At 42.2% G+C, this 144,179-nt stretch overlaps 2 long non-coding RNA genes across 2 annotated transcripts; both read left to right on the top strand.

Annotated features, from left to right (window-relative positions):
* Positions 1-24,069: 24,069 nt before the first annotated feature.
* Positions 24,070-79,793, top strand: LOC139434490 (uncharacterized). The gene is made up of 3 exons (XR_011643841.1): positions 24,070-24,201; positions 71,429-72,466; positions 75,518-79,793. It is a non-coding gene; the product is annotated as an uncharacterized lncRNA (long non-coding RNA).
* Positions 67,814-68,699, top strand: LOC139434491 (uncharacterized). Its single transcript, XR_011643842.1, has 4 exons — positions 67,814-68,011; positions 68,140-68,196; positions 68,416-68,446; positions 68,600-68,699. It is a non-coding gene; the product is annotated as an uncharacterized lncRNA (long non-coding RNA).
* Positions 79,794-144,179: the final 64,386 nt, after the last annotated feature.

The raw sequence follows: 144,179 nt of genomic DNA, 5'->3' as shown, positions 1-144,179 counted from the left end.
CCAGAGCGCTTGGCCTTATGGGCTTGGCCCGTGAGTGGTACAACCTGAATATAGTGAGACTCCCTCATAGGGTGTTAACACTATTCAGAGTGCGAGAGATTCCTACACCAGGTCTCTCTAACATAGTGCGGTTACTGACCCTGGCTTCCGCCAGGCGAGCCAGTAATGTTTTCATGCACTGTCTGTACATGTACCCAATGGATATTGTGACATTTCCTCAGCCGCTGGGTCCCTACGGGGAACAGCAGCGGGATTTTCTGTGTCCAGTTTGTGCTTACGCACCTGTATGGACAGATCAGGGGTGTTTGTCATAATGACCAACTCCTGGTGTCCTGGGCTAACCCTTAAAGGGGGGCAAGCCGGTTACTAAGCAACGGTTCTCCCACTGTCGTGTGGAGGCTATTGCTTTGAGACCCTTGTGAGTCAGAGTTTGCAGGCACCTTCGGGTCCGAGAGCTCTTTCAAATCAGGGTCTGGCTGCATCCTGGGCTCTGTCCAGGATGTCTCCCATCCAAGACATCTGTGCAGCGGCAAGCGGGTCTTCGCCGCTCACTGTTGTCTGCTTTTACAAGCTGGACGTCTCCGCTCCAAGCGTGGCCCGAGCAGTGCTGGGCACCTTGTTGAGTCGGGACTCCACCTGTTAAATTCTGGTTGATCGGTGATCTTCGAGATAAGCTCGTCTGGCAATACGGGAGCTACAATATCCCATAGTGAGACATCGAACGGAGTGTTATGAATGAGAACTATAGGCTACTTACGTAACCCCAGTCTCAGAGTAACATGAAGTGAGATGTCTCACCAGACGGCCCTCCTTGCTACGGTGAAGCGAGAAGAGGTGCTTATTTTGAATGACGCATGCGTCGTGGCGCAGGCTACTTATAGGGGGTGATTTCCCCTGACGTTGGCGTCAAGAATCACCGGCCAATCAGGATTGGCGTAATGAGATTGATGCTTCTGTTTGCTCCGCGATGAGGCGCATCCCATAGTGAGACATCTCACTTCATGTTACTCTGAGGACTGGGGTTACGTAAGTAACCTATAGTTTGTGCGTAATGACAAAAACATATAAAAGTTACCTTTGGACAGAGACTACACGGAGTGGAGCAGTCCAAATGTCCCATAATATCCTATTTTAACCTAGTGGTACACTGTAAAAAAAATGTATTGTACTGTATTATTTTACAGACCTTTCTTGTTTTTCTATATTACGTGTAAATACCATAAAAGTAAATTGCTTTTATTTAAAATAAATAAAGGTTTTATTCTGTAAATTGGTTTGATGAGAAATTATCGTTTTTTTACAGGATAATTCCATTGTTTAATTGTCTTGAATGTTAAATTACATTGAATTCTATTTAAAAACACATAAAATACACATAATTTTACTGCATGTAAAATGAAGGCAACTTTCTTTTTTTTGTTGCAGTAAAACCTTACATTTAATGTAACTAAATGTAAAACAACAAAAAAATAACTGTATTCTGTACTGTTGTAGAATAAAAAGAAATCTTATTATAAAACATCTCTTAAATGTTAAATAAATGTATGCATCTTCACAAAAAATGTAATATATTGCAGAAATACCCAAAAATGATTTTGTATAAAGTAGCTTTCATAGTAGGCTATATTAAAATAGTTAACTGTAAAAAAAAGTGTCAAATAAAAAACGTAAAATGTATGTAAAAAGCTACGCCACTTGAAATGGAATCCAGCCATACAACGGCAGACAAGACAAGCAGGATTGGAATGAGTCTACAACATTCCTGATTGGTTGATATAAACGTCATCGAAAAAACCTGCCAATGAGCACTGTCCGCGCCTTTCAATCCAATTTGAAACTTCCACGTCAGTTTGAGCGGCTCTCCTGTGGAGCTACAGCTGTCTGTATATCTGCTCACGAGTTTATGGACTAATATCGGGATAGGTTTACATCTACACGTTAAATATGGGCATCGGGACGTCAACAGAGAACAGAAGACTTGAGATCTGGTGAGTCCTGCAACTGTAATGGAGTTATTTAGACATGTATTTAGATAATCCTTAGTTTGTGAATGTTTAATTCTGTATTTAAGGTTACGTTTATTCTTCTAGTTCAGTGAGTTTTGAGTGATGAGACATATATTTTAAGGGAATCTGTGGAATCTCAGCTTTCATATGATACGTTTGTGCAGATAGCATGAAGTAAAAAAGATCGCTTTTGCCAGTTATGTGCTAAAGTAGCGTTAGCCCCGTTAGCTGTTAGACTTGTGTTTCGTTTAGTTAAAAATGGTTAATATTGTCAGTTAGCTGAGTTTCTTCCCGTTAAGTGGGTAAGCATCATTAATAGGTTGTTACATTTTAGAAAGTCCTGAGATGTTGTTTCTTGCAAGATGTCCCACCGGCGGGACAATCGGTGGCTGCTAACGTTAGCTTACAGCTTATTGCAGTGCTGCCGCCACCCTCTCGTCTCCAACGCGGGACGATTATACATAAACGTGCAGCAGGGTGTCACAGTGTTGTCGCCAATCTTATTGTAAAGTTTCACAGCTTTTGTACTGCGGAATCCAGTTTGTTAATGTTCAGTAGCCAACAGCTATCATAGCATACACTGCTAACCACTAACGTTTGGCTAACTTGCTAGTTAGCTCTGCTCTATATATTACAAGCTAACAAGACTAGTTAATGTCACACTGTGTGAACTAAAATAGTTGTTGTATTACTACATCATACATGCTTGGTCTGCTAAAATGATTATTTTTAACAAAATTATCATTAAAGTATCTTTATTTGTTTGCATTTGTATCACACTTGGCATAAACTATTTTAGTTCATCAATTAGAACTGGAGAATTAAAATCATGATTTGTGGTAATCAAAAACAATGAAGATAAAGAAAAAAAAAATAAAAAAAAAAAATAAAGAAACGCTAGGAATAACAAAGGAAATAATACGGATCATTTTTTACCCATGTTGTGCCTTAGAAGTTTAGTGATACAAACATGATTTTTATAAAAAAATGTAAGAAAGTTAAAATGAAAATTGGTGTTGATCAAAAACAGGTTAATTGAGGAATTCCTGGAGGTAATTTATTGCAATGATATTTACAATTTAAACTAATTTGGGTCACTTTTGACGCATGTTGGTTGTATGTTGTGTAACAAAGGGTTACCATGACAGCTGTGATGTTCACTCTTTTGACAGAGCACAGTGGACAGTGAAGACTATGGAACAGAACATGTGATGGCTTTGTGTGGAAAGCTGCTGAAGCCAGCCGGTGACTCCTCATCAGTCTCTCCAGGCAGCACCCAGCTATTCTTCCATCTTGCAGATGAAAATACTTTGATATGTGAGTAATAACTAACTTGTCTCTAACATAATATTGAATGTCAGTGTTTCCCCAAGGTTTACTGCTGATATATTCTTTAAATCCTCTGGAGCAGAGAGAGGAGCTGTGGATTATTGTTATTGATTAATGCATCAGTGTTTCTTAGGGTCAAAAATACTAAACTCAATTTAAAATGAAAGCGTTTAGTTTATTTAATAAAAGAGCTCATGTTCAATGTGAAAAGTGACTGTAGATATAGATTATTTGCAATTTGGTGCTATATATATTTAAAAAAATAAAAAAAAAGAATACAAAAATATATATGGGTTAGGGTTAACCCTATCCAGTAGTTAGTTTTAGGGTAAGCGCCACTGTTTTTTTATTTTATGTATTCACTTTAAGAGAAAGGGATTTCAGAAACAAGTCGCACAAGTTTGGCTCGAGGTAAAATTAACAAAAGGTAACTGTTGTTACCGCTTCTAAACTTATGAAATAATGAGAAAAATATGAACGACTCTTCATAGAGCCACGTCCACACAGCTTTAAAGTTGTAGGAAGCTGAAGCATTACATTCGTGCCAACGGCTAGTTGTCGTTTCTAAGGTATTAGAAAGTTGGTGTTCTGGAAGGTTTAGCATAGGATCAATGCCCTTGGGATGCTCTCAATAACTGTTTTACAATTTTTTTTTTTTTTTTTGTGTAACCCTGCTTCAAAGGTCCATCATACAAGATGTAGGGGATCTATTGGCAGCTGCTGATAATAACATCCATCATTATGGTTTACTAATAGTGATCACTTCACTTCCTCCTCCAGCACCTGGACACAGCAGGAACCTACGCCAGGATCCTGTTTGTGGTCTTCAGCTCCGCCTTCAACACCATCATCCCGGCTCTGCTGCAGTACAAGTTCTCCCAGCTGCGCGTGCCCGACTCCACCTGCAGGTGGATCACAGACTTCCTGTCTGACAGGAAGCAGCACGTGAGGCTGGGGAAACACCTCTCTGACTCCCGGACCATCAGCATCGGTTCCCCTCAAGGCTGCGTTCTTTCCCCTCTGCTCTTCTCCCTGTACACCAACAGCTGCACCTCCAGTCACCAGTCTGTCAAGCTCTCTCCATCAGGACCCGAACCTCTCTCCCTCAGGACCAAAACCTCTCTCCATCAGGACCAGAACCTCTCTCCATCAGGACCAAAACCTCTCTCCATCAGGACCAGAACCTCTCTCCATCAGGACCAGAACCTCTCTCCATCAGGACCAAAACCTCTCTCCATCAGGACCAAAACCTCTCTCCATCAGGACCAAAACCTCTCCATCAGGACCAGAACCTCTCTCCATCAGGACCAGAACCTCTCGCCACCTCAACAAGGCCCGCTCCCCCCCACTGACACTTTACCTCAGCCACAATGCAGACTCTATGCATTACATAATGGAGATCACAGGATGGTAAATAATGCAATGTTTAAATATTGCTTACTGCACATATTTTATATTCTATAATTTATTGCATTCTATTTCGATGTAAAATACTGCTTTATTTTATTGCTATCTTACTATATTTTTATTACAGTGTTCTTAATATAGTTTGCTATCTGTGTACTCTTTTTTAATTTTATTTTTTAATTTGTATGTATGCACCACGACACCTAGTAAAATTCCTCGTACGTGTGAACCTACCTGGCAATAAATCCGTTACTGATTCTGATCTGTTTGTCCTCTAGGTTGCACTGCCACGTCTACAGTAGCGCAGAATGGACAGAGGAAACATGATTGGCCCTCAAGTTTTTTGCAGCCTATACATTACCCTACAAATTTGGGATAGGAGGGTGAGTGAACAAGCTATCCATTGGTTGGAACCTACCATTGTTAGACATACTAAATCCTGCACACTGCTCCTTCAAATTGACAATGTGAACATATGTCGCCATTTTGTAAATCTTGTTATTTTCTGCAAACTACTTATTAGCTTAAGTTTAGGGAGTGAGGTGTGACTGATGGTGATTCAGAAGAGAATTATGCTCTTTGTGAGCCATATAGTACCGACTACTGAGTTTGAATCCAACTCCTATAATGCATTTTATGTCTCTTTTCTGCCCTTGTTTCATGTCTCTCTGTAATCCCCTGTTGAAGAATAAAGCATGAACTTAATCTAACAAAAAAGTTTAGGTTGGAATCAGGTGATGGTGAAGCTATAAGAAATAAACCAAAAAAAGACAACCTAATTGGTGAGCTTTAGAGGTGCTCGGATGCAAATGTTATTACCTGGATAGAGCCAGGCTAGCCGTTTGCTCCTCTTTCCAGTCCAGTCTTTTAGCAAACTGGCTGCTGACTGTAGCTTGTGTTACTGTACAGAGTGAGAGTGATTTTCTTATTATAACAGAAGTTGTATGGGATACACACACTCTCTCTTCCTCACGCTTATTTTTGTAATCTTGTCTTTCAGCTGCTGCTCGGCAGTTCAACCGCAAGCTGACCCACAATGGCTTCAGTGAAACTGTGAAGAAGTGGCTTCGTTATGCTCCAGAGCGCGAGGGAGGCATCCCAAGGAACACAAGTGAAATGAACACAAGTGAAATGAACACAAGTTAAACAAGCACAAGTCTAACTTAGGGTACCCCACCACACTCTGTGTTTTTCCTTGTGCATACAGTAAAAAGGTTACCGCCTCATAGACAATACTGTTTTTTCATGGACAATAGACTGTTGTTCTTACTGTCTTCATGGAAGACTTGAAGCTTCAGGCTGTTCTTGTTTGGAGTTGCACCAATGGTTCTTACACACCCTCTTTTTTATGGGGGTATCTTGTGTCACTGTATATTTGCACATGCGATGTGTCCTCTGCATTTATTCCACAGCGTTTGGGGAGCAATAACGGGTTAAGAGTCTTGCTCAGGGACGCATTGCTGCCTGTTTTCAAAAAATAAATTTGAATATTAAAATCATGTTTTCTGTCATTTTTAGTTTGATTTCACACATTTTTGGAAATATGGTAATTCAAGGTAATTTTGAACAAGCTAATACAACCGTCTGCCAACAATACATGGTGAAGTGTGTGTTTACAAGTTTGGACCACTTCATTCAGTACAGTATTGATGTTGCACTTGTTAATGGTCTGTTAAGATGTAGACCTATACGCAGAAAACTCACTGGTGAAAAACATTCCCTTTTTTAATGTGTTACAGTATGCTTAGAAAAGTTGAATATTTTAAAGTAAGTTTTACATTTAGATGATGGTTGAATCAATATTGATTATATGTCAGTTATGGTTGAAAGTCCAACGTTTATTCAACATTAAAACAATTTACGCTTTCTGTTTAATTTCAATGTCCGGGTTTCAACATGGATTCAATATTTCAACATTGATTCAATCATATTTTGCTATCTGGGCTAGCACTTTTCTACAACTCAAAGACGCTTGCACGCTTACACATGTCCTGCAATACACATGCTGCAGCTGCCCAGCTGCTCACTGTTTGTAAAAGTAAATAAATAGTATTTTCATTTCAATAATGTACTTTCTTTACCCTGCTTCATAAACAATACTGACATCCCTGTGCTCCTCCGAGCGTGGGGGTCAGGGGATGTGAGGACAGCGGGAGGACACAGACAGGGAGGCTGCTTTACTTCATAAAGGAAATGGTGGTCAATATTAACAACATAGGAGTTAAAACGCTTAATAACCTTCATTACGTGTTAGAGAAAGAACATAGAAAGTTTGACAAAGATGAGGCTGTTAAACGGGCAGCGGATCCGCTGTGTGTAGAGAGAGAGGGAGAGAGAGAGAGAGAGAGAGAGAGAGAGAGAGAGAGAGAGAGAGAGAGAGAGAGAGAGAGAGAGAGAGAGAGAGGCTGAGCTGCAGCGATCAGCTGATACGGAGCATAGAGAGAGCTGCAGTCCGCGGGGCTCGGGGCTCGGCCTCGCAACTCTTATTAATCCCGGTGCCGGACAATTGTTATTTGTTCCTACTCGGAACCGAGTGTTCTGTTATGCTGTGTTCGTTATTCTCGCGTCCAGGTAAGAAGCTTAAAAAGGAGACTAAATGGAGTCTCTGAGAAGGTTACAAATTGGTACTTTAATTAATAAAAAGCGCGGTAATGTTACAAGCAGGATATTGTTCAGTCAGGAGAGAAAGTCTGCAGCTTCCTCTCCCTCTGGTTGGCCGTGCAGAAGAGAGATTCCAAGCATTCATCCTTCCCCTTGCTGGCTGTTCGCTCCTCCTCTCTGGGAGCTGTAGTGACGTAGGGGACTTCCCCCCTCGTTCGTCTGTGTCCGATATTGCGTTAAACAGAGGATTTCGACATTTTACACTCATTGCTTACTTCCACATGCCTTTTCTCCTTCTTATCTCTTTCATAACTTTATATGTAATACATGTTAACAGCGTCAATAGCCACTTTAATGATACTAATGGGCGGTAGTCCCGGATGTCGTCATGATGGATTTTCAGAATAAAAGATTGGTATTGAGAACTTCAAGGTTTTTCCAGAATAAAATAGCATTTAAACTGACGGTATGTTTAAGGTACATTATGCCATAAAACATTGATTTTAATTTCTAACAGTCCCTCCTTACACACCTAAAAGGTGTGTATAATACTGAAATCAATGAGTTCTTCATCTGAACTCCGCATAGTACATAACTCATATTAAAAACATACAATAAAAATGGAATGGTTCAATAGCCTCAACTTTACAAAAATACTAAAAATACTTTGACTGTGCTTAAACATAAAAGTTTTCCCTTGTGCATAACTTTTAGTGTTAACATTCAATATCATTCTTCAAAATGGCAGCAATGGCATCAGAATATTTCTTCCTCCCTCCTTTCACAGAAACCTTTCCCATACCACGCTCAGTGTTAAGGCACTCGTTTTTACAAAGTGAAAAGAAACAAACCATTTTAAAATAGCAATGATTTATAAAACATGAGATCTACCATATTAGAATAGTGAAAAATAATAAAGAATAAATAAACTATCTTGGAATAAATGGATTCACTCCATTTTAGCATTTTAGTTTGCTCACTTCTTCACATGATTTCATAATTTAAAGTATCACATCAGCTGGACATTCATTGAATAATCTCATCATTTTCATCAATATCTGTATATGGGGGTGGGTCGTCTTGTTCTACTAGCATTTGTAACTGTCTCCTCATGAGAAATGTACCCTCCCTCCTTTAACAAGGACTTTAAAAACAGAAGTCATTTCATTAATGGTTTGTAGTTCAATTCAGGAATTTTCACTCATGGCAGATATGTTTCTCCTTTTAAATAACATCTCTAAATGTCTGGTCATCACTGATTAAATGGATGAGCATTAGGAGGTGGTGGCCCTTGTCTTTTAAAACTCATACTCTGGTGCCGTGCGCTCCCTCTGAAGCAGCAAGTAAGATTTAAAACATCTGCAGGGTGGGTTGAGCGACCCCTTCTCCCTGAACGATATTTGTTGTTGAAAATATGCACCATTAAAATGAGTGATCCAAGGCCCCGCATGTATTACTCCCAATTATACTAGTTTTTCAAAATTAAAATTTGCAATCGCTCTTTGCCCAGTGTCTTTTTAAAACTCTACATCTTGAACGACAAACAAATGTTGTTTCCACCTTATCAGTTCTCCTATGCTACAATGGAGACATCAATACTCTAGATTGGAATACTTTCTTTGGCTTGGTTCTAGCTCTACCTTTAACATTTTCCATTCAAATAAAGATTTGCCTGCTTTCTATATTGTAACAAATTAAATCTTCCCCAAATTCTCACATGAATAAGAATCTCTATAAGAATAATTTGTTTATATGATGAAAAGATTGAATAATATGTTCTACCCTCAGAGTGTTTTTAGGATTATTTTCTAATAAGTGTGTTTATGTGTAAACTCACTCACTCCTGTGCTCCTTCTCTCCCCCTCTGGTTGTCAAGCCACGACCCCCTCAGGTTCTGCTGGCCCGTGCCAACTCCTCCGTCCTGTCCTCTCCTCTGTCCTGCCTTCTCCTCAGTCCTGCCTTCTCCTTAGTCCATCCGCTCTTGGATCCTCCCGCTGTAACTCTTTTCAGTGGCCCAACTGCTTTGCATTTCATCTCCTCCTTTTTAGTCTCTACGCTGTTGCATGGAAGGCGTATTCCGCTCTCATGTCCCACACTCTGCTCTTGTGCCAAATCCCGTGGCTCAGTTTGGTCCTGATTGAGGGACCGATGAGAGTTTGCCTCTTTGTCAGCATGCTGGTTTGGTTCTGGATGCCTCAGGTGGAGCTGGTTCTGGATGCCTCAGGTGGAGCTGGTTCTGGATGCCTCAGGTTGTTGTTGGTTCAGCTCGGGTTCTCTGTCTGTTCGATGGAGGAGGAGGAGGAGGAGGAGGAGGAGGAGGAGGAGGAGGAGGAGTCTCCTGTGGTGAGGTCATTTGTCTGAAGATGGGGTCGTAGCAGTCTGACAGGCAGAGAGAGAGAGAGAGAGAGAGAGAGAGAGAGATCTCGGGACGCATTACCGATAGCTAATTCCAACACACTGAGGTAAAATATATCCAATCCTTTCTACTCCATTTTCATAATCTTACTATCTGTCTTAGATGTTAAATGTCATCTAAACCCAATTAATGTCTACTAATGGTTGTGCGATATCCCTAAACATTGCTTTCACCCACTGTAACATGGCTACTCCAAATAACTCTTTCAGGAAACCATTTTCTTCTATAAATTAAAATACCTACATGTTTCAAGCACCACATATTTCACACACTATAAAAGAACGTCCCCATATTTTCTCCATTACTTTAAATCTCACTGTTATTTAGAACATAAGTAACTTTTGTGACTGGACATATCTGCAATGTCGCCACAATCTGCTGGGGAATTTTGTTCATAGAGTATGTACGTACAAAGCTGTACTTGTGGGCTAGTAGCCTGTTTCTACTGTAATCATTTTCAATAATTATGCTCAGGTCACCGGTCGGTTGTCCATAAACTTAACAGGGAGTGTTTCTGGTACAGACTAAAACATGGATCCAGTGTATTTGGAGATTCCCCTAATCTGTAAATCCCCATCACTTACATATCCCAATCACTTAAACCCATCTCATCATTTGATACAAGAACTGCATATATGGGGGGGTGAATCATCTTGATTGTAACCGCCTCACCTTTGGGACCGAGTATTTCTAACTCCTCCTCTTGTGGCTCAGCTGATCTTTTGGCTCTGGGGATAAGTGAAACTCTCTGAAACACAGCTGAAGTTTTGTTAGTGATGTGGGCATTCTCTATGAGTGAACTAATGGATCATGTCTTACTTATTGAACTCCCCATCCAACCAAAAAGGTGCCAAGTGTAATGAGCACAATCAACAATGCTATTCTAACTCTTATCCCTAGGGGACCCCACAATTGCTTTGGCTTTGTTCTTGACATCATCTCTATTTTGTCCATGGTTGTGTCAGTTACAGAATTTAAATAATGAGTACTATAATAACGTATACGAAAATTGGACTCTTTTTCAGATGTAAAACAAAAAATAGGTTTTCACTTTAGTGTACAATCTATAAAAATCTATAGGCAATTCGTCTTTTGAGCTATTTTTATCTTTATCTTATTTGTATTTATTGTTTTGTTCCAGCTATGCCAAATCAGTCCTAACTCCCAATAATGTTCTGGAAGTTGCCGGTGAAGGGTGACAATGTGTGAGGTGGTGTCAATTTGCTCCTTTTTCTTTACCTTTAAACCGGAGCTCGTATGAAGTTCATTACAACTTCTCACTATTCCGTCCACCGGGATCAGCTCACTGTCTTTTGTGAACTTTCACCCTCACCCAATCACCTTGCCGAACAGGAGTCTCTTCTGGTGTCTCGTCTGGCATCTCTGTAGCTTTCCAGCCTGTGTAGAACTTGGATAATATTACTCAGAGTGCTGACATATTCATCACTTCTATTCGTCTAATATCTAAAACTGGACCACTAGCTCCTTGGAGGAGGCCCAAGCTTCAGCATACCTTTTGTCGTTATGTGACCTATTATTAAATACATGTTATTATTCATTAACTACAACGTCACTGAAATCAACATATCTGTATAATCATGACACTCCCTCCTTTGAGCATAACATGCTCAATTAATATTGCAATGATTACCCTATTCTGCACAGGACATGTAAAACCCATAACGTTGCACAAAATAAATATAACTTCTCCATGTACCCATAAGGTGTACAAAATATATCATATGATGTATGGCTTTCTGATGGTATACAAACATATTCACTAAAATCTGCCATTAGCACAAAAATGTGTTTACTTGTTTCAGGAATGGCTTTTGTCCTGGTATTATGCATCATTGTTGCTGCGAAAAACAATACCCCTGGTGTCGCTAATGCGTCTCAATAATTCTAGGATTAGAGGATTGTTTGATACTGCTGAACAAACATATGATAAAATAATACTTCTCCAAACTAGAGAGAAAATACAAACTATTCTCACAGAGGGTGACATGCATGGGGGGCTGGTGCCCCTCACTCAAAATGAGATATTGCCTTACGCACTACATTATAAATCAGTAAAGTCACTCAAGAATAAATAAATAAAAACTGATTCTTGAAACTGTTGTAAAAACCCTACAACTTCTTCATCCAAGCTCTCAATCAGTGTTATGTTATTTAGTTTGCAGCTCATTGCCTTAAAACAGATACTTCTAACCGATTATAACATTTTGTTTATGAGAATAATGTAATCTGACTCCAAAAATCACATAATTTTTTACTAAAAAACTACACTTCCACTAACACAGCCCCGGTCTTCTGACGGGGTCCATCTATGTACTGGCTGGAAAATGTTGGGCCAGTCTCTGTTGCTCTGTCACTGTTCTCCCTCTAACAGTCACTCTCTAGTTCTGCTGGGTTCTTGTTAACTTCTTCACTGGTTTGAGACAAGCGACCCTATCGGACACCTCCCTTTGTAGCCAGACTTCACCACAGCAGAATCGAGTTTCTGTTTTTAGGTCTCAATAGTTCCACGTCTGGTGTATCGCCGCCCCTTGAACTGCAGTCGGTGTAAACAGAAGGACTTGGTAAGGATCCTCCGTCATGGGCGAGTACTAGGTTTCCGTTTTCATATTTTGGGTGGAACCCCATCGTCTTGACCTCACTAGCTGTGTGGACACAATAGTTTTCTGTGTAGGGGAACAACATCACTCGTAATCTCTTTCCTTCTCATAGTTACACAAATAGTCTGCTAAATGTTCTACTATGTTTTATGCTTTATGTGTAAATGCAATATGCTACTCACTATCTTGTTTTACATTAAACCTCTCCCTTCTGTGGTGACAGATATGGCTCAATGTAGCTGGATTTCAAAACACCCTTGTGCTGAAGATGCATCACCTGGTAGTCTGGTCCTCTGAGCTTCCTCATTGTTGTGGTTGATACCAGGGTGTCAGTGGCATTTGGGTCATGGTTGGCACCCCTGTTCGTCTTTGACATCTCTGGGACCCCCTGCCTCCGTCGTCATCATGGAATCCTTCCCCGGGGTATCTGCATGGAGGGCCGTTGTTTGGTGCAATGTTCTGCGGACACTCTCTGGACCAATGTGTCAGCTGACCACATTTGTAGCAGCCTTCATCTGTTCTTCGTCGTGATCGTGGCTCTCCTCCTCTGCCACTTTGTCTTCCTCGGAATTGTTGATTCTGCACCTGAATCTCTGGAAGTTTCCCCTCCCTTCTCCTTGTCTTGTTCCTACAAGCTACGGTGTATTTTGTTTTTTCTGCTATGTCTTCCCTCACTGGCAGGTATGCTACTCGGACCACATTTATGCTGTGTGCCAATAGGCTGGCATATTCCAGATGGAGTATCAGACTTGTAACTCTTATAAATCTTTCTTCAGCTTCCCTCCATATAGTTAGCTGTTGTAGGCATTGCCTCTTGTTTGCCACTGTTCCAACAGTTTCTCTATTTGGTTCCATGTATTCTGTCTTTTAATTGGAAAGGTTAAAGCATCTGATCTGATTTTTACCCCTTCCTTAATATCTGCAGTTGAGCCTGACTCTGCTTCTGGTCTCAACTTAGTTTCTTTCGGTGACATGCTCTCTTCCTATTCGAATGAATATTATTAAGTTATCAAAGATTGAAACACTAATCCCCCGACTAGCACCTTCGTTCTTGATAAATAATATCCTATGTCATCCGAACTTAACTTTAAATCTGAGTTTTTTTTGTTTGTTTTTTAAAGTTTTTTTTTTTTATGAGAACGTTTTTTTTTTATAAAATATTAATAAAGTAAATTAAAAGATACAACTTATGCAAATTGTTTAAATCTGAAATGTTGAATAAAAATTGTACAGTGTATCGTATTGACTTTGAGATATGCTAATCTAAATCTTGTGTACAGTCAATCAATTGGTGTTTGAATATTCTACAGTGTAGTTTGAGAGTCTATTATGTAAAGTTTCTTATAATTAGAAACCACTTTGTAATTCTATCCTGGCGATTGGCGCATGTGTTCATTCATAACACTTAAAATCAAGAATAATTCTGTATTACCAACAGAGTGCGCAGTTGTAATTTCCAGCTCAATCCACTAGGGATAGCTGTTGCAAAACTGACCTCTTTTTAACAAGCTTATCTCCTTAAAAATGGGAAGAAAATTAGAATATGGTTAAATAACACAGCCCACAACTGCCAAAATACATTTGCAAACTGGTTCAACAACACAGCCCACAACCGCCAAAACACATTTGCTAACAAGAATATTCAAATGAAAAACGCCAATACACACTTGTAAACAAGAATATCTCAAATAAACCACTTCCAAAACCAGACTCCTACAAATACCAAACTTCCCACGGTAAGATAACCTGTCTATTTTATAGTTCCAACTCTGCCAAGAGATATGATTTGTCCTTCTCAATATGGAGTGCCTAGCATCATGTGAGTGTGACTGAGTGTGTAAGAACAAACAGAGTACTTTCAATTAGCATTTCACGAAATGGCGACTGCCGTGTGGTTTATTTTCAGCATGAGGGCAAAACAAGATGGCAATTGATTTTCCAACCTTTAACCTGAAGAACAAAGGGATTTGAAAACACACCTCGTGTCTCTCACAGGGGTGGTTTAAATAATGACGGGGTGCAATCTTGTCAAGAAAATTCAACACAAAACAACACTGCAGTTTAAAATAACATTTCTATCTAGTTTACTATGAACAAATGGGCTTTATCTTATTGATATCATCACTTAAAGTTAGGAACCCTTTACGCTTAAGTCATAAACCTATCTGCGTAATATTTGACTTTATAGTCCACTACAGTCAACTGCTGCCATTTAGACAAAAATGTAATGTATGGGTAGGCTATGTAACTTAGTTTTTTCATCTATTGCCATCACCAGACTTTAGACTTTCACTTTGTCCACTATTTTGTGGATGTATTATGGAAACCTATCAGCGACTATTAAATGACCGTCGTCAATTTAACGTAATGCTGCTGTAACCCCAAATACCGTATTCCACCCGCAATATCTTTGTTGAAAATAGAACAGTTATGACCACTGATAAAGGCTTACACCTTAATCAAGCCTTTTCCTCAAAAAGGACTTTTTTAAAACAGTTCTCAACTGTTATCGACTAGCACTGTCTTCAGTTACTCAACCCGAAGTTGACTCGCTATGCCTTGTTGGTTTTCAATTACTTGGCCCGTAACCAACTCGCTATGTCTCATAGATCTTAACAATAATCGTTAAATGGACATATATATCCTTACGTCATAGGCTAACTAACTACTAACGTAACAAGAGACACCTACATGAAAACGCAACAAGACACCTATCCAAAGTACAATGACCACACACATTTATAGTTAAAATACTAACACACACAAATTAGTAACATGCAGGGTTAAATGTAAGAAAAAGAAGAAATATGAACTCACCCTGCTTGTGACAAAGCAACGCCCCAAGGTATATAATTCTTATTGTTATACATTTGGTTGTTTTAACATTAATTTAGGCAGTCTTTCTCAGGAGTCCAACTTACCAGACAGACACACACTCCTATTGTTCACTATGTAATCTATTGAAGATTTTGAATAAACAGGTACTTCTTTTACCTTTCTTTATTGGGCCCGAGTGTATATCTGCCAGCATTTTTCAAACTCCTTTGAAAACTGCAACCGCTCTCCCGGTGTCACGAGATCACGTCGGGGTCATACCAATTGTTATGCTGTGTTCGTTATTCTCGCGTCCAGGTAAGAAGCTTAAAAAGGAGACTAAATGGAGTCTCTGAGAAGGTTCAAAATTGGTACTTTAATTAATAAAAAGCGCGGTAATGTTACAAACAGGATATTATTCAGTCAGGAGAGAAAGTCTGCAGCTTCCTCTCCCTCTGATGGCCGTGCAGAAGAGAGCTTCCAAGCATTCGTCCTTCCCGCTTGCTGGCTGTTCGCTCCTCCTCTCTGGGAGCTGTAGTGACGTAGGGGACTTCCCCCCTCGTCCGTCTGTGTCCGATATCGCGTTAAACCGAGGATTTCGACATTTTACACTCATTGCTTACTTCCACATGCCTTTTCTCCTCCTTATCTCTTTCATAACTTTATATGTAATACATGTTAACAGCGTCAATAGCCACTTTAATGATACTAATGGGCGGTAGTCCCGGATGTCGTCATGATGGATTTTCAGAATAAAAGCTTGGTATTGAGAACTTCCGGGTTTTTCCAGAATAAAATAGCATTTAAACTGACGGTATGTTTAAGGTACATTATGCCATAAAACATTGATTTTAATTTCTAACACTTCCCAACCGTGCCACTGTGCTACACTTCCCACCCCGCTCCGCCCCGTCCCCGTCTAACTGTACAGAAAACGGCGAGATGCATTTCCTTAGGAATCGACAAGCAGAACCGAAACTAACACTTCTAAACGAACAATGGCGGACACGTATAATTTGCGAATCAGTTCTGCCTTTTGTAAACTGAATGTATCAATAATTTGTCAATAAATCAGGCCGAAAAACGTCACTTGTCCGCCGGACAAGTCAATTGAAAGATCTACTTGTCCGATATTGTAAATAACACGTCCCGGACGGTGGGACATGTACTTTTTCGCACACTAAATACTAGATCACCGTCATGTTTAATAGCATGTATATCAGTGTATTAGAGTCATTACTTTATGCATTCTTTGTAAAGTATGAAAAAGGTGTACCTTGGAATCCGTGCTGAAGTTCTCTGCTGTTAGGAGTCCAGCCTGTCTAGTTCACCTTAAGGAGACTTTGAACAAACAGATGTAAAGTTACATGCGTGGGTTACAGACTTCTTTACATGCAAACAACGTTTTATCTTCTTTTAAAAACAGGTCATAAACTTATTGTTATACTTAAGAAATTGCTGGATATCACAGTCCTTATACTGTATCACTTTGATTGAGTATTATTGTGTAGGTCCTTTTTATTTTACTGTTACTTTGGATGAGTTTATGAGTCAGTCAAATTAATTTGTTTTCATATGCCATATTCATATGTATCACACACGTAAGGGTAAGACACAAACCTATTGAACAAATGCAATGCAATGGATAAGCTTAATTTTCACTGAAGTCACAGATAACGTCATATCTAATATTTAAACAAATCATTTCCTTGTCACTAAAGCATTGACTACGCTATTCATCGTCCTTAAATGCAGGAATTAAGTTACATGTTCCGTTCTACTGCCACGATAATGCTGTTTCTCAAGTTTGATGATAATACAATTAAAAGAGGCATTGGTAATAATATTAAAAACAACAATGTTTGGGTCGTTCGTCGGATAGGCGGTTAGCTGCAATAAATAACTCCAGTTCAACAAACCATATTACAATATCTAAGGGAGCGTTATTTCTGGACCATCTTGAAATGTGACGTTCATATTTTAAAAGATACACACATTTCATTGTGAGGTTGATTTAATATGCACTAAGCCTCTCTTCAACAATACGTTGACGTTAGCTAGTCTATTTTATGCTATAGTAGAGCATAGCGAATTTAAACAAACCTTAACAATGCATATAGTAACCTAACTAGCAAACTAACTAACGTACAAGGATGACCTTATTTTAGCAACCTCGCACAGAAGCCTTTTGGTATACAGTAGCATCCCACTTAAAGAGCCTGTGACAGGAGTTTCCCCCATCATCCAAACCCATCAATTTGAGTAAATATTGTCCCCTTGAAAACCGTTACTGAACTGATTTTGGATATTTGTACTTTGATAACCATTAATCTGCCCTTCAATGCTGACAATTTTCTGGATCTTCTCGGGGATTCTTCAAGTCCCGCCAAATGATGTGACGTCATTGCGGGCACAGCGCTCCAGCTGCACCGTTCAGGATCCCAGCATCTGCATGTAAACGCACGATGGCGCACACAGCAGCAAGCTCAGACAGCGATGACAGTTTAATTTTGAACGTATCTGAGAGCTCATATGAGGCTGAAGGATCGGTTTATGTTGTATCTGTTAGAAGTTTAGGAATGAGGTGCGTCAATATGGGCGATCATATGGTCATGTAGCCAGTGGTGGAATGGGACTAAAAATCATCCCGGGACTCTCGACCGGCCCACTTCGGTACCGCTAGTAAATTGTCAACGGGGGAGTGGGGGATGTCAGGGGCGGCGGGTGCTGTAGATAGTAAATGTAAATATGTAAATATTTGTGTCACTGCATCATCAATAATGTCTGTGTCTTTGACATTAGCGCTGCTAGCCACCTGTGCCCTGCACTACGAAGCCAGTTCAACATACCCTGGATATGTTTGAGTAACAAACAAACTAACAACAACAAACTAACAAACGAGATCTCGCTAAGCGGTCCTACGATGCTGGTTATCAACTCGGTAAATCAAGCCAGGGTTTTTCTCTCCAGCTGAGAGTGCGTTCACGTCTAAGACACGAGTGGATCTGACTTTAATTACATTTGTCTCGAGTGTTTCGTCAACATAATGTGTTGCTTAAAATAATACTTCTGCATACAGTATGTGACACTGTAAGTGTTGCACGGCCAGATACGGCTCGAGAAGCTGACTCAGATAAGAAAATATATTATATATTTATGATATTATATGATCGATGATCTGATTGATGATGCAATATGAATGATAAGTGCGACACGTCGGCGTCTTCTCTGCATACGGCAGTTTAAACTGTATTTCCTTTATCCTGTAATATGACTTGAGAGATTTAAACTCCACACACTGAGTTGATCTCTTTTCTATAGACGCCGGAGGCGGACAGCGTCAGGTAAAACAAGTTATTTAGCCTTCTCAAACCTGAGCCTCACGCGCCGCCTATGGGGGATGTGCTAGTGACTTATCCGACTAGCCCACTTCGGTACCGGCCCATCGGGATTCGTCCCGATGGCCAGTCCGCCACTGCACCCAGCCCACGTAAACTGTCAACGGGGGGAGCCTCGCTGCGGGGAAACGGTGGACCTAGTGTCCCGATCGGAGTGGGAATAATAATAATAATAATCCGTGCATTTTATCCATTAATTTCCCCAACATTGTGGTAAAAAAACCACACGTTTAATCCATGTTGGTGTACTACAACTACAAAAAGCATCGGTTTGTTTTCTCATCAGGAAATGCAGACCGGCACAAACAAACGATTTTTAATCATCATCCTCACGATCATTTAATGTATCATATGTTCGCCGAATTGACATGAAAGCACTAATAAATGTAGTTTCATCCACTTGAGTTTACAACTACAAAAATAATCGATTTGTTTTTATATCACATCCGACGGGAGGAAATTCAGTAGCTCTCACTACCGATTTTTAATCCTAATGTAATCATCATCTTCACCATGATCATTTATGTTTATGTTCGCCGAATTGACATGAAAGCACTGACAAATATGAATATACTGTAGTCAACTTAATTAAAACGTTATTAACGTGCCTAATCTCAGTAATTCACAATTTCTACGCATGACAACACACTTTGTCCGTGTTTGGCTCTCTCGCAGCACAGTGAAGCGTTCCCGCATTGACGTCACTTCCGGCTTCCCCCAAAACTTCAAAATGAGTCGAAGGAATCTCCCCGCGATGTTCGAAATGATTGATATTTAACGGAACGGTATCGCTTTTTCTTTTTTAAACTAACGGTTCGAGATTACTAGTAGCCCAATATTTCATTGCACAACAGTTGTTGGGATGCTGTCACAGGCTCTTTAATGTTTTACACTTGGATGCTACGCTAAGCATCGTGAGCACAGATGGAGCTACGATTAGGGTTGGGTACCGAGAACCGGTTCCGAACCGGAACCGGTTCCAACATTTCGATTCCAACGGCATCGTTTAGAAATGTGAATTTCGGTTCCGCTTTTCGATGCCTGAGGAAAAGGTATATAAATTGACATCACTCAAAACTAAAGGATGGTTGTTTTGTTTGAGAGGTTGTGTGTAAAATGTGTGGATATTCTATATTTTTGTAGATGAAAGTTTGCGGTCGCGTAGTTGCGCGGCTACAACGGCTCAAGCTAACAAGCCCGTCCAAGCCCGTGTCAACCCATTCACCTTAGCAGCAAAGGGAAAGATGACAGTAGAGAAACGTGAGGAGTGCCACAGAAAAGTCACCGCTTTTGTGGTGAAACGCTGCATCCCTTGTCAGAAGTAGAAGCACCTACATTTCGGTACGCAAAGACAATTATACACATTTTCTAGCTGCCCAGACCTCACCCACAATAACAATATCATTTTTGTATTTACAGGGACATGCTTTTTACTCTTAACCCCAACTACACCCCCCCTACCAGAGATGATCTGACAAATCAATTAATACCATCTTGGTATGAGATTGAAAAGTCAAATATAATCACTGAGCTTAGTGAAGTTAGCCATGTTGCCCTCACATCTGACGGCTGGACTAGTATTGCGCAAGACCACTACCTTACTGTCACAGCACACTATTTAGTGGAAGGCAAAATGAGGCAAAAAGTGCTCCAAACCAAGGCTGTCTACAAAGCCCAGACAGGAATCGTCATAGCAGAGGAGATTGCAGATGTCTTGACAGATTTTGGCATTTTTGACAAAATAGTGGCAGTCACAGTTGACAATGCTGCAAATATGGATGTAGCCATACACAGGCTCCAATTTGTGAAGCTGGGCTGCTTTGCTCACACTTTGAATCTGGCAGCACAGAGTCTCTACTCATTGGCCATCATGTCTCAATGGATAGCAAAGATCCGTGCACTTGTTGTGTGGATTAAGAGGTCATCAATGGCTAAGACCGTGCTCCAGGAGAAGCAGGCTATCCTAAGTAAGACTCACTGAGTTACATTCATTTGATTGTTGTGAATTGTATTTAATTAAATAATGCTTGTTTTTTCAATACAAAGCACTGTATGCGTTTTTCAGGTATTAACATTTCAAAAACTATGTAAAACATACATGTCAAATGATAACTACTCCATGTTAAATTGAAATCCCATATGTTAAAGTATTTGTGATTTTCTTGTTTGTCAGAGCTGCCTCAACACTCGCTCATACTTGATGTGAGAACTCGCTGGAATTCTCTCCACCTAATGCTGGAGAGATTTCTCTAGCAATACCCAGCAATTCAGGCAGCCAGCTTGGATCAACGGTTGAGAAAGCCTATGGAGAGGGACAGGTAGTCAGACTGATAGATAAAAAATATAGCTACTTTATGGATTCAAAAGAAAATGGCATCCAGTAGCTTATAGTTATATGACTCATACAAAACACTAATACTTCATTATCAGGGAAGTTATTGTCTAGCCACCAGAACTAGTGCAGAGAGCTGTCACTATAAGCATGTGGTAATGCAAATGTAGCTAGCAATGTAAACTATACTGATTAGTGTGGATAAGTGATGGATTTAAAGAGGAGCAGTTCCCTTGTCAAACAGCATTGTTTTTGTTTAAAATGTAATATTTGTAACTTATAGTTAATAATACAAATATTCTTTATCACTCAGACTTGCCCGGTTCACTGACGAAGACCTCAGGCGGGCAGAGGACTTCATCAGACTGATGAGGGTTATGTACACGTCCACCCTCTGCGTTTCTTCGGAAAATAACTCGACATCTGGACAGATTCTGCCCATTCTCAAAAAGCTTGAGATGCATTTTACTGTTACTGATGGGGACAGAGTATTTGTGTCCAACCTTAAAAAGCAAGTTTGGGGAAATCTGTCAAAGCGTTACCAGGTAAAATAACTGAGGCTATAAAGAAGTTAATGAAGAATACATTACATAATTATATTCATGACTTAATCCTACATTTTCAATAATTGTGTTCAGAGTGATGAAATCAGGAGCTTTCTGGAAGAGGCTACTGCTTTGGATCCACGCTTCAAACAAAAGATGGACGATAATGCTGCTGTCTGGGACCGGATCAAGGGGAAGTTCCTGGCCAAAAATCTGACCGACTCTGAGAAGGTGAAATGTTATTCATGAACAAATAATGTCTCCTCAATCATTAAAATCTTTGATCATAAATAATGCCAATTGTTATCTGTAGTCAACAGATCTAGACTGTGGAGGAGATGGTGACGAGAACATGGAAGGAATGGAGAGTGAGGCAGAGGAGAATGTAAGGGTATGTTTGCAAAAAATATATATATGCAAGGTTTCTTAATCATGATCTATGCTTTGAATGGAAGTTTCCTTTTGTGTGATATGTTGTTCTTTATTCATTTAGCAAATGCATCCCTGCAAAACCCCCAAAATGACCCCATTGGAGGAGCTGTTTACTGATGAGGATGCCCAAAAGGTGACACCACAGCAGAATTCCATGTCCATCCAGGACCAGGTAGAGAAGGAGCTGCACATGTACAAGGCTATGCCACGCATAGTTACTTCTGATGACGCCTGGTGGTGGAACATGAGAACAACCTATCCTTGCCTGTCAGACATGGCCTTCTCATATTTATGTGTCCAGGCTTCCTCTACACCCAGTGAACGTGTTTTCTCGACTGCTGGTGACACAATCTGTGCTGAACGCTCACGCATACTGCCTGAGAAGGCAGATATGCTTGTTTTCCTCAATAAGAACTGTTTTTAAATGGGGGGGGGGGGTTTCTTTAAAAGTTGGACTGTTGCTGTGTTGTAGCTTCAGTCACTCAAATAAATGTTGTTTTTTTTGGTGAAAGAAGCATGTATCATTTTTTTACCCTGCCCCTCAAAGAATCGGAATTGAGAATCGTTAAGAATCGGAATCGGAATCGTGGAAATTCAAACGATACCCAACCCTAGCTACGATTGCTCAAATGCTAACCCAACTCTAAACATTCATTAACGTTAGCTTAATAAAAACACCAGTAACATAACATGTTACGCACAAAGTACGCAGGGTTGACTTACCGAAGAAACTGCATTCATGGACTGTCTGTTTTAACCGCAGATAAATCCTATATTTGCATGACGAATAGTCCACCAGGAACCAACACAATAAACATGGCCGAGTTCAAGTAGTGTTCTCCTCATGAGCTGAGCCGCTGTAGCATCACGGAGCTAATGGAGCTCACGGAGCAAGCAGTGAGACAGAGGAGCTAGGAGCAGCAGTCCCGTTGTCATGAAGGGGGAACCTAACTATATACAGAATATGTTTTTGTGGATCCAGGCTAGAAACATGTTCATTTTCTGATGTTAAGTTGGACATTTTAACATCGGGTCTACGGGAATTGCTCCCATCTGCATCCATCGCATACAGTTTGCAACATTGGGCTTCACCGCACTGTCCCGGGGTTTGCCGCTTGGCTCTGATAGGCCAGAAGTCGGTTTGATTGCATTCGGGCTCAAATTTTATACACCGAATTTTTTGACATCGAATTTTAAACACCGAAATATTTGAAGTCAAATTTTTTTCACTTGAATTTTTGGGATCTGAATTAGAACATTAGAATTTTTTTAACTTGAATTTTTATTTCATATAGGTAAATTCGGAGCAAAAAAATTTTAGATACATGATTTTCAAAGTAATTATTTTCAATGCTATAAATTCGGTGTCTGATAAAATTCAAATACTTCTGTCTCTTGTTTGCTTCCATAGTTTACCTTCAGTTATTATTTGTAATGATTATGTTGTGGGTATAGAGTCAAAAGTAAGATGGAGTCATGATGAATTGAAGTTGTCTAGCAGTGACCTTAACCAACATTGTGCAATTATTCAAAAGGAAGAAAATAATTGGTTTCCAGGACAAATGGGACTATTTCTATCAACCCACACAGCCTCAACTAAGCAGCATCATTCTCTGCTGTACACCTGAAGGTCACCTGCTAGGAATGTGTTGTAGGGACAGTAATTAAACATCACAATTTGACACACAGTCCAGTCAGAGGAGAAGGTCCAAATAAATAGAAATTATGAAGAATAAACAAGTAATTTAAATTTGAGGAAAAAACAGATGGAGTCTGAATGCAGAAGTGCAGAGTTGCTGCCTTTGGGTACAGTGTATTTGTATTTCGTAAAATAGTTTTAAATAGCAATTAACTTTGTTTCCATGCTACTGCATTGCAGACTGTGTAAGCATACTAATCTATCTGAGGCAGTGTAATGGTAAGGATACTCTCTGTGTCGATGGAACGAAGAGGAGGATGAACACGGCTGTCTGAGTCAATCTGTTTCACATGACCGTTTCTCAACGTCCTTTGATTCACTGTCCTCATGTCACACCCTCGGGGACAACTTTGCACATTTGTGTGTTTATGTTTGTGTGTGTGTGTGTTTATGTGTGACCTTAGGCAAGTGCCAGCATCTATGACCAAATTGCACCACCTCCAAGCGCGACACATACCCAGTGGCAGCTGAGGGCAAGGACACTATCTAAGGCAGGGGTGACCAACCTTTTTTTGAACAGAGAGCTACTTTTAAAGTTGCCAGTCTGCCGAGATCTACCATTCCAAATAGAGAGGCATAGCCATTACTGACAGCCTACTACCAGGTAAATACACACTTCTACTTGTATAAAACTGACCTTTGTACGATGAATACTGCAGATCCTTTATCTTACCTCTTTCTAATCTACACACATACAAGTATTTAACTGAAGTTACACAACAGTGTTGTTGATACAGAGTTGGAGTTTATTCACACGTCACACTACAGTGGGTAATGTTTTCAAGAAATATTGAACAGTGCTGCCACATATGACACAGGGAAACAAGAAAATACTCTGAACCCTTTCTTTGCCATTATATAAAAATAGTGTTGCTACAAAAGTATAAGACAAGACAACTCAGATCTGAAGCTACACAGGAATCTGCTGCCAAAGTGCAATAAAAAAGACAAAATCAATAGAATCAAACCCTTTTTTTTGTTGCATTTTAGTCGAGTATAAAAAGAAATGCCTTTAAAATAGGATGCAAACAACACTAGTTTCTTAACCTGAATCGATAATAGACTATAATCAATTTAAGTTTGCATTCTTATACAATTTTGTACAATAATTATAATGAATAAGTTCAAAGAAACTAAAACTTACAGCTGATTAATAACGGTATCTAACTTGAGTTTTTATTATATCAAAAACCTGTTGAAATGCTACTGTTGTTTTTACTGTCCCCAAAAAGCGCGTCGGCAGCCTCCAGGAATGCTTCTTACACAACTTTGCCGTCTTTGAAAGACTTCATGTGTTTCGCAAGAACGTGACTGACACAATAAGATGCTATGGTAGCAGCCTTGCTCTTGTTGTTGGGCCTGGTGAAAATGGACTGCTGTGCATTTAGCTGTCCTTTCAGGCCCCTCCCCTTTTAGGAGCATAGGGCAGAATTAGGAGGGAATTCCGCCTCGTAGCGTTTATGCACTGTTTTGAAATGCCGCTCCTAAATGACCCTTCTTCGATAAAGCCAGGCTCGCATTGCAGATGAGACAGATGGACTTTGAATTGGAATAGATACACAAATAATCATCCTCCCACTTGGAGTGAAAATTATATAGTTTGGGCTTTTTTGCTTCTGCCATAATTGCAGTCTTGTGTGTGTGCGGACTGTCACTCCTGTTGACACGGACAACGTCAGCGAAATAGTGCCCACTGCCCACCAGCCACGCCCCAACACATGGGGTCACGCCGGACAATCACAAAGCTTTGATGCGTTCGAGTGCATTATTCTGGCACAGGAAGATTATGTTACAGGACATTAACGATAACAGAATATTGTTGTTCTAGTTTCAGACACATCTCGCGATCAACTGGTTGGGCACCCCTGATCTAAGGGTTACATTAGTGTGTGTGTGTGTGTGTGTGTGTGTGTGTGTGTGTGTCTGTGTCTGTGTGTGTGTGTGTGTGTCTTCGTTAGCATTGCTCTAAAGCAGGGGTGGGGAACCTCCGGCCCCCGGGCCGTATACGGCCCACGAGACCATTTGGTACAGCGCTCAAGGTAATTTTATAAACACACGCAAAAAAGAAAAAAACTAAATAAATCTAGACCGCAAACAAATTAAACAAAGCGAGTACCTGTTTTTCCTGGCCAAGGTCAGGGTCCTTGAACACAACACCAGCCTAACGTGTCATCACGTGGTATATGTCTCGTCTGACAGGGGTGCAGTTCTGACGGAGAGCACCGGAACGTCGCTACGGCACTTCCAAGCAGAACCCATAAGGAGCCGTACACATGCCGCAGTTTTTGCGTGGCTGTGTCTTTAGTTGAAAGCCCAGTGGCGATCTGCTCATCTGTCATACTGATCATACAGTCAATAACTTTGTTGTTATTAGCATCTGGTTAGCTAGCTATGCTAACGAATATAACAAGCTACAACCAGTGAGGTAAAGGCACATCTTTATATGATCATTATAGTTATAAAAAAATAAGAGAATAAAGTAAATGGGTATAACATATACTATATGACAGCAAAAAAAAGTTGTTATTAATAAACAAGAATACAGTTTGAAAGGAGAGTGATTTGTAAAATATCCATAAAGAAAAAAAATCTGCTTACAGTTCTGTTTCATATGTGTTGAGAGATGTATCCATAGATCTCCTAATGTTGCTCTCAAAGCACCAGATTGATGCTTTTAACTTAAACAAATCTTCCCGGGGGAGCATGCTAACCCCTAGAGGAGGTTAGGTCTCCCCCCTCATTTAAATCACATCCACATGGATAGGAAACTAAATACATTTGCACACATCTTGTGTCCAATATCTTTCTGTTTTGGTGGTAATGCCACAACTCTGCACGTGCATGCATACACGAGTCATGGTAAGATATCTGTATTCAGAGGTTGCTTTTTCTTTGCACAGCATGAAAGAAAGGCCAAATGAATGGGCTGTGATTTTAGTATTTTTAAGCAGAGGTCAATAATTTGTACGGCCCTCGGAGGATGTTGTAAAAATTGAAATGGCCCTTGAGAGGAAAAAGGTTCCCCACCCCTGCTCTAAAGACTGTACTGCATGTGTCGACATCACACAAAATCAGTGTCCATCAAAGTGAAAATGGTGCTACTGCTGTAATCATCAATCAGCGTCTTCTCTGTGATTCTAAAAGTGATGTCCATCCATCCATCCATCTTCTCCCGCTTATCTGTGGTCGGGTTGCGGGGGTAGCAGTTCCAGCAGAGAGCCCCAAACTTTCTTTTCCCTGGCGACATCAACCAGCTCTGACTGGGGGATCCCAAGGCGCTCCCAGGCCAGCGAAGAGCTATAATCCCTCCACCTGGTCCTAGGTCTACCCCTTGGTCTCTTCCCAGCTGGACGTGCCTGGAACACCTCCCTAGGGAGGCGCCCAGGTGGCATCCTATCTAGGTGCCCGAACCACCTCAACTGGCTTCTTTCGACGCGAAGGAGGAGCGGCTCAACTCCGAGTCCCTCCCCGATGACCGAACTTCTCACCTTATCTCTAAGGGAGACACCAGCCACCCGGCGGAGGAAACCCATCTCGGCCGCTTGTTTCCGCGATCTCGTTCTTTCGGTCATGACCCATCCTTCATGACCATAGGTGAGGGTAGGAACGAAAATGGCCCGGAAGACAGAGAGCTTTGCCTTCTGGCTCAGCTCCCTTTTCATCACAACGGTGCGGTAAAGCGACTGCAGTACCGCTCCCGCTGCTCCGATTCTCCGGCCCATCTCACGCTCCATTGTTCCTTCACTCGAGAACAAGACCCCGAGATACTTGAACTCCTTCACTTGGGGTAAGGACTCATTCCCTACTTGGAGTGGACAGTCCATCGGTTTTCTGCTGAGAACCATGGCCTCAGATTTGGAGGTGCTGATCCTCATCCCAGCCGCTTCACACTCGGTTGCGAACCGATCCAGTGAGTGCTGAAGGTCGCAGACCGATGAAGCCATCAGAACCACATCATCTGCAAAAAGCAGTGGTGCAATCCTTAGTCCACCGAACCGCAGACCCCCTCCCCCACGACTACGCCTCGAAATCCGATCCATGTATATTACAAACAGGATTGGTGACAAAGCGCAGCCCTGGCGGAGGCCAACCCTCACCGGAAATGGGTCCGACTTACTGCCGAGGACCCGGACACAGCTCTCGCTTTGGGAGTACAGAGATTGGATGGCCCTGAGTAGAGACCCCCTCACCCCATACTCCCACAGCACCTCCCACAGTAACTCCCTGGGAACCCGGTCATACGCCTTCTCCAAGTCTACAAAACACATGTAGACCGGATAAGCGTACTCCCAAGCCCCCTCCAGGATCCTTGCGAGAGTAAAAAGCTGATCCGTCGTTCCACGACCAGGACGGAATCCGCATTGTTCCTCCTCAATCTGAGGTTCGACAATCGGCCTGACCCTCCTTTCGAGTACCTTGGAGTAAACTTTCCTGGGGAGGCTGAGTAGTGTGATGCCTCTGTAATTGGCACACACCCTCTGATCCCCCTTTTTAAAAAGGGGAACCACCACCCCGGTCTGCCACTCCTTCGGCACTGTTTCCGACTTCCACGCAACGTTGATGAGACGTGTCAACCATGACAGTCCCTCAACACCCAGAGCCTTCAGCATTTCCGGGCGGATCTCATCCACCCCCGGGGCTTTGCCACTGTGGAGTTGTTTGACGACCTCAGTGACCTCCCCCCGGGAGATTGGTGTTGATCCCCCGTCATACTCCAGCTCTGCCTCTAACATAGAGGGCGGAGTTGTCGGGTTCAGGAGTTCCTCAAAGTGTTCCTTCCAACGCCCTAACACTCTATCAGTTGAGGTCAACAACGTCCCATCCTTACTGTACACAGCTTGGATGGTTCCCTGCTTCCCCCTCCTGAGGTGTCGGACAGTTTTCCAGAACAACTTTGGTGCCGCCCGAAAGTCCTTCTCCATGTCTTCTCCGAACTTCTCCCACACCCGCTGCTTTGCCTGTGATGTGAGACGTAATAATCCTTAACTGCAGAAGCAGTCCCTTAAGTGTAATAAATTGTTCAGTTACAAATATTGCACCTTAAAATCGTTCATCTCCCAGGATGGTTGGCAAGAGTGTTTGTTATATGGCCAAACGATGTAGTTACTCTCATGCTTTCAACATTTCCCAATGTTTAAGCTCCATTAAAAAGAAAATGTTGCCCCTTCATTTACTGTTATGATTTGTTGTGCTGAAAGAGTGTCTTGCTAATAATTCAATATAAGTGAGAACAGCACAAGTGTTGGGACAAGAGTTTGTGTCTTTGTTCTTCCTGATATATTCAAAATGTTATCATTTGTAAACATAAATAAGCTTCTTAAAAGATATTAAATAATGTATGACTTTACGCAATCTGTATCTTTACTCAGTGTACAATTTGATTTACTTAAAAATAACAAAGACAAGGAAAAACTCAATCTTAATGAAGTAAAACATAAAGGGGAACACAGGAAATGTCTAAATACTATTCACTTTGAGAGAAGCACTAAATGTATTCTCAGTAGGGCCAAACATAGCCTGAACTGGGATTACTTCAACTGCTTTAGTGGGAAAGAGGTTTGTTTGCTCTTTTTGGAGCACACTAAAGCTGACTCCCCGTTATACAAGTACATCTCATTACACCTGTAAAAACTGCTCATCTGAATTTATAGAGCCTGTGAGATGACTTTGACCACTGCGGACAAATAGAACTACTTTACCAGCTTTTTCACCTTGAAATAAAAGAGATCCCTCTGCAGCACATACTTCAAGTTTATCATGAGCCACAACACACTGATAAAGAACATCCTTGTGAAGCACACAAACCTGATCTACACAACCACTCAGCCTTTAACCAGCCACACACACACACACACACACACACACACACACACACACACACACACACACACACACACACACACACACACACACACACACACACACACACACACACACACACACCAGACTTGGAGCTATGGAGGGAAGAGCGATGACTGCTGAGTGGGGATTTAAGTAGAATAAATGCCGTGCTTGAATTGAATGGATCAAAGTAACACTACTGATTCTGATACAATGTTACAGTGAAAAGTTGTGTGAATACAAGAACAAAAAGAGAAGAATCCACAGAAAGGTGAAAATAAGGAGGAGGACATGATGGGCAGTTTAAATGTGGTGAGGGGATACACCATAATAAAGACGTCTTGCCTTGGAAGTTTTAGTGCTCAGATGAGAGCTGCAACACAAACAGCTAGAGGATTAAATACAAACTTGAGACCTTTCTCAGCTCTCCATCCTCTGTGTCACTGGTTATATCATGTTGTGTCTTTGTCTTCAAGTCTGTCTCACACTCGCTTGACTCTCTCAGGCTATGTCTCAAATACCCACTTGAAAATACAAACAGCTAAGCTGCTTTTTCTCTTTCTAATCTAACCGACGTACATGTCTTTGTTCTTCTTTCTCCCTCCATCTTAATACTCTCCCTTGGAGTGAAATACCTTTTAATGTAGGAAGGAAGTTATGCAACATAAATGAAGTACCAATAACACCCTCATTGTCAGAATCCTGTTCAACTATATGTGACCTGCTCCATCGAAATCAGTCGCATTGACCCGAAGACACATTTTGAGTTGTATACACTGTTGGAAAGAGGAGATTCCTAGTTTTCTAATGATATCAGGATTGTTGTTGTACTCTAAATATTAAGCAAAATATGTCACATTATATAATGACTGTCACCGAGTCATCATTTTGAGAAAAAGGCCTTCAAAGTTTTCTCTTCTCTGGAATCCATCGATCTGATTGATTATTAGTGGAGCAAATGATTAAAATACTACGGAGGGAAGATATTTTCGTTTGGAGGGGAAGCTTGCGAGTGTGTGTGTATACGTGTGTGTGTGTATGTGTGTGTGTCAGAGTCCTGCACGGGTCTGATTTTCAAGACCCGCTCCCGCCCCACACCCGCGACGTGCAATACCGAACCCGCCCCGCTACCCGCACATATTGCCAATTAGTTCCGCAACCCGACCCGACCCGTCGGCACAAGATCCGCGACCCGACCCGAACCCGCATAGCCTATATATGAGCAGTGAACACGTGCAATTATTAACACACGCAGTTGCATATTTGTCTCAAAAAGCGTGGGATGTTGGTTATTTTCTCCATCTAGGAACCAAAAGCCTCCCAGACGCTGGGTTTCGCTCTTGAGGAAGTGTTATTGAAAATGCTGCATTCTCCGCTAGAGAGCTTCACCTCAGCCATTTCGAATGTGGCGCGCACAGCAGCAGATTGATGCGCTGCAGAGGTTATGGTTATGCACGGTCCCGCGGGGGAGAGGTCTGAGGATTTAAACATAAACTAAATTATCATTATTTCAATATATTTATTATGCAACACCCGCGACCCGACCCGCATCATCTTTGTTTTACCCAGAACCGAACCCGGAAAAAAGCGTTTGGAAAAATACCACCCGCGAATCACCTTTTTTGCAGGTCACCCGTCGGGTACCCGACGGGGGACGGGCGACGGGGGACCCGATGCAGGACTCTGGTGTGTGTGTGTGTGTGTGTGTGTGTGTAATTTTTAGGGATGCACGATATTGGTTTTTTGAAACCGATACCGATACCGATAACTTCCTGCTTCTCAAGACCGATACCGATAATAAAAAAAAATGTACGCCACTAATTATTTTAACGCGATTAACGCATGTGTATTTTTTTTCCTTGGCCGCCCCGTAGTTTCAGAGCGCATATTTAAAATATCTTCTACAAGCTGATGCTGACAGCCCCGCTCCTGCTGCCCGCTTGTGGCAGACCACACTTCCACGCTCTCCGGCAGGCACCGACTGGCCATCTGGAGGACCGGGAGGATGTGTGTATCTGTGGCCCGAGCGAGCGAGAGAGAGACCTTACGTGCATTGTTGTTGTTAGCATCTGGTGCTAGCTAGCTGCGCTAACGGATATAAGGAGCTGTTTAAATGAAAACAGAGGAGCGACATTTCGCCACAACTGCGCCGAGCACTTGACTTTATGCAGGCAGCCAGACAGTGGGACATTGTACGAAAAGTCAGCACACTCAGCTCGGATAGTGTGCAACATGATTGCAGCGTCCAGGCAGTTCCGGTTCGAGCTTATACCTTGAGTTGCAAAACTGGCAAACTTCTTGCCTTTTTCAAAAGCCTCGTCGATAGATAAAAGCCCCGGTGCCTTTACAGCTGGCTTTGGATTTGTCGCTAGTTTAGCAGCGCAGGCGTCTTCGTACGCTTTTAACACACCATCGTAGCGATGGCGATGTTTCAGGTGACTAATCAGGTTCGAAGTATTGTAGCTCGTTGCCTTTTTCCCTCCTCGTGGAACTTCTGCATTACATTTGTTACAAATAGCAAGCGAACTTTCCAACTCTGAAACTTTGAAATAGTCCCATACCACCGACGACATGTTTGTTTACTGTCCTGGCTTCACGGCCGCCCACCATTTACGTCACAGCCAGGCATGAGTTAGGGAGCGCTGGATTTGTGAAGAACTCCCCTCTTCCTAAACCACTAATACCACAGTACTGGCAAAACGGGAGGAGCCGAGTGAAAAACAAGCGCCCCTCATCCCAATCCACCCACACCGCAGTATTTTTTTCTTTTTTTTTACCCAAAAGATATATTGTATATTATCGGGGCTATTAATACTGGTATCGGGTTTATCGGGATGACGTCATAATTCCTAATATCGGACCGATAATAATGTGGCCGATAATTATTGTGCATCCCTAGTAATTTTGCGTTTGTGTGTATTGTGTTTGTTTCCCGGGGAAACACCGGCTGTTGTTATGCCTGCTGTGATGTAAAGTTACTCCATTCTCCGCTTGTAATTATGCCGTTACAAGCTTCAAAGTTGTATTTATCATCTGAATTTGCCGAAACAAGTTTAATATTCTGAAAGCCAAGACTTTGTTTAATTGAAATCAGATGAAAACAAACTGTAACGGACCCTGTCGTGTTATCTATGATTACTATACTCTTACATTCATAATTTCAGCCGGAGGGAGGGGGGGCGACGCTGCGGAAGAGCAGATTGCGAGTGGTGCCAACTACCATGAGGTTCATTTAAGGTTTGGAGTAGACGGTCTGAGAATCATTGTCATGATCTATAATACATGTAATGATTTATTTAACTTTTCATCAGCAGCTCAAAACCTCAATGTCGATTTTATTGTATTCTCAGCTTTTTGAACAACTAAGTGAAATACTATCAACTTAAGACAGTACTGGTGTTTGGTGCTAAATGAATGAGCAACTTCTTTTAACATTATTATTAGGTTTTACATGATCCACGGTAAATTATATAATTGGTATCCCACTTATTACCAGATAGAATTAATCATATGTTTCTGTTGATTCAATATTGATTTCTTCAACAGTGAAAATGACAAAAGTGTTAATTCATTTAATTTGGAAGAAATACAGAAATGTAATTATACAATAATATATTGACTGGGGTGTAAACTGCTCTGTAAAGACAAGATATGAATTATCCTGATGGAATTGCCTTGTTTCCCGCTCATGGTTGTGTGTGTGTGTGTGTGTGTGTGTGTGTGTGTGTGTGTGTGTGTGTGTGTGTGTGTGTGTGTGTGTGTGCGTGTGTGTGTGTGTGTGTGGTTGTGTGTCTTTGTGTGTTTAGAAAACCCTCTTCCCCATTAACTGTGGTGACGGCTGATCTAGATGAAAGACACTGTGTTCACACCACACTTGCTTTCTCCTTCCCCTTAGATAAACACACATGCAGCACACTTCAATTAAGTCGAACACTTTCAACACACACATTCACCTGATTTGTTGTCTGTCCTCAAACTACCTCTAAAACTCAGGCAACTTTGTATTGCTCTTCCTCTAATCTGCCTTGAAAATGTACATTACACAGAGCGTGAGGTGTAATTATTGTTTAGTTGAGCAAGGATGCAATGATGTGCTCACACAGACATTCTGTGAAGAAGCTCATAACAAGTTTCTGGGAAATCTTAGCTCAGAAAACTTTGGTGGTAAAAGATAACAGCCTTATAGTGTTTCCCCTTGAGGCTTGACGCCAAACAGACACAGGCACCAGCACAAACTTTTGATGTAGAGACACACCCACACACACATAGAGTACGGAAACATTTTTATCAGAACAGCTTGTCTTAGTGACTAATACACAAGTCTTCATGGACCATTAACTTGCTCCAATTAAAACATGAAGCAATATGTTGTTTTCCTTGAGTTTTTGCATACTCCATCAGCCCTAGGGGATGACACCTTGAGTCTGCTTCTGCATCTTTTCCCTCCAGTCATTCACATATGGTTGTTTGTGGCTTCTAGTCACTTAAAACATGCTAAAGGAATATCTAGTTACCTTTTTAGAGCTTGTTTAAGTGGGATAACTGCACATAGGAAGCCCTTTCCAGAGCAAGAGAGAGAACATCTTAAGATCATACGTTTAAGTGACCCAAAAAGGAGTTGTATATTCCAGTATTTAGCAATAACTTGACATTGTAGTCTGGGAAATACCTTGGATGTCTCTATTAGTTGTTTGGTATCACAGTGACAGCCCTCTCACTCTGATGATCCCATATGGTTGCATTGCATTTGGAAACTCTCGCAGATTGCATTCTCAATATGGTTTGAAATGGCATTTAAATTGCCCATGCAGCACAATATGGTGTCAGATGTCTGTGCCAGCCCTTTGAGACTAAACTGTCTTCCCAATGGTTTGCTCATATGACTACATGTTTCACTTAGATGCGTTTGGGGAATCAAATAAAGCCAGGGTTTCCCACACATAGACTATACTTGGGCGGGCCGCCCAGGTATATTAACGGCCGCCCAAGTATATTTCGCGACCCATTTAGGTTTTGTTTTTTTTATACTTTTTTTTAATACTTTTTTTTTTTTATATATATTTTTTGTATTCGTCCGTGACCACGACGCCATCTGCGATCGATTAACTTGTGGACAATGATCTCTCGCTTCCTTGCTCTGATCTCGCCTCCTTCTGGCCTGTTAAGTGGCCTGCCTCACACAGGGTGACTGGCTGTCCACATGATGTGGCCTGCCGTCATGGCCACTGTCATACAGACCATAAATCAAAGCCCTTGATTGGTCTCTGTCTGTCATTCAAGCTCGGGATAACCTCAGCTCAGGTGAGGTAAAGGACTCTGAGTGTTTAGATAGTTAACTTAGTCTAAGTTCTCAGTGTCTCAAACGGTGTGGTCACCATTTATGTAAACACATATTTCCATTTGAGAGGGTAGTGATTGGTCTAATGCATGGGTCGGCAACAGGCGGCCTGCGGGCCATTGTTGGCCCGCCAGGAATAATATTTGGCCCGTAATTTTGAGAATCAAAAATAAAATATTATTTTGAGATTTTTTTTTAATTTTTTTTTTTACAACATAGGACCGAGAGTCGCACATCAGGGTTTCTGATAGCCGGTAATTACCGGTTTTTATCTGGTAAAATTCATTAAAAACCGGTAAATTCAAAACCTGTTGGTCAAAATGTCTAATTAGGGATGCTCCGATCGATCGGCCGCTGGTCATTATCGGCCGATATTCACTCTTAATAGTTTGATCGGTGCTCTCTATAAAGGCCGATCAGGAGAGCTGGATCTGATCGATATGGACATAAACGCGAGTGAAGTATAACCGGACCCGAGAGAGATCAGATCAGCTGCTGCATAATCACCTGAAGCCCCGCCGACTGTTTAGCGCGCTGCATGAGAAACTGATGGGCTGTCAGGAGAGAGAGAGAGGGAGAGGGGAAAAGAGAGGATCCGTTTCTCCCGTGTTATTATCCAAAGTTAATGTAAACTTTTGAATAATGTACTTCATCTACTACAAGTAGTTTGTTTGAATGTAATAATTATGTTGTTTGTTGTTTGTGGAATCATTTATTGAAAAATGAATCTGAACTTTTCGATCTGTAACGGTTATAAACTGAAGCAATATACAAATTACTCCCATTAACTGAGTTTTAAACATCAGCATATCCTGTCATAGTCCGGTGATTACCTGCTAACGGAAACTTTGCTACACCATTCTTATTATTATTATTGAAACATGACCGGTAAGTTTCGAATTTGTCCGGTAAAATAAATTCTGTCCCGACATACATTCATAATGTCAGCAGAGGGAGGGGAAGCGGCGCTGTGGAAGAGCAGAGCGCGAGGGAGAGCATGTCATCTTCCCTTTACAAGCTTCAAACATGTATTTATCGTGTGATTTTGGAAATAACAGTTCCATATTCTGAAAGCCAAGACTTTGTTTATTTAAAATCAAACAAAACACCCGAAAAACTAGTTTTTTACGCAAATCCACGTTTATTATGAAATGAGCCTTTCCGACTGATTTCGATAGAGCGGGTCATGGCATGTGTGGTTGTGGGGAAGCAGGTCAATTAAAGTATTTATTTAACTATTAAATACATTGAGTTTGAGTAAAATACTTGGTTACTGATTAATTTAGGTTATAATATATTAAATTGCAAAGCAAAACATGCTGTAATTGATTTATTTTGTCCTTTAATATTTTTTAAAGGTTTTCAACCTGAAAGAATCCTAATGTGTCCTTGAAAAGTTGAAATAAAGAAAAGGAAAAAGGATTCCAGTTGTCCATGCGTCCTCTGTTGCCCCTCAAGCCTCTCAAATGTGGGCAAATACTCAAATAAATGCCAAAAACCCAGAGAACTTGACAATACTTATCAGAATAAAAGTATGTTACATAATAATAATAACACTGCTACCTAGTTCATAACTCTACTCTACTCAGTGGAGGCTCGTCCATTGAGGAAAGGGAGGACCATCCTCCCTACAATTTCAGAGAAAAATTTACTTTGAAGAGAACAATAAATACACCTCAATTTAAAAGATAAGTCTGTTAAAATACAGATAATAGCCCTGGCTTTGGGACTGAAATGGGGCTAGAGAGGACGAGCCTCCCTTTGGGCGGGTCTAGCCAGAGGCTCTGGATTGGGCGCCTATATCATCAGTGAACCAATCAGCGGATCTGACTGCGCATCAGAGTGTTGATGGGGAGGGTTATCAGCGATAGAGTTTTTTCTGAACCGGGGAACAGTGGCGCTGCACCCTCTTACCAAAATCAATTCCTTGAATTAGGCTTTGATTATGTTCTGGCCCACCATCTTGTGGCTCAGCAAAAAATTGGCCCACGGCCAAACTTACTTGCCTACCCCTGGTCTAATGGATAGTGAGGTGGGCTGAATATCGGAAGGCTGTGAGTTCAAATCCCGCCAGGAACACCACCACTAGTGTGCCCTTGAGTAAGGCACTTAGCCCTTAGTTACTCCAGGGAGAATGTCCCTGTAATCAGTCATTATAAGTCGCTTTGGATAAAAGCGTCAGCTAAATGAAATGTAATGTGATTAGTAAAATATGCATGAATAAATAAATAAAAAGTTAACTAGGTGAAAAAAGGTAAGATACACTTTTAAAACTTGTTGAGAGAAAACTAGTGTTTGCTGCTGCCTCAAAGAGGAGCAGGGGGAGAGGAGGGAGAGGAGAGGAGGGAGAGGAGGGAGACAGGAGAGGCTGGTTCAGGAGCACAGACACACTCACAACTATAAATGAACCAAAAATAAATTAATAAACAAGTTTCAGTGTTTTTCAGTGTCTATGGAAACACTCTAAAGTCTAACACTCTCTTTATTTTCCCCTCAAAATGCACCAGATTGATGCATTTAACTCCAAAATAAAAAATGTAATCTTACCGGGGGGGCATGCCCCTGGACCCGCTAGAGGATTTGAGGTCGACCCCCACTAAAAATCACATGGATAGGTTCCTAAATACATTTATAAATACATTTATTTTTTTAAATAGTAACCCATTTCCATATGTTCATGTGTGGGTAGTAGATTTAAACTATAGGGCTATCATTATGGGCCCTGCCTGTACCTGTTCGCTCTGCCATCGCGTGAAGGGTCTGCTAACAAGCGACCAACAGAAAGGTTAATGTTAATGTTGTTGCACGTCACCTCAACCCCCCCCGCTACCACCACCCTCCTAAGTATATTTCAGATCTGTGGGAAACACTGAAAGCATTTAAGGGAAATGCATAAATCTGATCATGAATAAACAGGTAAAGGAGCTATAGTTGCTGAACAAAGAAAAGTATTTCACAAAATAGGATCATGTAATAAGAATAGCAGGTGGTTGTTACAGGTGATGATTTACTTCAGACACATCCTTACATTTGATGTGCCCTCAAACAATGATGAAGATGAGTGAATGATTGAAAAGGCAACAAAGAGAAATGTGGAAAGAGGGACTATTGTAGATGCAGTCTGATTCCTTTGATATCAGCTTTATGATGAGTTTTAGATTTGTGGTTGACTTTATTGTATTTCACTATTTATATTTTATACATAATCGGAATATTACTTTGAGTTATTGCTGTTGTCTTAAAACTAAAGAACTGAGAGAAGCAAAATATATCCATATTATTATTATTTATTTTTTTAAAGTTAAAGGAAAATGGCTGCCAGTATTGTTTTCTCTTGAGGCCAAGTATCACCACTTTAACCAGATATGTTACTTTCACTCCAGGAGCCATATAAAAAACATGTTACCATGGCCACCATCCAGCATCTGTCCAAACTGAACCCAATTACCCTAATCATCGGCTAGAATCTATTATGGCGTTCATCATCTGTCATAATCACTATCATTTATCACTTTTTATTATGATTATGGAGTGATATCCAAAAGATTTAAATGACTTTTTTAATGACTTGAAATGACAATGCAGTATATTTAATCTGCTGAATCACGCCGAAGTCTTCAGAGCTTATGTGTCTGCTTTTTATGAACATATTTTTAGTAAGATTGTCTTTAATTAATACAAATAAGCAATTCATTTTTAGGAAATAAAAGATGCCATGCACTATTTGATATGTTCCATTGGATAATCTGAAGATATACAGTATACGAGCAAGACTAGCTACTGATCTAATGACGTTTCCATTCCTCCAACACATTTGATTATTAAAGGTCACCTATTATGCAAAATAAACTTGTTCATGTCTTCTATACATCAACATGTGTCCCCTCTGTGTAAAGACATTCTGAAAGTTTCAGAAAAAAGATTAGCTCTCTTTTTGTCGTGATCCATTTATATAAAAACCTGTCTGAAAATGAGCTGATCAAATGTTGGCCACTTTATGATGTCATGATTGTTTGGCTTGTGTAACCATTAGCCAATAACCAACCAAGGTAACACCACCCCCACCTTATCACCTGAATCTCCTCCTAGAGCACCATTGTGTTATTTTTAGGGCTGCACCGGAAAATCCGAATATTCGTTCATTGGAGTACTATTCGGGTTTCAATTTCGTTATTCGGATATTCGTTTTGATTGTTTTTTTCCCGTTTTTTTTTCAAATTGAATTTATTGAAATCTCCAATATCAACGTAAGAGCTTGTGCCTCTTCGGGGGATGCTAACACTTAACCGTAAACGTTATTGTTTACTTTCTCCGTCTTTATATGTAGATATTACTTTTCTCCGTTAATCCCGGTCACGTTGTTTCCATAGCAACAACAACTTCCTGTCAACAGCGCTAACTCTCTTTCAAAATAAAAGCATGTCCATAAATAGGAAGCCAAGCCAAATTACGACTGCAACGAAAGTAACAAACACAATGCGACAGAGATATCCTTTTCAATTTCAAAGAACACAAATTGGGTTATATTAACAAATAACTATAAAACAACAATACTGTAGAATAACAAAATTAATGCCTTGAATACACCGAAATACACGTGTTGAAGCGGTTCGCTGCTGATTACTACGCCCCCCCCCGGGCCGAATATTCGCTGCTGATTACTACCGAATATCCGGAGCCCGAAAAATGGTATTCGGGACAGCCCTAGTTATTTTCAACCAAATATCTCTCAGAGGGGCGTGGGGAGTGGCTCCTTATTTTCATCTAAAGTAACAGACCCAGAATCAGCACTTTTGAAACAGGGCTGAAACAGAGGGGTTTATGGGATGCTGCAATTATCTCTTTGGTATTTGGAGCCAAACACTTCAGAGACATGTTTTGTATATATATCTGAGGCCTATTATATAATGAGAAAAAAAACAGTATAATAGGGGACCTTTAAATCATTGTATCAAAGTGTATGACTGTAATCATCAGGGTTGATGGAGGCATATGGTGTATATGAGGAATATGGATAAGAGCACAGCCATGGAAAGATGTGAACCGCTGTGTTTAAGGGTGTGAATGTGAGTCTGAGGCACAGAGAGACAGAGATGCAGTGCAGCAGTGTAATCTATCTGAGAGAGACAGGTCTGGGGATTTACTCCACACTGAGCTTAGCTCTGCGGGGGGGCCAGGAGCCTGGAGACACTTCCTGCTGCACCACTGCATGATGAAGAAGGCAATTTCAAGTTAAACTCTTTTTGTGTATGTAATATATGTAATATACAAGAGAGAACTGGACCGAGGTGCACGTATATATGTCCAAATATGCATAAATAGTGGTTGATAGATGGAAAGGGAGAAAGACGTTATAAATAATAAATATCAATAAGAAAATGGGAAAACCATCCCTTCATTCCTTGCCCTACTGTTCATACATGCAACTTGTACTTTGTGACAAAATGCTTCATAAATAATACAATATTTCACAGCACTTCTGCTCGCTATTTAATTATAGTAACTTAGTTTTTGTTTCACAGTGCAGATCCAATACTGCAGGAAATGAAGCAAGCTATGCCCGAATCAGTGAGTGTCTGATTGACCACAGTGATATTTGTACAAATGAAAAAACTAACCAACTGAATGTTGTATCATGTATTTTGACTACGTGGTCGCTCTTGTGGCAGTGATCCAGAGTGTTCATTCTCTCAGTTGATGCAGATGGAACCAAAATCAGGCATAATTTGGGGTGTCAGGCGGTAGAAGAACATGAGTGACAAGGTGTTGAGAGGTCTGATGCACACTCCTTGGATGCCGAATGCTGCCTGTAACAAGTTTTGAAGCTAGCCTGTCGCCTGTCATCTGTTTTGACTTTGCAGGCAGCTTCTTTTTGTCTTTCATTCTGTGCTAATTGTCAAAGTAATAATACTTATTATGTGCACTGTTGGACCAACTATGGATCACAATTTCTGACTTACTAAAATTATGTGTCCTGCATTGGGGTTTAAAAAATATATGTTCATGTTGTTGCAATTTGGAATACCCATATACTGATACATCTGCAACAAGCTAATATCCGTCCAGCTCTTGGTCCTTCCACTGTAAAACCTAAATTCACAGAATTAGATGTGAAAATGTGCCAGCTCTAAATGCTGTCTCTCACTCTCTGCCCACTGAGCAGCTGATCAGTGACTCTCACTCACAGACCATTACGTTAGCAAAGTAAAATGCCATCTACTCAGCCAATCTCAGATAGCCGATATATCCTTGGCCAACCATAGCAAGCATTTTAGTAAAGTTAACAACCACTATGTTAGAGATATCTATAGCAGCACCGAAAAATCACTCAAATAAAACATATTTTACTGCAGTCCCTACAGGACCAGTTACCGACACAAATCCATACTTTATTTATCATGTTTACCAACCTTAAACGGAAGTCAGTTTGAGCGTTTTCAGTTTCTGTTTGTATCTCTGTCGCTGCTGGTGTTATGGAACGGGGCTTATATAAAGTATGTTGTGTGGGAGGTAGAGCAGAAAAAGACAACTGGTCAAAGAGTGAAAGGATCGCTTCCCTGGTCACATCATTAAATATCCAGGTGCCCAAGAACACCTGGCTGGGGGTGAACACTGGGTGGTCCCACATCAGCTATTATTATTGCAAATGCTGTGTTACAGCTGGTTGGGGTAGTAAAGGGCAGATCCCACATCAGATCATTAATGCCTCCTGCAGAGCTGAAGCAGAAATAGGGGGAGGAAGTGAGGAGGAGAAAAAGGGCATGAGCTAAGGACCCAGAAGGGGATGTCTCTTGAAAACTCCTAAAGCTCCTATTAGCCTGCTGCAGGATTGTGAACATATGGATGGCAGGATATCTCTATGGTTTGCAAGGTTCGTCTTCATAATGTTAATGTATAGTTGCTTCTTGTGTCACAGGACTGGGCCTTCTGTTCACAAAAGGACAAGAACAAAGTAAAAGGGGGAAGGCCATGTGTGCAGGACCTAGTGTTGTCACGATACCAACATTTTGGTTTCGATACCGATACCAAGTCAAGAATTGCGATTCCGATTCTTTTTCGATACTTTTCTAAAAGAAAAGGGAAACCGTCTTAAATGTAATTATTGTGCTTTATTTCACACCAGAACCATAACACATACTTTTAAACAATGAGAACAATAAACAAAATAAATGACAATAATTCGTATTAAATCAAATTAAGCATCATCTCAAACAACTTTTTTGTTTTATAAAATATAATTTTTTTTATATTTTATTAACATGTGTTAGCCACATTGGTAAGTTAGCTAAAAGTTAGCTAAAAAGATAGCCATATTAGACAGTTATCATTGCCATTAATGGCCTCGTCAAACTATGAAAACGTTCGTTTGTCACAAAATAAATTACACTTTTTACGATTTGAGGGCATGGGCTTGAACATGATGTAATTATGTTATCTATCACATTCGCTAACCTGTCTGTCTTTAAATTCTTTAAACCGCTCTGGATTCCGGTCGGCGGGTGCTTAGCTAAGTTTGATGTGTTGGCTCCCTTGGTTTGCAGGGATCTAAAACATTTCTCACAGACAGGCCTCGTGGTGTCCGTAGGCCCTCACTGTCAGAGATATAGCTGAAATACTTCCAAATGTCGCTTCTGGCGTCTTTTTTGTCAACAAGCCGAGGCGCAGCGGCAGTTGCACTCCCACTTGCAGCCATGCTTCTCGTTTTCTCACATGCTCTGGCAGCTAGAGCGTGGCCGCGTGCACGAGAGAGGGGAGGGACTTAGAACGTGCTTGAGAGGGGCGGGACTGCAGGCACGGCTGCAGTGCACGCAGGGAGTGGAAGCAGAGCGCTGAACACACACGGCTCTTATTAAAACTGCGCTTTCTCACCGGAGTACTTTCCCCGTCATTCTTAAAGTACCGATACTAATGAAACGGAGGAATCGTACCGTTTTTAACGGCAGGGTATCGCGGTACCTTTCAAGTATCGGTACACCGTGCAACACTGGCAGGACCGCACAGTCACTTGAGAAAAGCAAGCTGGAAACCAGACATAAGCAATTACCCAATGTTCAGATGAAAAGTTGCCTCAAATAAAATAAAGAAACACAAAGGGATGCTTTTCCCTTTCGCTTCAGCTGATTCAAAATGCTGCGGCTCGTGTACTAACCAGATTTAGGAAAAGGAACCACATTACTCCTGTTCTGGCTGCCTTACACTGGCTCCCTATAGAACACAGGATAGAATTTAAAATTCTTCTTGTCGCCTACAAAGCCCTTAATGGGCAGGCGCCATCTTACCTTAAAGAACTCATTCTACCCTACTGTCCTACTAGGGCATTGCGTTCCAAGAATGCAGTGTTGTTGGTTGTTCCTCGAGTCTCTAAAAGTACAATGGGAGCCAGAGCCTTTTCTTATCAAGCTCCACAGTTGTGGAATCAACTTCCAGTTTGTGTTCGGGCGGCAAACACCCTATCCGTTTTTAAGAGTGCGCTTAAGACCTTCCTTTTTGATAAAGCTTATATGAATGAATAGATTCAGCCCCTAGTTTTACTGATATAGGCTTAGTTTGTCGGGGGACATCTTACTTCTTCCTTCTCTCTGTCTATACCTGTGTACTCTCATGTTCCGATTAACCCAGCTTCCCCACATTTCTTTCTTTTGGTGTCTATATACGCCGGGATCCAGAGTCATGGATGATCCTGCGGTCCTGTGTCCTGGATCTTGAGTCGTGGCTGTGGTCCTGGATCATAGGTCCTGGATGGATATCCTCGTGGATTATCTTCCCATTATACACACACGCATTTACAAACATTTGGACTACCAATGTTGCAAATGTATTATCTTTTCAATTTACACACAGCATCTATTGCACGTCTGTCCGTCCTGGGAGAGGGATCCCTCCTCTGTTGCTCTCCCTGAGGTTTCTCCCATTTTTCCCTTTAAACTGTGGGTTTTCTCCGGAAGTTTTTCCTTGTACGATGTGAGGGTCTAAGGACAGTAGGGCTGTCCCGAATATCATTTTTCGGGGCTCCGGATATTCGGTAGTAATCAGCAGCGAATATTCGAATATTTTTTACAAAAAAATGTCATAACACGCTCCGAGACACCTGACAACATGCTGTTAAGCAGAAGCGCAGAAAGAGCATACTATTTCGATTTATATTTATTTATTGTCTCAGTACTCGCATACATTAAAACTAAATGTGTCCTCTGCATTTAACCAAGCCGCAGTGCAGTGCCCGGGGACCAAATCTGGTTCCAAATTTCGTCTATAATGTTTTACAACCTGAAGATACAAAACACATATTTATGTTATAACAACAATACTTTTAATATCATAGCCGTAACAGTAGGCCTAACAGTGTAATACTTGTTACCGATACAGTAAACAGTATTTAAATAAATGAAGAACGAAAAATAAATGAACAAACTGTATGCCAATAATTGCCTTAGCCCCAGATGTTCCCACATTGCTCCTATTATTTTCACTATTCGGATCAAATTGAAAAACTAATATAAAAAAACAATTCGGTTGCTTGCTTGCAACTATTTTCCAAGCAAAGTAAGTGCACGATTTTATCATGTGTAACATTACTGTTTAAACGGCGGATAAAGCAGCTTCATCATGGCAACTTGACAACAGCTAAGCTAAGCTAGGCTAGTACTTACAGCATCCGGTGACTTTTCAGAGTTGTTGTGCCACCGTGGTAGGCCAGTTTCTTGGCGCATATTTGGCACACTGCCTTCTTCTAACCGTCGTCCAATTTAAAATGGTCCCACACAGCTGAAGTCTTCGGCATTTTGTGTGCAGGTGTGTGAAACGAGGTGAAGCAAGGTGAAGCGTGCCGTTTGCGTTCGTGACTGTGAGTGAACGGGATGTCAGGAGCACAGGCTGAGATCGTATATATTTCCGCATTTTAACAGTGCATTTCAAAAGTATAAATATAGTATAAGAATATGGCAATTCGCCTTTATTGATAGCATACATTTAGGAAAAAAAAAAAAAATCCGAATAATGAAATTAAAACTCGAATAGTTGGCCAACGAATGAATATTCGAATAATCGAATATTCGGGTACAGCCCTAAAGGACAGAGGGTGTCGTATTGTCATACTGATATTCTGTACACACTGTGAAGACCACTGAGACAAATGTAACATTTGTGATATTGGGCTATATAAATAAACATTGATTGATTGATTGATTGATTTTGTGGGTAGTTTAAGGCACGGGTGAGACAATGATATATGATCCACGACATCCAGCATGGGTAACAGATCGTTGCATTTTGAAGGCTTTTGAGACACAGAAACACTGTAAATCAGGTTATAACTACAGTATAGGAAAATATTTCTCTACTCCAACTGGCAAAGATTCATCAACAATTATTAAGTGAACAGGAGAGATACAGCATTCAGGTCACAAAGTCATCCACCAGAAAAAGGTTTGCCTGTATGCCTGTGTTAGTGGAATGCCTTTATTGACGTTGTAGAGCCGATGAATGGGAGTCGGAGGCGGTGTGTTCAGTATGGAACTCCACACTTTATTATCAAAGAACATTCAGACAGGTTAAGACATTAGCTTATTACTTGTTGTGAAGCTAGCATGAATGAACCTAGCTTCCGGTGCCCTCTCTAACGGGTCCGTGTTGCAACACAATAACCAGAGGTGAATTATGTCCCATCACGTGGCACCACACAAGCCCCCCCAGAATTCACATGTAAAGAAAGTCTGTGCGGCGGGGAGGAACGACGCGCCGACCCCCACGACTCCTGAGCACGGGAGCCGGAGAAGCGACATCCGCCTGCACGGCCCCCGGAAGAGGAGGGACCGGAACAACAGGTCCTAAATCCGTGACAGGGGTCACAGCCGGGGGGCGTCCGCGTCGCGGAGGTCGAGCCAGCACCGCCGGCTGGTCTAAGTCCAGGTGAGCAGCCTTCACCCGGTCCACCGAGACGTGCTCGGCCTTGCCACCCAGGTCGACCACCAGGTGCTTGTCCCCGTGCTCCAAGACCCGGAAAGGCCCATCGTAAGGGGGCTACAGGGGGCATCTGTGCGCATCGTGCTGGATGAACACGTGCCCCGCCGAGCGGAGCTCTGCGGGAACCCGGGACACCTGAGTACCGTGCTGAGTAGTAGGGATCGGAGCAAAGGCCTCAGCGGCGTCCTGCAGGAAAGCCCGCTGGGCCGACGCCGACCAGGGAGCCGATGCGTTAGGGAAAAAATCCCCAGGAACCCTCAGCGGCTGACCGTATACCATCTCAGCCGTAGAGCACTGCAGGTCTTCTTTCGGCGCAGTCCTCAGGCCCAGCATCACCCAGGGCAGCTTGTCGACCCAATTCCCGTCCGTAAGGCTGCCCTTGAGGGCCGCCCTTGAGGGCCGCCTTCATGGAGCGATGGAACCGCTCACAGAGGCCGTTAGCCTGAGGGTGATAAGCGGTAGTCCTGTGCAGCTTAACCCCCAGACCACTCGCCACGGCGTTCCAGAGCTCGGACGTGAACTGTGAGCCTCTGTCCGAGGAAATGTCTGACGAGGTGCCAAAACGACACACCCACGTCGCAATGAAATCTCGGGCAATGAAAGCTCGGGCAATGTCTGCGGCTGACGTTGACACGAGAGGAACCGCCTCCGGCCAACGGGTCGTCCTGTCCACCATGGTGAGGAGGTAGGAAAAACCTTGAGAGGAGGGCAATGGACCAACCAGGTCGATGTTGACGTGGTCAAACCTCCTCTCAGGCACCAGGAAACGCTCCAAAGGGGCCTTCGTGTGGCGGTGCACCTTAGCGCGCTGACAAGCCACACACTCACCAGCCCAAGTCCTCACGTCCTTTCTCAGCCCATGCCAGACGAACTTCGCGTCCACCAAGCGCACCGAAGGCTTAACGCCGGGGTGCGAACACAGAGCGCCTCCAGCTGGCAGGGACGACAGGACGTGCCAGGCCCGTGGAAACGTCACACAGGAGGGTAATGCCACGTCCTCCAAGCCCAGCCCCGCGCCCTCCACCTTCAGAGCCTGGATGCCGGGATCTGTGACCTGGTCCGCCGCCATGCGAGTATAGTCCAGGCCCAACTGGACGGCACCGATGACGACTCTGGAGAGTGAACTCTGATATGTAGGACAGCTGCCGCTGCTGACGTGCCGACCAAGGCTCTGCCACTTTTGACATGGCGAAGGTGAGCGGCTTGTGGTCGACAAACGCCGTAAATTCACGGCCTTCCAGCATGAAACGGAAGTGCCGCACGGCCAAATAAAGTCCAAGGAGCTCTCGGTCAAAGGCACTGTACCTGCGTTCTCTGGGCGTCAGCTGGCGGCTGAAAAAGGCGAGCGGCTGCCAAGCGCCCTCCACCCACTGCTCGTGCACTGCGCCGACCGCGTAGTCCGACGCGTCCGTGGTGATGGAAATGGGAGCCGTAGATTTAATTTCATTTAATTTCAAACCTTTATTTAACCAGATTGGTCCCATTGAGATCATAGATCTCTTTTTCAAGGGAGACCTGCAGCATATAGGTTCCACATGAAACATAAAACAATAAAGGACATTATACATTATATTTACAGGATACATAGTTATAGACATTTACAAGTGCCCATTGTATCAGCAAGCATTTCATTTAGCCTAGCTTTAAAAACATGCAGAGGAATGAGATTGCTCAGTTTCAATTCTTGCTGAAGATTGTTCCAAGCAAGTGGAGCTGCGCACATAAAAGCTGTCTTACCTAAGACAGTCCTTGCTCTTGGCACATCTAACAAGACTACATCATGTGACCTCAGACAATAGCTGCTTGCAACTCTCTGTGTTATCAGAGAGCAGATATAATACGGGAGTTTACCCAACAAAGCTTTATAGATAAACGTGTACCAATGACTGAGCCTCCGTACAGAGAGTGATGGTAAACCTGCCTTGGTATACAGTGTACAGTGATGTGTAAGCGCTTTACAATTTGTGACAAATCTCAGAGCACTGTGATACGCAGCATCCAATTTGCTCAGGTAATTGGCAGGTGCATTCATATACAACAAATCACCATAGTCCAGCACAGGTAAAAAGGTCACAGTGACTAGCCTTTTCCTGGCCTCAAGCGAGAAACAGGACTTGTTTCTGAAAAAGAAACCTAGCCTAACCCTCAGTTTTTTAAGCAGGTTATTGACATGAAGTTTAAAAGAAAGACAATCATCAAGCCAGATACCAAGGTATTTGTAACAGGCAACAACTTCAAGTTTTGTTCCTTGCGTAGTTACAATATCTAAAACAGGCTCTGGTGTCTTCTTAGCTTTTGAAAAGAGCATTACCTTGGTTTTATCCACATTTAAAAGAAGCTTTAATTCAGAGAGCTGAGTCTGAATAGTGTTAAAAACAGCTTGTAATTTAACAACAGCCTCTTTAATGGAGGGACCTGCACAATACATCACAGTATCATCTGCATAAAAATGTAAAGTAGCTTCATCCACATTATCACCTACACTGTTAATATATATGGAGAATAAAAGTGGTCCTAAAACAGAACCTTGTGGTACACCATTAGAAATGTTTAACCATTCAGAAGACAGTCCATCAAAATGAACACATTGGGACCTTTCAGAGAGGTAGTTCACAAACCACCCCACTGCATTGCTGGATATGCCAATACTGAGTAGCCTCTGCTTTAAAATGTGATGATCAACGGTGTCAAATGCTTTGGAAAGGTCAATAAACAGAGCTGCACAACTCTGCTTATTATCTAAAATAGTAGTAATGTCATTTACCACTTTCATTGTCGCAGTGATGGTGCTGTGTTTCTTTCTGAATCCTGACTGATGTTTAGACAGGATATCATTTATACATAAAAACTCCTTTACTTGTTCACTCACTAAGCATTCGAGCACCTTAGCCAGAACTGATAATTTAGAGATTGGCCTATAGTTATTTAAAATAGTTGCCTCCCCTCCTTTCAGTAAAGGCAAGACATAAGCAGACTTCCATACTTTTGGAATTGTGTTCGTGCTGAGGGAGAGGTTAAAAAGAGAAGTAAAAGGTGGAGCAATACAATCTGCAGCTATCTTTAAAAAGAAAGGTTCTACATTGTCCGGGCCAGCCGGTTTCCTAGGATCTAACTTGGATAATGCTTCATGAACAATACCAATAGTTAAAGGAGTAAAACTGAAAGGGTTTTCCAGACCACATTGTTCAGAGTCAAGGATTGGAGCGTTCACAGGAGCCACACAGCCAAACAGAGAGCCACAAGACACAAAATGCTCATTAAAGCAATTTAGCATAGTAGCCCTGTCTGACATAGTGCCAGATGCTGTGGTGAGGCACGGAGGTAGCTCATTTGGGATATCACCAGTGGAAATCGATTTTATGGCTTTCCAAAATTTCCTAGGATTATTCAGGTTTTCTGTGGTAACCGACAAATAGTACTTTGATTTAGCACTTTTTATTTGAGATGTGAAGCTATTTCTTAGCTGCCTAAAACGTAGCCATTCTACCTCTGAGCCTGATTTCCTAGCCTTAGCCCAAGCATTATTTCTCTCATGAAGGAGACTGGACAGCTCAGCAGAAAACCAGGGATTGTTTCGTCCCTTCACTCTAAATTTACGCAGAGGTGCATGTCTATCTATAATTTTCATAAAACCAAGATAAAAATAAGACCATGCAGTTTCTACATCAGCACACAAATTGATTTTACCCCAATCAAAATCAAACAGATCATGTAAAAAACCCTGCTCCACAAAGTGTTTGTTGTCTCTCTTTGTGATGACACGTGGTTTAACCTTTTGGACCTTAGTGTCCCTAATTGTGGCCACAACACAGTGGTCACTCACATCATTAGCAAATACTCCCACAGATGAGTATTTATGTGGAACATTTGTTAAAATTAGATCAATTAAGGAGGATATATTTGGGGACTTAATATTTGGGCGAGTAGGACTGTCTATAATCTGGGTAAAATTCAATGAGGTACACAGGTTTTTAAAATCCTCTGACACAGAAGTTAACCAGTCCAAATTAAAATCACCAAGCAGCACTATTTCCTTGTAGGAAAGTTGTGATAACAGTTTTGCCAATGACGATAAAGAGTCCTTGACAGCCGAAGGGGCCCTGTAGCAGCCCACAACCATGACCTGTTGACCCTTTGTTACCTCAATATTCACGGCAAAAAATTCTAGCTGTTTACTAACAGATTTGGAAACCATATTAGTTACACAAAACTTATTTTTCACATAAATGGCAACGCCACCACCTTTTTTAGGCCGGTCAGTACGATATACACTGTAACCATTTATGTAAATGTCAGAGGCCAAAATGGATTTATCTAGCCACGTTTCTGATAAGACAATGACATCAGCATCAGTCGAACTCGCCCAAATACAGACAAAATCTAATTTAGGTAACAGACTATGCACATTTAAATGAATTAAACCTAGCCCAGATCTAGATATAAAATCAGCAGGAGTAGCTATTTGACTAAAACTGCTAGGTGGACCTGGATTTGGCGGTACATTTCCTGATAGTAACAACAATAAAAATACCAAGCACCTTTTCCTCTTAATCAACACACATACATTGTCAGCTGTTCTAGAGTCACCAGCAAACTTCGCGAAAGTGAGATTAGAGTTTAAAAAACAATTCTGAAGGACCATCGTGGCAGGCATGTGAGAAAGACAAACATTTTCCGAAATGAATGTCCGCGACAGTGCAACCAGCAATTGTTTGTGCAACACCTCCGAAACTGTACAGGGGATGTCCATTGCGGGCGGCAGAACATACCCGAATCCAGTAGATTTTTCAGGACGACTAGCGATCTTCTCCTTGTCCAGCACAGCCAAGAAAAGGCACAGCAGAAACACGACACCCGCCATTCTCCCAGTCCAGCACAACAGTATCCACGCTGTTCCCGGAGCAAGGTGGAGCAGGCCTCAGCTACAGCAGCACAGCAGAGTAGAGAAGGCAATCCCACCGCGTTACACCGGCTATTTAATCCACTTTACATCTCCGCCGGTAGCACAGGCGCGGAGAGGAGCGGCGATACGCGGTGTGAGGAGCGACGAGAGGAGCAGCAAGAGGAGCGGCGATACGCGGTGTGAGGAGCGGCGAGAAGGGCGGCGAGAGGAGAGCCGGGACCACACTTCCGTCTCTTTATCTCTGCAAGAGTTGCTCCCTCTCGTGCTAAATCCACTCTGCGGGCAAAAAGTAGGATCCCAGAAGTGATTCGCCCAGTGTGGAGTGGCTCCTGAAACCCTTCCCGGCGTGCCTTTAGTGGAACTCGGGTCCGCTATGGTGGATGAGGTTGAACGTGGCTCTCATCCGGAACTCAGCAAAGGTGGATCACGTCTCAGTGCTGACGGCGTGTAACCTGTTCCTTAGGTGAGTTTCAGAGCACGAGCAGCAGCTGTGATGAGCAGCAGCTGTGATGAGCAGCAGCTGTGATGAGTGATGGGTGTGCCAGCAAAGCCGCCTGAGCCAACGCGGTCTTGAACTCAGCAAAAGCAAAGTTTTGCCTTTCAACGCTTCATACAGCGGCCGCATGATGTGTGCGGACCGGGCGATGAAACGGTGGTAGAAGGTCACCATCCCCAGAAACTCACGGAGCGACCGGGCTGTGAGCGGGCGAGGAAAAGCAGAAACAGCCTCCACCTTCGCTGGCAGAGGTGTCGCACCGCCCTTGGTGACGCGGTGCCCCAGGAAATCAATGTCAGACACACCGAACTGGCACTTTGCAGGATTGATGATTAATCTGTGTTTGTTGAGTCGTGTGAAAAGGGCTCGGAGGTGGGACAGGTGCTCCTGCACTGAAGCGCTGGCGACGAGTATGTCGTCGAGGTAGAAAAACACAAACGGCAGGTCCCGAAGCACCGAATCCATCAGGCGCTGGAACGTCTGAGCGGCATTCTTGAGTCCAAAAGGCATCCGCAGGAACTCAAAAAGTCCAAAAGGTGTTATCACTGCCGTCTTGGGAATGTCCAGGGGGTGCATGGGCACCTGGTGGTATCCACGCACCAGGTCCACCTTGGAAAACACCCCTGTACCGGCCAGATGCGCCGAAAAGTCCTGAATGTGCGGCACTGGATAGCGGTCAGGCGTGGTGGCGTCGTTGAGTCGGCGGTAATCCCCGCACGGGCAGAACCCGCCGTTCGGTTTGGGGACGACGAGCAGGGGGGAAGCCCAAGGACTGTCGGAGCGGCAGACAATGCCCAGGCGCTCCATGGTTGCGAACTCCGCCCTCGCCACAGCCAGCTTAGAAGTGTTCAACCGCCGGGCCCTGGCGTAGACAGGAGGCCCCTCGGTAGTGACGTGGTGCTCCACGCCATGCCTAGTGGTAAGCGCAGAGAAGGTGGGCAGCGACAGGTCTGGAAACTCGGCCAACAGTCTGAGAAACGTGTCTGCCCCCGACAGCGAGCCCGACAGCCTGTCGTACGCTGCGCTGCCAAGTGTGCACACGAGGGAAGAAAATGTCAAGGCATCAACCAAACGCCTATTCTTAACGTCCACTAAGAGTCCATGAGCACACAAAAAATCCGCTCCGAGGAGGGGAAAAGAAATGTCCGCTGTCACAAAATCCCAGCTGAAACGCTGTCCTCCGATGCACAAACACATAGGCCTCACGCCGTACGTGCGAATGGGACCGCCGTTAGCTGTCGTCAATCGCGGTCCGTGCCCACCCCGGGTGACGTCTTCACTCGACGCGGGAACTACGCTCCGTTGAGCGCCCGTGTCACACAGAAACAGGCTCCCCGAAACGCTGTCGCTGACGAAGAGGAGCCTGCACGTGCCGCCGACGCTCAGGGCCACTACTGAGCGCCGGCCCCTCCATTTCCCAGGGGTTTATAGCTGCACGGAGCGATGCATTTATTCGCCATTGTCCCGAAACGTGCGTGGTAAAAGCACTCTCCGGTGTCTCCACGCCGGCTCGAAACTGCCGTGTCCGGCCTCCGCCATGCTGTCTTGACTGCAGATGGGCCGCTGAGCGTCGCGGCTAACGTCTCTGCACCGGGCTGTTGTGTAGCCAGGAAAAAACAATCCCCTTCCTCAGCCAAGGCACGCTGCTCCGTGACAGGCGTGTTGGCCAGCACCGTCTGGACCCGGGGAGGCAAGTGACGCAGGAAAATCTCCGTGAATAAAATCCGGGGATCTTCCCCCCCTAGCAGGTTTAGCATTTTCTCCATTAGCTGAGATGGCTTGCTGTCTCCTAGGCCTTGAATGTCAAGTAACTGGCGGGCCCTCTCCTTAGCAGATAAGCTAAATGTCTTAAGGAGGAGGGCCTTAATCGCCTCATATTTGCCATGGTGTGGGGGGTCTGTGATAAAACCAACCAACCTGGACGACGTGGAGCCTCCTATCGCTGCTACAATGTGGTAGTTCTTCAGGTCCCCGTCACGGACCTACCGGCAGGCGAAGTGCGCCTCCACGTGTGCAAACCACGCCGCCGCGGCATTCTCCCAAAACTCCGGCAGCTTTACGAAAACATCGAGCTCAGCCATGTTCGTTAATTTTCCGGAAACCTTCTCGGAAAAGTCGGAGTCACCAGTGTAGAGCCGATGAATGGGAGTCGGAGGCGGTGTGTTCAGTATGGAACTCCACACTTTATTATCAAAGAACATTCAGACAGGTTAAGACATTAACTTATTACTTGTTGTGAAGCTAGCATGAATGAACCTAGCTTCCGGTGCCCTCTCTAACAGGTCCGTGTTGCAACACAATAACCAGAGGTGAATTATGTCCCATCACGTGGCACCACAACGTCATATTTTCTTTTGCATGGAAGGTAGAGCTAGATTCCACTTTTTTGCGTGAGCCCGCTGCCGTAGCATCTTAGCAGAGTAAAGTTTTGTTACCGTTAGTCCGACCATGGACCAATACTTTGTCTTTTTATACTAATGCACATTCTTCTGTATATTATGCATGCATGTCCAATACAACCTACATTCACATGTATCTACACAAGTGTATTCTGTGTTGTCAGCCAGGGCTCGACATTAACGACTGCCCGATGGCCCGGGGCCATCTAGTATTTAGCTCGGACAATGAAGCCTCACCTGCTGGTTGCCCGATCGGGCAATCTATTATGCCAGTATCATGCAGCTCGCGGATCCAGTAATGAGTGACCCGACAGTAAAACTAAACATATCTATAACTATTGTAGGTAGTTTGAGAGGTAATTAAAATAGCTACGTGTGATATTCTAACCTGAAGTGTGTGTTTTGTCCGCTCACCGCTGCATGTGATCATGCAGAGCTGCGTGTCGACTCGTCAGCAGCAGCTGATCTCTCTCTCCCGTCAGATTAGACTTCACTTGCGTTTATGTCCATATCGATCAGATAGCTAGTTCTAGCTAATGATAGGACTACATGCTTATTAAAAGACACCTAAACAATAAGTGTCGCTATGCAACTGGATGAGGCCGCAAAGTATAGCGCAGTACATGTTTGTAGATGTATGTGCATTAATGAATAAGGCAACTCAGGCTGTGTCTCAACGCCGTGTATTCACATTAAGCAGGCAATCATACAACTGAGGTATATTCACGTGAGGCAGATATATATATAACACAGGCACAATACGTCCACAGGGTGGAGCTGCAACCTAGCCTAAACCACCCTGTAACAGTACATGCCCACCGGAACCCTGAGGCATTACCAACAGATCAACGCACATACAGGACATCTCTTTCTCCACATTAAGTGTTAGACATTAGAATTGACTATTCTTGTCTGTCACATACTCTTCTTGTCTGTCACATAAGTGGCGCAACTGAAGCGGTATTGCGCTAAAGGGAAATTATTTTGACCGGACATTTTGACCGAAGAGATTTAGATTTGCCGGCTAACGGGAACTCTGACGTCACCATTTTGTGTGTTTCGTGGATGCGCTCGGCTCCTCTCGACTGCTGCTCGGGTCTGCTCGGTCAGCTTCCGGATGAGGAGGCATCCGTTCGACCAACTTACAGTAGATAACATTACAAACATTTTTAACAGGGGCCATAATAGTGTAAGTAATGTTTGTTTTGGCAGTTATAACTGAATGTAATGTTTTCTACTTTTTTACATCTGGGAAGGCATTTGCCTTCATCAGATGGAAAGTGTCTTGACTAACAAATTAAGTATTTATATAGCTTAGGGTCATCTAAGCTATATACTTTTCATAATTATACACATGTGCTTCCTTCTATCAGAAACCCAGTTTAAAATTCAAAAAGAGTAATTGCACAATTGAATAAACACCCACATAATTAACACGCTTTAATAGGACAAGCATTGACTTCTAGCTAACATACATGAGTGACTACAGCTGACAGGTGCATTTATATTGGAAAAAAGCTTAACATTGACTTGGCTACAAATGCAGTAAAATCCCTTACAATGCTCAGTGGGGGTCAATGAGTGTGCGTGTGAGCAGGTGTGAGTGACTCACGGTAAAGATGGAAATAGAGAGAGAAAGTAAGAGGAAGAAAGGGGGAGGGGGGTTGGAAAAGAGAGACATCAATCTTCTATGTGCCCCCCTGTGGTCTGGGGTACCTGTCCTGTTTCTGACATCAACAAAGCCAAGCCTTCTGGGTAGTAATCAATCAGTCACACTCTGACAAGCTGGCGGAACTGAATGGGGTGTGTGTGTGTGTGTGTGTGTGTGTGTGTGTGTGTGTGTGTGTGTGTGTGTGTGTGTGTGTGTGTGTGTGTGTGTGTGTGTGTGTGTGTGTGTGTGTGTGTGTGTTGAAGTGAAGGAAGCACATTAGCCATGCAAAAGATGAGTAGCAGCAGAGATAATGGAGTGTGGAGTATTGAGTATAACAAAGAAAGGCAAGTGAGGTATGTGTGTGAACAAAGACAGTTCGAACAAATTAACAATACATATAATAGTAGTACAGAAAAAAGGGACAAATTACAAAGAAATAAATCACAATTTTAAATTAATGTTAAGTTTGACACACATTTCCTCAAAAACATAGTGGCTGTATTCTCTGAGTGACCTTTGTTGTCATGTAAGTCAAGAGGCCATCTTACAATCTCAACCAAGAGATGAAAGATGAAGTCTATAAATACCTGCTCCTAATGGCCCACACCGATTAGATTACCCATCATTTATCATTGTTGTGTTTGGAAAAGTTGAACACAGTTTATGCACACATGCAGGTGGGTAATAAGTGAGCAAAGATGGATATTTAATTATTCCAGCTCTGACCTAACCAAATTTGACTGACGTCACAATTGTTAAATAAACAAAAGAGCAATCGTGACTCTTCAAAATGTTTTATTTTCTTTAGAACAATAGATTAAAAAAATGTGTATCTCAAATTGCAATTGTATGTCTTCTTATGACACTTTACACACTGGCAAACCAACTTTAATAGTGCATACCGCTACAAACGGTAATACCAGCTGATCGCTATCCCTAATTGTTCACACCTAAGCACAACCATGGTTCATTGACGCATGTGTTATCACTATCATCATGTCTGATTGGACCTGCTCCTATGAGAGTGTATTTAAAGACCTGCCCATTGTGCCTGCTTGACATGTGGCACCTGTTAACACCCAAATAAAAAAAACACAATTTGTATAGACATTTCTTTCACAGATGATAAATTGACTCTCAAAGTATGAAAGCACAGGTGTGACTAACAGTGTTAACAATGGCTTCAATTCAAGCAGTAAGCCATTCAAGTGGCCTACCAAATAAAAAAGCTGCCTCAAAAACAAGATCTAGTGATTCCTTTCTGCCTCTCACTTCGTCTCTTGATCTCGGGAGAGCTTTTTTATTACACTATAACTTTTCTTTATCCATAGCTCCAATTATTTTCTGTTTTTTTCCTTCACTACAGTTTTGTCTTTTAAAATAATGTGATCAATGGGTCTCCAGGTTAAGAGACCAATAAAAGAAAACTATAAAATAAATGGAAAGTTAAAGTTTGTTTCAAGTTCAAAAGAATATATCTTATATTAGCGGTTGTCAGATATAGCCTTGTGTTCCGTTGAGAGATGTCAGTACAGATGTTTCCCGAGGTCTCCTTAAAGCCTCTTCGTCATCTCCCATTGGGACATCGGACCTCCCAACAAAGCACAACAATAAACTGGCCGTCGTAAATCACCAAGGATCTCTATTGAATTAGCTCCGCAGATTAAATCTAGCATAATTGGTTAAATGTATTATGTTGATTAAGCGGTTCCGCTCGCTGTAATAAAGTAACAACAAGGAGAGCAGATCTTTGTTTTTCTGTTTCTTTCTTCCGTCTTTTGTACTGAGAAATCTTTACAAATGACCTGACAAATGAGGTTTGGTTTCCCCCTCCTCCTTTTACTGCCAGTCTCTCACTCAGTTCTCATTTTTGATCATTCTTCCATTCTCTTTGCAGGCTTCTGGTAAAAGCTCTATCTACTGCCACCCCATTATTTCTCATTATCTTCCTCTATCTTCTGATGCATAGGCTTTTAGGAATGGAAAACTTTGCGAAGTATGAAAAGTGTCTGTTCAAATTAAGAAAATTACGTTCTTATTCTCTCTAATCAGTACTCCTTCATCAGTGAATGCTACTCACATGCCGCCTGTATTTAAAGGAATACTATTGTGCTCAGAATAATACCCTAATTGCTGAGCACCTTCTTTAACCCTCCGGTATCACTGTGGACGTTTTTTGTCCATATGGGTAATTTTTCACTTTTCATTTTGCAATAACTTTGGTGGTGTTGGTGCAAATGGCCTGATTTTTTGTAACAAGGCTATTTTCTCGATCTATTTTGAAATTCCAATTTCAATTTTTCAAATCGGTCTTTAATTCACTGTGTAACAAATCGACTATGCAAATTAGTCATTCGAGACAAAAATGTCCACTGCAAAAGACTTTGATAAACACATTATATTAAAAGGTTTTTTTCACCACTTTTTTGGGTTCAATCTTTAAAGCCACTTCCGCCCTAATAGAAAATACCAAAAATGTAATCATTTTCAGGATTTTAACCCTTTAAATGCCATTTTGAATACATGAAACCACTGTTTTTTTTCATGATGAAAACAGAGAAAATGAGTTATTTTCCAAAAAATACATATCTGGGGACTGGCTCTTTTTTTTTATAACAGTCTTGGATATGTCAAAGATTAGCAACAAAATGGATTATTTTGCATTATTAGTTTTTGCACAAAATCAGATTGAACAAAAAAGTTACAAATTAGTCATTCGGGACAAAAATGTCCACTTCCAAAAACTGCTCTAAAATGACAACAGATTAATATTTTTTTTAACTTTTTGGGGTTAAATCTTTCAATCAACTTCAGCCCTGATCAAAAATACCAAATGTTAAATTATGTTCAGGATTTTAACCCTTGAACTGCCAGTTTGAAAACATGAATTTGCGTTTTCTATGAAAAACATGCACAAAAAGGCAGTTCTTTTCCATATAATAAATGTTGGGGGGGGTCGGCTTTTTTTTTTTTTAACACAGTCTTGGATATGTCAAAGATTAGCAACAACATTGATTTTGGTTGATTATTAGATTTTGCACAAAATCAGATTGAACAAAAAAGTTACAAATTAGTCATTCGGGACAAAAATGTGCACTTCCAAAAACTGCTCTAAAATGACAACAGATTAATATTTGTTAAAAGTTTTTGTGGTTAAATCTTTCAATCAACTTCAGCCCTGATCAAAAATACCAAATGTTAACTTATGTTCAGGATTTTAACCCTTTAACTGCCAGTTTGAAAACATGAATTTGAGTTTTCTATGAAAAACATGCACAAAAAGGCAGTTATTTTCCATATAATAAATGTTGGGGGGGTCGCCTTTTTTTTTTTAACACAGTCTTGGATATGTCAAAGATTAGCAACAACATTTATTTTGGTTGATTATTAGTTTTTACACAAAATCAGATTGAACAAAAAACTCACATTAGCCACTCGCGGACAAAAATGTCCCAGTATATATACAGTAGTTTTGGTTTACAGCAAGTCGCAGTTTTCACCTCATATCTTTCTTTCTTTCTCTCTCTCTTTTTCTCTCACTCCCTCATTCCCAAACGCATACACACTCTTACATATTATACCTCCTTATTAGGGATGCACGATATTGGGTTTTTGAAACCGATACCTTCCTGCTTCTCAAGACCGATACCGATACCGATAACCGATAATAAAAAAAGATTTACGCCACTAATTATTTTAACGCGATTAACGCATGTGTATTTTTTTTCCTTGGCCGCCCCGTAGTTTCACAGCGCATCGAGTTTAAAATACCATCTACAAGCTGATGCTGACAGCCCCGCTCCTGCCACCCGCTTGTGGCAGACCACACTTCCACGCTCACCAGCAGGCACCGTGTGTATGTGTGGCCTTAGAGAGACCTTACGTGCATTGTTGTTGTTAGCATCTGGTGCTAGCTAGCTGCGCTAACGGATATAAGGAGCTGTTTAAATGAAAACAGAGGAGCGACATTTCGCCACAACTGCGCCGAGCACTTGACTTTATGCAGGAAGCCAGACAGTGGGACATTGTACGAAAAGTCAGCACACTCTGCATGGATAGTGCACAACATGATTGCAGCGTCCAGGCAGCTCCGGTTCGAGCATATGCCTTGAGTTGCACATAGCTCCAACGTGTGCGCGCACGCACACACACACACACACACACACACACACACACACACACACACACACACACACACACACACACACACACACACTTTGTATTGTATTATTATCTTCGTACGCTTTTAACACACCATCGTAGCGATGGCGATGTTTCAGGTGACTGATCAGGTTCGAAGTATTAGGGAGCGCTGGATTTGTGAAGAACTCCCCTCTTCCGAAACCACTAATACCACAGTACTGGAAAAACGGGAGGAGCCGAGTGAAAAACAAGCGCCCCTCATCCACACCCACACCGCAGTATTTTTTCTTTTTTTTTACCCAAAAAATATATTGTATATTATCGGGGCTATTAATACTGGTATCGGGTTTATCGGGATGACGTCATAATTCCTAATATCGGACCGATAATTATCGGCCCCGATAATTATCGTGCATCCCTACTCCTTATACCTTGTATGTGTGTGAGTGATTGTGTGTGAGAAGGAGACAGGAGTAAGTGTGCTCTCATGAAGTTTTGTTTTTCATTTGTGCTGTTTCATGTGTCTTTGAGGTAAACAGATGTATGATCTTGACCCAGCTTGACCTCGATGTTTTGAATTGTTTGAACTTCAAAGTCCTTTGATAATGTCAAACAGACATACACAGCGATACACATACTCTCCTTGAAGTAAATAAACATCTGACTGCAAAGCCAAAGCTTCAAATATGTGTAGTTGGATGTGGCTGGTTGGTCATTTCATTCCTGTGATACGCAACAACCAGTAAGATGAAGAGGAGCTTCTCTGTGGGACAAGAGGTATCTGCTCATGCAGCCCCTAACTTCAGCTGCAGGACTCATCCTCTGAAACAGAAACACCCTGAGAAGGAGAATCTGGTGTGGATCTGAACTGTGCTTGAAAGGAGTCAGCACAAAGATAAAACACTTTTTTGCCAAACATTAGAATGAGAATCTGATGTGGAGTTTGTAGTGGAGTCTGATCCTTCTTCGTCCGACCCTTCCCCTGAAAGTGGAGAGGACACAGAGGATCCCATCCCGTAGCTGTGCTACATTCCTCTGCACTATCCTATCCGGAGGATCGTGTCCATCGTGGCAGTGGGTGGACATCAAAACATTTTCAAATCTGGTTTCCCTCTCACGAGGAAACGCTGCGCTACATTCCTGCTGCCAGAGGTTTGGTTTCAGGGCCCACGCGTTATCCCATTACGAGTGGCATAAATAAGAATTCATGACGTGGAATCCTTCTTTGATTTAGTCTTTACCCCTGAGATCATCAGCAGTATTTTCGACATGACACACCTGCATGGGGGACGTTCGGTGGCAAACTGGAGGGATGTTGATGCCACAGATGTTTGAGCAAACATTGGATAGGATAGTGCAGAGGAATTTAGCGCAGCTACGGGATGGGATCCTCTGTGTCCTCTCCACTTTCAGTGGAAGGGTCAGACGAAGAACGATCAGACTCCACCGCAAACATCTGATTATTTCTCTAAGCATGGCTTCAGGTGGCGGTGCAACGAATATTCTTGTTACTCCTGTGGCAATCTCTGGTGCTATCATCCCCTTTGTGGTGTGATTGAGGAGGACATCACAAAGCACTTTAGTGAACATCAGGCTTTTTCCATCTAAATGGTTTTGTAGTCAATCATACATCTCAACCTCATCACCATCTTGTTGTTCCTCAGCAGTTCCTCAGCAGTTCCTCAGCAGCTCCTCAGCAGCTCCTCTGCAGCTCCTCAACCTCCTCAGCAAAGGACATAATCGATTCCTCTGTATCAACGTGGGATTCGGAGCAGAATTGTTCCTTCTTCTCTGCCCCCATCTGATAAATGAACTGTTTGGCAAACTGTTTGGCAAAAAAGTGTTTTATCTTTGTGCTGACTCATTTCAAGCACAGTTCAGGCAGATCCACACCAGATTCTCCTTCTCAGGGTGTTTCTGTTTCAGAGGATGAGTCCTGCAGCTGAAGTTATGGGCTGCATGAGACCTCTTGTCCCACAGAGAAGCTCCTCTTCATCTTACTGGTTGGTGCGTATCACAGGAATGAAATGACCATCCAGCCAAACTACACATATTTGAAGCTTTGGCTTTGCAGCCAGGTGTTTTTATTTACTTCAAGGCTGTGTATGTCTGTTTGCTAAGGAGACATTATCAAAGGACTTTGAAGTTCCAAACAACTCAAAACATCGAGGTCAAGCAGGGTCAAGATCATACATCTCTTTACCTCAAAGACACATGAAACAGCACAAATGAAAAACAAAACGCCATGAGAGCACACTTACTCCTGTCTCCTTCTCACACACAATCACTCACACACATACAAGGTATAAGGAGGCTTAATATGTAAGAGTGTGTATGAGTTTGGGAATGAGGGAGTGAGAGAAAAAGAGAGAGAGAAAGAAAGATATGAGGTGAAAACTTCGACTTGCTGTAAACTAGGGATGGGAACGATTAATCGAATATTCGAATATTCGAAATTATTCATGTATTCGAATACGAGTTATGAATATTTTTATTAAAAAAAATATATATATAATTTTTTTTTTTTGGGAGTGATGCCTAAGTTGATTACATATTATCAAATTGAATAATTCAATGTATATATATACGACTGTGCCATAGCTAAATGTGTTAGGTGACGTCTTAAGGTGTGTTTTGCTCCGCTCACCGGTCCCTCACAGCGGGCAGAGCTGCAGGTGCTGATCTCTCTCTCTCGTGTCCGGTTATACTTCACTCGTGTTTATGTCCAAATCCATCAGATCTAGCTAGTTCTAGCCAATGACATGGCTGCTGCCCCTCCCTACACGCAGATCACGCAGACTCAAACCTCATCTTAGGCCCAAATGTGGCACAAATGAGCTCCGCAGCCATTGGAGGTTCCGGCGATAACAGTTCATGAGCGTGCTCCCCCGCCCCCTGTCAACACTCGCGACACATGACTGAGTGGCCAGCCTAAACAACAATAAGCGCTGCTTGGAAACCGTGTGTGGCGGCAAAGTACATAGACATTTTGACTGGAGAGATTTAGTTTTGCCGGTATGCAACATATTTTACCAGTCATAGTAAAAAATTATTGAAAAAAATTGGGCAAAAAAAAACGTGTTGAAAAAAAAATGTTTGCCCATTTTTTTTTTATAGGATATGTACATTTCGGTTAACCGGTTAACCGTTTTTTGGGAGGTCGAATGTTCGAATATACATTTGCTTTCAAATTCCCATCCCTACTGTAAACCAAATCTACTGTATATTGTTGTCTCTGTACACACACACACACACACACACACACACACACACACACACACACACACACACACACACACACACACACACACACACACACACACACACACACACACACACACACACACACACACACACACACACACACACACACACCACACACACACCAGCTGATACCACTCTTCCATATCCATCCCAACACACCTACATCATATTAGTTGCATACATGTATTCCAATGGCTGTCAGGGCCCCATTATACAACAGGCAAAGAAACCAAGAAATTACAAGCATGTAATTCAATGGTAAAATGTCACATCTGGTGATATACAGTAAAGGACACATTGAACTATTTTCCTCCAATATAAAACCCTGACATTACAAAATGCATGATTTTATACCGGTATGGCGGAGAGATCAAAATATGTGGTTATAATGGGAGTGGATGGGACATTTTTGTCCGCGAGTGGCTAATTTGTAACTTTTTTGTTCAATCTGATTTTGTGCAAAAACTAATAATCAACCAAAATCAATGTTGTTGCTAATCTTTGACATATCCAAGACTGTGTAAAAAAAAAAAAAGCCGACCCCCCCCCAACATTTATTATATGGAAAATAACTGCCTTTTTGTGCATGTTTTTCATAGAAAATGCAAATTCATGTTTTCAAACTGGCAGTTCAAGGGTTAAAATCCTGAACATAATTTAACATTTTGTATTTTTGATCAGGACTGAAGTTGATTGAAAGATTTAATCCCAAAAAGTTTTAAAAAATATTAATCTGTTGTCATTTTAGAGCAGTTTTTGGAAGTGGACATTTTTGTACCGAATGACTAATTTGTAACTTTTTTGTTCAATCTGATTTTGTGCAAAAACTAATATGTTAAATAACTAATTTTCTCTGTTTTTATCATGACAAAAACAGCGGTTTCATGTATTCAAAATGGCATTTAAAGGGTTAAAATCCTGAAAATGATTTTCTATTAGGGCAGAAGTTGCTTTAAAGATTGAACCCAAAAAAGTTGTGAAAAAAACCTTTTAATATAATGTTTTTATCAAAGTCTTTTGCAGTGGACATTTTTGTCTCGAATGACTAATTTGCGTAGTCCAATCGAATGATACCGGAAGAAGCCACTAAATCTTTTATCCCAAGACTCAATTACTTTCTGCTACAGACAAGGAAAACTATTTACTGTACTGTCAAACACCTTTCTCATTAGAAACTGGCAGAGCGGGTCTTTCCTCCACATGTTTCGTACTAGGCACATAATTGTGGCGTGAGTTTATGCAATTACATTGCTGTTTGAGAAACCTCTGGACCTTTGTTGTTATACATGTGTACCAAACTGTGACACTAAACTGATTGGATCAACACGTAAGGTTATTAAGTGATGTATCCATCTAAGTAACTGCTGTGTTTTGCTGTTAATGCGAACTGCATTCTCTCTTCATCTTAAATGATTCCCACCCGCATTTAGAAGTTATGTAAAAAATTGCAGGTACAAGGCACTATTTTCACACTCTTTTTGACAGACATAAAACATGATCAGAATAAACCCAAGCTTTTACTGTCCTGTCCCGTTTTATGTTAGAATCCTGTATTGAATGGAAGCTATAAATGCACTTCCAAAGTTGTGGCAGTCTGAGCATCTGTGACTCTAAGCCTTTTCTGATCCAACTTTTACTACTCAGAATAAATGAAATATTCTTAAAACTCTTACAAGGGGCTTTGCTAGTATGTGTTGCCCAGCAACATTAGCAATGGGAGCTGTTGGACTATTTGACATTTGAATGCCAGATAAATATATAGGTTACTTACGTAACCCCAGTCCTCAGAGTAATATGAAGTGAGATGTCTCACTATGGGATGCGCCTCATCGCGGAGCAAACAGAAGCATCAATCTCATTACGCCAATCCTGATTGGCTGGTGATCTTGACGTCAGCGTCAGGGGAAATGACCCCCTATAAGTAGCTTGCGCCACAACGCATGCGTCATTCAAAATAAGCACCTCTTCTCTCTTCACCATAGCAAGGAGAGCCGTCTGGTGAGACATCTCACTTCATGTTACTCTGAGGACTGGGGTTACGTAAGTAACCTATAGTTCTCATTCATAACACTCCGTTCGATGTCTCACTATGGGATATTGTAGCTCCCGTATTGCCAGACGAGCTTATCTTGAAAATCGCCAACCGATCAGAATTTTAACAGGTAGGACTCCGACTCAACCATGTGCCCAGCACTGCTTGAGTCAACCTGGGAGTAGAATGCCCAGACTGTTAAAAGGCGGACACAAGTGCGCAGCGAGTAACAGCTCGCCGCTTGCACCAATGTCTTGAAAGGGAGACATCCTGAACAGAGCCCAGGATGCCGCCAGACCCTGAGTCAAGAGAAAACTCGCGAACCCGAGGTTGCCTGCAAGCTCTGACTTGTACGGGCCCCACAGTAATTGCCTCCACACAACAGTGGGAGAGCCGTTGCTTAGTAATAGGCTTTCCCTTGTAAGGGATAGCCCAGGACACAGGGGGCTTGGTCATTATGACAGAGCACCCCCGATCATGGTACCGCTCACGGGCCAGGCCCATAGAGCCAAGCGCTCTGGGTGTGGGTGAAAGATCGCCCCCCTCGCTTGGGACAGTATGTCCCTGCGTAGTGGGAGCTGCCAACACTGCCCGCACAGCAGCTGATATATCTCCGCTAGCCAGTACATAGCTGGCCAGTGTGGAGCTATCAGAATAAGTGTGTGGCGTTGCTCTCTCACTCTTGCCAGAGTTGGAGGTATCAGAGCCAGGGGTGGAAACGCGTACAGAAGGCCCGGGGGCCAATCGTGCGCGAGTGCATCCACGCCTAACGGTGCATTTAGATCACGCATCGAAAAGAACAGCCGACACTGAGCGTTATCTTTTGATGCGAACAGATCCACCGCGGCTCTGCCGTAACGCACCCACAGCTGACTCACAGTCCTTGGATGTAGAGTCCAGTCTGCATAAAGTGGTGCACCTCTGGACATCAGATCTGCCCCGAGGTTCATCACTCCCGGTACGTGCGTCGCTTTCAGAGAGAGGAGACGTCTACTGCTCCATAGGATAAGTTTGCGCGCCAGTGTGTGTAACTGAAGAGAACGCAAACCCCCTTGGCGGTTAATATACGATATTGTGGTCGTATTATCTGTCCTCACGAGGACGTGATGTCCCCTGAGGTAAGGCAGAAAGCATCTTAGGGTGAAAAACACCGCTAAAAGCTCCAGGTAATTTATGTGCGCCCGCTGGAGGTCTCTGCTCCAGAGACCCCTTACCGGGCGACCTTCATAAATACCTCCCCAACCTGTCAGACATGCGTCCGTGGTGACCACTTTCCGTGAAAGGACAGCACCCATGGGCACACCTCGTACTAGAAAAGTCGGGTGCAGCCAGTGGCGCAGTCCCCTTATGCAACTCACAGTAACCATCACTCTCCGCGCGCCTTTAGTTTCAGGGCGGCCACCCAGCGCTGAAACTCCCTCATGTGTAAGCGTCCCAGTCCTACAACCAGGATGGCTGACGCCATGAGCCCCAGCAATCGCAAGCATGATCTGAGAAGAACATGTTTGCGCAGCTGGAAAAGAGCAAGACAAGCTCTGAAAGCTTTCACTCTTTCTGCTGACAAGCGAGCTGAAAAGGGCACCGAGTTCAGGCGTGAACCCAGGAAGAGTATAGTCTGCGCGGGGCACAACATGCTCTTCTCTGTATTTATTACAAAACCCAGGTTGAGCAGGTGCTTAACGAGGACATTTGTCTGCGTAACAGCCTCGTGCTCCGACTGTGCGAGAAGCAGCCAGTCATCCAGGTAGGTCGCCAGGCAAATGCCCTGTTGTCTCAACGGGGCTATCGCGGCTTCCGTACACCGTACAAACACCCTTGGACTGAGAGACAGACCAAAGGGGAGTACTCTGTATTCATAACAGATCCCCTGAAATGCGAACCTCAGATATTTCCTGTGTGGATAATATACTGGGATGTGAAAATACGCATCTTTCAGGTCGACTGATGTAAACCAGTCATCTTTTCGCACGAGCCGCAGCAGAGATGTGTGAGTGAGCATTCTGAACTTATATTTTGTAAGATATTTTTTCAGAGCCCTTAAATCAAGTATTGGCCGAATTCCGTTCCCTCCCGGTTTGGGAACGAGGAAGTACTTGGAATAAAAGCCGCCCTGACTCTGCTCTGCGGGTACAATAGATATAGCCCTCTAGCCCGAGAAGCGAGGGGGGGTGACAGCAAACTGGAGTCTGTAGCCCCGTGTTACTATCTTGAAAACCCAAGCGGATGATGTGAGCATCTCCCACTGCATGCTCATTAGAGCCAGTGAGGATGTCACATCTCCTCCTCTCTGAGTCTCTATTTGTTGTGTTATGGGGCCCTCTAGTGTCTGAACACCGTGGTGCCCCTTATCAACAATACCCACCGACACTGCGCATGCGCGTGGCGGTGGTGCCTTCACAGCCCCAGCCGGCACTGCTCGTGCCGGTGGTGCCCTTAAAGCTGGCACTGCGCATGCGCTTGGTGGTGGTGCCTTCACAGACCTGTCAACAATCCGCCTTTTGAGAGATGCCGTAGCTGCTCTCAGAAGGGGAACAATTGGCGGGCTGTTTATTGGCTCTATAGAGAGGCGAAGTCACGCCCATCTACTTCCGGCCCATGGGACCCCGGAAGCGAAAAATTAACATTGAATTCAATGGAGAGAGAACACGTATCTTTTGATCCCGTTTGAATTGTGCCACGAACTACACATATGATGTTTGTCAATCTTAAACAATAAGTTCCATGTCAAAAAAGTCACATTTTGTCGTAAAACTGTTGAAATATAAGACTATGAAAAATACGCGACTACAAAGACTACAAATCCCAAATCCCATTCTGGCTCGCGTAAGTGATGTCACAGGCGATAATTCTCCAAGTGGTTGCGACTCGTAATTAAAGCGAAGAAGAAGAAGAAGATCTCATAACCGATTTATTCCCTCCAATAAATAAGAGATTTCTAAAAATAAATGCACTTTTACAAGATGCATGTGTGCTTTGTACCAGGTTGTAATCACATAAGTGATCATACCACTTGCTCGTTCTATCGCTTCCCGTCTGATGAAAGGACCAGGAGTCGCTGGATCAGACATATCAGGTAATACACATGTTGTGCATGGAACATATAGTCAAGTTAGCTACCTAGCTAGTAGCGACGAGTAGCGAGCACGTTAGTTAGCATTACATTACTTAGCATTGTCATTTTTAGTAGCCTTACCATGAAGTTATTATTTTATTACATGAAGTAAGAGTAAGAGTAGATGGTAAGCATTTCGTGAAACATTTGAAGAGTAGCCTATACTGCGCCATCCACCGGGTGCTAAGGAAGCAGTCAGGGAGAGTCGAAGGCAGGCAGGGAGCTTTGCATGACAGATTCTTCTGGACGTGTTTCATTGTGATGACAGTAAGGGTGAGTCAATCTGTTTGTTGGAAAGACAGTAGTTGAGTGATTACTGAGAGAACATTATTAAAAGAGATAATTCTTTAAAGTGTTGTTACTGAGCTTTTTCTCTTTTATTTCCTTTCCCTCACCTGTAGCTGCTGAGACCCTGAGGAACATGCACACTGACCTGCTCTGGCAACCTGATTTCCACTGTACGTAATAGTATTTGGTTATGGTATATTATTTATATACATCAAAGGCACAATGCACCCCCCAGAGACACACATGTATTGAGTGTGATATTGTGCATAGGTCAAGTGAAATCATCTTTACACACTAGAAAACTGTAGGAGTGGCAACTTGTTTTGAAATTGAATTTTTAATATCCGAAAATGAAGTTGATCTGTTTTCTTTATTCTTTCTCTTCCCAGCTCCATCCATCACCGTGCTCTGTTCCTGCAGGTCCTGCTTGCTAATCATTATGCTCATATGTTTTTACACAATTACAAATAAAGTCAATGTATTGTATGACATGAAGTTGTGCTGTCAGTCAATAATAAATTCATTCTGCCTTCAACTGCACAATGACTGTGGACTGCACCGACATCCATGCAGCTGCCCCCCAGTAAGATGAACCAAGCAAAGAGGGTCACCATCATGCCCAAGGACATCCAGCTGGCGCGCCGCATCCGGAGAGAGGGCTTAGACTGGCCTGAGACCAGCACACCCAAACACAACGGCTCTTTTAAGAGCCACCTACAGTTTCAAAGAGTTGCAATCCTACGTTATTATAATGATTAAACTGGTTCATGTATCACTTAGTTTACTGAACCGTGATGAATGAAAGAAATGAGTGAGGTAGTGGTTTACTGAAGTTACAAAGACATTAATATATGAGTGACAGGTCAGTGTAAACACAAGCTTCTGTCAATTATGGATCACTCAAACTATATACAAATAATACGTAATAAAGTTCTAAAATAAGTATTCGGTATATTCCTTGATAGCTTTTGGAGAAGGTTGTTTTTAAGTTTACTAAAAATCTATCGTTTCAACTGTTTCACTTTATAAAAAAGGAACAGGTGAGTAGAGCATTATTGAGTTTCTTATTCTGTCAGTAAATTATCCAAATGAAATGTTTATCATTATTTTAGTCAACCCTAAACAAATTGATTGTACCTTTTTAATAATGACCTTACATGGTCGGCAAAGCTAAATTAACTTCAATCAAATCTGTTCTGAGAAAAAACTAATAAATGTTTAAAGATAGGAACTTGCCATCCCACTGAAAAACAGTCCGTAGAGATTTAAAGGCGTAGTTGTAATTCAGTCCAACGTTTCATTTGGATTCATTTCGCCAACAGTCAACTATTTTCATAAAGAATATATATATTTTTCAAAGTCAAATTTATTGTCAATCTTACTCATTTTGTGTTTATAGACAGAGATCAAAAATACGTTTCCAACAATCCCAAATACGAAAAATTAAATTAGACAATTTACAGATATGTAATGTATACAAATATATATATCCTATATACACCATCATGTATAATGATGGTGTATGATGTAGAAGGAAGTGTGGTAGATAACAAGTAAATATAGAGTTACATACAGATCCATGTTACAGCAAAAGATGGAATAACTAAAAAGCACGCAGTATAATAATAATTACATGCAACAATGAAATAACTGCTCAGCGTCTCCACCACAATCCCAATCTGCTGTGTCCTGTTTTCCTCCCCTCTGCATAACACCCCATCACACATACGGAACACAACGCAGAGTCCCAGGGTGTTAAGAGTATGTTTATTTAAATGTCCTCCTCTCTACTGGCCAACACAGGGAGCATATGCTGGGTGTAGAAGTTCTCCAGGAGGAGGAGATTTCCATGCCATGCAGGGTCTTTGGGGATGGGGATGATGATCGCCTCCTTCTGGTCCACACAACAAAGTAGCAGAGACTCCGGTCTGTGATGTGCAGCTGCCCTTGGACTGGTGCCAGTATGGGTGATATATGACCCACCCTCCTCACGGAGACAGAAGGATGGTAACTGGACTGCCTCCGCGATGGTCATGTTCATGTCACCAAAATCCTTGAATCTACACACAGCACATAAACTCAAATGACACAACGAGATGTAAAAGGAGATCACACATACAGTATAGACTATACTGTATAGTCGATATAAAACTGGCCGCTTCAATCTGAAGAGCAACTAAAACAAAACACGGGAGTGTACCTTGTTCTTGTGAACACTAATGTTATCCACAGCACACACAGAGACCACGAAGTTCTAAAGGAGAACACTAGTTACTGAAACAAAACACGTTAGTGTACCTTGTTAGCTAATGTTAGCAACGTTACACATTGCACTCATATTACTCACCAACATCTTGTAAAGCCGGTCCCGCTGCTCTTACAGAACCGACTAACTCCCCTTTCGTGTATGTACAGCTCTCAACGTGTCCAGACTTGTAGTCACCTCGTTTTATACTTTTATTCTCATTTTGAAAGAAACAGGTGAAATGTGCTAACGTGACGGCCGTCTTTGTGATGGTGACGCGTATTGTGCGAGACCAGAGACCTGTAGTTCACTGAGCGGTTTCACACAAAAAAATGTGTAACTTCACAGTTTTACGACACATTTAAATTTTTTTGACTTGCAAAATATTCTTTTAAATTGACAAACATCATATGTGTCATTCGTGGCACAATTCAAACGGGATCAAAAGATAACCTTTCTCTCTCCATTGACTTCAATGTATAATTTTACGCTTCCGGGGTCCCATGGAGGCTCCCGGAAGGGGAGGGACTTCGCCTCTCTATTGATTTTCTATTCATCATTTTTTTGAGCTGCGCCCTCAGCCTGAAGCCTGGATGCGTCAGCGGCAAATGTTTTATGACAGAAAGATCAACCAATGTGTGACATGTGTTTGTGCATACTTGAGGATGGTGTTTAGGCATCTCTCGAGGCGGCGGGAACTGTAGTGGACATTTTTATTATATCCTTATATGCTTAAACCAAATGCTTCTCATTTCCTGAGATGTACTGTTTTCTTCCATCTACTCTACTTGGGGTTTATTCCCAGGCGCTTCAAGGCCACAGAGCTGCTTTGGCTACTGGGAGACTCACACACAGTCACACAAGAACTTTCCTACTCTGAGAACCGTTATGCTATCTACAACTCAAGGACAGAAGATGTCTAATAACAATGTGACCGTGTGAAGACAGATTTATAACTTTCCCACTCCTTTCCTATATAAGCTTTGCTAACACATTGTATGGCGCACACTCACGCAGACTATTCTATGCTCTGTGAGACCTGTGTCTATTTATATTGTATCTTATGTATTTGAAGCTTCAAATAAATAACTAGAAAGACAGCTCTGACTGATTCACCATTTATTTGTTTTGATCACTTTGACTTGTGCTCTCCACAGTGTTGGGTCCTAGATTTCCATAACAAGTGGCGTTGTCGTCAGGATCTCTGCAAGTTCGATTGGGGACACCTCCGGACGCTGGTGGGTGCGTGCTCCAGGATCCTCGGATCCTCCTCTACCTCGACAGAAACCGTACGGGACGAGAGGACCAGCGCCGGGGGTGGAACCGATTGACTTCACGAGATCCAAGAAACTCAAAAGGCTTTCAATACTGGGTGAGATGTATAGTTATAGTGTCTAAATTGTTTAAAGTTAAACGTAATTAAACTCCATGACATTTATGAGAGGGACTGCTCGAAAGTAGGATATTTGGGATATCTGTATCATCGACGGATGAAAAAATAGTGTTTTGGTAACACGGGGTGTTTTGGTAACACTTAAAGACTTTGTTATGGGAGCAAAGCAGGGTAGGGGGTTTGTACACCCTCCTGAGGGTCCAATTGTGGATGTCATGCGAGCAAAATATGGTGAGGACAGTCTGTCTAAATTAAATATATGGACGGAAATGTTCGGATTTCCTAAGGGAGGTTTTTTGAGTAAATTAAAAATCAAGAACCTAAAGAATAAATTACAAGAACATGAAGATGGAATGAAGGGTAAACATAAAGTTAAAGTAAAAGACTTATAGAAAACTGGACACTCACAGAAAGTGTTTATAATACTGGGGAGTAAAAAAAAGGCAGTTGGCCTTGGGCATTAAATACAATATTAAGGTTGAAGATGAATGTGAAGAAAAGAAAGAAAATACATTATTTCCAAAACCATGTAAACCCCAGACTTCTCTGTGTCCTTCCATTGCAGGCCTGAATGACCTCTCCTCGACTGGGTATCCTTTCCCTCCTCCGGCGTACAACCCTGGCAATCTGGTTGGAACACCTCAACCACCTCCACCGCCACTACAAGTCCCAGCCATGCAGTCAGCGTCAACTCCAAGCTCGTCCACCCCCATCAGGCCCAAGTAGATGGGGACAACAGCGGGATAAACAAACCCGATGCCCTAGGGTTTAAATGTAGAAGACATGTCTGTGGTTAAAGAGGGTACATATTTGAAATATGACAGTGAATGTTTGCATTAAGAAATGTCCCACACTGACTTTGGCAGTCATGGGTGTTGATGTTACATTTTTGGTTGATTCTGGGGCTACACATTCTGTGGTAAAAAAGGGCAGATTTGCCTGAATGCAAATTTAGTGGTAGATGTATTCACTCAATAGGAGCTGCTGGGTAACTGTAAAGGAGAAGTTTCTGTACCACTTCAGAGTAAAGATAACGGTGATGACAGTCATCCATTTCCCACATCAGTAAAAAACAGTTATTTTATCATCTGTCTGCCCAATACATTTACTGGGCAGAGATCTGATTCTCCGGTTCGGCTTGGACCTCATTTTTCCACAAATGAGGGTCTTAAAGTCCGACAGCCATCTCCTACGATGGTTAAAAAAACTGTCATTTGATGATAAAGAACTGGTGAATGTGTATCAATGGGCTGCTGACATATCCTGATTCTCAGGCGTTGTTGCGTTTGACTGATCAACGTGTTTTTCCACCTGCTGTGTGGAGGCTCCTCATTTGCATTGTACTGCTAACGTGGTTGAAGGATCCGTGTAAATGCTATGATGAGAGTTTTTCTGTTAGAATGTGTGAATGATGAGCTCATGTTTAAAACTATGTATTGGAGTTTGCTGGTTCTGTTACACTCACACCCACACAACACAAACCGTTTCAAATCCCAGGGGCGGTCCACACATTTCACTAGCCAGGGGCCCCACTGATAGATGGAGGGATTTGGGTCCAATCGTTAAAGATTGGGAGTCAGTCACTGATTGGGCACCTACACACACAGAATATGTCATGTACTCTATGTCACGTGACGTGTATCAAATGAAAATGTGCACGAACGTAGCCGTTCTGCGCACATTGCTGTTGGTTGAGGATGATGAGGTAATTCTCATATCTCGGAGCTTCCTGCCGCGCTTTCAGATGTGCCATAGTCACTCTGGGCAGCTCACAGATATGACGTAGGTTTAATGTCCACGTTCCGTCCCGTACCCATTTAAACGTGAAGCTGTTGATGGCATTCGGCCAGTGTTTACCTCTCCGCTTAAACAAGGGGTCATTATTCCGTGTAACGATTCCAGTGTTTCCTGTCAAAAAGATAGAGACAAAACCTCCTGACGAGTGGAGATTTGTCCAGGATTTACGATGTAAATGCAGCTGTGCATGCACGCTCGTCTGGAATCCTTATCTGATTATTTCCCAAGTTCCAGCCTCTGCAACATATTTACTGCCATAGATGTCTCAAATGCATTTGTCAGTGTTCCGGTACACAAAGACAGTCAATTTTTGTTCACATTTTAATATAATGGTAAACCTTACACATTCACACGTTTGTGTTAAGGCTAAATGGTAAATGGTAAATGGTAAAAAAAACTCCAATATGTAGAAAGAACAGTTACATTTTTGGGTCATGTAATTTCAGGAGAGGGGAAAACGCTTTCAGATAAGCGTATTGCATCATTGGCTGCTCTGCCAAAACCTGTCACTAAGCGACAGATGATGTCATTCTTGCGTATGTGTTCATAACACACAGCTGTTGTTATGCTTGCTGTGATGTTACATTAGTCCGTTCTCTGCTTGTAATTATGCCGTTACAAGCTTCAAAGTTGTATTTATCATCTGAATTTGCCGAAACAAGTTTAATATTCTGAAAGCCAATACTTTGAAGATGTATAAGTCAGGTGTCTTGAGTAGTCAAAATTACCTACAAATCATTGTACACATTAGTACATATTATTTTCCACTTGTTACCATTATGACTCTATTTTTATGCAGCTCTGTGTGATTTTGTAGCTACAATTCAGACTAATACACTACCAGAAGTGGAATAAGTACTCAGATATTGTACTTGAGTAAAGGAATAAGTACCAGAGTGTTACAGTAACAGTCCTGCATTCAAAAGGTTCCTCAAGTAAAAGTAGAAAAAGTATTATCAGAATATAGTGAAAGTAAAGACAGTAAAAGTAGTCGTTGTGCAGATTGGTCCATTTCAGAATAATATATATGATATATTTTATAATGATTGATCATGAAAGTGTTCTCAAAGCTGGTGAAGGTGCAGCTAGTTTGAAGTACGTTGTATACTGCAGGGTAGCTTGTGGATTTACTCCTCTGGAACTAAAGTCTGATTTAACACTTGATTATATTTCACATCATTCATCCACATCTGTGAAGTAACTAAAGGTATTAAATGCATGTGGTGGAGTAAAAGTATACCATTTACCTCTGACTTATGTTCACTTCCAACCTAAAAGTACCTCAAAAATAGTAATCAATAATGTATTGAAAAGTTATTTGCTGATTGGTTTTTATATCGGCTCAGCCAGGTTATATGGGAGGCCCAGTCTACGTACACTCTAAAAACAAATGCCTTGGCTTAACAAAGAAAATCAAGGCAATAGGTTGCATCGATGGTTATTGAGTTAAGACAACTTCTATTGAAATGTTGTTAAAGCAACAAAGTTATTTGAGAAAGGGGAGAAGGCTTTTCCTCTACAATCAGAGGTGTTTTTAATTACCACTTACTTAATAATTGGTAGCATAAACACAAGTTTTTAAGTTGATTACTCCAAAAGTTCCAACTTGTTTTACCGTATGATTTACATGTAATCTTAAGTTGTATGTACTTAATTACCACATGTTGAACATGAACACATGTTTTTAAGTTGAAAACCATTTATAAATTAAGTTGCTCCAAATAATATTGTATTCAATAGGGTTTTTCCTCTTAGCTTTTTCATGTTTTTGCCTTTAAAGAAAGAAATTAATTGATTCCACAACAAATATATTAGGCAATTCACTTTTTATTTTTGAACTGCAGGTGTTTATTTCAACACATGATGTTTCAAAAGGAGAGACTTCATTTAGTTTGAACATTGTCTGAAGACGTTTGACGAACTTCTCATGGTGTGCACACCTAGACCGGACTTAAAAGACGTTCCTCTGACCAACGCTGACCTCATTTTGTATGTTGATGGTCTGCCTCTCGCGACCAAGGGGGCACTAATCGGGTGGGTTTTTCTGTTGTTTCAGATTCTGCTGTACTCCGTTCTGGACCGCTTCCATGTCACCTATCAGCACAAGCAGCAGAGCTCATCGCACTAACTGAAGCCTGCACGTTTGCAGAAGGCAAAACCGTGACTATTTGCACTGACTCACGCTATGCTTTCGGGGTAATACACGATTTTGGGGCTATTTGGAAGTGTAGACAATTTCTGAAATCTGATGGCAAACCAGTACTTAACCATGTACTGGTTGCAGGCTTACTAGACGCCATTCTGCTCCCATCTGAGGTTGCAGTCTGTAAATGTGCCGCACACGCAAGCAGTACAGACCCAGTTTCCCTAGGAAATGCGTCTGCTGACTCAGCCGCAAAGGCAGCTGCTCTGATTCCTCTCGCACCTCACGCACACTCATTTGTTAAAATCCCTGTCTCCTCCTTCACTGACAAAATGTCATCACTGATTTCCATGCAGCAGCTAGCTACGCCAGTTGACAAGGCTCAATGGAAGGCTGCTGGGACTGTTTTTGACCCAACCTCCAGCATCTGGGTTGGTCCAAATTCCAATCCATGTCTTCCAAGACATTTTCCCCTCATTTCGCTAAGTTGACACATGGGTTGGATCATGTGTCAAAAGGAGGGATGTTAGAGTCTATCAATCAGGAGTGGTTCACAAGGGGGTTCACAGTAACAGCTCAAAAGCACTTTGAAGCATGCCTAATTTGCATTATGCAAAATGCTGGTAGACCAGTAAAGGTTACAGGACCCGGAGCACATCCACCTCCCACCAGGCCATTTGAGCACCTAATGCTGGATTTCATTGAGCTTAGCCCATCCAAATTGGTTGAAGCTTTCCCAGTAAAAGCACAGACAGCAAATGCTGTGACAAAGGCACTACTGAGGGAAATAATTCCTAGATGGGGACTACCAGACAACATTTCTAGGGACAACGGTTCACATTTTGCTAATGAGGCCATTACGCAGATAGGAGAATACATGGGCGTGGACATCAGAAAGCATTGTGCTTATCATCCACAGAGTGGGGGTGGGGTGGAAAGAGAGAACGGCACAATAAAAAACAAACTAGCAAAATGCTGTGCAGACACAGGTCTGTCATGGACACAAGCTCTGCCCATTGTGCTGATGTACATGCGGATGCGGAAAAGAACAGGGAGTCAACTCAGCCCATTTGAAATCCTTTTTGGGGCTCCTCCACAGATTGGACTCAAGGCTCCAGGATGTCCCCTTCCCTCCACAACTTTGTGTGAGGATGCTATGTTGTCATATTGTGTTAACCTAGCAGCCTTGCCTACCCCTGCCACTGGTCCGCTTCACCGCCTTCAACACGGCGATTTCGTGCTGATCAAGGATTTCCGGAGAAAGATCTGGAAATCCAATCGTTGGCAAGGTCCCTACCAGGTGCTTCTCGTCACCCAGACAGCAGTCAAGGTCGCCGAGAGAGCTACGTGGGTCCACGCCAGCCACTGCAAGGTCATAGTCACAGGAAAGGAGAAACGGTAGAAGCAGACGACAACAAGTGATGTGTCCAAGTCACCAACAGATGACGACAACAAGTGACGTGTCCAAGTCACCAACGGAAGATGACAACAAGTGACGTGTCCTAGTCACCACCAGCACCACACTTGCACTACATACACCAAAACACACTACACACAAGGTGTCACGAGCGAGTGCCAGCTGAGCGGTTCCATATGCTCTCTGGTTCCTCGTTTGTATTATCGGTGTGTGGAGTCTGACTGTCCGTGTCACGAAATCCACCGAGAGAATACACTCACACACACCATGGAACATTTCCCCCTCGTGATGAGGGCTCGGCTGGAGAGACGACAACGCAACCGTGAGCAATGTGAATACTACTGGAGAGCCTGGACACTCATAGAATGGTTCCTCTGCATACTTGCCATGAGAGTTGTATTAGGACTAGTCCTATATTTTATGTATCCATGGTCAGCATACAGCATGTCAGCCAAAATCGAGGTATCTAAGAGGTACATGGGGAAAGCAGGGCGAACCATATGGGTCGAGGGGCTGGTCAAGACAGGGATTGGTAACATTACTCTAAGGGATGGGGAAGATAGCACAGTGCAGTTAGACCCGTGCGACTACATGCATTGCCCCGACCCTAAGAAACTGGGGGGGGCAGACGCCTACATTTGCTATGTCGAGAGTGACAGTCACACCGCCACTCACTGCTCGGGGGGCTGGGCTTTTGTTTTATGGACCACCGCGCACACCGATTGGGGTTATACCTTATGGGACGACAAAACAAACATCAAAGGGAGATTGTCTATCTCCAAGGTCAATTCATCGAGCCCCGTTATCCTGTTGCAACTACAGGCTGCCCAGATATCAGACAAGGGTTATTTTGTTGTCTGTATGTATGTATCCGGCGCCGACCCGTGTGGCACATTTTACATAGACATCGCGCCCAAAACTCGGACCCCCAAAAAGGGTAAGCAACCTTTGACGCAACTGTTGACATCAATAAGTACATCTACATTTAATCTATACATAGGTAGCGTAACCGAGTGGCGTTATGCTAGGCAGCTTCCCCCACCATGCAGTAATCGGTCTAACTCCCCTTTGCGTGCATCCACGTTTGATACCACATACGCAAAGTACCAACCCGTCAGCCATGTGCACCCTAGTCATTTGAGAGGGATGAAACACAGCCTCTGCATCCAGAGAGTGTACCACAAAACGTCTCTTACACCACCTTATTTTTTCCTAGGCACTACTACTGGTTGTACTCGTATCCTACGGAACACGTGCAGTTACGGTGCTTACAACATCTCGTATTGTCGCATATCCGGTGCCCCTGAAAGAATCCTTTCTAACGTAGCATTCCCTGATGTTAAACATATGTCCCTCCAACTGGCCTGGCCCAGTGATGCTGGGTTTAGCGTGCCACAAGATTACGTTTGGTTCTGCGGCGACAAGCTCTATCAAGTTCTGGCTCCCCTCTGGATAGGTACATGCACTCTAGTGGATTTGAATCCAGCAGTCACTGTCCTCACGTCCTTAATGTACACGACACATCATTAACCAGAGTTCCAACATCCCGACCACCACAAGGTAAAAAGAGATCTGACGTCCGCTGGAGCTAAATTCATGGGTGGCCTGTTCCCATGGTGGGGTACAGTAAACAATGCCCATAAAATAGATACCTTACACGTCCGGCTAGAGAACCTCACTTACGAGACGACGCAAGGCTTCCAGGCATTGCCCCCATTCATAATAGCCTCAAGGAACATGCTCATGCAGCACCAATTTGCTCTTGACCTTTTGTTCGCCTCAAAGGGTGGCCTGTGTCATGTGATCGGTGACTCCTGTTGCACTTACATTCCCGACGCCACCAAGAACATCACTGACACCGTGCTGCATCTCAACGACCTGTTAGCCGACATGAAAGCGGATGACATATCCAACGCATGTGGCTGGGACTTGTGGTCCTGGCTTACATCAGGCGGGTGGGAAGCATGGCTGGCTAGGATAGTTACACCCCTGGCGATCATTTTTGGCCTATTAATCAGTTGTACCTGTTTGATTATCCCAATACTGAAGAAATGCGTTTCCAGCATGGTATCCTCAGCTTTCGTTCAGTATACTGCTATTCCATTACACGACAATCCTTTGCGCCACAGTGAGATAGACCAGCTAGAATCAGAAGAGTCTGATTCCGACACTACAATATAATCATGTGTACCCTCCTCTCTTATGCTTACATTATATTGGAGTCTGTCCTCCACAAAAACAGCCAGTTTTCTATGATATATTTGTGATGTGTTTACTTAAACCAGTGATGGAGTGTATTCATTGATGTGTTATATCAGTCTATCCTGTCATTTGTTTTTTTTATTGATCAAGTATGATCAAAAGGGGAGAATGTAGTGGACATTTTTATTATATCCTTATATGCTTAAACCAAATGCTTCTCATTTACTGAGATGTACTGTTTTCTTCCATCTACTCTACTTGGGGTTTATTCCCAGGCGCTTCAAGGCCACAGAGCTGCTTTGGCTACTGGGAGACTCACACACAGTCACACAAGAACTTCCCTCCTCTGAGAACCGTTATGCTATCTACAACTCAAGGACAGAAGATGTCTAATAACAATGTGACCGTGTGAAGACAGATTTCTAACTTTCCCACTCCTTTCCTATATAAGCTTTGCTAACACATTGTATGGCGCACACTCACGCAGACTATTCTATGCTCTGTGAGACCTGTGTCTATTTATATTGTATCTTATGTATTTGAAGCTTCAAATAAATAACTAGAAAGACAGCTCTGACTGATTCACCATTTATTTGTTTTGATCACTTTGATTTGTGCTCTCCACAGTGTTGGGTCCTACATTTCCATAACAGAACACATTCACGGAGGGGAGAAGGAGGGGCTGTCACGCCGCTCGCCTCTTCTTCCTCGACTGCTGGCCGAAATTCTGGGTTGGCTGAGCCTGAGCTGCAGCCGGAACCAGAGAGTTTCTAGGCCAGCCTGCCCTTGTCTCCAGCCTGGGCTGGGGACTCGGGGTGAGCTGCGACCTCTGCGTCTTCAGTGTTCTAAACCGAGCAGAGTTCGAGGCAGCTTGGGCAGAGGACTGCTGCTGCGAGAGCAGCGGCTGGACCCTACGAGGGAGGCAGAGGTGGAGTGCCTCGTCCTCCCTCTTCTTCGTCTCACACCTCCTTTGCATGGAGGCGAGAGCAGAGCCGAAGATTCCCTCGGGAACGATGGGCATATCCAGCACATCCTCCTTTTCCCGGTCTGGGAGAGTGGTGAGGTTGAGCCATCTCGCTCTTTCCTGCACCACCATGATCCCAATTGCTTTGCCCGTGGCCTGGACGGCGCAGCGTTGGACACGGAGACAAATGTCCGTGACCGCTGCCATCTCGTCCAGAGTGGCTGCCCCCGGGTTACCCGACAGGTCCTCGCAGAGCTCCGCTTGGTAGGCGGTTAACAGCAAGGACACGTTCAGGGCCAGTATTTGGGTTCAGTCTGTGGACAGTGAAGCTTGCCCGGCTACTGTCGAGATGTGCTCTGAAGCGAGAAGAGGTGTTTGAATGACGCATGCGTTGTGGCGCAAGCTACTTATAGGGGGTGATTTCCCCTGACGCTGACGTCAAGATCACCAGCCAATCAGGATGGGCGTAATGAGATTGATGCTTCTGTTTGCTCCGCAATGAGGCGCATCCCATAGTGAGACATTGAACGGAGTGTTATGAATGAGAACTATTGTTTCACGAGCCAGCATTTAAGGCAAGTTCTGGCTTTCAGCTCCAGATGTCTCTGCATGGATGGTCATAGATGGTATGGAAACATAGGTTCTCTTTTATATTGGTTATATGGTTCAACGACATAGTTTAGTGAGTAAAGCGGCCCTGCTATTGCCAGGTTTAGAAGGCGTTGTCCCGCATTGGGACAGCCATGCTGTAATGTAAGCCACTTACATTATAAGAACATCCACTAAATGTGGACATATGTTATGTTAATGTGCAGTATGCTGCTAAATAAATTGCAACATTTGTACAACCATTTGGCGGTAGTGGCGAAGTCGATAGGGAGTTGGCTTGGCAACTGGAAGGTCACCAGTTCAAGTCCCTGCAAGACCAAGTGCTACCGAGTCCCTGAGCAAGGCACCGTTCCCTACACTGCTCCCCGGGCACTGTTCAAAATGGCAGCACACTGCTCCTAACACTAGGATGGGTCAAATGCAGGGAAACAATTTCCCCACGAGGGATTAATAAAAATCCATCTTAATCTTAATTTCTAACTGTCTTTGGGGCATGAAACATGTTCAGCTTCCTTAGGCAATTAAGTTATAATTGATTGTAAATGCAGTGAAAATAACCCCATAATATGCGAACATGGAAAGGTTGTACACTTCTCAAACCAAATGTTTGTATGAGTAATTTACTGAAGCTCTATTAGTTATAATGAAATGCATTCAAGTAATTTATCTCTCTTTCAGGGGCTAGAAGCAAATGGTGTCTCAAATTGCGTTAAAACTGAGCTGTACCCTTCAAATTAGAATAAATATTTATCATGTCCATGTTTCCCCAACAATCATTTAACAGCCAAGCGCCAAAGCCAGTAAAAACATTTCTCCAAAATAATAATCTGTTAACTGACCCAAAGCTGCAGTGCTGTTGTTCCAATGAGCACTGCATGCTTTCACACAGCCAAAACACAACCAGACCTCTGCACCGTTACAAACAGCCTCTCCCTGCAACACCACGCAGAAGTGATGATATTCCATGAATTATGCTTTCACCCGAGTTATTTGGCACGATACCAGAAATAACTCTAAATAAAACCCAATACCCACGTTAGACCATATGCAGCTTTTTCAGCAATATTACATCCAAGAATCCCTATGGGCCAGTTTCTTCACTCTTTTTTTGCAGCAAAGCACAGAGAAAAACCACCTTCTGATTATTACATGTAGCCATGGGCACATCTGGGCCCATTGCTTTCCCAGTATAAAAAGCCAAATGCTCTGCCTCTGTCTCTCCCTTTGTATACGCTCAGACACTGTGCTGTCCTTCTTTGTGCAACTACACACAGATAACACGTAAGGAGGGCTGTTTCTGATAGTGGAGGTCGACGTATTAATTTTTGCCAAATTTTCCTTCAAATTTACGCATGTTTCAGAAATTGGTGTATCCAAATATAAGATTATTTTTGTGTACATGCACTCATGCTATAAGAAAACAAAAAGCGCAAAAAACACAGCACATCGAAGACGCAGCATAGGTGAAGGCTGCACAGACACTTCATTTGGTTTGAACAGAGTATCCACACTGTCCAAATTGCATTTTTTCTTTACCTTTTTCTCAGAACACACACACACACACACACACACACACACACACACACACACACACACACACACGCACGCACGCACACACACACACACACACACAGCCCCTGATCTTAGCCTTAAGGATGATATATGAGCTGTCAATACTCAGTCAATACCTTGTCTTGTTAGCTAAATAGATGTGGTCGTCAGCCGAATGATGACTGCAGCTGTGATGAAAATTGATACTTTCACGTCCATTATGTCTAAAACAAAGCTGTCTTTTAATAAAAACACATGCGTTATTAATAAAATAACCTTGCTTCTAATTTTGTTGGTTTTATTTTTGATGACTTTATATTTTTTAAACTAATTCTGCTGAATCAACTGATAACAACAAGAGAACAATTATTCCATCCAGAAACAAACGTTTTAAAATGTTAGTATCGAGACTTGATTATCCTTTGTCAGCTTCAGATGATTCAGGAGGGAAGTTTAGGTACATTAACTTGCATCCTGTGTGTCTGTTGAACCGCAGTTTAGCTTTGTGTTCCACATTATAAATAGACAGTGACATTTAGCCACAGTTTAGCCAGTAAAAGCACACGTAAAGGTGGTGGTAGCTTCTACGTAACCTTGGACAGAATGACCCGTGTGGGAGTGACAGAGTTCATATGGTGTTGTTGCAAGAAGATCTCCCTTGTGTGTGGTGAAACCAAGATGTGATTATCATAGTAATCATGGTATTGAAAAATCCATGTTGTTGTAGAGCGTAGCAGGGTGATGATGAAACAGGTATACCATAATGAGAAAGCAAAGATGATCGCTTTAAAGTGTATTTCATGGCACACTAGCCAAGCATGATGAAAAACAAATTATTTTATTCCAACTTACAGGAATACATATTAGTGGTTTCACAAAAACTGAAATGTCATGATTTCATTGTTTAATTAAATGTCATTAATTTATGTATTTTTCTAAGATGAAAGCCGAATCTCAATCAGCATCCATGTCATCGTCATCAAAAGAGCAGCCAAAAACCACCTGGAGGTGGCACATCCATTTTGAAAACATTGAATGAAATGAAAAACATTTCAAACAGAAACGTTATCTGCCAGAAATCAGGGTTTATAGAGGTGCATTGTTGTGACACTGATTATGTAGCAACACATGTCCGTACTTCTGGCTTCATAATTATGGTCACAAAGGCAGTGTATTTAGTGCTAATTCTGAAATCAACCTCACACATGATTGCACAGGCACATAGGTAAAATCCAAGTGCAGCTGGAGGAAAAATAATTAATCTGATTGTTGACAGCTAAATTGAATAATCAAAGAGAAAGAAGGGAAGTCACATCTTCTTGGATGTGAAACAATGAAATCCACTTGACTTTCAATCATCCCGGAGCCTTGAAGCTCTTTATCTCTGTCCATCAATCTCACATGGAGAGATGGAGAAATGGATTAACTTCATTTTTCTTTTCAAGTACATGTTTCTTTGTTTTCCAGCAGAAACATTAAATCTGCCTTACGGTACGTCCACACAGCAGCTTTAGACGAATCTTCCACCGCTTCCAACGCTTCTCTGCCCATTGACTTTGAATGGGGATGACGTCACTTTGCCTCGCTTTTCGCCGAACTGCATTGTGGGGGAGCGAAGCGAAGATTTCCAGGATTTCCAGGATTCAAAAGTTGAGCAATGTTCAACTTTTGAAGCTGAGCTGGAAGCGTCAGCCAATCAAACACGTTTATGCAAATCTGAGAGTAGAAGTGCAGCCAATCAAACCGCGTGTAAGCAGGGAGAACCAGACCGCAGTTCATTTCCTCATATTCCAAACGAGAAATTACGGTAGCAAATCACCCGGTTCTTTACGACCAGAACTATTAACGGGATACAAACCGGAGGAACCAGGCATGGAGGGAGGTGGCAGAGACAGTGGGTGAAACTGGTAGGTTTTCGCCTGTTTGGGGAGTTTATATATATATATATATTGCTCACATAAACTATTGCTTTGTATGTCGGGGGCGGGAGATTCATGTGATTGGTTGTTGGTCGCATTGCTGGCAAAAAATCCCCAAGCTGTCAGACACGCCTAGCTCCAAGATTCTCAAGATTTTTGAAAAGCTGCTGTGTGGACGTACCGTTAAGCTTTAGAAAATTACATTTAAGTCAGTTTTTGACACAATTTCACAACAAGATTGACAAACAATCTGATCAATATTTTTGCAGGGAAGCAAGTCCACAGCTACTCTCTGTTTTTCTCTTCACAGTTTGCACTTACAAAGTACACTGCTATCCACTGCTGCACTCTCATTATTATAAAGGCTAAGGAGCTGCTCTTCCTCTCCACCTACAGATATGTTATATTTTCACTGTCCTTTACACTCGCGTAGCTGCCCTTCTGGTTGCCTTTACTCCTACGCATTCCTTTACATAATAACACTTTCTCACCCTAGGATCTAAAATCAAACAATGTATCAAGACTAACTGAAGCATTTGCACTTTGCTGACACACCTCACTGCTGTGAATTACTGTTGCTTGTTGTTTTCACTCTGAACGTGAACTAAAATGAACTTGGTTCTCACTGAAGAGTATCATCGGTCGGCAATATCACTTGAACGAGTCTAAATGGAACTTTTTCATCCGAGTGGCAGATCATTTGTGTTGAATGGGAAACATGCAAAAACATGCATGTACACACATGTTTTAAAAAATAATGACACTTCTGACTGTTCCCAGATGTTCCTAAAATAAAGGAAAGGTTTGGTGAGTTGAGTAAGTGCACAGCAACACTGATAATACAGTCTCTGGTCTGGTGTCGGTGGAGGATCAGGTATAAGGTATCAGAATAGTCAAAGAGAACGCTAATCAGGATATGCTAATCCGAGTATTGTTTTTCTTATTCTTATTCTGTCGCATCACAGCCCTGGTACAATCAGCTTGACAAGATGCTTCGATAATGAAATTGAGATGAACATATAAGACTGTGCAAATGAAATCAGACCACCATTCTTTAAATGCAATCTCCTAATGAGGAAAGATTGAAGGAGAGAGGGGAGGGACAAAACAAACAGAAAAACACTGCACTGCTCATGATGCTACAAATATAGGTACAATAAGATCAAAACCACATAGGCCTTCTCGACACGTTATTAAATAAAGAGATGGACTAGTGGTAAAATGATTGATTAAATGCATCAGGGTTTCATAATCTGAGACTGGGCTCCCTTCACACAAAGCTTGGGAAAAAGCACAAGATTGTGTATTGTTGCCACAATTTTGATAATTGTTTACAATTGTCGAGCAAAATGTAACTGGACTGTGGGTCAGACAAAACAAGCTAATTGAAGATGTCACCATGGGCTCTGGCCAAATGTAATGGGAATGTTTCACAATTGTCTGACATGACCAAACCATTTAGTTTGTTTCCCTTGTAAATAGCTTGTTCTTATTCAAAATAACATATTTAATAACTCTACAATACAGTTAATTGTAATGCCAGAGCATGGTATTTTAAACTGAAACAAAGTGTGACAGACAAAAAGGTTAAGTACATTTCTATTTCAATCATATATTCTCCAAAGCAAAATGAGAAAACGGTTTTATTGTGGGGATGGCTACTAATGGCGTCGTCAATGTTTTATATATTACATTTTACAGTAATAAACTGAGCCGCGTCTCGTAACTACAAAAGAGAGCAGCAGCAGTTTTCATAATCATGTATTTGATTTCTATGTTGTTGCGCTGCAATCTCAACATCACACCTACAACACAATATCACTCCGATGACTCCCTACTTTGCATGATTTGCTATGATACAAATCTCCTGCGCTCTGTTTGAGAATGAGCCCTGATAATGACACCGGGATGAACGCAACTAAATGTGGAAATGAAATCAGACGTCTATTCTTGAACTACAATGCCCTGATGGGGAAAGACAGAGGAGGGGGGTGAGAGGAAGAGAGTGCACAGGTAAATTAGATTGAAAGGGAGGGAGAGGGCTGACAGCAGAATGTGGAAGAAATAGAAATAAATCAAAAGTGTGAGAAAGAAATGATATACTGTGGTAAGATAGAAAAAAGAGAGAGGAGCAGGGGGAGGCAGTGGGAGAGGGAGCTCTGAAGAGGAAATCAGCTGCTTTCTAATGGGTGCTGATTACATCTCCTCCTAAATGTCAAGTACATTTCCATTTAAAGTGCCTTGCTGCTTAAAAAGGCATGAAGAGAGGCACACCCAGACCACACACACATACACACATGTGGGCTGATAGTCAAACAGTCCACAGAGGCATAGCAGGTATGGACTGCAAAGCATGTGGACCAGGCTTGGAATTTCGTCATTTTAGGGGCAAGGCCATTTGGCCTTCCCGTTCACATTTTTTTTAAGGGCACAAAGGCCACATGACAGGGCACAAAAGCTGTTTGGTTAAATTACGCTGGTCAATTAACATGACTGAAAAGTGTAGCACTAACGTCAACACCAGTCGTTTTACAAACGGCTGAATAACAATAGTGTTTCTTAAACGTATACGTTAAGTTCAGCCATAAACCACATAAGTCAGTCAGGGGTAGACAGTAAGGGTAAAATTGTATTGTCACTGGCCCTACCATTGTAACCACTGGCCCGGAGCATTCGTCCACCAAAAAAATAAATCGACTAATAATGAAGAAAATTAACACATTTGTTGCAATAATTTATGCACTAACTACATTACTACTTGTACTACAACATTTTAATCATCAGTTCTTCCTCATTTTCCTCAATTGTTCATATTTGGTTTATTAAAATAATGATATTGTGGTCATTGTTAAAAAATGTCTGCTATTATTATGAGTATTATTATTTGTATAATGCACTTTCTGCCTTCCTGTCATTAGGAGTTAGACATGTAATGGCTATGTAATTGATTTGATTAGAACCTTCATTATCCTAAACTGGTGGGACATTTCGCCAATACCTTTATATTGTCTACTCTTCACTTACTTGTCAGCATAGGTCGGCATTGATGTACAGAGCCGACAGAAGACCTTGTTTATACTGGCATCATATTGAGAGGTGCAGTGACGCGTCCTGAAACCAGGAAGTAAGCTGCTGGTTCCCTCCACAAAAAGCAATGGAATTTCTCCACAGGGTTTTGGAAAATAGCTGGAAATAAGGTCTGTGGAAAACAAACCTGTTTGTTAAATGCACGTTTTGTTCAGCCGGGTAATCTCCACATGTCTACCCTACTTTTATAATTTTCGAATCATAAATCTAATCGATAGATTATAAAAGGGTTTTAGGACGCGTCACTGCAGCCAACTCCCTGTCACTCCTTTAAAGATCAAATGCAAAGGTTTTTTTTATAATTGCCAGTAAAATCGAAATCATATAGCTACAACACTATCTAAGATATTGCAGTATTAAAATCGGAGATAATATGCGTCTGGCAATGCGAAATATTTATTTTGTTCAACCCCCAACACCAAGTCTGACGATTTATTTTTCTCAGCCGCTCCTCCGCAAGATGGTGTCGTGTGACGTCAGAGTTGCCAAACAAACACACCCTGGCTTATCGCTCACAGCGGCTCCCGCCGATAGTACAACTTAGTTTCGTCTATCATGTCTGATTCTGAGTCGGAGGCCACCCAATATCTGGAGCAGTGTGCGAACTATACCACGGTCTCCGGGGGAGCCGGGATTTTTTTGTGTGGGGGGGGGGGGGTAAATGTTGATCCGTGCATTAATAGCAACAGCACAGACATAGGCCTATTATAAAGAGAAAATCTGTTGCACACGGGGTGGTGCCACAGGTCTACATTTACATGAAACGTCCCGATAGATCATGTTCATGTCAACAGATTTCCCGAGCAGATTTGGGCTACGCAAACTTCGATCAACTTGATTATAAATAATCCACGGACCACCAACAGGCTACATTGTTTCACATAGGCTATAGCCTATTATGGCTGTAGCATACACAGAGCCGAACACACGCGATAAGAGCAGCCAGCGGCACCAACCATGAACAATATTAATAATACAGCTATAGCACAACACAACCCTCTCACTGCCTGGAGAGACGCGACGCCACACACACACAACACAACGATGCACATAGCTCTTCAGCCCCCAAGTTAACGTTAGCTGTCAAGTTAGCACTAGCACTGACCTTAGCTCCCTCCTCTCTCGGTTCTGTTGTAGCAGCAGTCACAACGTACGATGTGCTACCACCAGCGGGGGGGCATTTTGAATTGGGCCAGGAGGAATAATAGTGGATTTAATCCCTATCATAATGCATATTGTTCACACTTTTCCGTTATGAGTGGAGGAGCGATGAATGAGCTGCAGATAAACTTCAATGCTAACAGTGAATTAGCCCCGAGCGAAAAATGCTAACCTGTTACTGCACCGAAATCACTCCTAGTTCCCTTATTACTTATCCTAGCTCCACATCAAACACATTGTTTATGATCGTAAAGACACAGAATCTAACGGTGCCCACCTCTATAAGCAATACAACTTAATAAAACTGCAATTCCGTTATCTGCTGTGCTCCGTGCGCTTTGAAATCTAATCAAAAGTTGTTTACCTCAATTCTTTGGTGTTTCTCCATCGCCCGGCTCTTTCGTTCTTTCATGCGGCTTTCACACCAGCGCTTTTCAGTTTCTAGCTCCGAGCGGGAGCTTTTCTGGTTCAGCTCCGGTTTCCCTTTTCAGCTCCCGCTCTGTGCACACCGCCCACTGGCGCCCCAGAGCTGCCCTTGCTGCGTCATGACGTCACCATTTACATCGCTGATTTGCCCCCCAACGGCAGCCATTACGGCAGCTCACAACAACAACAACAACTGCGTCGGGTCGATGATCGTGTTGCTTTTAATCACACGAAGCCAGAATAAATTGAATAACGACTTCTCCAACCTTATACTTTTCTCCAGAGTGCCGTGGTTCATTGTTTATTAATGTGTTTCTGCAGCATTTACCGACCGCTGCAGTGCTGCTCTTCCACAGGAGTTTATTCTCCTGTTAGCTCCCGGTTAGCTCACACTGCAGCGGCCGCTCTAAAGTATTCACTGTCCGACTCACACAAGCAGCTGATGCATATCCCCAGTTCCCTTAGCCTAAGTGAATGTGTGTCAGTCTGAATTGACACTGTTTGGTATCACAACGCTGTTATGAAAGTTTCTCTGGTATAAAACGGGTGATGTTAGCATAGCAACCGAAGCTAAACTGACTACTTGCATCCGATAGCTGCAATAATACAAAACAACACGTCTGCCTCTCTCCACAATGATCGATAACAGCGAACGGATGGTCAAAGTAAGGCACACATAAACAGAATCACACGAAGCCTGGTTAGTGTTGCCTGACTTTATAAAGTGTGTTTATAGGCACTACTGCTTGTAGGCAGGCATAACAGTCGACCCATGGGAGGTGGGTTTAGTTTCCTGCACGCCTCGACGTAAGAGAGACGTAAGCGACGCCACCTCTTAGCTCCAAAGCTCTTGCCTCTGGACCGACAATTTTTTGGAGCTGGAAATGAAGTGGATTCCGGAGCTAAGAGCCGGCGCAGCTCCGGTGTGAACTGGAAAACCCGGCGCTTTTCAGGCTCTAGCTCCGAGCCGGAGCTGAAAAGGCGCTGGTGTGAAAGGGGCATCAGTGGTTTCTTGTGCTGAAATATGGAGGGGACGGCTCCGGGTTTCAGCCTCCGATGTACTATTAATGCTTCTGCACCAACAGACTTGATGATAGCAGGATCAACGTCGTATGCATCACACGCGAAGTGGTCAGAACACAACTTGCTCCATTTTGTCGGTTGCCAGCCAACACGATTCACTAAAATAATCAATTTTTGGCGGATGATTTGGTCTTTTGGAAATGCATGGAAAACTCTCCCAGATCCCGCACCGTTCGTACAACAAAAAGCACAACAATAACCCATGTTAATTCCGTTTTCTTTTCGAAAAACATGTGACCGAGACTGCCGAGTCATATTTGGTCCAGAGACTGTTTGGCAACAGTGACGTCACGCGCGCGGAGGCTGCTGGGCATGTCATGTCAGAAATTCAGACGGCTTTGGGTCGAGTTTTGTATCAATAAAAAGCTTTTTTTCGGGTGTATTATCTCGATTTAAATAAAATAAAAAATATAGGCAGTCTTAAAAACAACATTTCTATGAAAATGTAGCATATTTGGAAGCTTTGCATTTGATCTTTAACTCCTCCAGTGACTTTCTTTTATTTGAAGATTGTTTTTTGCACGGCGCTTGGCCGGTTACCGCTCGTATTAAAAACATTTTGGCGAATGGTTAGGTGGCGCGATAGTCTGTAGTGAAGAAGGAGCGCCCTCCCGCTCACGGGAGCCTGCTCGCGCTGTGCTCCGCAGCAAACAGCTGTTTGCTCCGCAGCACATCGCGAGCAGCAAACAGCTGTTTGCTTTTCCCCCCAACAATGACAACCGACTCACAAAACGCTATGTTGTAGCGTTGATAAACGAAACAATTTAACTAAATTGCTAGTCAAAATACCAATACCACAGGACATTTTTTTTTTACTTTTGACAGGGGCACAAAGGCCACTTTGGCCGTGAATTGCATTTTTTTTAACAGGGCATCACGGCCAAAGTGCGGGGCATGGCCGTCGTGGCCGTCGTGAAATTCCCACCCTGATGTGGACTAACAACCTTAAACTGCACAACCAGTCAACTCAATATCTGAATGCAGACTGAGACTGTGTGTGTAATGAGCATGTGTACATGCATCATTTCTTTAAACGTTCCTATTTGTCTGTCCATGAATCATACCAAAGTGACATGGTAGCCAGAGTATAGCTTAGTATCATCAATAAAATCCATGCACGCATGCACACACACTTCTTTATCCTTCAACCCGCCCTCAAATCTGCTTTGAACCAATGAGGCTTGTCCTCCCAGTGGGGTTCAGTAATGGCTGCCAATCAGGATCACCGTAGCTGTGCCCAACAGCAAAGACCAGGAAGATAGATGGGTGGCCTGGAGGCCCTGCCGCACTGGAGCGCACAGAGCTTAGGGATAGATTCAATATGCCACAATAACATGCACATGCTCCAGTTCTTCCACACACATGTATGGAAGTGGTGTGTGTGTGTGTGTGTGTGTGTGTGTGTGTGTGTGTGTGTGTGTGTGTGTGTGTGTGTGTGTGTGTGTGTGTGTGTGTGTGTGTGTGTGTGTGTGTGTGTTGTGGAAATTGATGTAAGATATTGTACAGAAGAAGTGAGGCAGCATATTTTTGGTATGTTCATTTTAATGTCACCCACCTATAGGAGGTGTATTGCATCATGTCATCCCTAATATATGTGTGGGTTTATACATTCCTGTGTGTTAATAGTTGAAGGAACAAAAAGTACATTTTTCCTCTTAAATATAGAGAGGTTTTTTTATAGATTCCTGAAACAATGTTCCCTTTTTTCTTAAAAGTAGATTAGCGCAATAGTCTTTTTCTTTGACTTTTACCCGTTTATGAAAAGGGTGTTTTTAGGCTATTTTTGAAGAGGGAAGATGCAGAATTAATTGTGAGTTCTGTTTTGAGTGAAAAGATTACCCCTTTGAGTGTTTTTCTTGGTTAAACCATCGATAGGCTTTGCAAATTGGGAGGGACATTTTCCCCAGATATAATGATGCGCATCCTGCAGGCCTTCCCAACACCTGTGGCTTTCATAGCGGGAAAACATATGGACTATTGTGTGATAAGCTACATAATAAGAATGTGTTTTGCTTCAAACTGAAAACTGTTTGGTTCTCTGCTGCCCGCGCTGATTCCCTGTGAGACAGCGTTTTTTGGTACCTCCCAAATGAAACTCCACCCCTTCCTGTTGATGTTGGTATTAAGAGTTTGTTCAACTTGTTGTTCTCCCTCTCTTCTCGCGCGGCCCGGACCGGAAGGTCGTGGCAGCCCGTGAACAAGGGCCAGGAGTAGGCATATTCCTGACATTACGCATATGATATGATATGGCTTTGTATGGTAGTGTATTATATTGTATTGCATTATTACTAGGGCTGTCAGTCGATTAAAATAATTAATCGCGATTAATCGCATGATAGTCCATAGTTAATCGCGATTAATCGCAAATTAATCGCACATTTTTTATCCGTTCTAAATGTACCTTAGAGGAATATTTTTCAAGTTTTTAATACTCTTATCAACATATGAGTGGACAATATGTATGTTTATTATCATTTGAACAATGACAAATATTCTCATGAATATCAATCAATCAATCAATGTTTATTTATATAGCCCAATATCACAAATGTTACATTTGTCTCAGTGGTCTTCACAGTGTGTACAGAATATCAGTATGACAATACGACACCCTCTGTCCTTAGACCCTCACATCGCACAAGGAAAAACTTCCAAAGAAAACCCAGTTTAAAGGGAAAAATGGGAGAAACCTCAGGGAGAGCAACAGAGGAGGGATCCCTCTCCCAGGACGGACAGACGTGCAATAGATGCCGTGTGTAAATTGAAAAGATAATACATTTGCAACATAGGTAGTCCAAATGTTTGGAAATGCATGTGTGTATAATAGGAAGATGAATCCACGAGGATATCCATCCAGGACCTATGATCCAGGACCACAGCCACGACTCAAGATCCAGCGCTCGCGATCCAGGACACAGGACCGCAGGATCATCCATGACTCCGGATCCCAGCGTATATAGACACCAAAAAGAAAGACATTTGGGGAAGCTGGGTTAATCGGAACATGAGTGTACACGGGTATAGACAGAGAGAAGGAAGAAGTAAGATGTCCCCCGACAAACTAAGCCTATATCAGCAAAACTAGGGGCTGAATCTAATCAGCCCTAACTATAAGCTTTATCAAAAAGGAAGGTCTTAAGCGCACTCTTAAAAACGGATAGGGTGTCTGCCGCCCGAACACAAACTGGAAGCTGATTCCACAAATGTGGAGCTTGATAAGAAAAGGCTCTGGCTCCCATTGTACTTTTAAAGATTCTAGGAACAACCAACAACCCTGCATTCTTGGAACGCAATGCCCTAGTAGGACAGTAGGGTATAATGAGTTCTTTAAGGTAAGATGGCGCCTGCCCATTAAGGGCTTTGTAGGCGAGAAGAAGAATTTTAAATTCTATCCTGTGTTCTATAGGGAGCCAGTGTAAGGCAGCCAGAATAGGAGTAATGTGGTCCCTTTTCCTAACTCTGGTTAGTACACGAGCCGCAGCATTTTGAATCAGCTGAAGCGACTTGATTGACTTCTTAGTACTCCCTGATAATAGAGAGTTACAATAATCCAGCCTAGAAGTAACAAATGCATGGACTAGTTTCTCTGCATCGTTTTGAGGCAAGATATGCCTGATTTTTGCAATGTTACGTAGATGGAAGTAGGCGGTCCTTGAAATTGATTTTATGTGGGCGTTAAAGGATAAATCCTGATCAAATATAACACCAAGATTCCTTACAGTCTCACTGGAGGCCAAATTAATGCCATCCATAGTTAGTATGTCTTTAGATAATTTGTTTCGTAGATTCTTCGGGCCAAGTACAATAACTTCAGTTTTGGTCGTGTTTAACATCAAAAAGTTTAAGGTCATCCACGTTTTTAAGTCCTTAAGGCAGTCTTGAATTTTATTTAGATGATTAATTTCATCAGGCTTGATTGATAAATATAGTTGAGTATCATCCGCATAACAATGAAAGTTTACAGAATGATTCCTTATAATATTGCCTAACGGAAGCATATATAATGTGAACAAAATAGGTCCGAGCACTGAGCCCTGTGGCACTCCATGGCTAACTTTGGTTTGCGTGGAAGATTCATCGTTAACACGTACAAACTGAGAGCGTTCAGATAGATAGGACCTAAACCAGCCTAAAGCAGTTCCCTGTATGCCAACTAAGTGCTCTAGTCTTTGCAATAGGATATCATGGTCGATAGTATCAAATGCAGCACTAAGATCGAGCAAAACAAGAATAGAGACAAGTCCCTTGTCTGAGGCTATTAGAATATCATTTGTGACTTTAACCAGAGCTGTCTCTGTGCTATGATGTGTTCTAAAGCCAGACTGAAAATCTTCAAATAAATCATTGTTTTTTAAGTAATCACACAACTGTTTTGCGACCGCTTTCTCAAGAATCTTTGAGAGGAACGGAAGATTAGAAATAGGTCTATAGTTGGCTAAAACCTCTGGATCGAGGTTGTGCTTTTTAAGAAGCGGTTGTATCACTGCTACTTTGAATGATTGTGGAACATAGCCTGATAATAAAGACATATTCATAATATTTAATAAAGAAGTGCTAATTAATGGAAAAACTTCCTTCAACAGCTTAGTTGGAATTGGGTCTAACATGCACGTGGATGGTTTAGAAGAGAGAATCATTGAATGTAATTGTTCAAGGTTAATGGCTGAAAAGCATTCTAGTTTACTATCTAGTGTAATATTAGAACTTACGATTCCGGGAGCTGTTGATAACACTATACTGGTCAAAGGCAAGAGGTCATTAATTTTGTTTCTAAGAGTAACAATTTTATCGTTAAAAAAGCACATAAAATCATTACTACTGAGTGCTATGGGAATAGAAGGCTCAATCGAGCTGTGGCTCTCTGTCAGCCTGGCTACAGTGCTGAAAAGAAATCTTGCATTATTCTTATTCTCATCTATTAATGAAGAGTAGTAGGCTGCTCTCGCTTTACGCAGTGCTTTCTTATATTCATTGAGAGTAATATGCCAAATTAAACGAGATTCTTCAAGTTTAGTGGAACGCCATATCCTTTCAAGTTGTCTAGACTTTTGCTTTATTTTGCGGGTTTCGGCATTATGCCATGGAGCTAATCTATGTTGTTTTATTTTCTTCTTTTTCAAAGGAGCAACAGAGTCTAATTTTATTCGCAGCGCATCTATAGCACTATCAACAACATGATCAATTTGGGGTGGTGTACATTTTGTATAAGTTTCCTCCCCTACATGCAGACATGCTATCGAGTTAAGTATTGGTTGAATCTCTTCCTTAAATGTGGCTATAGCACTAACAGATAGGTTTCTGCTGCAAGAGCTTTTGACTAATGCTTTGTAGTCTAGTAACAGTACTTCAAAAGTTACTAAGAAATGGTCGGATAAAGCAGGATTATGCGGTTCGACTAATAGTTGCTCAATTTCAATACCATAAGTCAGAACAAGGTCGAGAGTGTGATTATAACAGTGGGTTGGTTTATTTACACTCTGACAGAAACCAACAGAATCTAATATAGAGTTAAATGCAACAGTAAGGCTATTTTTATCATCGTCAACATGAATATTAAAGTCACCTACGATAATTACTTTGTCTGTTTTAAGAACCAAAGTTGATAAAAACTCAGAGAATTCTGATAAGAATTCTGAATAAGGACCTGGTGCACGATACACTGTAACAAATAAGATTGGCTGCAAAGTTTTCCAGGTCGGATGCGTAAGACTAAAAACGAGGCTTTCAAAAGAGGTATAATTACATTTTGGTTTAGTATTGATAAGTAAACTTGAGTCAAAGATTGCTGCAACTCCACCTCCTCGGCCCGTGCCTCGAGCAATATGAGTGTTGACATGGCTGGGTGGAGTGGCCTCATTTATGCTGACATATTCTTCATGTCTCAACCAAGTTTCAGTGAGACAGCATATATCAATATTATAATCTGATATTAAATCATTTACCAATATTGCTTTAGATGCTAGAGATCTTATGTTTAAGAGACCACATTTAATCTTCCTGTTTTGTTGCACTGTAGTAGTTGTTACATTTACTTTTATTAGGTTATTATGTATGACACCTCTATTAGGTTTTACCTTAAATTGTCCTTGGGCAGACACACACACCGCTAATATTGGGTATTTTATTGGGTTCGGGATTCCTATGGATGACTGCCTAGGAGAGAGCGCAGAGAAGCGTGTAAGACTGCGACTCTGCCTCCTGGTCTCAACTCCAGTTTGTCATGGATTACGTCCACAAAGCCCTGAAATGTTTGCCGAAATGAGATCTGCACCTTTCAAAGTAGGGTGAATGCCGTCTCTCTTAATCAGACCAGGTTTTCCCCAGAAGGCTGTCCAATTATTTACGAAGCCCACATTGTTTGCTGGGCACCACCAAGACAACCAGCGCTGAAATGATGACATGCGGCTATACATGTCATCATTGATCAGATTGGGGAGGGGACCAGAGAAGATTACGGTGTCCGACATTGTTTTAGCATAACTACACACCGACTCCACATTAAGTTTTGTGCATTCTGATTGGCGTAAACGAACATCATTACCACCGACGTGAATAACAATCCTACTGTATTTACGTTTATCTTTAGCCAGCAGTTTAAGATGCGCCTCAACGTCGCCCGCTCTGGCCCCCGGAATGCATGTGACTGTGGAGGCTTCGGTCTCTAAATTCACGTGTCTCATAATAGAGCTACCAATAACCAGAGTTGGCTTCTCAGCGGGTGTCTCGCTGAGTGGGGAATATCTGTTAGATACGTGAACGGGTTGGTGGGGACCTGCGGGTTTCGCGTTATGCCCCTTCTGAACAGTCACCCAGCCTCCCTGCTGCTCGGGAGTTGCCGGGGGACGGCTAAGAGGAGCTACATTTTGCCGGTCCGCACATGCTAACATGGGCTTTACTTTAGCTGAGTTACTTTCTAAGATGCGGAGCCGGGCTTCTATGGCTATGATTCCCGCCTCCAACCTAACAACTATACTACATTTAACACATGTATCCTTACCAGTAAGGGAGGCCGGGAAGTAACCAAACATGAGACAGGAAGAGCAGGAAATAGCACCAGAAGGTGGGGAAAGAGCCATGGCTAGCTATCAAGCTAAAGTAGCTACCGTTAATATTAAACAACAACCTCTGAACATTACAAATATTCGCCTCAATTCAACCTGGAACCTCTCTCATACAATACAAATGGTGTGTGTGTGTGTGTTGTAAAGAAATATTTGTATGTATTCAGGTTAGTAAACTATCAAGATGCTTAAAAAGGGAAAATGATTTGGGTGAGAAAACTGTGAACTGTGTTTGGAGCCTGGGAACATTTGGTTTTGTGAGGACAAAGGAAGAGGGGGAAGGTGTGGAGTTGACATAGTCATCTCAGATCCCTGTGATAAGGAAGCTGAGCCACTGGGATTGGGGACTTAAGATGTGGGGTGTTGATGATAATTTGGGCAGCCAATCACTGGTCTGGAAGGGAGGCGCAGATAACTCCTCCTTGGGTCAGCGAGGGATATAGACAGAAACCCCGCTGTGTTCGGTCTCTTTCTTCTCTGACTGGCTGGCTGGCTGGCTGGCTGGCTCACGTGAGTATCAGGTAAATGTGGGATCCCACAGAACTGTATGTAATTTGTACTGTATTGATTGTACTTGATTGTATTGCATTGTATATTACCATTAAAGTGGATTATTGTTAAACGGTTACTTGTAGGTTCTGGGTTTCCTTCCTGTAAGATAACGGCTTGTAGGAACGCGAGGAGATTTAAGAAAGTGGACAAGTGGTCCACACAAATCTCCTAACAAATGGTGATCTCCGACGTTTCCGAGTAGACAGGGCTGTGGAAGGATTCAGAGGACCACACTGGGTCAGGAACAAGCACTTTTGGGCGCCTCGGACAATAGCAGGGCCATGTATGATTGTCTGTAGGCGTTTCAGAGTGTTTTTGAAGTTTGAATGGAGTATACAATGCATCTTTTTTACCATGTTAGGAAAGTTATATATAACACGTGAACGTTGATCGTCAGGTATAGAGAGTCCTGCGTAACAAGAAATTAGAGCAGTTTAGCGTGGATCTTCAGGTAGTTTAGTCCGGAAGTGGCGTAGGAGCGGTGCAGTTCGTGGGATGTGCGGTGTGAGTCCCACACGACGTAACCTGGATGATCGATATTTAAGATCGGTCCGCTGTTTATAACTGGGGGTAAAATAAGAGTCCAAGACCAAATAAGCGAAAGTGTCAGCGGACTTTTATCTGTTAAATCCTTGGGAGAGAGCGCTAACGTCACCTACATTGTGACGAGACCGGCTCCCGTTTCCCTTGTCTGTAAAAATTAATTTGAAAGGCTGACGTAAACATAACGTTGATCGCAAGGTAGGCAGAGAGTCCTGCGTGACGACATATGAAGCACGTTATCAAGCCGGACAAAATGTAAGGGGAATAAATCTGTGTGATTTTTACCTAAATAACCTGTATGAGCATTGTCTATGGATATCAGACATTGAGTCAGAAGAGTGAAGCTCATTTGTGCTCTGCTGCTGCCATCTAGTGGCTGAAAGGGGGGGAAGCACGTTAATTAAGTCAGATAAATAAAAGCGAAGTCAATATATTGCGTATATTTAACTAAATGAGCTGTCTGTGGGTTGTCATTGTTGATTAGTACAGACCTTGTTTTATGTTGGTAAATGTAATGATACAAAAGCAAGCTATTCATCACAATTGTATTTTTAGGTTATGAATAAAACAAAAAGTACTAGCTTATGCCCGCTTCGGTTTTCAATGTTCGCCATCACGTTAAAACAGGATTGGTGGCATTTTCAGTTCATTGCTTGCTTCCACACGCCTTCCCCCTCCTTGTCTCTTTCACGACTATAGTTAATGCATTAGAACGATTGTCAGCTTGCCGTGTTTCTAGGAACACGGCTGTTCCGGAACGGCCTTTCAAAATAAAAGCCAAAGGCCGCTGTTCGCCAGAGATGCCTTCACAATAAAACAGTAATTACCTTAACAATATATTTAACTTATATTGCGTCTTTAAATATTGATTTTAATTCATTACAGATCTAACCTGCTTGTAACACCACTTTGATCAAAATAATAGGATAAGCAAGTGGTTAAAGGGGGTTTCCTGTCTTGCTCATTTTATTTAGAACTGAAGTAAGGGAGAATAGTGTTTTATGAGTCATTCCTCATGGTTTATAAAGATAAATCATCAGTTTGTCTGGACTTTGATATAGAGATAGGATCATGGTGGAGAAGGAAGACCTTTTTTGGTTTCAAATTAAAGTAGAGTTTAAGGATGAAGTAAGCAGGACTTCAACTGGCCAAAAGACATTTTAAAGTTTAATATTCTTGGTTAGCAAACAAGACATCTGATTATTATGTCACACATGATAATCTTGCTATAGAAACTAGCTTAAAATATTGGAGAAAATATGTAGATGTTCTTTCGTGGTGTGTGGAATATGTGATGCTGGAAACATGTACGTTTTTCAATGTATAGGAGAAAATGTTTTCCTGAAAGAGTTATGTTGGGTACATATGTAGCAATGGATGAAACAATTTTTAGAGTGAGTTTTTGTAATATCATTTGTAGACATCAATTAGGTTGTTTAGATGGCATTTAACAATTAAGACAGATAGTATGATTACAAAGAGTCAGAGTGGAAAGGGTTGGATTTATTTAACCTCAGTGTGCTAGATTTTTTATAGGTAATGCGTCCCGAGACCTGGACTCCCCCTCTGAGTTAGAAAAGGCTTCGATCCCGACCCTCCAAGCAGACAAAAGACCTAACCCAACAGGAAACTCCTCCTTCTCCATCGAACAGACAGAGAACCAGAGCTGAAACGACAACAACAAGACTGCAGCCAGAACTATCTCCACCTGTGGCATCCAGAACCAGACAGCATGCTGACGGGCAGAAATCTACGCTCATCAGTCCCTCAGACAGGACCATGAAGTTCCAAGCTGAGCACAAGAGCAAAGTGTGGGAGATGAGAGCAGAATCTGCCCCCCATAAAAACAGCAGAGAGACTGTAAAGGAGGGGATAAAATGCAAAGCAGTGCAAGATGGGGCATGCAGAGGTAACTGGGCCAATGGCTGACAGCGGATGAAGTTACAGCTGATGGACTGAAGAGAACACAGAATCAGAGGAGTTGGCATGGTCGATTAGAAGTGAGGAGGCCGGGGTCACGGCTTGAGAAAACCAGAGGAGGAGAAAAGGAAAACGGGAATGAGTGAGTTTACACATAAACACACTTATTCACAAAACGCACATTTAAAGCATAAATACGTAAAGACAGAAAGATTTATTAAAATAAAAATAGCAGTAGACTATTAGGGTAAAATGAGAACACACTGAGGGTTCAGAGTACAACCATACTCTTCAATCTTTTCGTCAGGTTAACAAAATATTCTTTGACATTTTTTATTCACGTGTGAATAAAGTAGTGGAATAGTTTTAGGAACCACTCTATAAGACAAATCTTTATCTGTATGGATAATGTTAAAGGGAGAGCTGGTGCCAAGCCAGATATAGTATTCCAATCTAAATAATTGATTTCACCATTGTAGCATAGTTATTACCATAGGAAATATGAAATGACTTCTGTTTTTAAATCCTTGATAAAGGAGGGAGGAATGGTTGCATGTTCGGACATCCAGGGTTCCACACACTGCTAAAGAGTTTAACATTGTTTTTTAGGTGGACCAGAATTGATGACATGTGGTTGTTATACCATTGTTATCGTGAACAAAACATAAATAAGGACATAGTATCTGCTTGAAGATGAATGGATTTCATATCCTAGAGGGGATTAGTTATTGTGAAGACTCCACAAGGTATCTACTAATGTATTGTAAAGAACTTGAATTGACTTGATAAATAAGTGAAGATAAGAAGATGTATGGACCATAAATTAGTCAATTGGTAAATAAAAATAGCGGAAAAGAGGGGAACTATTAAAGGGAAGTGAAAAATCAGTCTAATACACACTGATACAAAAAAAAGGGGGGGGGCATGAAGGAAGTATGCACTGGATTTTTTATTCGTGTGTGAATTTGGTAGTGTTTTAATTTGTTACAGTATTGATCAGTTCAAAGGGAGAGTTTTAGTAACAGCTCTATAAGATCAGATAAATATTTATTTATATAGGTCATGTTGAAGGGAAAGCTGGTTCTAAACAAAATATAGTATTTCAATTTGAGGTACTGGTTTCATGTTCAGACACCCAGAGTTCCACGCACTGTGAAAGAGGGTAACATTGTTCTTTAAGTGCACCAGAATTGAAGATAAATTGATAGAATGAGTTATGGAATAAATAGCAGAGCTTTACAGATCCTAGTAATGTTTTGACACAAGATAGTGAGGTACACATGTTTCTGAAATAGATCTATTAGTCATTTTAATACTAATTAGGTGTAAATGAATTGCAGTAATAGTAATAGTACAATAAGGAAGTGACATTTTTTTGGCTAGACACTTTTCAGGGAATGTGGGAAACAACAAGGAGGGGTTGGAGATATCTTGAACATTATAGTTGTAATTGTGAATTAATAAATGATGGCGCTCCATATATACAGATTTGTATAGACGGAGGATGCTGGCCTGTGCTGGAACATCAAAGTCTCTGCAGAGCACAACACATGGCCAAAAAGACTGAGACCAACTGACCGACAGGGTAACTTGGGAAGGCACTGTCAATGACTGACTCTGAGGTGTACCTGACCAAACCTGACTTTACAACCTGACAGTGTGAGTGTGAGTGTGTGTATGTCTGCACCTGATCAGTGCAACTGCATGATTTGAAACGATGACTAATCAAGCATGTTTTGGACTAACACATTATTTTTGTGTGATAATAATGTGTGAAATGAGAGCTTTCCTAACATTGCACAAAAGGGGAAACCGTATCTAATCTGGTTGATGATGTTTCACTCCCACAGGAGGTGGCTGTTTGCAGAATGTGAAACTCAAACTAGGAAATTTGGAATTCTGTTTCTTTTAGGACTGAATGATGGAGAGAAACACTCTCAAGTGTTTACTGGGAAAAATGTTTGGTATTGTCTTATAATCCATTATGACCTGAAGGTTTTCTTCCCATACAGGTTTTTGTTTACACATGAGAGAATGTGTAAAAAAGGGGGAGTGTAAACTTTACAATGTACATTTTTCATTTAGGGACTGAAAGGAACCTGCTGCCCAACTCCATTGTTCAATCTGACCATTGATTGACAGTTTTAGAATTGACCTGCTCCATATTTGGGGATAACACACTGTTTGATGAATGTTGACATGTCTCTAATATTGATTGAGTTATAGCAGGTAACACAGATAGAGAATCAGTGGCCAAGGGGCTACCAGAGAGATGTAAGTCCAGAATGGAATACTGGAGAGGCTGACCGGTGAGTAATGTGTCAACTAATGTTTCAACAGGTATTAAAGTAACGGAGGTTTGAAATGTAGAAAGAACATATTTACAGTTAAGCTAAAACATAGTAATGTAATGAGACACAATGTAATTTGGACAACATCATGTAACTAGTCTGGTAAAGAAGTAAAAGCCATAGACTTTATTGTTTAGGTCATTATGGGGATATACATTTCATCTACATTTAGAAAGACATTTGAGGACAGTTGGTGGGAATTCTGTATTCATTTTTTCAGTGGGATAATATCTAAGCACTGACGGGTAGAAGCAGTATCACCAGGAAGCCATTCACTTTGTTAGTATTGTGATTTTGGTTGTTTTTGAATCCATAAGATTAGTGTGTTGCTTTACCAGAAACATTAGCAGTTCAAATCATATTTTTAGATTTTTAATGGGATCTCAAGGATTTCATTTAAAAATAAATACAGATGCTTGTCAGAAATTCAGAGCTATTGAAATATGTTATTTAGTTTACCTAAAGATGTTGGGGTTCTTATTTAGTGGGCACAGTCCAAGATTCTGAAGCAGCACAATTAATTTAGAAAACCTGTGCACACACGTCTGTTGTTTTAAGACACCCCACCAACAGGCTCCAAGTTGCCACGCACTGGTGGGTTAAACAGCCGAGGGCCCCAGAGCCCGGAGCGTAGGCTTGAGGGATTTGTATCAGATTTCTCCACACAGGTTGCGGACGCCAAAAGAGGGACCCGAGACGCAGGAGGCTGACTGTCAACCCCAAGCTCTCCGGCCCCGACCGAGTGACCCAGAGGACATCCCGTGCCGTCCGCCTACAAGGAAAGGGGGACAACTGGTACCACTGTGCGGAGCCAGTGTGCGGCGGGGGAAAACACCTGCGAGGACCCTAGACGACATCAGGACGGATCGGGCTCTCATCATGGAGGTCGACTGGGAGGCATCATCATCGGACCGGAGAAGGAAGATCGGGAGGACATCTATTCAGCATCGACTCGGAAGCCGCCATCAGCGGATCAGAGGGGACAAAGACACGGCAAGCCAGGACGGCACAGGGGACTCCACTCTCCGCTGAAACAGGAGTGTGGGTTAAGTGCAACAAGACGGTGTATGGAGCCAGCCAGGCCTGCCAAGCTATGGGCAGCCTCTACCATGACAGCTGCTTCACCTGCAGCGCCTGTAGTCGAAGGCTGAGAGGGAAGGCGTTCTACTATGACGCAGGAAGGGTTTTCTGTGAAGAGGACTTTCTGTACTCTGGGTCCCAGCAGTCTGCAGACAAGTGCAACGCAGGTGGACATCTAATCATGGACATGCAGGCCCTGGGGAAGTCTTACCGCCCCGGTTGCTTCCGCTGCGTCATCTGCAACGAGAGCCTGGACGGAGTGCCCTTCACTGTGGACACTGAGAATAAAAAGTATGGAGACTCAGCAGACAAGGATGCAGTTTTTTGCAAGTGCCTTGTGTAAATTGCACTCTCTTTTTTAAGAGTGCAAAAGAGGGAATTGTAAAGAAATATTTGTATGTATTCAGGTTAGTAAACTATCAAGATGCTTAAACAGGGAAAATGATTTGGGTGAGAAAACTGTGAACTGTGTTTGGAGCCTGGGAACATTTGGTTTTGTGAGGACAAAGGAAGAGGGGGAAGGTGTGGAGTTGACATAGTCATCTCAGATCCCTGTGATAAGGAAGCTGAGCCACTGGGATTGGGGACTTAAGATGTGGGGTGTTGATGATAATTTGGGCAGCCAATCACTGGTCTGGAAGGGAGGCGCAGATAACTCCTCCTTGGGTCAGCGAGGGATATAGACAGAAACCCCGCTGTGTTCGGTCTCTTTCTTCTCTGGCTGGCTGGCTGGCTGGCTGGCTCACGTGAGTATCAGGTAAATGTGGGATCCCACAGAACTGTATGTAATTTGTACTGTATTGATTGTACTTGATTGTATTGCATTGTATATTACCATTAAAGTGGATTATTGTTAAACGGTTAAGTGTATGCTCTGGATTCCCTTCATGTAAGATAACAGCTTGTAGGAACGCGAGGAGATTTAAGCACAAATCTCCTAACAGTGTGTGTGTGTGTGTGTGTGTGTGTGTGTGTGTGTGTGTGTGTGTGTGTGTGTGTGTGTGTGTGTGTGTGTGTGTGTGTGTGTGTGTGTGTGTGTGTGTGTGTGTGTGTGTGTGTGTGTGTGTGTGTGTGTGTGTGTGTGTGATCGTTGGAGCTATGTGCAACTCAAGGCATATGCTCGAACGGGAGCTGCCTGGACGCTGCAATCATGTTGCTGCAATCATGAGTGTGCTGACTTCTCCTACAATGTCCCACTGTCTGGCTTCCTGCATAAAGTCAAGTGCTCGGCGCAGTTGTGTGGATAGAGCGCTCCTCTGTTTTCATTTAAACAGCTCCTTATATCCGTTAGCGCAGCTAGCTAGCACCAGATGCTAACAACAATGCACGTAAGGTCTCTCTCTCGCTCGCTCGGGCCACACATACACACACCCTCCCGGTCCTCCCGATGGCCAGTCGATGCCTGCCGGTGAGCGTGGAAGTGTGGTCTGCTGCAAGCGGGCAGCAGGAGCGGGGCTGCCAGCATCAGCTTGTAGATGGTATTTTAAACTGGATGCGCTCTGAAACTACGGGGCGGCCGAGGACAAACAATACACATGCGTTAATCACGTTAAAATAATTAGTGGCGTTAATTTTTTTTTGCGTTATTAACGCGTTAACTTGACAGCCCTAATTATTACCTTTTATGATTAAAACAGATTTTTGTTTAACCCTCGTCCTGGTTGTTTTGAGTGTTCCTTCTTTTAAAGCAAGCTCATAGGAACGGCGCGGAGAAGTGCTACCTACTCCTTCAAATGGCGACCCCGACATCTTGACGTCATGACGTGGAGACGTGAGGACGTGCCGACGTGGTGACGTCATGAGTGTTTTTTTTGAGGAAGCACTGGCAGCCAGCGGACGGAGGGAGATGCCTGGAATAATATTTGACAACTATGGATCCAACTGAAAGGTAAAACGGACGCCTGTTTCTATCGAAGGTCTGTAATTGGCTCTAGCTACATTTTAGAGTTGTCAAAGATATTTCCAGGTGTCATTTACGGTAAAGAGTGCAATGCATATTTTAGCATAGGTAGGTAACAAAGGACTACTAAGATTGATAAAGCAACGGTTAGGAACCTCGGGGATTTTTCAGAATCCTGCGACTGACGTTAGCTACACGTGAAGCGACGAGTAATGTAAGACGAAGGTGCAAGGCCCCGTTGGTTTTTCCAGAAATCAATACGGCAATTCCGTCGGTGGGAGTCCAGTGGGTTTCCTAAAAAAGATACACATCCAGGACGAAACTGAATAATGCTTCTTCAGCCTCATAGGAAGCTGGAGTGTATTATATGTCATAAATCCAAGGGAGAGATACGCACATTTCAAAAAGCCATTTTGAAACGAACGGAATCTCCTTCTCTTGTTCTGTGGGGTTATTAATCTAAAAAAGCTCGATAGACTGTACGGGGAATAATTTTCTGTGAATAATTACTAATAGATAAGGGAGAAAAGTCAGATAAAGAAATGCGAAGTCAGGCTGGAAAGATACCGTGGGTTCGAGAAAGCCCCCACTTTTTCTTCACAGCTTTCCTCTGAAAAAGGAGGGAATAACATTGAAGATTAATAGATCAATGTGTCGTAGATATTTAAATAAATAAGAAACATTGCATTGTGAATTTCGTGGTATTTGTCATTTACTGAGAAGCATTAGAATACATTCTCACAGCCATCCTTTCTCTTCTAAAGTTACACATGCGCACAACATAGACAAATTCACTGGCTTTCAAGAGCGTGAAAAGTCACAAATGGCCTAACACTGCACACAGTTTGCAAATTGGATGGGCAAAACATGAGAAAAAACACTCAATGTAATGCTGTCCAGATCAACACCATCAACACAGTTATTAATACTTCTGAGAGTTTTGAGCAACACAGAACATAATTGTGTTTGTAAAGCTAGAACTATGCCTGTTGAATAGGATTGCAGTAGTAGCCTACTGTACTGTTTAACATAAAAAAAGAAACCTTACATATCATGTATGAACGACTTTGAACATGTATATTGTCTTAGCACACATTATACTGTACCACAAAGCAATATATGGAGAGCTAAACACATTTTACGAGTCTAAAAAAGCAGATGTAATCCAAAACACAACTCCTGATATGATATGATTATGTTATGATATACATTCAAGTATAGTATACAAGGTCATTCACAAACACAGTCAACAACCAATTAATGCAAAATTGGGGAAATGTCTGTGTAAAGCAAGCAGCTACAACACAACAGCTCATTAGCATTAACATTACAGTAAAGCCACAGAGTAAATAAGCCAACTTCAGCAAAGAAACCTGCAAAAAAACACAAGACAGACATGCATATAGACAAGGTTGAATTTGACTTACTTTATTTGACGTCCAAGTGTAGTCTCCTTTTTGTCTGCATATGAAGTGGCCCATTTGGAGATGCAATGGTCAAAGTCCATAATATCCAATGCTTGTTTGCCTCCAAAGCCCTCATGTCCTCTCTCTTCGTGGCTGCTAGCTTAATAATACTCCGAACACGTGGAAAACAAGCTAACCCCCGGTTGTTTAAAATGTTGATTAAAATGTTGCTGTTATTTTCTTACAGTATAACTCGCTTCAAAGAAACTTAATTTATACCGTTTTTTAGCTTGCGCCACAACGCATGCGTCATTCAAACACCTCTTCTCGCTTCAGAGCACATCTCGACAGTAGCCGGGCAAGCTTCACTGTCCACAGACTGAACCCAAATACCCATTTCGGTCGCCGGGCGCTCGCCGGCTACTCCTTCTGCTTCGCAGGAAGACGGTAGTACTAACGCTGTTAGTATTTAAAATCGACCTCGCCCTTCTCTTACCCGAGAAAGTAAGGTAGGTCCGATGTTTTCAAGCTAGCAGCACACCTGTTGCTAGCTCGCTCCCTCTCTACCGACACCACGGTAGCGAGGAAGTTTTCTCTTTTCTCTTCTCCACGGAGGAAGAAAGGATTTAAAGAGCATACTGCCACACCAGTCAGTATCCTCCGGGAATAAAATACCCACACTGTCCTTTTCTCCGGATTAAGGACAAGGTGGTTTTATCTTTTCTCCCGTCCCACCTGTCGAGAGCGAGCCCTCTCCACGCCACGAGGCGACCAAGATGGACGCCCCTCTCCCTCACACCAGAGGAGTCAGGGACTCGGTGGCTCGACTCTGCGGCTGCGGGTTGAAGATATCGGGCACAGACACACACCAGGTCTGTTCGTCCTGCCTCGGGCTGGAACACGCCCGAAGCGCTATCGACAACCCCGGCTCATGAGGACATTGCGTCCGCTTAAGAGCCTCCGCCGAAGGTTAGCTCGACAAGCTAGCCTGTCAGAATAGGATCCCCCCATGTCCACGGACCCGCCGACCGGCAGTCAGGACACGGGGGCGTCCGCCACAGAGAGTGAGCCCCTCTCCGTGTCGGTCTGGGGCTCACTATCTGCTAGGGCTATAGAACCGGAATCCCGCGCCCTGGCAGGCCGGGACCCGGTGACGGCAAGACACGCGGGAACAGTTTCCCGCACTCCACCAAGCTGGGGCTCCCGGTTAGACCTCACCATGGTCTCACCCGCGGAGGATCTCCTCGGGCCTGACTACGAGGAGGACGAAGAGGAGGACGCCCTGGCGTTCCTCCTGTCCGAATCAGATGAACAGGAAGAGGACACCTTCATGTCACCGGCTCAGGCTGCAAAGCCTGAGGCAAGTGCTGCTCTCCCGGGCGATAGCACACCAGCTTCGCCCGGTCCGAGCATGGACCTGCAGGCCGTGTGTAAACGCGCTGCGGTCAGACTCAACGTCCCGTGGCCCGAAATGGCCAGGGAGACCTCCGGGTCCCGCTACGAGGGAAAACATCTTCCCCAAGCAGCGGGGAGGAGGAGACAACTCCTTCCAGTCTTCCCGGAGATGTTGGATGAGGTGTCGGTCTCGTGGAGGGACCGGCCCTTAAGCAACAAGGTCCCAATCCAGGGTGCCTCCTCCCTAGACTGTGACGGAATGGAGAAGCTCGGCCTGCTCTACATGCCGCCCATGGAACCGCTGGTAGCGGCTCACCTTATACCAAAGGTGGGCCCGTCACCAAGCAGGAACCCCACGTTGCCAGCAAAGTCGGACCGTTTTCAGTCAGCAATGAAAAGGCCTACAAAGCGGCAGCATTGTCCACCAGGGCCCTGAACGTGTCCTCGCTGTTAACCGCCTACCAAGCGGAGCTCTGCGAGGACCTGTCGGGTAACCCGGGGGCAGCCACTCTGGACGAGATGGCAGCGGTCACGGACATTTGTCTCCGTGTCCAACGCTGCGCCGTCCAGGCCACGGGCAAAGCAATTGGGATCATGGTGGTGCAGGAAAGAGCGAGATGGCTCATCCTCACCACTCTCCCAGACCGGGAAAAGGAGGATGTGCTGGATATGCCCATCGTTCCCGAGGGAATATTCGGCTCTGCTCTCGTCTCCATGCAAAGGAGGTGTGAGACGAGGAAGAGGGAGGACGAGGCACTCCACCTCTGCCTCCCTCGTAGGGTCCAGCCGCTGCTCTCGCAGCAGCAGTCCTCTGCCCAAGCTGCCTCAAACTCTGCTCGGTTTAGAACACTGAAGACGCAGAGGTCGCAGCTCACCCCGAGTCCCCAGCCCAGGCTGGAGACAAGGGCAGGCTGGCCTAGAAACTCTCCGTTTCCGGCTGCAGCTCAGGCTCAGCCAACCCAGAATTTCGGCCAGCAGTCGAGGAAGAAGAAGCGAGCGGCGTGACAGCCCCTCCTTGTCCCCTTCGTGAATGTGTTCCCGCTGCCTCGAGAGATGCCTAAACACCATCCTCAAGTCTGCACAAACACATGTCACACATTGGTTGATCTTTCTGTCATAAAACATTTGCCGCTGACGCATCCAGGCTTCAGGCCGAGGGCGCAGCTCAAAAAAATGATGAATAGAAAATCAATAGAGCCTATAAACAGCCCGCCAATTGTTCCCCTTCTGAGAGCAGCTACGGCATCTCTCAAAAGGCGGATTGTTGACGGGTCTGTGAAGGCACCACCGCCATGCGCATGCGCAATGCCGGTTGGGGCTTAAAACCGACTGGTTTACATCAGTCGACCTGAAAGATGCGTATTTTCACATCCCAGTATATTATCCACACAGGAAATATCTGAGGTTCGCATTTCAGGGGATCTGTTATGAATACAGAGTACTCCCCTTTGGTCTGTCTCTCAGTCCAAGGGTGTTGTACAGTGTACGGAAGCCGCGATAGCCCCGTTGAGACAACAGGGCATTCGCCTGGCGACCTACCTGGACGACTGGCTGCTTCTCGCACAGTCGGAGCAGGAGGCTGTTACGCAGACAAATGTCCTCGTTAAGCACCTGCTCAACCTGGGTTTTGTAATAAATACAGAGAAGAGCATGTTGTGCCCTGCGCAGACTATACTCTTCCGGGGTTTACGCCTGAACTCGGTGCCCTTTTCAGCTCACTTGTCAGCAGAAAGAGTGAAAGCTTTCAGAGCTTGTCTTGCTCTTTTCCAGCTGCGCAAACATGTTCTTTTCAGATCATGCTTGCGATTGCTGGGGCTCATGGCGTCAGCCATCCTGGTTGTAAGACTGGGACGCTTACACATGAGGGAGTTTCAGCGCTGGGTGGCCGCCCTGAAACTAAACCCCGCGCGCCGGGGAGTGATGGTTACTGTGAGTTGCGTAAGGGCACTGCGCCACTGGCTGCACCCGACTTTTCTAGTACAAGGTGTGCCCATGGGTGCTGTCCTTTCACAGAAAGTGGTCACCACGGACGCATGTCTGACAGGTTGGGGAGGTATTTATGATGGTCGCCCGGTAAGGGGTCTCTGGAGCAGAGACCTCCAGCGGGCGCACATAAATTACCTGGAGCTTTTAGCGGTGTTTCTCACCCTAAGACGCTTTCTGCCTTTCCTCAGGGGACATCACGTCCTCGTGAGGACAGATAATACGACCACAATATCGTATATTAACCGCCAAGGGGGTTTGCGTTCTCTCCAGTTACACACACTGGCGCGCAAACTTATCCTATGGAGCGGTAGACGTCTCCTCTCTCTGAGAGCGACGCACGTACCGGGAGTGATGAACCTCGGGGCAGATCTGCTGTCCAGAGGTGCACCACTTTATGCAGACTGGACTCTACATCCAAGGATTGTGAGCCAGCTGTGGGTGCGTTACGGCAGAGCCGCGGTGGATCTGTTCGCATCAAAAGACAACGCTCAGTGTCGGCTGTTCTTTTCGATGCGTGATCTAAATGCACCGTTAGGCGTGGATGCACTCGCGCACGATACCTCCAACTCTGGCCAGAGTGAGAGAGCAACGCCACACACTTATTCTGATAGCTCCACACTGGCCAGCCATGTACTGGCTAGCGGAGATATATCAGCTGCTGTGCGGGCAGCCTTGGCAGCTCCCACTACGCAGGGACATACTGTCCCAAGCGAGGGGGGCGATCTTTCACCCACACCCAGAGCGCTTGGCTCTATGGGACTGGCCCGTGAGCGGTACCATGATCGGGGGTGCTCTGTCATAATGACCAAGCCCCCTGTGTCCTGGGCTATCCCTTACAAGGGCAAGCCTATTACTAAGCAATGGCTCTCCCACTGTTGTGTGGAGGCAATTGCTGTGGGGCCCGTACAATTCAGAGCTCGCAGGCACCCTCGGGTTCGCGAGTTTTCTCTTGACTCAGGGTCTGGCGGCATCCTGGGCTCTGTTCAGGATGTCTCCCTTTCAAGACATTGGTGCAAGCGGCGAGCTGTTACTCGCTGCTCACTTGTGTCCGCCTTTTAACAGTCTGGGCGTTCTACTCCCAGGTTGACTCAAGCAGTGCTGGGCACCTGGTTGAGTCGGAGTCCTACCTACAATATCCCATATTGAGACATCGAACGGAGTGTTATGAATGAGAACTATAGGTTACTTACGTAACCCCAGCTATCAGAGTAACATGAAGTGAGATGTCTCACCAGACGGCCCTCCTTGCTATGGTGAAGCGAGAAGAGGTGCTTATTTTGAATGACGCATGCGTTGTGGCGCAAGCTACTTATAGGGGGTGATTTCCCCTGACACTGACGTGAAGATCACCAGCCAATCAGGATTGGCGTAATGAGATTGATGCTTCTGTTTGCTCCGCGATGAGGCGCATCCCATAGTGAGACATTGAACGGAGTGTTATGAATGAGTCCTGGGGTTACGTAAGTAACCTATAGTTATATCAACTTTTCATCTCCTCAATTCCCAAACGGTAAGGGTGACTATGAGCTTTTTTCTTGCACTAAGACTCAGGTGTCAAACACTTAATGATCTTGAGATAAAAAGTTAACTATCTCTTATGATAAATATTTCACTTAGGCTACTCTCTTTTAAATGTGTATATGCATGCACCACATATAAGGATGTGGAATGCAGCCTGTGTATGTGTGCTGTTACACATATAATTAGTGCATCAAGCATCAACACGTTGTGATTATTTTATTACTGATATTTCAAATTATTAATTCAATAATGCTTATTATTGTAGTTTCACGTCAACATCAACTTACTCGATCTGTTTACCCAAGATGCTGAAAAACAGGGGCATGCATTAGATATCCATCTTAATTGTTTCAAATTGAATATAACAGAACGGACAGAAAGGATAACAGCAGTCCATCACCTGTAAACAAAAAAAGGCATTTATACAAGCTTTATGATAAATGATTGCATTGGTTTAATTTACAGGACAGTTGTAAAAGTGTGAGTGTGTGGACTTAATGAATCTCTTCTCCCTCAGTGATCACTTTGTCTGAGCAGTTCCCAAGAATCCAGTCAAGCTGCACGATGGCCATCAGGGACATCACAAAGATGCTAATTGTGTCAGGTTATGTGACATCCCGTCATGTCTGCTAAATTGTTCATGTCATGTTAATCAGGTTCATGTTATTGTTTCACGTTTAGTTCATAGCCCAGGTTAGATTTATGTTTAGTCAAGTATTTTTGTTCACCTGTCTAGTCCTGTCATTGCACTTCCTGTTTTATTTTGTACTTACCTCTGGTCTCATTTCAGGTCCCTTTACTTCCTCCCTTTGTGTGTTTTCCTGCCATCGTCAGTGTCTGCCCCGCCCCTGATTGTTTCCACCTGTTCCCCCTTACCTCATGTATAAATAGTCCTGTCTCCCTTTGTCCTGTGCCAGTTCGTCTTGTGCCTTGTGCCATTTAGAGAGCCAGCTTGTCTCGCCCAGAGATTATTGTATTTTGTGACCATAGTCAAGTTTATTTAGTTTGTAATTTGCTTTGCTATGTTTTGCCTCTTAGGAGTGAGGTTTTGTTTGAACTTTATACTTTTACAAAGTAAAGACTATTTTTGAACAAACTTTCTTTTGAGTCGTGCGTTTGAGTCCAAGTGCCTGTAAGGTCCTTAACAGGTTAGCAGCTCTGCTAAAATGTTTCGAACTGTGTGAGTATAATAGTCATAGTTAGCTTTTCCTGGAAGATGGAGAAAATAGCCCAAAGGACATTTTTTGGTAACTCAATACTGTGATGTAAACATTTATTGCTACTGTTTGCTTATCATTGTCAGTGATAAATGCGCCACTGCTGTATACTTGAAATCTCTACCCTCCAATATGGGGCCAGCAAATAAAATATATTGGAAAGGCGTTAAAGACTCCCAACTGAGGGACTAAGTGTGTCTCAACACAGGAGTTAAATAATTGATCAGTAACTAGCAGCTATGGCGGAAAGTGCAGAGAGAGGAAGTGGGGGCAGACTGTGTGATAGAAAAGGGAACACTTTTTTTGATAAAACCATTCCTAGATAATGTGTGTTTCGTGAGAAGGAAGGTGAATAATAAGGAGAGCAGCCAAGTGTATAAATATATATTTAATTTGTAGTTGAGATTTTTGGTTACATTATTTACTTTAATAATCCAAAATATTGCTCTATGTACTTGTAACAACAAAACTTGAGAAAGTGTTTAAAATAAATGTCAAACAGTAAATGATTGTACAGAATGACAGGAAAAAGCAGGAAGCAACAAAAGGCCTAAATCAATTCAGGATATTACAGTTACATGTAAGAGTGATAGAGAAACAGTCTTTGTGCATCTGAAACGACTTTCAATTATATATATACAGCACACTTGCATGTTTTCTAAAACCTTTATCTTCAGGAGCAGGAGTAATTGGCTAGTAAAATCCATCTGCGAAACCCTCAAATAGCTGACAAGCTCCAAAACATGAAATACCCATAATACCCTTGTGCACTACAGTATATTAACATATGATTATCCGCAGCAGCTCCAGGTCTCAAGGTGGAGAGATGCAGGGAGGAGTTCAGCAGTGATTGTAACCCTGTCTCCTTCTTCTTACTGTGTCTAAATGAAACACCGCTGTCTCTTCTGCCCTTGTCAGCACTTGTTAACCCCCACATTGATTCTTCTGCACCATACTGTACATCTCCTTTAATTAAAGATACAAGCTAATCTGGCTTTCACCGAGCTGTGGTTGCGAGTGTGGAGCTGTCATCTCGAGATGATTGTGGCTAAATATAGCACTTTACATTTGCATTTATTGACACAATAAGGAATAAAGGTCAGCAGAGAATTGACAATAATGCTTTGACCTCTGGATAGTTTCACCAATGACTTTCTTTGTAGTTTACAATACATTCTCAATGGGAAAAAAACATCAAATAATTCATAACAAAATGGTCAAACCTCCTTCAACATACTCCAATGTCCATCTACATGCTCAGTATGTTCCACACTCTCACAGACCAAAATATGACAGAATATACAGCTTTCATGTCTGATGTGGTCTGTGCACATTAGAGCAACCTTCTCCCAACTTATCTGCTGAAATAATTAAAATATGTTGAACATAAGCTACAAGCTTCTGAAACAAAACCCAACCCTAAACAGTAGAAAAACAACATTAAATGAATATTTAAACAAAGGATAACATCAGAAACCATACACACTAAAAGAATGTATAAAGAATATTTTGATGTACTATATTTCTAAGTTATAACGGCCCATACTTAGTGACAGTGAGTTAAAATGCAGATTTATTATAACAAAGGACTACATTTACATCTTCAAACCCACAAACGACCTATTTTTGTCGCAATTTAATTGCTGTCATGGGAATCCAGTTAAAAGGCATCGGATGGTTTGAAATAAATGCCAACTTGTGTGAAAATCCACTGAAATGTCTTTGCTGGAAATAAAATCAGCCATGGGAAATACAGAAAATATTGTAACCAACAGAATTAAATAAAACCATCACAATTATGTATTTATAAGGTAAAATGTGTAGTTTTGTCTTTTTAAAAGACAAAAAAATTGTTCTTATGGAACAGAATTCTAATTTCATGCTTGGTTTGGCCACAAAAGTATACATTTGCTAACAACCTATTTGGATAAAATAGCACAAACAATTATCTCCCAGGAGCAGTTATTTCCTGGAAAGGATCAGCAGCTTTAGCAGCTGCTAGATGTTTGCATGCGCTTCCTGTACTACAGACTGTAACCGCTAAAAACACTGATCAACTTACCTCTGTTTTACAATTATCAGTAGATTTCACAGGGAGGGCTTCAAGGTTTGGCAGAGATAATTAGATTTAGCAATGGCTCTAAGACAGATACATAGTGCTTTAGAGAATGAGGTAATACAAATGCCTTGTGGATGCTTGGGCACAAAGACAATGAAAATAGACATCACAAGGGGACAAAGTAAGGACACAATACAATATGTCTTCATCCCTCTCACGACATCTGTAAGTGACGGTGCTCGGTACTGCGTGAGGGATGAGAACTGAACAGAAAAAAGAGCCCATTCAAGCATCGATCACTTTTATGCCCCTGGTCTGTTTGCATATTTTAGACCTATAAACAACATGAATGATGTGCCGTGTAATGCACCATAATCGAGATTTATTCAATCCCAGGCAGAGTGGGTAAGGGGAGGAGATGTTCACAATCCCAGAATCAGGAGGGGCTGTTGTGGCTGTGTGTACTTGTGTGTGTGTGTGCTCATTGTGATTTATTTGATTTAATTAGATCGCCGATGTAAAACAGCTCGTGGGGGAAAAAAAGGTAAAGACGAGTGCCGAGGGAGGCATAAATAACACCAGGCTCTCTCGCCTCCCTCTATGCCTTTCTTTCCTCCTCTGCCTCTCGTTTTCTTTCATCCCTCTGATATTTTCTCTGACCAAACAATCTCTCATTATTTTTTCCATATTCAACTTGTCTTTTTCCTTTAACACCCCTTTTGTTTTACTTTCTTCTGTCTCCCTTTTGCTTTATATCTTACCCTCCTCTTACTACCCCCTTCTGCAGCGTCCCTTCCTTTTCTCCCCCCTCCATCTCCCTCTGCTCCATTCCCAGCTGAATAATGGTAGGGGTTAAACATCTCATTAGGCTAAAAGGCCCACAGGAACAATCACAGACATGGCGCTCCATTGAACCTGTTACTCTTGACGCTGACCGAAAATATTTTTGATCTAAGCAGGATGTGGAGGGATACAACACAGGAAGTAAGGAGGGGGAGGAGGGGGACATTCAATTGGAAAGGTTATTTCAAATCAGATATGACCAACAACAAGATCTACCTGCATCTGTGCAGCTTCTGCTGATGTCTCTTGTTGCCTTCGTTCTTTTTCTATAGGACTAGGATCACACACATTCACACACAGCCATGAATAGCTGATTTACAGTGAGTGATAAGCAGAGATGTGTAGAATAAATGTACACTCTTCAAGGTTAACTGCAAGTAAAAGTGCTATCTGACACACCAGCATCACCTCCTCATAACCAGATGTCCCTGCCCCTCTGATATCAGATGTACAAGGTCAGGGATAGTCAGGTAGTATAGGATAATCAAAAAGACATATCATGTTACAGTAATGCAAATCTTTCTTAGTTTTTAAGCATTACTTTGATATTTCTTGCTGAGTTAGATGAGAGATTGATGGATTTTCACTGCTATTTTGTGTACTAAAATAGTTTGGTCCCTGTTCTATGGCATCAAGAGACAGAAATATGTACTGTACTCCAAGTACGGATCAACACGATACCACGGTAAAACTAACAGTTATCACAACATAATGTGGGCTCGCAGGCTGATAAACTAGGATATCTGATCTCGGTGGGTCTTAATGAGGCTTGATACAGACCTCAGTCAGTATATTATATATATATTATAATATGTATATTATATGGCTTGAAGTGCACATACATTCACTCACATTATAAATGATGGTCCCCTTAGCAAAAAAATCTATAACATCCTATAGAATCCTATAGAATCTTGTAGAAATCTATAGCATGTTATAGAACACAGTCATATTTGTAAGCCATGCTAAAGAATTATATAGAATACTATAGAAATCTCTAGATCATTCTGTAGAATACTATAAATGTGTACTTTTCTATAAACTTCTATAATTAAAACTATAACAATCTAAAGAATTCTATAGGACAGAACCGACTCATGACATATCTGTAGAAATCTATAGGAATTTGTAGAAATCTATAGCATTCAAAGAAAACATGCATGACATTTTCTCTCTGATGCAACCTATACTAAATTCTATAGAATTCTATAGAATTCTATAAAACTCGTCTTTAAATTGGAATAGAGAAAATCATAGTAATCTACATCATTTTGTGGAACTGAGCTGCTTTGCAAAAGCTGTATGGGTCCCTTTGAAATCTTTACAACTGTATACTGGATTATGTGCCCAATTACATTATGTAACCTATACATAACCATATACAACCATACAACATATTGGAATGGAACTCTAAACTGAATGAATGTCACTGTCCTTGTATTCTGATGTAAATGCTCCAGGATTTCTGTGACTGCATCTGTATGTATACATTGATCACTTATGTTATGTAACTAATTATCTGTTACAACTGGAGATTAAAGCTAAGTGACATAACAATATCTATTGTTAGTGTGAGTCTGTTATAAACAACTCATTGGAGTCTGCAGTACTCTACTCTGTTTTGCAGTCTATTATACACTGTAAAAAAAGATCGTAATTTTACAGGAAATAACTGTAAATGTTTATAGTAATTATCATGTTTTTTTAAATAACTTGCAAAATCCTGTAAAAGGGCAGATATTAAAGGTGGGGTAGGTAAGTTTCAGAAACCGGCTCGAGATACACTTTTTGTTATATTCCATGGAATGCTCTTAACATCCCGATAGCAATGAATATCTGAAGTGCTTTGACAAAAAATCCATAAAAAAATGTCATCTGTAGAAACCGTAATACTGTAAAAAGTAGCCGGCCCGGCTAAACAGATTGGATGGCCTACCTGCCTGTCAGCCTTCCATCGGGGCACAAACTTATCTCGTGCCCTCATTGGTCATGTGCGCGTTCGTGTGTGTTGGAGGAGGGGCTCTATAAGGAAGTGGCAGATTTTCTCCGGTTGTGTATTTTCTAGGGCTGTCAAGTTAACGCGTTAATAACGCGTTAACGCAAAAAAAGAATTAACGCCACTAATTATTTTAACGGGATTAACGCATGTGTATTTTTTTCCTCGGCCGCCCCGTAGTTTCAGAGCGCATCGAGTTTAAAATACCATCTGCAAGCTGATGCTGACAGCCCCGCTCCTACCGCCCGCTTGTGGCAGACCACACTTCCACGCTCACCGGCAGGCACCGACTGGCCATCGGGAGGACCGGGAGGGTATGTGTGGCCCGAGCGAGAGAGAGACCTTACGTGCATTGTTGTTGTTAGCATCTGGTGCTAGCTAGCTGCGCTAACGGATATAAGGAGCTGTTTAAATGAAAACAGAGGAGCGACATTTCGCCACAACTGCGCCGAGCACTTGACATTATGCAGGAAGCCAGACAGTGGGACATTGTACGAAAAGTCAGCACACTCAGCAGCACGGATAGTGCAACATGATTGCAGCGTCCAGGTAGCTCCCGTTCGAGCATATGCCTTGAGTTGCACATAGCTCCAATGATCCATCATTCTCACACACACACACACACACACACACACACACACACACACACACACACACACACACACACACACACACACACACACACACACACACACACACACACACACACACACACACACACACACACACACACACACACACACACACACACACACACACACACACACACACACACACACACACACACACACACACACACACACACACACACACACACACACACACACACACACACACACACACACACACACACACACACCATTTGTATTGTATTATTGTATGAGAGGTTCCAGATTGAATTGAGGCGAATATTTGTAATGTTCAGAGGTTGTTGTGTTTAATATTCACGAGAATATTTGTCATTGTTCAAATGATAATAAACATTAGCATAAAGCATATTTGTCCACTCATATGTTGATAAGAGTATTACAAACTTGAAAAATATTCCTCTAAGGTACATTTAGAACAGATAAAAAATGTGCGATTAATCGCGATTAACTATGGACAATCATGCAATCTTGAGTTTCTCAAACTTACCTTTAACTATAAATTAACACCCCAAAACATTATTTTCAGTATTTTGACAATAACCACAAATAACGTTTATTTCCTTTTTTTTTACAGTAAATTTACTATATAATATTTACAGTATTTTTGCACTTTCAGAAAATAAATGCAGGTGTACGTAAAATAAAAAGTTTTATCTGTAATTAAATATGTAACTCGTAATATAAAACTGTATTACTATTATAAGACTTTAAGAATTTCTTTGTAATTTTAAGGTAATCATAAAACTGTAAAAAAAAGCGTCAAATAAAAAAAACGTAAAATGTAATTAAAACCTTTTTACATAAATAATTTTCTCAATATTCGATTGAATCCACCACAAACACAAAATATCCAATGTTGAAACAAAAGTAAATAAATATGTTCTCATTAACATGTACAGTTGACAATATCATTAAAAAAAATTAAAATTATAGAAAGTGGAGACATTTCTGCAGGGAGGACCAAGGTTTAAAACACACTGTTATTTACTCAAGTCACAGTTATCCTTGTTTTTTTTATGTTGCTGTTTTTTCCCCCCCATTGGTCAATATACATTAGTTTTACAGTATAATGTATGGTTTTCGGATTCTGGCCGACAGCCAGAGCTACGGCACTTGAAATAGAATTCAGCCAAAACACGGCAGACAAGTCAGGCATGTTTGGAATGAGTCCACAACACTCCTGATTGGTTAATGTAAACGTAATCGAAGAAACCTGCCAATGAGAACTGTCCGTGCCTGTCGTTCACATTTGAAACTTCCACGTCAGTTTGAGCGGGTCTCCTCCTGCGAGCTACAGCTGTCTGTATGTCTGCTGCAGGAGTTTATGGATTAATATCGGGATCGTTTTACACGTTAAATATGAGCATCGGGACGTCAACAAAGAACAGAAGTCTTGAGATCTGGTGAGTCCTGCAACTGTAATGGAGTTAAATATGTATTTAGATAATCCTTAGTTTGTGAATGTTTTATTTTTTATTTAAGGTTACGTTTCTTCTAGTTAGCTGAGTTTCTTCCCGTTAAGTTGGTATTCATCATTAATAGGTTGTTAAATGTTAAGAAGCCCTGAGATGCTGTTTCTTGCAAGATGTTGCGCCCGGGAAACTGGACTTAACAGGTGGCTGCTAACGTTAGCTTACAGCTTATTGCAGTGCTGCCGCGCCACCCTCTCGTCTCCAACACGGGAGAATTACACATAAACATGCAGCGGGGTGTCACAATGTTGTCGCCAAGTTTAATGTAAAGTTTCACAGCTTTCTTATAGTGGAATCTAGTTTGTTAATGTTCAGTAACAGCTAGCATAGCATAAACAGCTAACCGCTAACGTTTGGCTAACTTGCTAGTTAGCTCTGCTCTATATATTACAAGCTAACATGACTAGCTAATGTCACACTGTGTAAACTAAAATACTTTTTGTATTACTACATCATACACGCTAGGTCCAAATCACTGCTAACATTTATTATTTTTGAAAATGTATAGTAAAGAAACACTCAGCCATGCATGAAATAACATAGCAAAAATAATACGGGTAATGTTTGACCCATGTTGTGCCTTAGAAGTGTAGTGATACAAACATGATGTTTATTCAAAAAGTAAGAAAGGGAAAAATACAAATTGGTGTTGATCCAAAACAGGTTAATTGAGGAATACCTGGAATCCTGAATGGTTAAAGTAATTTATTGCAAAGATATTTACAATTAAAACTAATTCGGGTCACTTTTGACACATGTTGGTTGTATGTTGTGTAACAAAGGGTTAACATGACGGCTGTGATGTTCACTCTTTTGACAGAGCACCAATGGACAGCAAGGACTATGGAAGAGAAGATGTGATGGCTTTGTGTGGAAAGCTGCTGAAGCCAGCCTGTGTCCCTCATCAGTCTCTCCAGGCAGCACCCAGCTATTCTTCCATCTAGCAGATGAAAAGACTTTGATATGTGAGTAATAACTAACTTGTGTCTAACATAGTATTGCATGTGGTTTAGTAAAGTATTTAAAAATACCCCACATTGTACATGTACAGGAAAATCAGACCTTGTTCAACAAAGATCATAAGACAATTGTTTTGTCTTTGAGGTACAGCCGCAGCAGAGAGTCTGAGTTTGAAGAAAGCACTAACATTTGTATTTAGTGTTGTTTAATCAATCAATATTTACTGGTCTTGAATTTCCTCACTGGATTACAAAATGCTCGAATCTTATTGTACAGGGACATTATGCAGATTTAATCACCTGAAGATGAAAATATAGATTAATCGATATGTACCATTTTAAGGAAATAGACAGTTGGTGGTATTGACCAAAGCTCCGCAGCTGTAGCTAGGCGCTGCTAATGAAAACTCAAGTGCTCAATTTGTTGGTTTTTCTTTTTTTATTAAGAATTGAGCAAGCATATCTTCCTCTTCGAAATCCCAGTTGTACTTCGCTAACACGTAGTGCCTGGGAGGGTGTGTTTGATTGTTCCCACCCTTACCTCACTTATGGACTAGGTCATGTTTATGTATTCACTTTAAGAGAAAGGGATTTCAGCAACAAGTCTCACAAGTTTGGCTCGAGGTAAAATTAACAAAAGCTAACTGTTGTTAGACTATGTTCCCCCCTTCTAAACTTATAAAATAATTAATGCCCTGATAATAACATCCATCATTATGGTTTACTAATAGTTATCACTTCACTTCCTCCAGCACCTGGACACAGCAGGAACCTATGCCAGGATCCTGTTTGTGGACTTCAGCTCTGCCTTCAACACAACCCTCTGGCTGGAGGCTGCGCACAATCAGGACCAAACCCTCTCTACATCAGGACCAGAACCTCTCTCCATCAGGACCAGAACCTATCTCCATCAGGACCAGAACCTCTCGGCACCTCAACAAGGCCCGCCCCCCCCCCCCACTGACACTTTACCTCAGCCACAACGCAGACTCTGCATGGAGATCACAGGATGGTAAATAATGTAATGTTTAAATATTGTCAAGCCCTTGGGTATATTTGCAGTTTTCCCCGCTTGAAAGGGATGGTACAGTCCATAGGAGGTTTTCACTGGGTTTCACTCATACAATGACCACAACTTTGTTTCTTTTGAGTTTTTCTTTACTTTGGTATTTGTTGTTGCAGTACAGCTTATGTTGTAAGTTGTAAGATGTAAGGTAAAAAACCTTAAATGAAAAATAAAAAAGAATTACTGTAAATACAATACACATCAAATAATAAATGGAAAAATACATGCTTTACATATACTTTTTAACACTTGTGAATATTGTTCTTACTTTCTTAATGTATTTTTATAAATTATGTTTTAAACAGTTTTTAACTTATGCAGTCTCATTAAAAATGCAAATATAGACTGAATTCTTAGCAGCATGCAAACCGTTTTTACCAATCTACATCTCTCAATAAATAAAACACTCGTTTTTAAATCAACACTCATGTTGCTTTAGCTTGAGGACATCAAACAAACAAATGACACTGAACTAGAACGCACGCTCTAACGTGCGCCACGAACGGCAAGTTGTATGATTCTTAACTAAACACACAGTTCGTCTCTCACCGGCCGCTTCTCCAGCTTTTTATGGCTGCACCAGTGCTGCTTCTTTGACGTTTCTTCTGCTGGTTCGTTGCTGCTGGACGCACGCTCTTTAGTTTGTCCCTTTCCAGCTTGGATTACTGCCCTTCTTTCAGGTGCGGTGCTTTTAAAGGTGCAGCGAAGCTGATTAGCAATTAGGGAATTATTTCAGACAGCTGCCACTCTGTCAATCAGCCCGACTTTTTAACCCCTTGATCTCCTGTGAGGATTTTTCAAGTTGACTTCACAAATATTGCTTACTGCCCATATTTTATATTCTATAATTTATTGCATTCTATTTCTTAATATAGTTCGCTATCTGTGTAGTTTTTAAAAAAATGTATTTGTATGTACGACACCTCCTCATACGTGTGAACATACCTGGCAATAAACCCGTTTCTAATTCTGATCTGTTTGTCCTCTAGGTTGCACTGCCACGTCTACAGTAGCGCAGAATGGACAGAGAAAACATGATTGGGCCTCAAGTTTTTTGCAGCCAATATACATTATCCTACAAACTTGGGATAGGAGGGTGAGTGAATAAGTTATCCATTGGTTGGAACCTACATCCCCATTGTTAGACGTACTAAATCCTGCACACTGCTCCTTCAAATTGACAATGTGAACATATGTCGCCATTTTGCAATTTCTGTTATTTTCAGTTGAGAATGTTTCAAAGTAATCTTAAAAAATTCAACTTACTTTTTGTTTCTACTGTTTATAAGTATGATGTTTAAATATGAAATGCTGTATTCATTAGTTGTACTATAATTCTACAATTATTTGTATATTTTAAGTTTTCAGAGTAATTGTTTCCTACAGAACATTTTTTGATGTCATTTTGTTGAACCTGTTTGATTGGAAAATGTTAGAAAGCTGTAAAATAACAGTATTCTCCCGTTAGAACTTTAGTTTCTGTATTTATTTTAGTGTTTGATCATACAAATCTAATAAAAGAAAATGTAAAAAACTGTTTTTCTCATCAGAACTTTATTTAAGGTATTTTAATGTAACATTTTAAGACAATGGATTTTGAAAAGAGACTAACGTTTCCTCTAAAATCTTTAAGGACAATTTCTGTATACTAATTGCTTTTGCACTGTATTTCAGTTAAAGTATTTTTACTTTAATTGTATGGTTTTTGTTTGGCAGCCTGCTGCCAGTCATTTGACCGTTTTTTTATGGTTTTTTTGCCCGTAGAAGTTTTAGTGCTGTACTTTTATTAAAGGTTATTGACTGTAAAAAGAGCAGATACATCTGTACAATTCTGTAAAACCTTTAAGGACAATTCCCATAAATTAATGTTATAAGTTCTGCAGAACAATTTTATAGAAAACAATAGCAATTTTCTATAGGATTCTATACATTATTTGGTGGAATCTATAGTAAAATTCATAGGTGAATTATATAGAATATTTGCCAATATCCTGCAGTATATTCTACAGAAACATCAATAGATTTTTCTATAGATTATTTTGCAGAATCTATAGTAAAATCCATAGATAAATTCTATAGAATATCTGCAAACATTCTATAGTATTCTTCAAAGAAGTTCTATAGAAATGTCCACAGATTCTATAGAATATAGGTCACAAATTCTATAGTAAATAGTAAAAAGCTGAATATTTTAAAAAGTATAACATATTTTGAAAAAGTTGAAAGTTTCCCATCATGTGTTGAAAAGGCTGAATAGTTTGATATTTTAACGGTTCCTGCAGCTGAAATTAGGCTGAAGGAGTTAAATAAAGATATTAAATGTAAGTAGCAGTGATTGAATGTTTACAAACACCTATGTGTGTAAACCCAGAGATCAAAGGTTTCCATGGTGTCTGCTCTGATTGGATGATGTGACTCACATGTGGCTCCAATCTGCCCAGCAACACCATGACAACCAACTGCAGCACTGAGTCCGATAAGAATGCATTGGGGATTATATCTGACAATTTTGCCACCTGTTCAAAAACTATGGCTCTTATCAAAAAATTACCAGACCGTGAGCATCAGGGAACCCCAATGAACTGAAATATGTTTTGTTTTTTTGGGTTTTGTGTGTAAAATGTGGAGATGGGAGCAGTTTGTCTAAAGCAGGGGTGGGGAACGTCCAGCCCCCGGGCCGTATACGGCCCGCGAGACCATTTGGTATGGCCCTCAAGGTAATTTTATAAACACACGCAAAAAAGAAAAAAATTAAAGAAATCTAGACCGCAAACAAATTAAACAAAGCGAGTGCCTGTTTTTCCTGGCCAAGGTCAGGGTCCTTGAACACAACACGAGCCTAACGTGTCATCACGTGGTATATGTCTCGTCTGACAGGAGTGCAGTTCTAACGGAGAGCACCGGAACGTCGCTCCGGCACTTAGTTGAAAACCCGGTGGCGATCTGCTCATCTGTCATACTGATCATACAGTCAATAACTTCGTTGTTATTAGCATCTGGTTAGCTAGCTATGCTAACGAATATAACAAGCTTTTTCTACAACCAGTGAGGTAAAGGCACATCTTTATATGATCATTATAGTTATAAAAAAATAAGAGAATCAAGTAAACGGGTATAACATATACTATATGACAGCAAAAAAAAGTTGTTATTAATAAACAAGAATACAGTTTGAAAGGAGAGTGATTTGTAAAAATATTTCATATGTGTTGAGAGATGTATCCATAGATCTCCTAATGTTAATCTCAAAGCACCAGATTGATGCTTTTAACTTAAAAAAATCTTCCCGGGGGAGCATGCTAACCCCTAGAGGAGGTTAGGTCCCCCACCACTTAAATCATTTCCACATGGATATGAAACTAAATACATTTGCACACATCTTGTGTCCATATTAGGGCTGTCAGTCGATTAAAATATTTAATCGCGATTAATCGCATGATTGTCCATAGTTAATCGCAAATTAATCGCACATTTTTTATCTGTTCTAAATGTACCTTAGAGGAATATTTTTCAAGTTTTTAATACTCTTATCAACATATGAGTGGACAAATATGCTTTATGCTAATGTTTATTATCATTTGAACAATGAGAAATATTCTCATGAATATTAAACACAACAACCTCTGAACATTACAAATATTCGCCTCAATTCAACCTGGAACCTCTCATACAATAATACAATACAAATGGTGTGTGTGTGTGTGTGTGTGTGTGTGTGTGTGTGTGTGTGTGTGTGTGTGTGTGTGTGTGTGTGTGTGTGTGTGTGTGTGTGTGTGTGTGTGTGTGTGTGTGTGTGTGTGTGTGTGTGTGTGTGTGTGTGATGGATCGTTGGATCGTTGGAGCTATGTGCAACTCAAGGCATATGCTCGAACGGGAGCTGCCTGGACACTGCAATCATGTTGCACTACCAGTGCTGAGTGTGCTGACTTTTTGTACAATGTCCCACTGTCTGGCTTCCTGCATAAAGTCAAGTGCTCGGCGCAGTTGTGGCGAAATGCGCTCCTCTGTTTTCATTTAAACAGCTCCTTATATCCGTTAGCGCAGCTAGCTAGCACCAGATGCTAACAACAACAATGCACGAAAGGTCTCTCTCTCGCTCGCTCGTGCCACACATACACACACCCTCCCGGTCCTCCCGGTGGCCAGTCGGTGCCTGCCACAAGCGGGCTGCAGGAACGGGGCTGTCAGCATCAGCTTGTAGATGGTATTTTAAACTCGATGCGCTCTGAAATACGGGGCGGCCGAGGAAAAGAAATACACATGCGTTAATCGCGTTAAAATAATTAGTGGCGTTAATTTTTGTTTGCGTTAATTTGACAGCCCTAGTCCATATCTTTCTGTTTTGGTGGTCATGCCACAACCTTGCACATACATGCATACGCGAGTCATGGTAAGATATCTGGATTCAGAGGTTGCTTTTTCTTTGCACAGCATGAAAGAAAGGCCAAATGAATGGGCTGTGATTTTAGTATTTTTAAGCAGAGGTCAATCATTTGTACGGCCCTCGGAGGATGTTGTAAAAATTGAAATGGCCCTTGAGAGGAAAAAGGTTCCCCACCCCTGGTCTAAAGTGTACTTCTCTCTGCTCTGAAGAAAGATCCAGAACAATTTAACATGGCAATCAATTGAGAGCTAGCTGGACTTTTTCTCTCTTCATGCCCTCAAGAGGCATTTTGTTTAATATTTGTTCTTATTTTATTTTTATTTCCCAACCTAGGAGAGGTTTTCCTACGTTTTTCATGAAAACATATGTCTGAGGAGTGTAGGGTTTGGGAATTATGGCAAGTTTAAAATATGTTTGGGGGAGAATTTCAAGCACTGCTCCACTCTGTTTTGAGATCAAAGCACTCTAGACTTAACGAGCTGCTCCATCCACTCTAATGTTAAAATCTGAAAAGGCCTCTCTGCTAAGCTCCAATCTAAATTCAATATCTCAAAAAGTGTAAAAGATATCAAAAATCGTTTATACAAGTTTTATAGCTGAAGGTATTGTGATCATTTGAAAGTTGGAATGAAGTGTCTGGCTGAAATTATGTGGAAGGAGAAGCATTTGGCGCAAAGTGTAGGAAAAGTGGATTTGAAGGCATCTCCCATTGACTTCAATGTTAAAAAAAGAGTTTAAAAAGCTGAATATTTCAAAAAGTATGAAATATTTTGAAAAAGTTGAAGGTTTCCCATCGATTCCTGAACAGGCTGAATAGTTTAATATTTGAATGGTTTCTGTAGCTGAAAATAAGCTGAAGTTATGGAGAGCCAAAGTATTGGCTGAAATAAGTTTAAGGGGAAGAATAAAGATTTGAAGTACTATAGTGGAATGCTGTAAACAGCATTCACACTAATAAGGCTTCAGCAGCTTCAGCAGCTTCAGCAGCTACATTACCTACGGGTGCGTTCGTTAATATTAACTGTGTTGTCCGGAGCCACTGTGTTAGACCGCTGGTGAACAGCTGTTAGAACGGGCTGTTCAGGTGTTCAGAGCAGAACTCCCTGTCGGAGCGGCAGAGCGTGATGTCATGTCGTAATATTATCGTATAATAATAATAATAATAATATAACATATAATATATATATATAATAATAATAATAATAATAATAGGAATCTTTGAGCTAGCTAACTAGCATACATACATTGTCACTATCTGCTAACGTAAGTACTCAGATCTTGTACTTGATTAAAAGTAGAAGTACTCAGATATTGTAGGCCTACTAGAGAAAAAGTAGAAGTACTCAGATCTTGTACTTGAGTAAAAGTAGAAGTATCAGAGTGTGGGAATACTCTGTTACATTAAAAGTCCTGCATTCAAAATGTTCCTCAAGTAAAAGTAGAAAATTATTATCTTGAAGAAATATAGTGAAAGTAGCGACAGTAAAAGTAGTCGTTGTGCAGATATGTTTTATGATTGATCATTAAAGTGTTCTCAAAGCTGGTAAAGGTGCAGCTAGTTTGAATGACTTTGTATACTGCAGGGTAGCTTGTGAATTTACTCCAGGTGGAACTAAAGTCTCATTTAACACTTGATTAAATTTCACATCATTCATCCACATCTGTAAAGTAACTAAAGGTATTACATATCATTTACCTCTGAACTGTAGAGGAGTAAAATAACAAAGTAGCAAAACATTGAAATACTTAAGTAAAGTCAAAAGTATGTCAACATTTTACCCAAGTATAGAACTTGAGTTTATCAACTTGGTTACTTTACACCGCTGGCTATAAAGATAGAAAGACTAAGCCTTGCACAGAGGCATGAAAATACATTTTCAAAATGCTCAACAGTGCTGCCAAAATTATAAACTGACTGCTACACAATTAAAATAAATGCTTTTATATATTTCTATTAGATGTGACGCTTTAGCGTTTCTGTTATTATTACCACTGCTGCTTTAGTTGTTCTGATTGCTAAAATCCTCTGTTATTCCTAATTTTAAAGCCGATATTCCGTGGGGTCGGGGGCTCGGATCCTGGTCACCTTTTTCATACCTGATTAGTTTGCATCTCTGACTACAGTTGCTTTAGTGTGTAGAAGCTAGTAAACCTACTATTTGATTTGTTTTAGATAGGCACTACATGTTTCATATGCTTGCTGACCTTATGTTCCTGTTCCATGTTAAAATAAACCCTTTTCAGTGGTACTGCTGAGAAAGAGTAATCTTTTTCGGTCATGGAAAATTAGGTAAAGATCATGGAGAAGTCATTGAAAAGTCATTGAAAATCATTGGTGAAAAAGTGTATGAACCCTGCCTGTTATTTGTACAACCTCATACAGACCAGCATAAATATATATTCACACATTCCCACCGATGGGGAGATTGTAATGGGAAGGGACTGCTTCCCCACGGCTCCCATCAATCAGCAAGTCCTCATGCTCTAAGACAGCCTTCATGTGGAGCAGGCTGGGTGGTGAGGTCCAGTCTGATGCTTGAGCCGTCAATGTGAGTACAGTTAGAGTGCTGATAGCCACGTTGGCAATAGTTTTGATCAAACCCTGACAAACGAGAGGAGACGCAATAAAAGACACACTCATGCTAAAGACAGGAGGGGATTTTTGCGCATTTTGTTTCGAGTATGTGATCATTTTCCAAAACGCCAATGCATTTCCAGAGGTATTATTCAGTCAGATTGGACTCATTTTACAAGTCTGACACAGTTAATGCGTTGATGTTGACAGTTACACCTGTCATTGGCATGATTGCTGTACTGCCTTCTAGCAGCATCCCTGACAATACAAGTTTGTGAAATGTTTTAGGGAAACCAAGGATTAGAAAGGTGTTTGACTTCATTTTTGTATGGATCATTTAGATGTCATGTTGTGTTACATATTGTAAAAACTAGATCAGTGTTGGAATTTGTTCAAGGTCAGATGAATGCCCTACTGTGCATAAAGAGATGTTTCTCGTTGAGAAGCAATTTGGCCCGCCGAGGCCCATTAATCAGCACAACTTTATTTAAAATCCTTAATAACAAACCAGTTGGCGTTCTCTTTTCCATGGATATAGCAAGCCAAATGTGTTTGTCAGCTGTGTGAAATAGTCTGATCTCCTTTACAAGATATCCTGCAAGAAGTCTCACATCTTGTGAGACTTCCCTGTATTTGCAGCCTTTAGAAAACGCTGCCAATATTGACGACTGGTGAGGTGCGTTTTGGCTAGCAGCTCTGCGAAGTGGAAAGTGTTAGCTTTGGAACGTTTTTTTTCATCTCAGTAACTACATTTGGCCCATATGAAACAATCGTTCAACCCTGGGACACACATATATTCTCTCATATGTTATATATTAACATCACACTACTTCCTAGATTTGCAAGAAATGGACCAATGGGTTTTTTAGGGGAAGAATCTATAACAGATGAATGGAACAAAATATAATAGGATAAGGAATCAAAGAGGCAACAAAAAAGCCTCACTTTTTCTTAGTCTTAAGAAACATCTTGGCATTATGTGTCTGTTTCTGTGCCACATGTTTCTTCACCCTTAAAACAACTTATCCCCTTTCTGCATTTAGTCATTTCATATTCTCAACTCCACCCTACATCTTGTAAATTACCAATTCCTCCTTGCATTAATACACCCTTATATGTTATCTCCCTCCTTCCTCTCCATCCATCCTCCCTTCCTTCCTCCTCTCGGGCAGATCTGAGTAGCTTTAACTTTTCCCTCCCTCTAACCTCAGCTTTCATCTCTTCTGGTCACCTTGCATCCCGCTGCCTCTCACCTCCACTTCTAACCCGCTCTCCATGCCTCCATCCGCCCCTTCACTGCAGCCAGTTTCCGTTGCCTCTGTCCTCTCCTCCTATCTCGTTCTCCTTCACCGCCAGACTGCACTTCCTGCTTTTTGTTTTTTTTAAGTTGAATACTTCCATGGTCTGTAGCGTTCCCACAACCTTCCCTTGCTGTTCAGTCCCTCCCCCTCTTCACCTCTCTCTGCATCTCTGCCTCTTTCCCTCTGTCCAACAGATCTTTCTCTGCAGGTCTTTGTGCACCTGAGAGCACCACCATCTGCTCAGTGCGTCTCTTTCTATGCTTCACAACTTTTAGTATCATCATGATCCCATCCTCCTTTCAAGCTCAGAATATTCTCTTTGCCTTTTATAAAGGTTATGAATGTTTCATTAAATGCGTTATCTTTTGTATACATACATATTCTAACGAGCCCTTTGGAAAAACAATAAAAAGGTCAAGCCATTTTAAATATGAATTGACTATTTTGATGAAAAGGAAAACGGGGATATTTATTTATTTATTTGATGATTGTTCTTACACTGAACAAAAATATAAATGCAATACTTCTGTTTTTGCTCCCATTTTTCATGAGATAAACTCAAAGATCTAAAACATTTTCTATATATATATATATATCTATCTGTTGTTTTGTCTGTCTGACCTTTGTTTTGTTTTGTTTTGTTTGTGCTGCCCTATTCCTGTAAAGCGACCTTGGGTCCCTTGAAAGGCGCTATAGAAATCCCAGTTATTATTATTATTATTATTATATACACAAAATAACCATTTATCTCAAATATTGTTCATAAATCTGAAAAAATCTGTGATAGTGAGCACTTCTCCTTTGCCGAGATAATCCATCCCACCTCACAGGTGTGGCATATCAAGATGCTGATTAGACAGCATGATTATTGCACAGGTGTGCACAGGTGTTGCACAGGTGTGCCTGCGCTGCGGCTGCACCGCGCTGCGACCTCCTCCTGCGTCATAACCCACCAGGCGCGTTTCAAAACGTTGCGGAAGCGGAGTGTCGTGTGTGCAGCCTCGCAGTTGTTGGATGAACGTTCCACTTCCTGCCTGCGCTGCGCCGCGTCAAAAATAGGATTCATCTTATATTTTAGAAATTCCTTGCGGCGAGGAGCTTCTGGGACGCTTCGAGCCGCGGCGCAGCAGGTCTGGTGGAATAGCACCCATTGACTAGAGTGGCCGCGATCGCTAAAAACGCCGCAGCGCAGCGAAGCTCCTGGTGGGATTAGGGGGTTAGGCTGGCCACAATAAAAGGCCACTCTGAAACGTGCAGTTTTGCTTTATTGGGGGGGTCTGGGGGGGTCCGAAAACCAGTCAGTATCTGGTGTGACCACCATTTGCCTCACGCAGTGCAACACATCTCCTTCGTATAGAGTTGATCAGGTTGTTGATTGTGGCCTGTGGAATGTTGGTCTACTCCTCTTCAATGGCTGTGTGAAGTTGCTGGATATTGGCAGGAACTGGAACACGCTGTCGTATACGCCAATCCAGAGCATCCCAAACATACTCAATGGGTGACATGTCCGGTGAGTATGCTGGCCATGCAAGAACTGGGATATTTTCAGCCTCCAGGAATTGTGTACAGATCCTTGCAACATGGGGCCGTGCATTATCATGCTGCAACATGAGGTGATGGTCGTGGATGAATGGCACAACAATGAGCTTCCCATACAGTTTGTGCAGACATTCTTTGGTTATGCAAACCGATTGTTGCAGCAGCTGTCCGAGTGGCTGGTCTCAGACGATCTTGGAGGTGAACATGCTGGATGTGGAGGTCCTGGGCTGGTGTGGTTACACGTGGTCTGCGGTTGTGAGGCCGGTTGGATGTACTGCCAAATTCTCTGAAACGCCTTTGGAGACGGCTTATGGTAGAGAAATGAACATTCAATTCACGGGCAACAGCTCTGGTGGACATTCCTGCTGTCAGCATGCCAATTGCACGCCCCCTCAAAACTTGCGACATCTGTGGCATTGTGCTGTGTGATAAAACTGAACATTTTAGAGTGGCCTTTTATTGTGGCCAGCCTAAGGCACACCTGTGCAATAATCATGCTGTCTAATCAGCATCTTGATATGCCACACCTGTGAGGTGGGATGGATTATCTCGGCAAAGGAGAAGTGCTCACTATCACAGATTTTTGGGTTACATGCCTATTTCAAATTAAGGTTGTTTGTTGCTTGTTAAATACAAAGAACAACATTTTGAAGTGATTATATTTTGATCAACGAAGTGGTTATTTAGCATTAAGTGGATTGGTGCTGGGTTTATGGGCCTTTTCGTCTATATGCATACACAATTACTTTTTACATTTTATTTGAATAAAAGGAATAATTCACTTGAATAAAGTTTCCCTCTGTTCAGTTCCTTTTTGATTTACTTAATTCATTAATTTAGTTCTTGTATGTGTGAGTGGCAACATCTCTGCTTGCTGCTCTTGATTCTACGCTTTGTTTCTCTCCTTCTCTCTTTGTTTCTTTACAATATCTGAAGCCACATTGTGTGATGAGACGCTGATGGTCTCCTGTTGAGGTGCTATTGTTTCCTGTGAAAGAGAACAGGGGCTACAAAAGAACACTCATCATGTACACTCGCTGTGTCTTTGGCACTCACTCCTTGTGTGTGTGTGTGTTTTTTTGTAGGTATTCTATGTGTGGTTGCATATGGGAAGGCGTTTGCTGTGTAAACAGAAGGTTACTCTGTGGGAGTCGATTAAAATATTTAATCGCGATTAATCGCATGATTGTCCATAGTTAATCGCGATTAATCGCAAATTAATCGCACATTTTTTATCTGTTCTAAAAGTACCTTAGAGGAATATTTTTCAAGTTTTTAATACTCTTATCAACATATGAGTGGACAAATATGCTTTATGCTAATGTTTATTATCATTTGAACAATGACAAATATTCTCATGAATATTAAACACAACAACCTGTAACCTCTCTCATTCAATACAAATGGTGTGTGTGTGTGTGTGTGTGTGCGTGTGCGTGTGCGTGTGTGTGTGTGTGTGTGTGTGTGTGTGTGTGTGTGTGTGTGTGTGTGTGTGTGTGTGTGTGTGTGTGTGTGTGTGTGTGTGTGTGATCGTTGGAGCTATGTGCAACTCAAGGCATATGCTCGAACGGGAGCTGCCTGGACGCTGCAATCATGTTGCTGCAATCATGAGTGTGCTGACTTCTCGTACAATGTCCCGCTGTCTGGCTTCCTGCATAAAGTCAAGTGCTCGGCGCAGTTGTGTGGATAGGGCGCTCCTCTGTTTTCATTTAAACAGCTCCTTATATCCGTTAGCGCAGCTAGCTAGCACCAGATGCTAACAACAACAATAGCCGCGTTCACACTGCGGTACGGTAATGCACGTAAGGTCTCTCTCTCGCTCGCGCCACACATACACACACCCTCCCGGTCCTCCCGATGACCAGTCGGTGCCTGCCGGTGAGCGTGGAAGTGTGGTCTGCCACAAGCGGGCGGCAGGAGCGGGGCTGTCAGCAGCATCAGCTTGTAGATGGTATTTTAAACTCGATGCGCTCTGAAACTACGGGGCGGCCGAGGAAAAAAAATACACATGCGTTAACTTGACAGCCCTAATATATATATATACATACATCCCATTGCGACCACGCAGCGCCAGCTGTTTCGGCTCCCAAACGGCTCTTCATGTTACCACAGTTTACCACAGAGCCTCAGTTTCGCCGCTGCGAAGTTCGCAGCTCACGCGCGTGCTCCACTAAACCCCCCCCCCCCACTCATCGCGTTCAAATCGCGCACGTTCCGTGTTGTCCTGTAGCAGGCCAACCCAGTCTCACGGCATTTCGTGTTCACCAACACGATTTTTAATCTATTGATTCGTGTTCACCATCACGATTTGCCCCTTTTTTTCGTGTTGCACAGGACGATTTTAAAAGCAATGTATTTCTACTGGTAACGTGTTTCGTGCCTGCAGGCTGCAGCACGTCTTTTTCTCCGGTCGGGTCGTGGAAGACCAGAAGCTGTGTGGTTCATAAAAACATGTTCTTACTCAATATCAAGCCACAGTTATTGCTTTTATTTTAAATCGTATAATTTCGGACTTTTGTTGTCGTCTGTGAGGAAAATAAATGGGGCTCAGAGCTTCAGGATACTGAAATCTGTATTTTTTAAATCTTTTTTTCCTTCTAATTTGTTATTCTTTTCAAATTAACACACTGTTATTTACTCACCAATAACACTCAATTATCCTTGCTTTTATTTGTTGGTTTAATTCCATAATCTCGTCCTTTTTTGGCGTCCGTCAGGTACTGAATTTCAAAATAAATATAACCGGAAACAGACGTAGGCATTTCGAGCGATTACCCAAGATCCTCAGCTATGGTTTTAAGCTCGTTGATTGGATGTGTTACCCGCAATGCATGCTGGGATTTGGTGTTTATATTATATGAAATCCGGAAAACATTTTAAAAGTATAAAATAATACTTAATTCCGAGTGCTCTTGCTTTTCTCTTTGAAAGTCATCACATAACGGCATTGTAATACACGGTTCGGCTGCATTACATATTACAGATCTGCCGTAGAACTTTCTTTATTTAGAGGGCCCTGATGAGAAGACCTTTGGAAAAACTGGAAGAAATGGCGCCGAAACTGAATACTTGACGTGGATCATAAATATATCAACAATTAAACAACATCTTCAATTTCTCTTCACACAATACGTCTCCTTGCAGTATCAACACTAATTCGGCTGACTTTTACATTTGATCTAATTCATAGATAGGTTATATTTACACCATAACGGTGCACAGCTGATAGAAAAGGACTGTAGTTTTCAAAGATATTACTGATTTTCTTTGAATGTAAGAATGTAAATACTGAGTCTGAAATAGTATAGCAATATGCTGTAAAATGATGTGAAAGCATGCATAAAACTATACATCTTCAGATGTTGTACATACACACTAATAATACAAAGTTATTATGGCTGTGTGCACCTTGTGTGCACCTCCTAGTGGTTAAAGCACATTATTGAATTATTGTTTTTATGTGTTATATTTGAAAAAATATTAAGAGTACATACTTTCATAGGGGGAAAGTATAAATATAGAAATATAGAATATAAAAAATCAAGAAGATACTATAAGTGATCTCTACAATTAAACAGTTTAGTGCAGGATGTACACAGATATTAATAGGAGGAGGTGCAAAACAGAAAAACGGATTAACCTTTATTTAAACATTAAATATTAAATATTAAGCCTGACAAAGTAATTAACGTCTAATATATTGCTTTCCTGCAATGTTAACTATGTTGAAGCACTTATTTTAACTGATATTATACACATTAATTATACTCTTATGTATGTAGATAGAATAAGAAATGTGCAGAATATGACAGTTTAATGGTGGAGGTACACACATATTGATAGATGTCTTGTAATGCACTGTTGAGGAACCTGTGACCCAAGTTTTTCATTCATTGCATAACTACACCGTAGTTGTGTATGATATGTCAATACACCTTTGAAAATCTTGAAAGGGATGTGCAAAATAGCAATTATATAGAGTCTTTAATTAACTATTAGTAGAGAATAACGAGTAATGAATATACTTTATTACTTGTTTCCATTCATGTCAATTGCAGATACATGTTTAGTCTTCTCAAGCACCAACTATCAAATATCTCTCCTGATTGTTGGCACATGACAATCACCTTACCTGCATTTTACTCAGGTGTAACTAAAGTCTGATTTAAGGGTTGTTTATATTTCACATAATTAATCAGAATCTGCAAAGTAACTCAAATAAATGCAGTGGAGTAAAAATACCAGGTTAACCTCTGAATTGTAGTGGAGTAGAATTACAAAGTAGCAATGAGCTGTCATGTGGGTATACGGCATTAATATAATGCTGCGCATTATGGACACAAGTGATTTTCACCCATTTACTAATTATATGTTTTACATTTGATAACACCAATGTGTTTAATAATGGCAACTTCTAATTGTGGGAAAAACGAAAACGTTCAGTAGAGACGTCCCATAGAACATTTTGCGAAACACAATAGCCAGCATGTGTAGTTCTGGAGGGGCGTTCGATTCCAGTTTTGGATAGTCTGGCGTGGTTTCGTTCCATTTCACACAGCTGTTTGACGCTCTGCGTAACCTTACGGAAACTGTAGTCCTAAACGATAGCTGGGGATTATGGGTAGTGTAGTGTCTTCGGCCATCCTAAACTCAGAAATGTTGACAATCGCAATGATGCTCGAAATGTCCCTTACAGGCCTACGTCTGTTTCCGGTTATTTTTATTTTGAAATTCAGTTCCTGACGGACACCAAAAAAGCCCGAGATTATGGAATTAAACCAATAAATAATAAGGCCGTCAAATGACGTCAAGACGCCCCCCTGGCGGAAACGCTGCTTCCACGTAAGACTGCCTTTTGAAATGAGTCTTCCAAAATAAAGGACCTTGTGAAAGAGGTTATATGATATCCCCTATCATTTGATGAATTGAAACGTGACATAAAGGTCGTTAATGCAGTAAAAGTAAAGAAGAAGATCATTTCCAATCTAGGCAATGCAGTCTTAAACAAAAGTAGCTTTTAAAATGCGTTATAATCTATGAAATTCATCCAACAGGTTTCGTTAGACCACAATCTTTTAGTTGTAGTACCAGAAACAATATGTGAACACAATATTAACATATCTTCACTTTGTAAGTTGATATGGGGAATCTGTTAGCTAGCAGTTACAAATGAACACAGCAGTTAGCATAACATTATCTTCCCCTTAGTGTCATGTTTTGGGGATACGTCCCCAGCTGACCCAGAAAGCGACGCAGGTTCTGATCCAGGCTCTCCTCATCTCACGCCTAGACTACTGGCTGGTCTACCTGCATGTGCCATCTGACCTCTGCAGCTCATCCAGAATGCAGCGGCTCATCTGGTTTTCAACCGTCCTAAGTTCTCCCACACCACGCCGCTCCTCTGCTCCCTCCACTGGCTTCAGGTAACTGCTAGAATCCACTTCAAGACAATGGTACTTGCGTACCATGCTGCGAATGGATCTGGCCCTTCCTACATCCTGGACATGGTTAAACCGTACACCCCAGCACGTGCACTCCGCTCTGCATCAACAAAACGGCTCGCTGCACCCTCGCTGCGAAGGGGACCCAAGTTCCCATCAGCAAAAACACGTGGGTTTGCTATCCTGGCTCCAAAATGGTGGAATGAGCTCCCCATTGACATCAGGACAGCAGATACAGTAGCTTACACACCTTCCGGCGCAGACTGAAAACTCATCTCTTTCGACTCCACTTCGAGCGATAGAACTATTAACAAAGCACTTATATACTAATAAAGGACTGGCTTACCTAAAGCCAGTTGAGTAGCACTTGAAATGTTTTTGCTCTATGAAGCCTGATGTACTTATATGATTCTGTTTTCTTCAAGTTTGTATTTTGTTGGTCGAACGCACTTATTGTAAGTCGCTTTGGATAAAAGCGTCAGCTAAATGCAATGTAATGTAATGTAATGTAATGTTTGTGTCCACCTGCTAATGTACTAAGAGATACTTTTCTATATCCTCTTAGTTTTTATTTTGGTTCCTACCAACTCCTGTTCTAAACCTGCTAATTGCGAATCAGTATAATGGATCTGTCATTTGGTGTTGGGCAGGTAGGGTACACTTCTCCGCTGAAGACAGCTGTCTGCTGAGGCTATGGAAATTAAACTAGACACACCAAAGCTACACATGGCTATAGGTCTCAGGAACGCAGAGTGGCAGATTTGGTGATAGTTAATCACTTCAACTGACACACATTTTTATTTTTGTAATTGTCATAAAAAAGGGAAATACTTTTTAGAGAATGTATTATAGCCTCTTCACTGCAACCCACACTACTTTTGACTCGTGTTTGGTTAATGACAAGTTGAAAATGACTTGATACTGCAATTTTAATTAGAGAGCTGACTGGTGCTAAATAAAAGTGTAGATGGACAAAAGAGAGGGAGACAAAAAGCAAGAAAGACTGAGCATTTAGATAATGAAAGAGTCCGGTCAGGTGTGGATATCTGAGTCAGTACACACACCGATTTAAAAAAACACACATACATAAGGAAGGAAGGGATTAACGTCATACTCTTTGGCAGATGGTGCTTTTCACACTGATATTTTATTCATTTTATACACTGCGAAAATACCTGAAAAAGGTCACAGTTTCACTCAATTTTATTTCATGGAAATCAATGGTGAACTTCTCACTTGGTTGCAGCTTTTCATCTAATCTTATTTTTAAGTGTCGATACAGGCCATATTATAAAGTGAAAAAACTTAGTTTTTTGCATTTGTAATATACGTTCTCAATAAAGTGATTTTGGGGATCAATTGTGTATTTTTTAACTCAAACTAAAAGTTGGAACAGGATATCTTCAATAATATTTAGTTTTGAAAAAATGACAGTTGCCAAATAATTGGATAATTAACAACCGGTAAAGGTCAGGGAAAGATTATGGTTGTGGTACTATTCTGCTTATTGGTTGCTGAAAAGATGTAATCCCCAAACCCTGACGAATCAAATGTAGCTTTTCAATATTGTATTCCACTCGTGTTGGATGTGAATTTCATGCTGCAGAATTGCCAACTTAATGTATTACTTGGAATAGGAGATTTGGTTTGTATGACAACAATCCACAACAAGCTTTAGTTAAAAAGGTCTCTTATGTCAGAAGAAATTAAGTTGCCAGTATCTTGTTTTGTTGTGACGTAATTGTATTTTAAGCTTTTGGTGCGAACGCAGGTCCTAACATTTAGGAGACCCTTATCTCTGCTGCGCTCTCTCTCTCTCTCTCTCTCTCTCTCTCTCTCTCTCTCTCTCTCTCTCTCTCTCTCTCTCTCTCTCTCTCTCTCTCTCTCTCTCTCTCTCTGTCTCGCTCTGTCTCGCTCTGTCTCGCTCTGTCTCGCTCTCTCTCCTCTCTTGTCCTCTCTATTTTTTCTTCTGTTCAAGTTAATGGGTCTTTAACCTTGTGCCAATGAGCTAGGGGCTTTGGTGTGCTCGCCCCACCCCAAGACCGTTCCCTTCCCAATTAGACAGAGACGCAGGCCAGGAGTGCAGCTGCTGCTGCAGTGTGTCTGTGTGTAAAAGATCCTCAAAACATAGCCTGAGGTGCCCACAACGAGTGCCATTATTGTCATGGGATACACACCCACCCACACACCCACACACACACACACACACACACACACACACACACACACACACACACACACACACACACACACACACACACACACACACACACACACACAAACACACACACACACACACACACAAACAAATCAGTTCAACCTCCCTACCACAGATATCATTATATAATGGTTGTAAGAACACACGCATAATCCCACTGATCATCACCAGATTTGAAGCGATTAATTTGATCAAGATATTCCTGATTTGATACCTAACTCCATTGTGTGCAGCTGATTGTATTAAGCCTGATAATAGTCTCAAATATTATTCAGAGCCCCTTGTCTTGTCTGCCACTGAAGATGGCTGTGATAGTACCTGATCAGATTCTGCCTTATGCCCCTTTTGACAAAATAATTAGATTTTCTAAATTTCTTGTTTGCATTTTCCTGGAGATCCTAAGGACCATGAAGATAAGATTGTTATAGTATATAGTATTTTTTAAAGGGAATGTGTCCTAAAGTGGTGAATGAAAACACCAGAGAAGAACCAAAACCGCGTAGTATTCAGCAGTGAACCGCTTCCACACGTGTATTTCGGGTTTATTCACGGCATTCATTTTGTTATTGTACAGTATTGTTGTTTTATAGTTATTTGTTAATGTATACAACCCAGTTTGTGTTCTTTGAAATTTAATAGGATATTGCATTGTGTGTGTTACTTTCATTGCAGTTGTATATGTCTTAAGTGTAATGTGGCTTGGCTTCCTATTTTGTATGGACATGCTTTTATTTTGAAGGAGAGTTAGCGCTGTTGACAGGAAGTTGTTGTTGCTATGGAAACAACGTGACGGAGATTAACGGAGAAAAGTCATATCTACATATAAAGATGGAGAAAGTAAGCGATAACGTTTATGGTTATGTGTTAGTACCCCCCGAAGAGGCACAAGCTCTTACGTTGATATTGGAGATTTCAATAAATTCAATTTGGCAGCCACAGTGCAAAGCGGCTGCCAAAAAAACAGAATATCCGAATAACGAAATTGAAACCCGAATAGTACTCCAACGAACGAATATTCGGGTACAGCCCTAATATCATGTTTGTTTGCTTTAGTACATATTGACTAAAAGTGTTTGTGTGAGTGATTGGTTTGGCATCTTGCAACATAAGTACCCCTCCACACACCCCCACCACCAAATCCAACTTCAAGCATTTCCCCCCTGCAGAGTTAGTAGGGAGGGGTTTATGTGTCTGTTTGCATGTGTGTGTAAGAAGAGGCGGGTTTGAGGCAGAAAAGGAGGTGGGGAGGGGGTGGCGGGGAAGATAAGCATTATTTGCCCCGCTCATTCTCTCTTCCACCAGCGGGGGTTGTGGTGCCTTATCCCTGCCTCTCGCTCTACGGGTCTCCTTCACAGTCTGAGAGATACACACACACACACACACACACACACACACACACACACACACACACACACACACACACACACACACACACACACAGAGTCCCTTTTTCTCACTTCCATTTGCAACATCACAAACTTTCACACAATTACATGTCTGAACTTGCACATAAACACACATAATATGGAGGGGCTGACTCACACTCACACTCTCGCACATACATACATAGACGTTGAAAGTGGCTCTTGGGGGCCATTGCAAGTCGAGGCAGACAGCTTATTATCACGCTGTAAAGCGCACATTTCACAGCAAAACAAAACAAGATGCAGTGGGAGAAAGGAATAGAGGAGGAGATGAAGGAAGGAAAAAGACTGAAAGGCAACAAAATGCTTCAAAAAGAAATGCTAATGGCAAGTGGCAAAGAGTGGAGAAAAGGGGAAATTAAGAGTGCTCAATATTTGTTCTGAGTATCCAAGAATGAATATAAAAAGCAAAGCAGGGGAAAGGGCCTCAGCTCTGATCCTGGCCTTTCATTTCTCTCACAGCAGGGTCCACGTTATCAGCCTTCTTCTGAGAAAGAGCTTCTTAATTGAGCACAGTGCTGTTATCGGTCACATATTGTACTATAAAAACAAACAGACTGATTGTGGTCTTTGCAAGCAGGAATCTCTTTGAACAGTAAGAGAAGAATAGAGCCAATTATGAGAAAAGAAACGGCCAAATTGTAGCAATCAGTGTAACATTTAAAAGGGAAGTGGGCAGGAGACAAAGTATTCATGTATAAATGTCATCAATTTATTGTAAGGCGCTTTTGTTTTGCTTCTAGCAAACACCAAAGATGAATTCATTATTGAAATGACTTCCGGGACATTGTTAGCTAACAGCATGATGAGCATCACCTTCTATAATTGCGTATTTTTCAGTTAAAAAATGTCCTCCAGCTTTCATATATTTCATAATTCAACTATGTCAATCACCTTTTCTCATGTTATAATTTCAAATATAACAAGATTATGACTTAAAGGTTCCATGTCATGGCCATTTCTACTGATCACAATTCCATTGCTGAGGTATACTAAAATAAATGTATATTGTGCAATTTTCCAAACTCACATTGGTTTCTCATACAGTACTAAATGGCTTGTTGGAGCTCCTGCCCCCCCCCCCCCCCCCTCCCTGTGAGCCCAGTGGCCATCTGCGACACAGCGAAACCCAGCCCAAAACACACACAAACACCCGCAGCCTGGCTGGGAGTTTGTCTGTGTGCCCAGGCTGAGTTCCGCGGTGTCTCGCTGTCTCGCCGTCCCCACACCAGTGAGCCAGCTCACAGTGTCCCGCTCCTCGCAGCAGCGAGCCTCGCAGCAGCGAGCCTCGCAACGTCCCGCCGTGTGTGTGTGTGTGTGTGTGTGTATGTGTGTGTGTGTGTGTGAAATCTCCAAAGAGGGTTTGTGACTTTGCAGACCGTTTACATGGATAAAAAGCTACATAACACACAAGGTGACGGGTAATAACCAGAAAAGCATGACATGGGACCTTTAACATGGTCGCCATAAAATCATGTCAATGATACACTGACTTTTATTAGGGAGAGTAGCTTCTCTTTCATTCCTACTCCGCCCCCCAAAACCCCTGTTCTTGCTCTATGTACCTTTAGTGAGTTCAATCTGTAATTTATAGCCAAGCAAAAATACCAAAAAGTGTTCAATGCTGCAAATTCATACTGCACAAAGGGGCTTGTATGCATCAGTTTCATTGGTGTTATACTGTTGGACATCTTGTTTACTCAGATATGTTTTACGAGACATTTTAATATACCAACAAAAAATCTGTATGAGCAGATATTTAAACCCAGTCTTGTTAACTCTAAAGGGTTGCGTTAAACTGGCTGGAAAACCGTTTATCTCTCTTCACTTGGCCTGATTTTATTTTCCTTTTACATTTTATGACTTAAAGGTCCCATGTCATGGCCATTTCTACTGATCATAATTCCATTGTTGAGGTCTACTAGAATATATTTATATTGTGCAATTTTCCAAACTCACATTGGTTTCTCATACAGCATCTCTGTATAGTATGTGTATTCAGATTCACTCTCTGTGCTAAACGGCTTGTTGGAGCTACTGCCCCCCCCCTCCCTGTGAGCCCACTGTGCTCTGATTGGTCAGCTCGCCCACTCTGTTCTGATGAGTCTACCACCGTGACAGCGGAACATCACTGATTATGTGTTACAATGGCGGCGTTAGCAACCATAAAATGACACCAGTAATTACAAACAGATGAGAATGCTGCGTGGGGTCTGGGTGCCGTGTTGGCGGGATGTTGCGAGGCTCGCTGCTGCAAGGAGCGGACAGTGTGAGCTGGGTTCATTTCCTGCTTGCTGCGTGTGGTCTGCGAGACATCGCGAATGGACACAGTAAGGGGGGGATGCTGAGGGGGTTGCAGCACCCCCATCCACGAGGCTCCACTAGCACCCGCACCCCACCCAGCGCGTCACAGTTTCGCCGCTGAGAGAGTGTGTGTGTGAGGAGCTTCACGGATTGGTCCATTTGCACCAATGGGTCCATTTGGGTATGGGCACGTCACTGTACCCTGCGTTCTGGGGCAGCATAGACAGGTCTTTTCTGTGTTAGAGTTTTACTCGCTACAGGGTGTAATTTGAGGGTTTGTGACTTTGCAGACCGACAATATATGCCGGAGAGAGAACATTATCTGTTTCCCTCCTACTGTTTCTGTCACGGATGAGTGAAGGAAGCAGGACCCAAATGCAGATAACCTTTGAGAAACCCTTTATTTCAAGGATAAACGATAAATGCAGAACAGAACACTCTCCGGTGAACTCCGTCACCAACAAACAATGACCCAACACTGAACACAGACAGAGACAAGACTAAATACAAGAAGGGGTAATCATGACAATGAGAAACAGCCGGGCAGGGGAGGAGAAACACAAGGACAACAGGTGAACACAATCGGGTAATCAGGAAGGGAAACAGACAGAAAGCAGACAGGCAGGAAATGGGGGTGAACACTTAACACAATAAGACAGGAAACCCAAAGACAAGAAAACCACCAACACAGACAAAACTACAAACGTGACCTAACATGTGAATTGTGACAGAACCCCCCCCCTCAAGGGACGGATTCCAGACGTCCCTAAAAAAAAAATAAAAAAAAAAAATAAAAAGTCCAAAACCCCAAGCAGGGTGGGCGGAGGGGGTCCGGAGGACGGGTCTTGGGCTGACAGCCCAGGAACACAGCGGAGGACCAGGAAGGGGTCTCGGGCGGACGGCCCGGGGGGCAAGGTACAGTCCAAAAAGGGGATTCGGGCGGACTGCCCGGGGGGCAAGGTACAGTCCAAAAAGGGGATTCGGGCGGACTGC

The sequence above is a fragment of the Pseudochaenichthys georgianus genome, chromosome 9 (assembly GCF_902827115.2).
Source record: "Pseudochaenichthys georgianus chromosome 9, fPseGeo1.2, whole genome shotgun sequence".
Taxonomy (NCBI): Eukaryota; Metazoa; Chordata; class Actinopteri; order Perciformes; family Channichthyidae; genus Pseudochaenichthys; species Pseudochaenichthys georgianus.
This window is presented reverse-complemented; position numbering and strand designations above follow the sequence as displayed.